The sequence below is a fragment of the Erythrolamprus reginae genome, chromosome 1 (genome assembly GCF_031021105.1).
Source record: "Erythrolamprus reginae isolate rEryReg1 chromosome 1, rEryReg1.hap1, whole genome shotgun sequence".
NCBI lineage: Eukaryota > Metazoa > Chordata > Lepidosauria > Squamata > Dipsadidae > Erythrolamprus > Erythrolamprus reginae.
This window is the reverse complement of record NC_091950.1, coordinates 8388206-8532384: the sequence shown is the minus strand read 5'-3', so window position 1 is coordinate 8532384 and position 144179 is coordinate 8388206. Positions and strand designations below refer to the sequence as shown.

The following is a 144179-nucleotide window of genomic DNA, read 5'->3' as shown; positions in this document are numbered from 1 at the left end:
TGAAGTCTTTTTCTGCCGTCAGTCTTCTATGTTGCTAAAACTGAATGTGGTACTCTAAGTATTTATTTATTTATTGGATATGTATGCCGCCCCTATGGTTTTGTTTGTTCTTTACACTCATATCAACCTTGTTACTAGCAATCAGTGTTCCCTCTAATTTTTTTTCGGGGTGAGCGGAAAAGTATAGTGTCTGAGTGGCAGTCCCTTTGGCACTGGGCTGCATATAAGTATAAATAAATAAACAAACAAATAAACAAACAAATAAACAAACAAAGTAAGTAAGTAAGTAAGTAAGTAAGTAAGTAAGTAAGTGTGGGCGTGCGCTATCACACATGAGCAAGTTCTTGCATCCATAATTCTATCCTTTCTATGTCTTCCTCCCTCTTTCCTCCCTCCCACTTTCCTTTCTATCTCTCCCTCCCTCTTTTCTTTCTATCTTTCCCTCCCTCTTTCCTTTCTATCTCTCCCTCCCTCTTTCCTCCCTCCCTCTTTCCTTTCTATCTCTCCCTCCCTCTTTCCTTTCTATCTCTCCCTCCCTCTTTCCTTTCTATCTTTCTTTCCCCCTTTCTCCAAGCCCTTCCTTTTCCCTCTCCCTAACTACCCCCTTCTCCCTCCTTTCTATCTCTCCTTCCCCCTTTCTCTCTCCCTTCCTTCATCTTTCATTCCCTCTCTCTCCATCCCTCTTCCTTTCTCTCTTCCTTCCTTCCTCTCTTTTTTGTTCTTTCTCTCTCCCTCCTTCCCTCCCTCTATGTCTTTCCCTCCCCCTCCTTCCCCCTCTCTTTCTCTCTCTCTTGCTTTCTTTCCGTCTTTCTCTCTTGCTTGCTTTCTCGCTTTCTTTCTCATTCTCTCTCCCCTCCTTTCTTTCTCTCTCTCTCTCTTTCTCTCTCATTCACCACGCCGGCAACAGAGAGAAAAAGAGAGAGAGAGTGGAGGGCGCCGTTGTCTTCGCCTCTGCCCGGCGGCTCAGCAGCGAAGAGGAAGCAGCCACGCACCTCCTCCCGGGAGCCCGTCCGACTTTTGGAGCCGTTTTGTTTTTGGCTGGGCGGAGGCGGTGCGCGGAGGCGAAGATACGGCGCCCAGCCAAGCTCTGCCTCCCGGGAGCCCGGCCGACTTTTGGAGCTGTTTTGTTTTCAGCTGGGCTCCCAGGAGGCGGAGCGTGGCCGGGCACCGTGTCTTTGCCTCCGCGTGCCGCCTCCGCCCGGATGAAAACAAAACGGCTCCAAAAGTCGGCCGGGCTCCTGGGAGGAAGAGTGTGGCCGGGCGCCGTGTCTTCACCTCCGTGCGGCTCTGCAGCGAAGAGGAAGTAGCCGCACACTGCCTCCCGGGAGCCCGGCCGACTTTTGGAGCTGTTTTGTTTTTGGCCGGGCGGAGGCGGCGCGCGGAGGCGAAGACACGGCGCCCGGCCAAGCTCCGCCTCCCGGTATCCCAGCCGACTTTTGGAGCCGTTTTGTTTTCAGCTGGGCTCCCGGGAGGTGGAGCATGGCCGGGCGCTGTGTTGCAGCGGAGGAGAAAGAGAGGCTGGGCGGGTGGGGGGCAGGGCCGAGAGGCCAGGAGCGCGAGGGGGCCGGAGGCACCATGGAGAGGCAGGTGTGGCCGTGGCTCCCTTCTACTGCCCGTGCCTCCCCGCCTCCCCCTCCCGCAGGCTGGCAGGGGGATGGGGAGTGCGTGGCCGAGGAAAAAGGTGCACGCGGGGATATTTTGGAGCGCGCGCGCACGTGCGCAGCTTACAGGGAGCGGTGATAGCAATTAGTACATTCCTGGTTGTAGTTCTTCCATTTCTCCTACAGAATTTAGCCAAATGACCAGGTTTATTACAAACATAACATTTCTTAATGGAGAAAGTTGTTTAGCTGCAATGTCCCTTCTTTCTTGTACTTTTGGCTTATCTCTCAAATTCCGACGATCTTCACGCCTCCTTGCTTCTTCCAATAAATAGCCAGTCACAGCAGTTACTGTAAGTTCATCTCTGGTTAGTACGCTTAAAGATGAAACATAATCATCATAGCTTTTGTCAAGTGAGGGGAGTATAATATATACAGTGCAACTCTGAAAAAATTAGCTCCTTTCTCATGTAGCTCAGATAATAGTTCCTTCATCTCAGTCAAATGAGTTAACATATCTCCATTCTTAGCCAAACAAGTATGAAAGATCTCTTTGTAAGATCGATGTGAGCACCAACACTTTCGCGTACATATAATTGAGGTAAAATGTCCCAATACCTTGCAGCTGAACTGACTCCATGAATGTGAACTGGCTGCTTATCTACCAGTATGAGACCAAGAATACTATAATTCAATTCAATTCAATTTATTAGATTTGTATGCCGCCCCTCTCCGAAGACTTGGGGCGGCTCACAACAGCAATAAATACAATATTATAATGGCACAAATCTAATATTAAAAATAACTAAAAACCCTATCATAATTAAAAACCAAGCTCTTTCATTGTCTCTTTTAAGCTCAAATAGTTTCTTGGCGTCTTCCTCGTCATCAGGGTTTAGCGCTGCTAAATAAGGAGGATCAATCACAATGTCCCAAAGTCCTTGACAACGCAACAATAGCGCACATTTTGTGGACCATGTATTATAATTTGCTCCTTTCAACTGCGGTATGGAAAAAGTTGTACTAGATGGTGACTGTGCCATTCTCATATACAATAAAACCGACTGGATAATAACACTGAACAAACTGTCCAAAAGCTAGAATCACACTCTGACATCACTGTCTGGGCCCATAACCACTGATAGATTGTTCAGGGAAAAATATATCCACAAAACAACATTAAGACAATGCAAGGTGTCAGTAGTGACAGTAATGGACTGTTCATATAAATAAACCAGTAAAATATAGATATATGGTATACAGATACAAAGTACAATAATCTCTTTACACTTCTAATCTCAAATACAATTTCAATATCAAATACAAACCAGTTAATATCCGCACATAGCTCTAGACATACAGTAACTATCAGAAAAATCCCCAAAACAGGAACTCTGTTGGCTCCCTCTTATGGCCAACAGGCACACTTATATCATATAAACATACATTCATAGTTTATATATATTCTGCCGCACGAATCCCAGTGACCGGTTAGGTCCCTCAGAGTTGGCCTTCTTTGGGTCCCGTTGACTAAACAATGTCGTCTAGCGGGACCCAGGGGAAGAGCCTTCTCTGTGGTGGCTCTGACCCTCTGGAACCAGCTCCCCCCTGAGATTAGGATTGCCCCCACCCTCCTTGCCTTTGGTAAACTCCTTAAAACCCACCTCTGCCGTCAGGCATGGGGGAACTGAAACATCTCCCCCTTGCCCATGCTGTTCTGGTGTTTGATTGATTGTGCGTGTTTTTTATATATATTGGGGTTGTTTTTATGAATTTTTTAGCCTAAAATTGTAATTGGATTGGTGGGTATTGGATCTGTCATTATGTACTGTTTTGCCATTGTTGTGAGCCACCCCGACTCTGCGGAAAGGGGCGGCATATAAATTCAACAAATCTAATCTAATCTAATCTAACCCAATATATTAGCACAAAAGGTATTGATACATTTCCTCCAAGTTTGTATTTTGTATCCTGATTCTTTTTGCCAATGTGTAAGACAGAGCATTTGTTGGTTGACATTGTGCCTACTGTCCCTCTCCTACTGTCTTATTGTCCTCTTTTATCGTTAATTCACTGACATTATGTTTATACAAACTACTACATGCCTGTATAGGTATGTGCATGTCTTGTCAATACTCTGCGAGGTGCATTGGCTTCCGATTAGTCTCTGAAAGCAATTTATAGTGCTTGTTGTTACCTATAAAGCCCTCCATGGTTTAGGACCAGATTACTTGATAATAATTAATCATAATTTAATAATAATAATTTATTAGATTTGTATGCCGCCAGAGATGAATGTGATTGAATGATTTTAATGACATGGGTTTTTAGGTTTGTTAAATTAGATTTTAGCATGTTTAATGGATTTGTTTGAAATGGGCTTATTTATAATCTTCGATTTCAACTATTTTATGTTATGTATTTATCTTTATGTTGAATGGGAAGGAACATGCTCAGCTTGAATCCTAGCAAAACAAAGCAGCTGAAAATGATTGGACCTCTCAGAAGTGGAATTTTTCATCTATGTTTCTGCATGACATTGAACTGTAATGCTTAGTAGTCTAATGCAATCTATCTGTAGAAAGTCAATATTCCCTCTAATTTTTTTCGGTGCGGGTGGAAAAGTATAGTGTCTGAGCGGCAGTCCCTTCAGGACTAAGTGGCATAGAAGTATGTATAAATAAATAAAGAAATGAATGAATGAATGAATGAATGAACGAACGAACGAACGAATGAATGAACAAATGAACAAATGAAAGAATGAATGAATGAATGAAAAAAGGAAAAAAAGAAAAAAGGGCTGGGTTTTTTTCTCTCTTATTATTTGGGTGCTTTTACCATATGTTTTAAATCAAGAGTCACTTCTCCCTCTGTTTCTCCCTCTTTCCTCTCATTCTCTGCCTCAATCATTTTCTCATTTCTCTTTCCCCCCTTTTTTCTATAATTTCTCTCTCTCTCTTCCTTCCTCTCTTCTCTCTCTCTCTTGTTTTCTCTCTCTCTCTTGCTTTCTCTCTCTCTCACTCTTTCTCTCTCTCTCTTGTTTTCTTTCTCTCTTGCTCTCTCTTTCTCTCTCTCTCTTTCTCTCCCTCTCTCTTTCTATCTCACTCTGTTGCTCTCTCTCTCTTTCTCTCTCAAAAGCACTCCCAGCAAAGGGGCTGCGATGGGGGGTGGCAGTGGCCCATCTGCGGCAGGCAGGGTTGGGGGTGGCTCCCTTTCCTGGCCTCTTGCCACTGCCCCCCCTGCCCCGCAATGTACCTCCAGGCCTCTCAGGCGCCTGGCCTCTCGCCACTGCGCCCCGCCCGCCTGATCCTCCCCTCCTTCCAGCTTTCTCCTCTGTGGCTGCAGAAGCAGTGGTGGCTTCTCCTCCTCCTTATCCAGCTGCTAGTGAAGGGGCTGCGAGAGGGGCAGGGCAGGTGCTCGGTGAAATCGGGGAGAGTTTTCTCCGAGCACTTCAAAAACCCTCCCTGCTTTCTCCGAGTGCCTGCCCTGCCCCTCTCGCAGCCCCTTTGCTAGCGGGCGGATAAGGAGGAGAAGCCACCACCACCCCTGCAGTCACAGAGGAGAAAGCCAGAAAGACCGGAGGATTGGGCAGGCAGGGGAGCAGTGGCGAGAGGCCAGGGGTATGAGGGGCCCAGAAGTGCCGAGGGGGGTGGCAGCGGCCAAAGACTAGGAGTGCGAGGGGGCTGGAAGCGCCTGGGGATGCAGGGGCAGCCACAGCTCCCTTTTCTTCTCCCACCACCTATGTCTACGGCGGTAGACATAGGCGGTGGGAGAAGGAAAGGGAGCCACCCCTGTCTGCTGTGGATGGGCCAGTGCTGAGCTCTCAGTTGTTGCCTCCCTGCCCCCTCCCAGCAGGCTGGCAGGGAAATGGGGAGACCACGCGCACATGTGCCCGACGTTCAAAATAAGAAAAAACCTTAGTCAGCCTCTGTACTTTCATCGCTCCCCGCCCCCAAATCCAACGTTGTGCAGACTTGGAAAAGGCTGCGTGGGGGTTAGTTTTTGGGCATGCAGCCACACGGCCACACGTCTTAGAGGGAACATTGCTCATGGTTTGTTGGAATTAGATAAAAATCAATATCAAGCCTGATCATAACTACTCATTAATTTTCAAACTTTAATTGCTAATTTATCAAGGCCAAAGATTTCCAATTCATCTTTAGCAAAATCAAACCCCCAACTCTTATTTATTTATTTATTTATTTATTTATTTGTCAACTTCTATGCTGCCCAATCACGAAGGACTCAGGGTGGCTTACAAAATAATATAATACAGATACAAAAAGATACAGAGCAATAAGAAGAAGTTGAATATAATATCTAAAACTAAAACTCCATAATAAAAACCCATTTGTTATAAAAAACAGTCATAATCGCATGCGTACACACCTTTCATAAAGTTTGGCCATGAAAGATGTACAATTCATAGCCCCCAGGCCTGCTGGCAAAGCCAGGTCTTCGTGGCCTTATGGAAGGCCAGTAAGGTGGGAGCAGTGTGGACAATGGGAGGTAGTTGGTTCCATAGAGCCCCGGTGGTCTCGCCCACTTGCATTGTTTAGTCGATGGGACCTGGAGGAGGATACATCTGTGTGCTCTTATTGGTCTCTGGGAGGTATGTGGCAAGAGGTGGTCCCAAAGATAGTCTGGCCCTGGGCCATATAGGGCTTTATAGGTAATAACCAACACCTTGAATTGTGCCTGGAGACTAATAGGAAGCCAATGCAGCTCATGGAGAATAGGTGTTATATGGGTATACTGAGGCATACCCATGACAGCTCTTGCGGCTGCATTCTGGACTATTTGTAGTCTCTGAACACTTTTCAAGGGTAGCCCCATGTAGAGCATGTTGCAATAATGGAGACAGGAGGTGATGAGGGCATGAGTGATTGTGCGTAGAGCCTCCTGGTCCAAATAGGGCAACAACTGGTGAACCAGGCGAAACTGGGCAAATATCCTCCTGGCCACAGCTGAAAGATGATGGTCAAAACTCAGCTGTGGGTCGAGGAGGATGCCCAAGTTGTGGACCCTATTGAGGGGGACAAAGTTTTTCACTCCAAAACAATGGACGAACAGATCTAGGAGTCCTTGAGAGGAAATGCCCACAGCCACTTGGTCTTGTCTGGGTTGAGCTTGAGCTTGTTAGCCCCGTTCCAGATCCTTAAAGCTTACAGGCACTGGCATACCACATTCACCACTTCACTGAATTGGCAATGGGTGGAGATTTATAACTCCGCCCCAAGTCTATGGAGAGGGGCGGCATACAAATCTAATAAATAATAATAATAATAATAACTGGATATCATCAGTGTACTGATGATACCACACCCCATGCTGTCAGATGATCTTGCCCAGCATTGATATTAAATATGCTAATGTTGATATTTTGATATTAAATATTAGGGGGAGAGGATAGATCCTTGCAGCACCCCACAAAAGAGAGGCCAAGAGGTGGACCTCTGCGCCCCGTAACACTGACTGCGAATGACTGGAGAGATAGGAGGAAAACCACTATAAAAGGTGCCTCCCACTCCCAATCCCCCCCAGTCATCGCAGAAAGATACCATGTTTGATGGTATCAAAGGCCTCTGAGAGGTCGAGGAGCACCAGGATAGAGGAATGTCCCCTATCCCGGGCCCACCAGAGATCATCCATTAGTGTGACCAAAGTGGTTTCCGTGCTATGACCAGTCCTGAAACCGGATTGAAATCTGATTTAAATCATTATTTCAGTTCTTGATATGTAAACCAATGCTAAACATAATTCATGTTCTTCCTTCAATTTTAATGTAGTTTCATCATGGTTGAAAGATAATATTTTATCATCCATCCAGCAGTCTTTTCCTTAAAAATCTTTTTTGGGAGACACCCAAGGAGGCAACGTCATGGAGAACCTTGCTTTATATTTATTCCAAACTCTCAGTATGGCATATCTAGCAAAGTGATTACTAAAATCAACATTAAGTTTAACTTTATCATACCATGATAAACTGTGGTATCTTAATTCGTGGCCCTGTAATTCAAGTAGCCTATTATTCCGGAGGGTCACCCACTCTTTTAACTATATCAGACAACATGCCTCAAAAGACAATTTCAGGTCTGGTAAACCCAACCCCCATTTTTCCTGAGTAATTTGTATCTAATTCTTGATTTTTTCTTTTGCTGTACAAATTTAGAAATATCTGAAATAATAAACACGTCTCTAATAACAGGTTTTCCTTCCATGGAGAGCATTCTGACCAGGGGTGGCTTCTAACTAACCTCACTGCCAGTTCACTCCCTTGCATGCTGTGTCATTTATTAGAAATCTTATCACATTCCAAAACATGCCACAAACACAAATATAAATAACACTACTCCGTGCATTAGTTAGTAATTTTTGTTTCTTATTATATTTTCTCTACAATTCAGATCGGGCCTCAACAGAATAATGTAGCATTTGGGGAAGAAGATACAAGCCAAGAGAGCAGCTCCAGAGGCCAAAATGGAGAAGATCTCCACAGCCACCATGGACTTCCCTTTGGTGCTCAGGTAGGTAGGAATGAAGGAGATCCAAACACTGCAAAAAACCAGCATGCTAAAAGTAATGAACTTGGCTTCATTAAAACTATCAGGCAATTTCCTAGCTAGAAATGCCACAGTGAAACTGACAAAGGCCAGAAGTCCTAGGTAGGAGAGGACACCATAAAACATTACAGCTGAGCCTTGCTTACATTCCAAGATAGTCTCCCCAAACAAGGAGTAGAAGTCCAAGTTAAGAAATGGGGGAGAGCTTCCCAGCCAGATAGCACAAAGGACTGCTTGGATCAGGGGACAGACCAAGACAATGGAGATGGTCAGTGGTTTTCCTAAGAGTTTTCTTGTCTTGTTTCCTGGCTTGGTGGCCATGAAGGCCAGAACCACCATTACAGTTTTTGCCAACACAGAGGAAACTGCAAGGGCAAAGAGAATGGCAAAGGTAGATTGTTGGAAGAGACAGGTGATCTTCCCTGGTTGACCGATGAAGAGGAAGGAACAAAGGAAGCAGAGCAAGAGGGAGATCAGGAGGATGTAAGTGAGATTTCGGTTGTTTGCCTTGACAATTGGTGTATCATGATGTTTATAGAAAATCACCAGGACTGCAGAAGTTATCCCAGAAAGGAAAAAAGCAAGAAAAACTAAAATATATCCCAAGGTGTCTTGATAGGCAAGGAAGTGGATCTTCTTGGCAATGCATTGGTCCTTTTCCTTATTGGGATATTGGTCTTCTGGACAGGGTTCACAGTGAACTGCATCTGAAATCAAGAGTCTTCGTCTAAGGATTTCTTAAGCAACTACCATGCACATTATCCCTGCCCCATAAAAGATACGAGTGTTGCCTTTCTACTGTTGATCTACCACCAAAGGAAGTAATGAAATAATCCCCTGTGCTTTTAATGAGGCATCAAAAAGAGCAAATCATTCTTCATTTATGATTACCCTGGGGATAGATTTGCCAGAGATGAAGGTCTATTCAGTTCCAGCTATCCATTCACTGTTCACTTCCATGACTAATGTGGCTTTCAATTTGAGATTGCTGATTGTTTTCTTCACATTTTATAATGGAAGCTGTTCTGCTTCGGAACTGAATGGATCAGAACAAAGAACCACCCATTGGCAAAAAGTTCAAACCAGAACAAAATTGTATTTTAGAAACAAAAGTTACAAAGCAGAGTCCTTATAATTTCTTCTGGCAACATCCCCAATCAAAAAGGTAACGGAGCTGACTGCGGCCTGTGAGCCCAGGATAATTAAAACATTTCACAGTGATTAGATGCATTTTCAAAGCATACCTTATTAATCTCCGGAGCTTCTCAAAGAGCTACATCTCTGTGGGATTATGTTAAAAGGGAAAGCAACAGTTTGCCAGCGAAGCATTTCTGGAAATCCAGATCTAGCAACGCCACCATTATGACTTGTTATTTTATACTGTCTGGGTGTGATCATTGTTCCCCAGAGCTATAACTGACTAGACTTCTTTCATAGACTCATTTTCTGAACTTTTCCCCTTAAAGCTGTTCCTGTCTGCTTCTAAACCTTCTGCCACAGGAATCTAATAGGGGCTCCTGATCATCAATGTCCTCAATGTCATCCTGATCCTCAATTACCATCATTGAGGTTTCTACAGTCTCTGGAGGTTCCTCCAGTTCCAGCTCTCCCTCACTCTCACTCTCTGATTCAGCTGGCAAGAACGCTGGCCTGGGGTACCAAGACGCACCTGGTTAACCCTCCTCAAAATCTGTCACTAACTGACCTGGTTGTGGATCACTCACAGCAGAAGACAGACAAATTTGTTATCCAGTAATTCTGTTCTTTTGTATGCATGTATATTATCCCTTAACCTGATAGCCTTAACCTCTCTGCTTTGTTCATCAAATCTGTTCATTCCTCCCTCCTGGTCTATCAAAGAGACATAAAGAGGTGGATCACCTCTTTCTCTGGCAAGTCTATTTCCTCAGTGTTTGATAGAGATGTCAGAAGAAGCACACTCAAATGATAAAAGGATGGATCACCTGCCCCATTCCCTCAGGAAAAGTTTGAAAATTGGTTTCCAAATTGGATGTGAAAGTAGAAGCAGAAATGGATGTTGGACACTCATAAATTGTGCCCTCAAACTATCACTGCTGAGGATTGAGAAAAGTGCCCTCTGTGGCAAGAGCCATTTAGATCAATAGAAAGGTTCTATTGAAAAGTATGAGTGCATATCAATCTTATAAAAAATGACACAATAACAAAAATATATTGATTTAATATATGTCTTCCATAATTCTGGAATATTTAAATTTGATGTCTGCTCTACCTGTCTGATTAGAAATGGTCCCTTTTTGACAAGTATCACAGTGGTAGCAGCAAACCTGCTTGCCCTCTGGAACTCTTCTCCTCTCTCCTGCATGGCATCTCTTCATGCTACACCTTGCAAATGGGATGGTCTAAAAGATAAGAATTTGAAATTACTTAAGGAATGAACCCTCTGCATTCATTATTTTCCTCATTCCTACTTCTATGTTCAGATTCTCCTGATAAATAGCTACCATCTATCAGAAATATGGAACAGCTCCTGAGGGATTGAGGCCACTGGCAATCCTGAGACATCAATAGACAGAGGAGATTGGAACTGGGTTTTCATCCTGCAGAGGAAGGCTTGTGACTGAACCATAGCATTTCCAAAAGAAAGAAGCATGAGGATGCAACTGAGCATCAATTGCATCCTGCATTTCAAGCAGAAGCCCTTCCCAAGCCTAATCCTTTGTGGAATGACATAAATCAGACCACGAATGTGTTACAGGAAAGGGAGGTTTTTCATAAAATGTCTGCCATGATTTCCAATTCAAATAATTATTTTTCAACTTAGGAAGATGTTCTGCATCTCAGGAAGAGAATGGTTTTTTTTTAAAGTGAACTTACAAAATTTCCTTGCAGCTCACCTTTTTGGCCCAGACGATTGTATCAGAGTTAATGGTGAAATCCTGGCCTGGGGGAGCCTCAGTATTTACTTGTCCAACTTTCATGGGGACAAAAGATTGATTGGGATAGAGAACCCAGTTGAGAACATCATATCGAGTAGATCCCAGTCCATCTTCTGAGAAGGAGACTTCATCTCCTGCACTGTTGTTGAACTTCACATTGCTCAAATAGGGAAGAATCTAAAAGAAAGAAGAGTTTAAGAAATTGGAAATTGGAGTTCCCTCGATTTTCGCGGAGGATGCATTCCGAGACCACCCACGAAAGTCGAATTTCCGCGAAGTAGAGATGCGGAAGTAAATACACCATTTTTGGCTACGGAGAGTATCACAAGCCATTCCTTAACACTTTAAACCCCTAAATTACTATTTCCCATTCCCTTAACAACCATTTACTCACCATTATTACTGGTACTCACCATTGAATAAAACACTTAGTGATCCTAATATTTATAAACATAATTATTTATTAACAATAATAATTATTTTTTTGTTATTTATTTGCAAAAATTATTAGTTTGGCGATGACGTATGACATCATCGGGCGGGAAAAACTGTGGTATGGAAAAAAAATTGCAAAGTATTTGTAATTAATATTTTTTGAAAAACCATGGTATAGGCTATTCACAAAGTTTGAACCTGCGAAAATCGAGGGAACACTGTATTAGATATAGAGCTACAAATGCGACATCATAGTTTCTGTTATCACATAAAGGGCATCTTGAGAAGATGAGTTTATATTTGAGAAGTTAGTTCCACCTCTCCATGGCGATCTGAGGAATCATGTGTAACATCAAATATTTAACTCTGAAACCAAATATTTCTCCTTTATCACCGGGTATGATTTCAAACTCCAACTTAAGCAAAACACAATAATTTTAGTTCCACAATTCTGGCTAAATGCACTTTCAAATAGTTACTTTGGCCCAAGGTCTTGTTAACTGATAAATGAATGTTTGAAATGAATAAATCATTTCTATCAAAACTGTTCTGGTCAAACTGAAACTGCTCCAAAAACTCTCTTTTCAAGGCTTGGATTTTCAAACTAATAAGTCTTTATTTGTCTTCCACACTTGAAAAATTGTCAAGGTTGCAATGCTGTATGCTAAAGCACATTCTGATCTCACAGGCTGAGTTTTCCAAAGATATAAATTCTCTCTAATGAGCAGATGAAAGGCTCCTGGCAGCTGCTTATGTCTGGGTCATGTTAATTCTACTTTCACACAGTTTACCATAAAATATCAAAAGCTTACTTCTGGGAAGTGAGGACAGATTTCAATATGCAGTTTGAACGAAAGCATCTTTTCCAGGCATTTCAGGATGTGACGTATTAATTGATCTACACATTCTAAAATAGCAGATTCAAAACTTTTTTCCCAATGTCTCCTCCTTTCTTTTTGTTAATCTCCTAAATCTGACATTCAACCAGGGACTGTTAGCTACCCCCCATTGTCTGAAGAAGAACTGCTTTCCATGCTAACCTCTAACTGATTTTCAGCTACACTCTCATCTCCAGTGCTCTCCTCCACTTCTCTTACATCAGGGTACATCTACAGCTACTGTCTCTTCGTCCCCTTCTGAATTTGACATTTCTGGAGGCTGACAGGGAACCTCACAACAAGAACCATGGAAAATTCCACTGATTTTTCTCCAGCTCATTGTGAAGGGCAGCAGAATGCAGGGACCAACCAAAAAATTAGAGGGAACATTGATTGAGAGGTACATTGGAGGTCTTCTAGTCCACCCCCTGCTTAAGCAACAGACCCTCTACAGTTTTAGACAAGTGGCTATCCTGTCTTTTCTTAAATGACTCCCACTGGGAACCCACGACGTCTAAAATAAAGTGACCAGATTGTAACTTTGGCAAAGCGGGTCACCATTGCGCGCGTGGGGGGTGGGCTCAGCTGCAGTCTTGAGCAGTGTTCCCTCTAATTTTTTTTCGGGGTGAGCGGAAAAGTATAGTGTCTGAGCGGCAGTCCCTTTGGCACTGGGCGGCATATAAGTATAAATAAATAAATAAATAAAGTAAGTAAGTAAGTAAGTAAGTAAGTAAGTAAGTAAGTAAGTAAGTGTGGGCGTGCGCTATCACACATGAGCAAGTTCTTGCATCCATAATTCTATCCTTTCTATGTCTTCCTCCCTCTTTCCTCCCTCCCACTTTCCTTTCTATCTCTCCCTCCCTCTTTTCTTTCTATCTTTCCCTCCCTCTTTCCTTTCTATCTCTCCCTCCCTCTTTCCTTTCTATCTCTCCCTCCCTCTTTCCTCCCTCCCTCTTTCCTTTCTATCTCTCCCTCCCTCTTTCCTTTCTATCTCTCCCTCCCTCTTTCCTTTCTATCTTTCTTTCCCCCTTTCTCCAAGCCCTTCCTTTTCCCTCTCCCTAACTACCCCCTTCTCCCTCCTTTCTATCTCTCCTTCCCCCTTTCTCTCTCCCCTCCTTCATCTTTCATTTGCTCTCTCTCCATCCCTCTTCCTTTCTCTCTTCCTTCCTTCCTCTCTTTTTTGTTTTTTCTCTCTCCCTCCTTCCCTCCCTCTATGTCTTTCCCTCCCCCTCCTTCCCCCTCTCTTTCTCTCTCTCTTGCTTTCTTTCCGTCTTTCTCTCTTGCTTGCTTTCTCGCTTTCTTTCTCATTCTCTCTCCCCTCCTTTCTTTCTCTCTCTCTCTCTTTCTCTCTCATTCACCATGCCGGCAACAGAGAGAAAAAGAGAGAGAGAGAGAGTGGAGGGCGCCGTTGTCTTTGCCTCTGCCCGGCGGCTCAGCAGCGAAGAGGAAGCAGCCGCGTACCGCCTCCCGGGAGCCCGGCCGACTTTTGGAGCCGTTTTGTTTTCGGCCGGGCGGAGGCGGCACGCGGAGGCGAAGACACGGCGCCCGGCCAAGCTCTGCCTCCCGGGAGCCCGGCCGACTTTTGGAGCTGTTTTGTTTTCAGCTGGGCTCCCAGGAGGCGGAGCGTGGCCGGGCACCGTGTCTTCGCCTCCGCGTGCCGCCTCCGCCCGGATGAAAACAAAATGGCTCCAAAAGTCGGCCGGGCTCCTGGGAGGCAGAGTGTGGCCTGTCGCCGTGTCTTCGCCTCCGTGCGGCTCTGCAGCGAAGAGGAAGTAGCCACGCACTGCCTCCCAGGAGCCCGGCTGACTTTTGGAGTCGTTTTGTTTTCGGCCGGGCGGAGGCGGCGCGCGGAGGCGAAGACACGGCACCCGGCCAAGCTCCGCCTCCCGGTATCCCAGCCGACTTTTGGAGCCGTTTTGTTTTCAGCTGGGCTCCCGGGAGGCGGAGCGTGGCCAGGCGCCGTGTTGCAGCGGAGCAGAAAGAGAGGCCGGGCGGGTGGGGGGCAGGGCTGAGAGGCCAGGAGCGCGAGGGGGCCGGAGGCACCATGGAGAGGCAGGTGTGGCCGCGTCTCCCTTCTACTGCCCGCGCCTCCCCGCCCCCGCGGGCTGGCAGGGGGATGGGGAGTGCGCGGCCTAGGAAAAAGGTGTGCGCGGGGGTATTTTGGAGCGCGCACGCGCGCACGTGCGCAGCTTACAGGGAGCGGTGGTCTTGAGAGAGCCAAAACTCGCAGCATTGATGGCAACAGGTTGGCAAGGCGGGTTTCTCTGCTGGCTCACCAGGAAGGAGAGACGGAGGAATAGCGCGAGAACCGGAAGGCCGCTTGGCGGGGGGAAGCACTGAGGGGCTCCTCCTTCTCGGAATGCAAACAAACTATGTCCGTTTTAAGACTCAGTCGAATGTGCCTTCCCCACCCCTGCACTTCTCTCCTGCCCCAGCTTTCTCTTTGCACCGCGGTTTCCCTGCAGTTCAAAAGGAGGCGTCGAGAAATGAAAGGTAAGAGACGGTCTGGATGAAACTGCGGGGAAACCATGGGGCGAAGCAAAAGCCAGGGTAGGAGAGAAGCGCAGGGGGTGGGGAAGGCACTATCGGCTGAGTCTTAAAAGGGGCATAGTTTGTTTGCATTCTGAGAAGGAGGAGCCCCTCAGCGCTTCCCCCGCCAAGCCACCTGCTGGTCCTCGTGCTTCATTGCCACAAGCCTAAAGAGGGAAGCGCAGATTTCAATTCTGCCTTGGTCCAGGGACCTTTGGAAGACATCCAGGGTGGGGGAGGGACTGGGGATCTTCAGCCCCCCTCTCTTACCTCCATCTTCTTCTTGTTTCTCTCCCTGGCCTCCTTTTCCTTCTCCAGACTCCCTGTCCTCTTAGTGGCCTCTCTGGGCTCCCTTCCTGCCTCCCACCTGCCACCCCAGCCCTTCCCCTGCCCTCCCTTGGGATCTGCCCTGGAGCCCCTCCAGGAAGCCTGGGTGGAGGGCAATGGGGGAGAGTTGGGGGCACCTGCAGGGGCTGTGGGCATTGAGGGCAGCGCTGGGCCTCTCCCTTCCTGGGCCACATTGGAGTTCCATCTGCAGATGCTGCGGGTGCCCAGGAGAACTGGGCGGGGAAGAGCAGCAGGCGGGTGGCCTGGAGAGGCTGGAGGGGGAGGGTTGCTCTGGGTGGGGAGGCACCTTTTCCCCTCCAAGGAAACAGGGACCCTCTGTGCCCCCTCACTTCTGCTCCTCTTTGGGTGGTTGAGGATAAGGTGATGAGATGTCCCATTTGTAAAAAAAATATCGGGACTTTTTAAAAATGCCACAGGACACAGGATAAATTTTTCAAAAGCGGGACTGTCCCACCAAAAGTGGGACATCTGGTCACCTTAGTCTAAAAGTAAACTGTTAATTAAGAAATTTCTTCTAAGTTCTAGGTTGCTTCTATCCTTGGTTAGTTTCGATCCATTATTAACCAGAACCTGTTTTCAGATAGCAAGCTGAGTAGCAAAAGAAATGGTAAGCTTAAAAAAAGAAAGACAAGGTCTCAGATGAATTGGTATGGGAGTATGCAGACATTTGGTAAATAACTGAATAAATTTATATGAAGAGTTTCTGATCTAAGCATCTGTGGACTGAGTCAAAAGCCCCAGAAATTACCTGCCAAGACTGGACATTTGAGATCCTCTTTCCAAGCCTCATCATGGTTGATCCAACTCTAGATCCAGACATTACATGTAAAGCGTGTGCCAGAGCATAAACAGCATTGTAGATATTGTAACTTTCTCCTGTCATTTTTTTTTCAATAGTGTAATTTGGTAGATTCTTCAGATTCTCCTTTCCTGTACATTGTTTTTCCCCCTTTGGGAGGATTTTTCCTGATTTAGGGATCCTGCAGTAAAACACAAATTTCCACCATGTAGGAAGAAATTCGTCTCCTTGAGGGTTCAAGGGGTCTAAAGACAGGAAGAAGTGGGTGAATTCAGAGACATCCCTGGAGTGGTCTCTAAAATGAAAGCCCCCATGCAAAATCTTTGTATATTGCAATGATTCATCAGATTCTTCCATGCCAAGTTTCCAATGGGAAGTAAAGATATAAACTTTTCTAATGAATACTATTTTTAATTTTTCAAAAATAATGTCCATCCCGATTACACTGTTAACAACAGTGTAGTCTGCAAACACAATAAATATTTCTGCTTCAGGCAAGGTAGGGAACTTCAGAATAAGCTTGTTCATAGTGATTTCAATATTAACTAATTCTAGCAGTAGAGTGAAGGCCAGGCAGATCTCCTTCTCCTGGAGCATCGGCGTCACAGTTGAGATGAAACGTTCTCCCCTGTCATCTTTAGGGGCCAAAAGCCCAACCCAGTTCCAATGGAAATACAGGAGAAGCTGGACTAAACCCACATACTGAGCAAATTCCTTGGGATAAATCCGGAAGAAGGAAGGATAGATTCTTCTCTCTCTCTGAGAGAACTCAAAGTCAACACCAAGCTGGAGAAAAAGAGATTCTTTTTTCAAAGACAAAGTAAATATTTTATGTTGACTTTAGGGGTCACCATTGTGAGGTTGATGGAACTCACAATCAGGCTGACTAAAATTTAATCTTCCCAACACTGGAAGTTGTTTTTTTTTAATATTTTTATTTATTTTATATGACTTACAAACATTTAGACATCAAACAATACAATATTAAACATTTACACTTGATATATTTACAAAATTTATTTTTTAACAATTCTATTTACTATACCTTTTTCTTAATTTCCACCCAGTTGTAAATTTTCCCCCACACTTTATAATAGTCCTTATTTTGTTGGTTTTGAATTTCGTATGTTAATTTGCTAAATTTGGCGCAGTCTAATATTTTCTTAATTACCGTTTCTTTGTTTGGAGTCTTATCTTGTTTCCAGACTTGTGCATATGCTAATCTTGCAGCAGTAAGTAAGTGATTTATTAAGTAGTAATTTTCTTTGCTATGTTTGCCTCTAATTATGCCTAATAAATACATTTCCGGTTTTATTTCAATTTTATAGCCCAATATTTCTTCCATCCATGCCCTAATTTGAATCCAAATTTTTTTTTGCTTCGTTACATTGCCACCATATGTGGTAGTATGTTCCCACTTCTTTTTTACACTTACAACATTTGTTACTAATGTTTACACTCATTTTGGCTAGGCGCGCTGGCACATAATGCCATTGGAAGAACATTTTATAAAGATTTTCTTTATATGGTGTTGACAAAGTCATCCTATAATTAACTGACCATAGTTTTTCCCAGTCTTCTAGCTGAATTGCATATCCAAAGTTAGTCATCCAAGATATCATATTAGGTTTAACAATTTCTTCAATGTTTTCATAGTTTAATAGATAAATATACATTTTGGTTATACATTTTTTGTCAGGTCCTGTCAATATTTTGTCTATTTCATTTTGTTTATTACATATTCCAAATTTTACCAAGTCCCTTTTATATCTACTTTGAATTTATTTATTTATTTATTTATTTATTTATTTATATATGGTATGCTTGTGTGTATGTATTTTAGTATATGGGGTTTTTAAAATTTTTCAATATTTTAATTAATTGGATTATGTATTGGATTGCTTTTCACTTGTTGTGAGCCGCCCCGAGTCTTCGGAGAGGGGCGGCATACAAATCCAAATAATAAATAAATAAATTTGATAATATGGAAGCCAATCTATTACTATGCCTTCCTCTTTAAGTCTTTCTCTAGTTTTAAGACTTCCTTTAGTATTTAATAGGACTTCGTAGGTTATTTTTTGTTCTTGGCTTATTATATTTGGATGAATTTGAGCTTCTAGAGTGGATAGCCATCTGGGTATTTCATTATAGTGTTTTTTCCTGACTTTCTGCCAGTGTTTCAATAGTACATTCCGAATTTGGTGTTGTTTAAACTGAGAATGTTTTGAATGTTCTTTTTCCCACAAATGTGCGTGCCATCCTTCATTTATATCGTGGCCTTCTATTGTTAGAATTCTAGGATTTTCAAGGTTGACCCATTCTTTAATCCCTAGTAATTTAGTGGCTTGGTGGTATATTTCTAAGTTGGGTAAACCGAATCCTCCTCTTGTTCTTAAATCTTGTAGGGCTTTCATGTTTATTCTTGGTTTTTTATTGCACCAGATAAATTTAGAAATTATTTTATTTATTTTAGCAAAGAACGATTTATTTAATTGTATTGGTGCTGTTTGGAAGAGATAGAGCCACCTTGGAAGTATATTAGACTTTATTGTATTGATCCTTCCCATTAAGGATAAATTTAACTTTGACCATTTTTCTAAATCTTCTTTTGTTTTTGTTAATAATTTCATATAATTTAGTTCTTTCAGTGAAGAATACCTTGTCGTAAACCAAATCCCTAGATATTTAATTTTTTTTTCTATTTGAAAACCTGTTTCTTTTATTAATAATTTGTTTAAATCTTGATTACAATTCTTGGTTAGTATTTTAGTTTTATTCCTATTTATTTTTAAGCCGGCCACTTTCCCATAGTTCTCTAATTCTTTTACTAAGTATATCATTGAGCTAATTGGGTTCTCTAAGAAGAAGACCAGATCATCAGCGAAGGCCTGTGTTTTATAAATTTGTTGTTTAATTTGGGTGCCTTGTATTGATGATTCCCCTCTAATTCGGTTTAATAGTATTTCTATAGACATTATATATATTAAGGGAGATAGTGGACAGCCTTGTCTCACTCCTTTTTTAATATCGAATGTATTGGTTAAATCTCCATTTATAATTATCCTTGCCTTTTGTTTGGAGTATATTTTATTTATTGTATTTTCAAAGTTCTCTCCTAAATCCATAGTATTTATTAATTTTTTAAAAAAGTTCCAATTGAGGTTATCGAAGGCTTTCTCAGCATCTAGAAATAGCATTGCAAACTCCTTATCATTATGGCTTTCATAATATTCTAGCATATTTAATGTAATTCTTATATTATTTCTAATTTGTCTGTTAGGTAGGAAACCATTCTGATCAGAGTGTATTATTTTGTTTAATATTTTTTTTAATCTGTCTGCTATAATTGACATATAAATTTTGTAGTCTACATTTAACAGAGATATTGGTCTATAATTCTTAATATACTTTGGATCTGTGTCTTCTTTATGTATCAGCGTTATGTTAGCTTCTTGCCATGATACCGGGCATTCTCCATTCGTTAACATTTTATTATAAATTTCTAATAATAATTCTCCCGTTACATGGAATGTTGCCTTATAGAATTCAATTGGGAAGCCATCTGGGCCTGGTGTTTTATTATTATTCTGTTTCATAATTGTTCTTTCCAATTGTTCTTTTGTTATTTCTTTGTTTAATATTTCTTTATCTTCTTTACTTATTAAATTGATTTTACATGTCTCTAAATATTTTAATATATCTTCTTCCTTAATATTTTCTTCACTGTACAATTCTTTATAGTATTCTAATGCAATTTCTTTCTTTCTTTTTAACTGGTAATGTGTTGTTTCTTTTTTATCTGTTAATTGTTGGATTAATTTCTTCTCTCTTTCTTTCCTCAATTTATACGATAGCCATCTGCCAGGTTTGTTTGCGTGCTCAAATTGATTTTGTTTTACTTCTCTTAGTTTCTTAGTTACTTCTTCTATCTCTATTAATTCTAGTTTGTGTTTTATCTATCTGAAGTAGTGCAGGGTTTCCTGCCTAAGCAGGGAGTTGGACTAGAAGACCTCCAAGGTCCCTTCCAACTCTGTTGCTGCTGCTGCTCCTGCTGTTGTTGTTGTTGTTGTTGTTATTATTATTATTATTATTCCCTTCTTAGCCATGTTTATTGGTTGTGGTATGTGAAAAGTCAAGAAAAGAAACCAAATATCTGATAAAGAGAACAAATGGCACTAAGTGATGGCTACCTTTAATTAATAATAATGTAAGATTTACAAACTCAATATATTACACACACACACACACACAAACACACACACAAATACTTGTAGTTTCATCTTTGGCTTTTGTGTCTTGATCTTTGTCAACTTCATACTATCTCCAAATGGAGCCCCTACCTGTGGGACTTTAAAAATGCTGAAGATGGAGGCCATCAGCCTTGAGGACTTGGCATTGAGGTCACCAATGATGGACAACAGAATGTCCTTCTGGTCACATTTGTATCCTGGAACCATTTGGTCTCGTGAGGAGAGCATGGAGAGGCTGTTCCAGGAAATTAATATCTCCTTCTCCCAATGGCTGTAGATGTTGAAGCCAAAGGTGATGTTGGGGAGCAGAAAACTATTCTTATTGACCTCAGAGACTGCAAACACCAATGCAAGGAACTGCTGGTAGTTACTAGTAATTAATCTGTAGTGAGAAAAACATTTGAGAACATTACAGGAAAGCTTGTGCATGGCTGTAGAAGTTGCTTCTCTATTTTGGGGGCAGAAACTCCCAAATCTCATTGGGTTTGGGTTTTTTTCAAAGAATCTCCATTGACTAATCTTGGATGAGTTTGTGAGAAAGGAGAGAAGCCTTTCCATAAATATAATGGACTATTTTATACCCTCTATCATCCCTGCAAGTGTGGGTTCCAGTTACCAGTTCCAGTCAATGAAAAAAAGGCTGCCTATAGGAGGTATAAAGAGTCTGGAAGTATAGCTGATATAGAGGTGTATAAAATGAGACAGAAGGAGGCAAAACAGATAATACATGCTGCTAAAGCCTCAAAAGAGGAAGAAATTGCCAAATCTGTAAAGAAGGGGGATAAAACCTTCTTCAGATATATTAATGATAGGAAGAAGAAAAACTGCAGCATCACGAAGCTTAGTACCGGGAATAATACATGCATTGATGGGAATAAGGAGATCGCTGACCATTTCAATAGCTCAGTTTTCTCAAAAGACACCTTACAAAATAATACTATAGAGGGATATAGCATTGCTTCCAGCTGTACGGATTCAGCTCCAGTGATCTTAGAAGGCGATGTCTTAGAAGAACTTGAACGATTAAAGATAAACAAGGGAATGGGTCCAGATGGCATCCACCCCAGAGTTCTTAAAGTACTCAAATCTGTCATTGCTACCCCCCTGACTGATTTGTTTAACCAATCCCTGTTAACAGGAGATGTTCCTGAGGATTGGAGAAGGGCCAGTGTTGTGCCTATCCACAAGAAGGGCAGTAGAGAAGAAGCTGGTAACTGCAGGCCAGTTAGCTTGACATCAGTTATAGGTAAAATGATGGAGACTCTACTCAAAAAGAGGATAAATCAGCACCTAAAAAACAATAACTTATTGGACCCAAATCAGCATGGCTTTACTGAAGGCAAATCATGTCAGACTAATCTCATTGATTTCTTTGACTATGTCACAAAGGTGTTGGATCAAGGTGGTGCCATGGATATTGCCTATCTGGACTTTAGCAAAGCCTTTGATACGGTTCCACATAAAGAGCTGATAGATAAATTAGTGAAGATTGGACTTAATCCCTGGATAGTTCAGTGGATTTCAAGCTGGCTGAAGCATAGACATCAGAGAGTTATTGTTAATGGCGAATATTCTGAGCAGAGACAGGTTACAAGCGGTGTGCCACAAGGGTCTGTTCTGGGTCCTATTCTTTTTAACATATTTGTGAGTGACAAAGGGGAAGGTTTGGTAGAGAAGGTTTGCCTATTTGCCGATGACTCTAAAGTGTGCAATAGGGTTGATATTCCTGGAGGGGTCTGTAATATGGTAAATGATTTAGCTTTACTAGATAAATGGTCAAAGCAATGGAAACTGCAGTTTAATGTTTCCAAATGTAAAATAATGCACTTGGGGAAAAGGAATCCTCAATCTGAGTATTGCATTGGCAGTTCTGTGTTAGCAAAAACGTCAGAAGAGAAGGATTTAGGGGTCGTGATTTCTGACAGTCTCAAAATGGGTGAGCAATGTGGTCGGGTAGTAGGAAAAGCAAGTAGGATGCTTGGCTGCATAGCTAGAGGTATAACAAGCAGGAAGAGGGAGATTGTGATCCCCTTATATAGAGTGCTGGTGAGACCACATTTGGAATACTGTGTTCAGTTCTGGAGACCTCACCTACAAAATGATATTGACAAAATTGAACGGGTCCAAAGACGGGCTACAAGAATGGTGGAAGGTCTTAAGCATAAAACGTATCAGGAAAGACTAAATGAACTCAATCTGTATAGTCTGGAGGACAGAAGGAAAAGGGGGGACATGATCGAAACATTTAAATATGTTAAAGGGTTAAATAAGGTTCAGGAGGGAAGTGTTTTTAATAGGAAAGTGAACACAAGAACAAGGGGACACATATTTCACTGAAAGAGTAGTAGATCCTTGGAACAAACTTCCAGCAGACGTGGTTGGTAAATCCACAGTAACTGAATTTAAACATGCCTGGGATAAACATATATCCATTGTAAGATAAAACACAGGGAATAGTATAAGGGCAGACTAGATGGACCATGAGGTCTTTTTCTGCCGTCAGTCTTCTATGTTTCTATGTTATGTTTCTACTTTTCCTACCAGTTCTAGTTGTGACGCCTGTGCACCCATAACATCTGAGTATTGCCTTGAAAATAATGATTTCCATAAGAATTTCCACCTGGAGAACTGGCTCTTACTTCAGTGAGTGGAGGTAAATCTCCACTAACAGTTCTATTGAACCAATCCAAACTGGCAGCAACCCACCTCTGCATTTCTGCCATATTCATTTCATTGCAGTGGCTGTAATCCCTAATTGCTCCCCTTTCACCTGAATTATTTAAGGTCTGCCTTGGAGCAGCTTCTTCAGATGTGGTAAACATTGCTGAGCACAGGACTACAGTGGGTGGGTCACCTCATAGATCTAGTTGAGGCCATTATTCATTAGCAATGATGATTTCAAAACTGAGATAAATGTTTGTAACATCTGGAAAAGTGTGAATTTTCTGCAAGTTACTGGTGAGATTAATATTATAATTTAACATCTTTGTTTGGCCACCACCGCTTCCCTCTTCATTTTTCTTGTTTACCATTTTCCTGATGAAGGGATTGAGAATTCCAGCCTATTTTAAGAGCTTGCTATTTTATTGAGAAAAGCATAAAATGGGCACTTCACCAGGACAGTTCAATACACTAGAAGTGTTTCTGAAAGAGGTCCCAAAATTTAAAGCAAAAGAGCAATGATCTGCCCCTTTCTCCTTCAGCTGAAACTTACATGGTCTGTGGGGAAAAATTCACTGCATGAAAGTCTAGGATGCGAGTGTCTACCATTCCCAAAGATAAAATTCCACCAATAATGAGATCACCAGGCCTATAGTAGCTGCCTTTTATGTTAATATAATTCCTGAACACACATGCAGTTTGCAGCGTCTTCTCTGTAGTTGGAGCCAAGAGCCAGAAGAACATCAGCAGAAGCATGACTCCTTCCTGGTTATCTGTACCACCTTCAGTCCTAGAACAGAAATCAAGGTTTATGCAGAAACTGATTTGAAGTTGCTCCTGAAATCTCACTGGAACTTTAGCAGTGAAGAAAAAAGCACCTGGGCCTCCTGGATGGCCCCAGGATGAATTCATATCAACCATGCTTCCTCTTACCTGTTTTGGGGCTGTGTCCATTGAGGAAACTGAGGCATGAAAGTCTCTTCAAACTCAGGAGTGAGCTCTTTGAAAGACAGTCTAAAGTGACATGAACTGCCCCCATTTGGAGAACTCAGAGATATTTTATAAAGCAAGTTTCATACTGTAAAATCTTTATGTCTAGAAATCCACAGGGGATACATGAAGAATGGCTGTTCTTCTGATAATTGCTAGGAACAATCATTGTCCTATCCCCTTATCAACATCTTCTCTTCATACAGCAAAATGAGGAAAAAAACATGTTTGTATCTCTTCTTGTAAGTTACAAAGCAGATGGAATCATGATAACAGTTGTGTATTTGACCTATGACCCCTGCACACTAGGTGGATTTTGGCTTATGCTCTCGTGTAGTCGGATGATATGTGTGCTGTTTGGGAATAGTGGCACAAGGCAGAAATGTAATTTGAGGAAGAATCTCAGGATATTAACTGCATTTTTTGGCAAGACTCTCAAGACTGTTGCTGTAGCCTAAGGGTAGCAATTGTCATCCAGGTGTCTCTTTTGGTCTTTTGGGGTGCTACTCCCCAAATTGCCAGATCTGAAATTCTTTTCTTGAAGATTCATTCACAGGACCAGTTGGGATTATTGCCCACTGCACAGCAAACTCCATGTCTGAGCCTCTGGAGGGCATTTCACAGTTGACTTTGGGGTTCCCCATGTATGTACCGGAAGGTCACTAGGGGCGGGAACTGCAGGAGTTGTGATTGGTTGAGAGGGTTGACTCGCATTTCTTTAAAGCGGGCTGTCAACAAGAGTTACCTCAGTTCTAGTTTATTTATTTGTTTGTGTGATTGATTGATTGATTTCTATGCCACCCTTCTTGAGGCGACTCACATTGCCATTAAAGTTGTCATCATGTTGTGACATTGAAGCCTTATACTTACCTTCTTCGGAGTCGCCTCAATTACAGTGCCCACCCAGATGAGCTATACAGAACCTCAGACTTATGGCCTTGAGAGATGTCCACTTGCTATCCCTTAGAGGCATTTCAACATGGCCACCATCATTTGTGTCTCAACTCAAAACAGACCACTTCTAACATGGTCTGAATAGGAGCTGTCTTTTCCCCCTTTGTCCTGTCCACATCATGGCCTGATGATTTTGAGATTCTTTTATGCTGCCCCTCTCTCCAGGGAGCCTGGATCAGTCCACTATTTGTGATGGATGGGGTTCCAAAGGGAACTGGGGATTATACCCCAAGCTCTGCTGTTTCGTTCTTCTGAGGCCTTGGCCACTACCTAGAGTAGGAAAGGCACTGATGCCTTGGATAGGAGCACTTGCATGCAACCTTTCTTGGTTCATCCTTCCCAAAATGCCCCATGATTCAATTGAAAGAGCTTAAAAGGGTCATGGAACATGAGAGATGAATCTGACTGAACATGAGCTAGAGCAGGGGTGTCAAACTCCATTTCATTGAGGGACATTTTACATTTGGAAACATTAAGCAATGGAAACTGCAGTTTAATGTTTCCAAATGTAAAATAATGCACTTGGGGAAAAGGAATCCTCAATCTGAGTATTGTATTGGCAGTTCTGTGTTAGCAAAAACTTCAGAAGAGAAGGATTTAGGGGTAGTGATTTCTGACAGTCTCAAAATGGGTGAGCAGTGTGGTCGGGCAGTAGGAAAAGCAAGTAGGATTTTTGGCTGTATAGCTAGAGGAATAACAAGCAGGAAGAGGGAGATTGTGATCCCGCTATATAGAGCGCTGGTGAGACCACATTTGGAATACTGTGTTCAGTTCTGGAGACCTCACGTACAAAAAGATATTGACAAAATTGAACGGGTCCAAAGACAGGCTACAAGAATGGTGGAAGGTCTTAAGCATAAAATGTATCATGAAAGACTTAATGAACTCAATCTGTATAGTCTGGAGGAGAGAAGGAAAAGGGGGGACATGATTGAAACATTTAAATATGTTAAAGGGTTAAATAAGGTTCAAGAGGGAAGTGTTTTTAATAGGAAAGTGAACACAAGAACAAGGGGACACAATCTGAAGTTAGTTGGGGGAAAGATCAAAAGCAACATGAGAAAATATTACTTTACTGAAAGAGTAGTAGATCCTTGGAACAAACTTCCAGCAAACGTGGTTGGTAAATGCACAGTAACTGAATTTAAATATGCCTGAGATAAACATATTTCCATCCTAAGATAAAATACAGAAAATAGTATAAGGGCAGACTAGATGGGTCATGAGGTCTTTTTCTGCCATCAGTCTTCTATATTTCTATGTTTCTACGACAGATCTGGATTTTTGCATCCCTTGGGGGGAGCCTGGGGAAAGGTGTGGCTGGGTTGTTGTGGCTATTTGAGTCGGTCTGGCCAAGGTGGGCATGTCCAGATTGATGACTCTCATGTCACGGGATGGGAACAGGGTGGACGATAGGCCCTGACCCATTGGTGAAGACTCACTAACCCTCTCATGTCTCTGCCCTGGGCAGCAGACACCTAACCCTTGAGTTTGAAGGTGGCCAGGAATCTGCAGCTGAGCCCATTTCCCTAAGGGGATGCCTTGGCCTGATTGTATCCTGCTCCAAGCTGCTGTTGCTGTGCTCACTCTCTTTGCCCAGGCCAGGGGGCTAAGGGACAGTGCGGTTCCTGCTGGAGGGGGGGGGGGTTGAAGGCAAAACAGGGTATAATGTGGAGTGACATGGTTGTGGGGGCCCAAGATATGTGGGTGCAGGGCATATTGGTCAGCTCTGGGGCTGGACTCAGGTGAGGCAGAGTGGAAAGGGGAGTCCCAGCTGCCTCTTGGGGTGGTGGATGGGAGGACTGACTCACATATTCAGCAGAGCTGGAGGAGGAAATTTGGATAGTGTGGACAGAGCCTCACGACACCAGCACCAGCAGCAGGTGGGATCAGATGCATGGAGGGAGGGATGAGATTTGGAATGCAAGGTGGCCACACAGCCACCTGCCATGTACTGCCGGAATGTTTGCAGGGAAACAAAAACAAATGGTGGGATTGAGTGGGCCAATGAGTTGGGGGCTGCCAGTGCGTTCGGCAGGCTGTGTTAGTACATGGTACTCACCTGCTTTGGGGTTGCCATATAGTAAGCTACCAATGTAAAGATGTAATATGTCTTTAAAGAACTTTGACTTGTTTGGCCATAAGAGGGCACCAGTACTTTTCCCTGTGGGGGAGTTTACTTTGAGATATCTTGTGATTCTGTATTATTCTAGCTGTGTGCGGTTTTTAATCTATTGCTCCTATATGTTGTATGTATATTAATATAATATTGTAAATACTATGTCTGTGTCTTTAATTGGCTAGATTACACCACTGCAATAACTCGCTCTGAGTCAGCGGAGAGGGGCAGCATACAAATCTAAATAATAATAATAATAATAATAATAATAACAACAACAACAACAACAACAACAACTCTGCTGAGCATATGTCTAAGGTTTCGCACAGGGCTGCACCGAGACATACTAACGGGCTGGATCACATGCTTCACCCTCATGCCTCGGCCTCAGCTTGCTTTCTGAGGCTTTCTATTTTCATAAACTGAATTAGCCTTATTTAATGGATAGCCTAGAGAAAAGGAGGCCAGAGCGGACATGATAGCAGTCCACAGGTATATGAGGGGTTGCCACAGAGAGGAGGGGATCACTTTATTCTCCAGGGCACCGGAGGGCCGGACGAGGAACAACAGCTGGAAGCTGACCAAGGAGATATTCAACCTGGAAATAAGGAAGAACTTCCTGATGGTCAGAACGATCAACCAGTGGAGCAACCTACCAGCAGACATTGTGAACTCCAATACTCTGGACATTTTAAAGAGGAAATTGGACTGCCATTTGGCTAGGATGCTATAGGGTTCCTGCTTAGGCAGGGGGTTGGACTTGATGACCCACATGGTCCCTTTCAACTCAATAAATAAATAGATAGATAGATAGATAGATAGATAGATAGATAGATAGATGAATGAATGAATGAATGAATAAATAAATAAATAAATGAATGAATAAATAAATAATGGATTATCATGAATAATGTATAAGCCATCATGCATCCTTGCAATAAAGATAGTAGAATGGGGCAAAAGTCACTTAACAAACATCTCACTTAACAGCATGAGCTCAATTATGGTTATAAGTCGAAGATTACCTGTATTTCTCTTTTTTTTTTCAATATTTTTATTAATTTTCTTTAAAATAACATACAGACTTACAAACATTTAACATACAATGTAGGGATGTATCATCCCTGCTCTTCTCAAAAGTATAAATGCAGATACAGAAAAAGGAATACACGATTGAATATCTAATTCAATGCTACTAATACAAAAAATATCTAATAGGAAAAAAAATTAATATCATATAAAAATTTCTAACTAGTTTCAAGTCAAAAAATCTTTAAAAAAAACAAATTTCTATTCTATCTATATAAACTAAATATAATATAAATTTCAATGAGAAAAAATTATCTAAAGTATCTATACTTATTATTACTCTTCTTTCTTTATTTTTTATTCTTATCTATCCATTCATAAACATTGTTCCATGTTTCATAAAATTTGGTTTCTTCCTGATCATTCAAGCGTCTTGTCATCATGTCCATTTCCGCGCAGTCTAATATTTTTGCAATAACTCCCTCTTCTTTGGGGATATCTTCCCCTTTCCAGTTTTGCGCGTAGATAATCCTTGCCGCTGTAAAAATATGTATAATCAAATACAAAATTTCTTTTTTGTAATTTTGGTTAGTAATTCCTAGCAAACAAAACTCCGGGGTGAAATCTATTTTCTGCTTTGTAATCTCTTTTGTCATTTTCTCAATCATTTTCCAATACATTTTAGCTTTACTACATGTCCACCATTGGTGGTAGTAGGATCCTATTTCTTTCTTACATTTCCAGCATAGGGGTGATGTCTTTGGGAACATTTTTGCTATTCTACTTGGTGGGAGATGCCATCTATAGAACATTTTAATTTGGTTCTCTTTCATAGAAACTGACTTTGTCATCCTCCAATTACACATCCAAACTTTTTCCCATGTATCTAAATCAATTTCTTTACCTATGTTTCTACACCAGTGTATCATACTATCTTTTAATGTTAACTCAATATTCTTATGAGTAATCAAATATTTATATATTTTTCCAATTACCCTATTTTGATTTTTAGTAATTAGCTCGCTTAACAAATTTTTACTTTTATTAAATATGTAAAGTATACTGTCTTTCTGATATCTGGATCTGATCTGTGCGTAGTGCCACCAATCAATTTGTATCCCTTCATCTTGTAATTTAATTCTAGATTTCAATTTCATTTGGTTATCTAACAAGTCTTTATATCTTATATTTCTTGTATCATTAATAGAGTTTGGGTGTATTATTGCATCCAAGGGGGTAACCCAATTCGGGATTGTTAAAAAGTGGTTTTTCTTTATGTCTTTCCAAACGTCAAATAAATATTTTCTCAACGTATGTCTTTTAAAATAAGAATGGTTTTTATCTTTATCATACCAAACAAATGCGTGCCAGCCAAGCATAAGATCATGTCCTTCTAATTTTGATGTTCTCGTGTCCTCTAAAGTTATCCAATTTTTAATCCATGTTAAAGCGGCTGCCTGATAGTATAATTTCCAGTTTGGGAGGGCGAAACCCCCCCTCTCTTTTGTATCTTCTAACATATTTATCTTAATTCTTGCTTTTTTCCCTTACCATAAAATTTTTTTAACCACATTTGTTAGATTTTTTTAAAAAATTGCCCCTGGATTAATTGGGATCACTTGAAATAAGAATAACACCTTAGGTAAGATATTCATCTTAATTGTGGCAATTCTTCCCAAAAATGATATTTTTAAATTATTCCATATTTCTAAATCCTTTTTGATTTCATTAATTAATTTTATGTAGTTATCATTTTTTAATGTTATTGTTTTAGCTGTTAGCCATATTCCCAAGTACTTTACTTTTTTAACTATTTGCATTCCAGTAATACATTCTAAATTACTTTCTTGTATTTTACTCATATTTTAGTTATAATTTTTGTTTTATTTTTATTTATTTTCAAACCTGCTACCTTACCATATTGTTCTATTGTTTGGATTAATCTTGGTGCTGTAACTAACGGATCTTCCATTATAAAAGTCAAATCATCTGCGAAAGCCTGGACTTTATATGTCTCTTTTCTAACTGTTAAGCCCTTTATCTTTGGGTCTGCTCTTATTTTTATTAAGAGTGTTTCTAAAGTCATAATAAAAAGGAGAGGTGAGATGGGACAACCTTGCCGCACTCCTTTATTTATTTTAAACGCTTCTAATTGCTCATTATTAAATATAATTTTTGTCGTTTGTTCTGAATAAATAGCATCTATTAAATTGACAAATTTGGGGCCGAATCTCATTTTATTTAATTGCATCTTTATAAATGTCCAATTCACGTTATCAAAAGCTTTTTGAGCATCTAGGAACATTAGAGATAATGTTTTATCTGAGTATTGCTCATAGTACTTTAATACATTAATGATTGTTCTAAGATTATTTTTGATTTGTCTACCTGGAAGGAAGCCATTTTGGTCTGGATGAATTTTGCTATTTATTACAGTTTTCAGCCTATCTGCATATATTGCTATAAAAATTTTATAATCTACATTCAATAAAGATATTGGTCTATAGTTTTTAATTTTTTCTTTTACTGTATCTGGTTTATGAATTAAAGTTATCAAAGATTCCGACCATGATTTAGGAATTTTACCATCTACTCTACATTCGTTAAAAATTTGCAACATATTATTTCTTAATACTTCATTTTCTATTTTATACCACTCTGCTGGAATAGCGTCCGGCCCCGTGGCTTTATTATTTTTCTGCTTTTTAATAACTGTGAGGAGTTCTTCCATTGTTATTGGACTCTCCACCTTTTCTTGTTGCTCTTCTGTTATTTGTGGTAGCTCTGCATTCTCTAAATATTTAAATACTACTTCTTCTTCAATATTGTCATCTTTGTACAATTCTTTAAAAAAATTCTGAACTATATTTGCTTTTTCCTCTGAGTCATGTTTTATTGTTCCATCCTTATCTTCTAACTGTCTAATTAATTTAGATTGTCTCTGTTTTCTCAATTTATATGCTAACCATCTGCCTGGTTTATTAGCATGCTCAAAATATTGTTGCTTAGCTCTTTTTATTTTTTCCAATATCTGGTTTTGTTCTTGTAGTCTAATTTTATGTTTAATTAAATTTATTTTTTCCCCAAGTCTTTATTTTTCACATTTTGTTGTGATAAAGACTCTAATTGTTTTAGTTCATTTATTAATTGTTCATATTTTCTTTTTCTTTCTTTATTATATTTTGCAGTATAGGATATTGTTAATCCTCTTATGTATGCTTTAGTCGCATCCCATAAGTTCTGTGGAGTGGTGTCTGTATTAGACTTCCGGTTTCGCTGAGGACCGCAGCGGAGTCTCTTGGCAGGGCTCTGCCTTGAGACCCCTTCAACCCTCCCAGAGGTCGCTCCAACGCGATCGGATCGAGTCCGGATGGCTCGATCCTAGAACAGGGGAAAGTTGTTAAAATAACATTGTATTCAGGCACGATTTAACAGCCGGAACTTACTCTTAACACTTTCACTCGTTTGGAATTTGGAACTGTAAAATTTCTGCAAACAAGGGGATCCAGAGGATTTTAAAAATGAGACACTAAAGGATTTATTATATACAAAATGATATTATTTGGTTGAAAATTTTTTCTTTTCCCTTTTTGAAGTAATTGGTTACGAAACATTGCAAAAATGAAGTCCGGGCTGGGATTTTTCTAGCGGAAGGACCAGGACTGCTCACTATCTATTTACATTTTTTGAATAAATATATATAAAGAAAAAACTCTTTTCCTATATTTGAGACTCTCAAAATTTGGACTATCTGATTGACATCATTTCGATTATTTCGTTGGAGTATTTCGTTTGGATTTCGTTTGGATTAATAGCGGTTTTGGATTAACAGCGGTTTAGTTGGATTTACAGCGGAGAGATTTTCCTGGGCTGTGAGAGACGGACCGACTTCATTTTAACTTTGTGAAATTAAACTGCATTTGTTTGGAAAAAGCTTCATAAATTTTTAAAAAGACTATATTTCTCTTCAAATTACGGAATACCCTTGCAGCTTTTATTAAGGTGTTTCTGACAACAAATTAGATCTTCAATCAAATCATCTTATTAGAACTGGAATATTAATAATTGTCTTTTCCTTTTTGCGTTTTCCCTCTGATAACTTTAACGTTTGAATTTCAACTTTACATTATATTATATTATAATTAATCTTGGTTTTGTTTATGCATTGCTAAATTTTTGGTCTGTGGTTTCCTGTTCCTCCTTAATTGAATAATAATTTTTAACTTTGAGTGCCCCCTTTCTTTATACTCTCTTTTTCTCTTTGTTTTCATTCACCTTCTCTTTCTGCTGACTTTCCTTTTTATTTCTTCTGCTGTGCTAAACCAACCTCTTTTTTTTCTTTTTTCCTCCTTTTCTTCTCTCTTCTTGATATAAATTTTGGCTTTAGAGTAATAAGAATTAATAAGTTGAGCATTAATTAGCTATATTTTATATTTTGAATTCTAATTGTATTTGAAATTGAGCCTTTTATTTGAATTAGAATCCTTATTGTTATTAACTTAGCACAACTGTTGCTGTGGGTTTGGAATTTATAGTATTTGTCTACATACTGCCAATATAAAATAACATTAAATTTAAATTTGAAAATGTCAAGTACTTCCACCCATACTAAAACAATCAAGAAGCAGACAACTGTTATTTCTTCTCCGCAAAGTTCACCTCATCCATCCCCCGCACAGCCGGTCTTATCAGCAACCATGTTTACCAAGGAAAAAGACAGAGATAAACAGCCTTCCCTGGCTTCAATCCAAGAGACATTAACTACATTAAATGACTTTATGTTACAATCCCAACGAGATGCAACTCAACAGAGAGACGAAATTAAAGCAGAGATGGCTGAAATGAAAGTGGATACAGGTGAGATGAAAGACCAGATGAAGGAGATCAAACAAGCTTTGCAAGATAATGAAGAACGAATGAAGGCAGTGGAAGAAAAGGCGGAAAAGGTGGAGAAAAGAATTGGTCATCTAGAGGACAAAGCTGCTTCACGTTACAGAGGGTATGATGAATCAATCACACATCTGGAAATGCAACGTGCGTCATATGGACTTCGATTTCAAAATGTAATAGAAGAAAAAGATGAAGATTTAAAGGCCATTATGGCTGACATTATTGGGAAAATCCTCCAGATGGACCCACTTGACATAAAAAAAGAAATTGATGAAGTCTTCAGAATCTCTAACAGCTACATACGCCGTTTTAATCTTCCACGAGAGATTCACATCAAATTCGTAAGAAAAAGCTTGAGAGATGACATATTGCATTGGTCAAGAGCTGGTCAATTACAACACCAAGGCAAAGAAATAAAAATATTAAAACAAATTCCGAGACGTGTCCGAGAGACCAGAAGAGACTATCATTTCTTGACCAAACTTTTGATTAAAGAAAATATAACTTTTCGCTGGCTTATTCCACAAGGACTATCATTGACATGGAAATCAACAAGATATAAGTTGGAGAATTTAGATCAAGCAAGAGACTTTTATGAAAATAGTGGAATAAGCAAAATGGAACAGTTAACAAAAGAACTGGAAGCATTGCAGGCTGAAGCCATGGGGGCATTCACCCAAGCGGAGGAGCAGGACCAAGGGGCCAGAAGAAAGCAACCTCAACGCGAAACCAAGAAATACAACAAATGACCACATTGAGAGATCTAAAAATCTTCTCAGTAAATGTCAATGGACTTAATGAACCAAAGAAAAGAAAACAAATGTTCTCCAAAATTAAGAACCAAAAAGCTCAAATTGTGATACTCCAAGAAGTACATATAAAAAAAGCAATCGGAATTTATTGTTAAATAATAAAATTGGAAATATGTATGCTGCATTAGCAGATCAAAGGAAAAGAGGAGTGGCAATGTATGTTGAGAGCTCTATAAATTCCAAACAATTATTTAGTGATAATGAAGGTAAAATTTTGATTGTCCAGGTTGATATCGAACCCAAACCTCTTGCTATTGTTTCTATATATGCCCCAAATGATGAGCAAACTACATTTTACGAAAAATTACATCAAAAAATTATAGAGTTAAATTTGGAAAATATGTTAATTATTGGAGATTTTAATGCTATAACAAATAGACAATTGGACCATTCGGGGGTGAAGAAAAGTTGTAAAAAGAAAAAAAAGAATTTATTGCCCTCCACTTTTCAAAAAATGAAAGCAGAATTGTTATTGAATGACATTTGGAGGGAAAGACATCCTCATAGAAGGCAATATACTTTTTACTCAAACCCCCACAAAATTTGGACTAGAATAGATATGGTGTGGGCTCCTAAAACAACAGCAGAATATATACAACAGGTAGAAATAGATGTTAACACTTGGGCGGACCACAATCCAGTTATAGTTTATATGAGAAATATTAAAAAGTATTATAATTGGCAAATGAATAGAAATATTTTGAAAGAGAAAGAATATAAAGAATGGATTGAAAAGGAATTAAAAATATTTTTTGAAATTAATAAAGATTACCTGTATTTCTCTATCCATGAGACAGACCTCACAGGGTGAGTTTTCCACCCTGAGAAAAACTACAGCTGATCCAAAATGAAATCATGTTTACAATCAAGTGTATTGCTCAATTCACCCATATTATACTTCTGTTGCATGAGCTATACCAGCTGCCAGGTTTCTTCCAGGTGCAGTTCAATGTGCTGCAGAGGTGGGTTCCTACTAGTGTGGAAATCCAGTAGTGGCCCAACGATTGCATAATTTGGGCAGCCAAAAATAAATGCATAATAAATCATATAGATGTTGAAACTGCATATCTATATGCATCTTTACAATATACGATTTATATGAAAAAAAAAGCCATTAGGTTTAAAAGATTTTATTGTTTAAAACTGGTTATTGGAAATTAAAGAAAAGTCTTTATGGTTTAAAGCGATCAGGTTATGAATATAATAAGTGTATTGTAAAAGAATTAGTTTCTATGGATTTTAAAGCTGGCATAGCTGATATTTGTTTATTTAGGAGAGAGAAAGTTGGTTTGATTTCTCTTTTTTAAAAAATATTTTTTATTGAGTTATTTACATTAAAAACAAAACCTAAAAATACATTGAAAACATGAAATGTAACATACATAATAAAGAAAAAAGAAAAAGAACACAGACAAACAAAACAAAACAAAAAATGTATCAATTAATTAATCATTTTGTACATGTCCATCAAACACATCTTATAGTGAATTAATTCAATGGCTAATACGAATGGTAATACAGTGGTACCTCAATATACGAACTTAATTGGTGACGGGAGGAGGTTCGTAAGGTGAAAAGTTCATAAGACGAAACATTGTTTCCCATAGGAATCAATGGAAAAGCAATTAATGTGTGCAAGCCCAAAACTCAGAAAGCCGGAAGTCGGCCGCCACCACCGAAGGCGGCTTGAGCCTCCCTTTGCCCCATGCTGCTTCGCCCTGCCTGTTGTCCTGGGAGAAGTGCTGGGGGGAGGGAGTCAGGAAGGTCCAAAAAAGTCACGAGTTAAAGTCCTCGGCACTACTCTGCAAGGGTTCCCCAACTCCCCCCTGATTAAGAAGGGAGCGGGTCACCCTAAACAGAGCGGCCGGGCGGGATTCCGCTGATGCAATCAAGGCGGCATGGTACGCGCATCTTGCCGCCTTGAGCGCCACTTTGTAAGTCTTAATAAAAGCTCTTACAAGTGTTCGATCAGATTCAGACCTACTCTTCCTCCATCGCTTCTCTAGACGTCTCTTCTGGCGTTTCAACTCCCGGAGCTCCTCGTTGAACCATGGAGCTCTACGGGGTCTAGCGCCACGGAGAGGTCGCAAAGGCGCAATACGGTCAAGGGCCTCTGCTGCAGCCTCGTTCCAGGCTTTCGCAAGAGACTCTGCCGAACTGTGGACAAGTGCCTCTGGTATAACCCCAAGCGCCGTCTGAAAGCCCTCTGGGTCCATCAGGCGTCTGGGGCGGAACATCTTAATTGGTTCCGCCTCCCTGTGGGGAAGGATTGGAGCCAGGAAGTCAAGCCGTAGTAGAAAATGGTCTGACCATGACAAAGGCACTGCTTCTAAGCCCCTTAGTCTCAGACCATTACTCAGTTGCTCGGAAAGGAATACCATGTCGGGTGCGTGCCCCCCCTCATGAGTCGGACCCCGTACTACTTGAGTCAGGTCCATGGCTGTCATGGTGGCCATGAACTCCTGTGCCAACCCAGAGGTTTCGCCGAGTGACGGCAGGTTGAAGTCCCCCAAGACAATAAGTCTGGGGAACTCCACCGCCAACCCGGCTACCTCCTCGAGTAGCACAGGCAGGGCTTTTGACACGCAGCTGGGAGGCAGGTACGTGAGAAATAAGCCCACCTGAACCCCTAGGTCCAACTTCATCAAGAGTGACTCGCAACCCGCAATTTCCGGAGCAATGAGTCCACGTAGGCAAAGGCTCTCCCTGGCTATAATAGCCACTCCTCCCCCCCTTCCCTGGGGTCGAGGTTGATGCCATATCTGAAACCCAGCTGGGCAAATTTCAGAGAGAGGAACACCTCCCTCTGGGCCCAGCCAGGTTTCAGTAATACATGCCAGGTCGGCCTCCTCATCCAGGATCAGATCCCGGATGAGGAGAGCTTTGTTTACCACCGACCTGGCATTAAGCAGCAGCAACCTGAGTCCAGGGCCAGAGTTACACTCATCACCAGTACCCAAGATTGGGCTCACGGAGCCAGAACAAGGGATCGTTATTAAGCAACGGTCCCTCGTTCCCCTGGAACGGCTAACTCCGCGGCCCCCGCCATATCTGCCTCTCCCCAGCAACACAGGAATATTCCGACCCTCTGCCACCCCAGAGATCGATGCCCCATCCCCTCCCGCCTCTTGAGCGTCAGGTGGGCCAAATCTACCATTCATACTCCCACCATTCATCTCATCCATACCGTGACCCCACCCACCCCAGTCATCCCAATCATACCGGCCATTCAGCCCATGCACACAAGTAATTCTGTCCCAGTCATCCATTTAAATTTTGAACCCCCAATACTAAAAATAGATTAAATTTATAACAGTTAAAACAGTAAAAACACTAATAAATATGTAAAAAATGCAATTTCCAGTTAATTAATTAATTAGTTAAATATTAAACAAATAAAAATATAAAAATAGCTAAGAATAAAATGTATTAAGATGTATTAAAAATATAGAAAAATATAGAAGAAAAAGGAGCCAGTCAGTAGTTCTTAAATAGTCAATAGCAAGGTGGTACCAAAGTCTAGGTAAATGGCTTAAGATTTTATATAATTGTCCACTTAGCAATTTTCCAGGTTTCTGGAAAATCACCAAAGTGCTGGCCCTGACCACTGACCAGCATCCCCAGTCCAAGTCCATATGGTTTAATTATTGTTTCCCCCAACTTCCTCAACCTTATGTTCTTCTTTTTTCTTGTCGTTTGTTTCAATTGCCTTCCACTGCTCGCTGTTCTTCCTGGGTGGCATCTCCCCTCGCAATAGTCTCTCTGGCTCCAGGCCTGCACCATGGCCCCCGTTTCAGTAGTCCCCCCGACGACGGGCGCCCCCACCATTTGGCACCACAGCGTCCCGGGACTAGATTTAACACTGAAGGGTCCAGCCTTGTTCAATCTTGGTGCTCAGTCTCGGTAGTATTTCCCAACAACAACCACCCGAAAGACACTCCAGAGCTGCAGGTATCAAGGTCTTATTGGGGGTGCTCTCTCTCCAGCCTCCAAATCTCCCCATCCTATCGAGCACGGCAACAGAGGAAGGCAACATGCAGTGGGGGGGGGGGGCGGCTGAGTTCTAATTAGCCGCCGCCATTCCCGCTTCCCAGCTGATCGGTCTGACAGTCTTTATAGCAAAGGAGACAGCGAAGAAGACAGAAGACACACAGAAGACACGCAGCAAATGTTCACCCTCCAAGCCACCGGGCTGCAAACGAGCTGTAAATGGGCTGTCCGGCGCCTCCGACTCCCTCCCGACAGCACAACACAGCTCAGCTGTAAACAGCAGCCGCCATTCCGCCGCGTCTCTGTCAATCCGGCTCCGGGCGTGTTCCAAAGTTTCTTTCAAAGTGGAACAAAAGGACCTCCTTCTAGCCTTGATTCAACTACATCAAATTCAGTCCAAACCTTATTGAGGCACTCTTGAACAAATTGGCCTTCCTGTTTGTTATTTGAAGACAAAGAAGAAATGGATCACAATCCTTAGTACATGAGGGATTGGCCCTCTCTTACCATTTTCATGCATCTTCTCCATGTCAACACTGAGCCCTTGTGCATATGCTTAGTCTGATGAAATGGGTCAGAATCTTTTGGAAAATATAGGAAAAACACCAATATTTCTCTTACCCTGTTATGCCACTTTAGCCATGACATATTTTCTTGGTTGATAATAAGACTCTGCTTTTCAACAGTCACCAGTTTGTCTGTCGTGTATTTGTCCCCGGGGAAAAACACCCAGGTAAAGATACTCACGTCAGCTGTTAAGTCTCCATTTTCGTCCAAGTACAGTTTGTATTCAGAAAGATTGCAAAATTCATTCTTCTCCAAAAAAGGATGGAACTAGAATGGGTACACCCAGGCATTTCAAAAGCAGTATACTTGGTAAATTAGCCTTTAGGTCTCATTTATCTTTCTTTTACAGAGGTCTAACTTGCAAATATCTTTAGTTAGTTGAACAGGTTTAACTACTATTTTCAAAAATGAAAAAGAAAGATTCAGAAAAATTTGTCAGTCATATCTTGGCAATATATGTTTTGAAAAAAATATGATTGACAAAATAAGTTATCTTCTAAAGTAGATCATAAATAAATGGTCAAATTGGCCAAATGTGATTGGACACATGAGGAATTCATCTTGGTGCACATGGTGTCAGTATGCATAAAAGAAAAGAAAAATTCATCAAGATATATTATAAATATATCTGGATTAACTAATTGTACTTTATGGCTACATTAAGAGGCTATTATCACTGTTTCTCTAGATCATCATCATAACAAACTTATATGCTGCTCAATTTGTGGTGCAAGGCCACCATGCATGTCTGGAGGCACAAATGTCCCACCTACTCTTTTTACAAGGTGAGAAGTTGGGGTGGATCCTATGAGTTGCTCTTTTTATGTAGTTGTGGGTTCTCCCTGCTTTTCTGATTACACATTTTAAACAGATTTTGGAACTGCTGATTATATATTTATTTATTTTATTTATTTTATTATTTGGATTTGTATGCCGCCCCTCTCCGAAGACTCGGGGCGGCTCACAACAAGTGAAAAAACAATCCAATACATAATCCAATTAATTAAAATATGAAAAGTTTTTTTTAAAAAAACCCTATACTAACATACACACACACAAGCATACCATGCATAAATTCAGCGGGCCCAGGGGGAGATGTTCAGTTTCCCCATGCCTGACGGCAAAGGTGGGTTTTGAGAAGTTTACGGAAGGCAGGAAGAGTAGGGGCAGTTCTGATCTCCGGGGGGAGTTGGTTCCAGAGAGTCGGTGCCGCCACAGAGAAGGCTCTCCCCCTGGGGCCCGCCAACCGACATTGTTTAGTTGACGGGACCCGGAGGAGGCCCACTCTGTGGGACCTAATCGGTCGCTGGGATTCATGCGGCAGAAGGCGGTCTCGGAGATATTCTGGTCCGATGCCATGAAGGGCTTTAAAGGTCATAACCAACACTTTGAATTGTGACCGGAAACTGATCGGCAGCCAATGCAGATTGCGGAGTGATGGTGAAACATGGGCATACCTGGGTAAGCCCATGACTGCTCTCGCAGCTGAATTCTGCATGATCTGAAGTTTCCGAACACTTTTCAAAGGTAGCCCCATGTAGAGAGCATTACAGTAGTCGAACCTCGAGGTGATGAGGGCATGAGTGACTGTGAGCAATGAGTCCCGGTCCAGATAGGGCCGCAACTGGTGCACCAGGCGAACCTGGGCAAACGCCCCCCTCGCCACAGCTGAGAGATGGTTTTCTAATGTGAGCTGTGGATCGAGGAGGACGCCCAAGTTGCGGACCCTCTCTGAGGGGGTCAATAATTCCCCCCCCAGGGTAATGGACGGACAGATGGAATTGTCCTTGGGAGGCAAAACCCACAGCCACTCCATCTTATCCGGGTTGAGCTTGAGTCTGTTGACACCCATCCAGGCCCCAACAGCCTCCAGGCACCGGCACATCACTTCCACCGCTTCGTTGACTGGGCATGGGGTGGAGATGTAAAGCTGGGTATCATCCGCATATTGATGATACCTCACCCCATGTCCTTGGATGATCTCGCCCAGCGGTTTCATGTAGATGTTGAATAGCAGGGGGGAGAGGACCGACCCCTGAGGCACCCCACAAGGGAGAAACCTAGGAGCCGACCTCTGACCCCCCACTAACACCGACTGCGACCGGCCAGAGAGGTAGGAGGAGAACCACTGGAGAACAGTGCCTCCCACCCCCAACCCCTCCAGCCGGTGCAGAAGGATACCATGGTCGATGGTATCGAAAGCCGCTGAGAGGTCAAGGAGCACCAGGACAGAGGATAAACCCCTGTCCCGGGCCCGCCAGAGATCATCCATCAACGCGACCAAAGCGGTTTCTGTGCTGTAACCGGGCCTGAAACCCGACTGCTGGGGACCTAGATAATCGGCTTCTTCCAAGGACCGCTGGAGCTGGAGTGCCACCACCTTCTCAACAACCTTCCCCATAAAGGGAAGGTTGGAGACTGGACGATAGTTATTAAATACGGCTGGGTCCAGGGAGGGCTTCTTGAGGAGGGGGCGCACGAGTGCTTCTTTATAAAGTGATGGAAAAACTCCCCTCCCCAAGGAAGCGTTGGTAATCTCCTGGGCCCAGCTCCGTGTCACCTCCCTGCTGGCTGAAACCAACCAGGAGGGACACGGATCCAGTAAACAGGTGGCGGAACTCACAGCTCCAATGGCCTTGTCCACTTCATCAGGTGTCACCAGATCAAACTCTTCCCAGACAGGTGGACAAGTACGTGCCCCAGTCACCTCGACTGACTCGTTGTCAGTCGACTCTGTCTTACAATAGGAGTCGAGATTGGACCGGATCTGAGCGACTTTATCAGCGAAAAACGTGTTAAAATCCTCGGCACTACTCTGCAAGGGCTCCCCAACTCCCCCCTGGTTAAGAAGGGAGCGGGTCACCCTAAACAGAGCGGCCGGGCGGGATTCCGCTGATGCAATCAAGGCGGCATGGTACGCGCATCTTGCCGCCTTGAGCGCCGCTTTGTAAGTCTTAATAAAAGCTCTTACAAGTGTTCGATCGGATTCAGACCTACTCTTCCTCCATCGCTTCTCTAGATGTCTCTTTTGGCGTTTCAACTCCCGGAGCTCCTCGTTGAACCATGGGGCTCTACGGGGTCTAGCGCCGCAAGGGCGCAATCCGGTCGAGAGCCTCTGCAGCAGCCGTATTCCAGGTCTCCGCAAGAGACTCCGCCGAACTGTGGACGAATGCCTCTGGAATAACCCCAAGTGCCGTCTGGAAGCCCTCTGGGTCCATCAGGCGTCTGGGGCGGAACATCTTAATTGGTTCCGCCTCCCTGCGGGGAAGGATTGGAGCCAGGAAGTCAAGCCGTAGTAGGAAATGGTCTGACCATGACAAAGGCAATGTTTCTAAGCCCCTTAGTCTCAGACCATTACTCAATTGCTCGGAAAGGAATACCATGTCAGGTGCGTGTCCTCCCTCGTGAGTCGGACCCTGTACTACTTGAGTCAGGTCCATGGCTGTCATGGTGGCCATGAACTCCTGTGCCAGCCCAGAGGTTTCGCCGAGTGATGGCAGGTTGAAGTCCCCCAGGACAATGAGTCCGGGGAACTCCACCGCCAACCCGGCTACCTCCTCGAGTAGCACAGGCAGGGCTTTTGACACGCAGCTGGGAGGCAGGTACGTGAGAAATAAGCCCACCTGAACCCCTAAGTCCAACTTCATCAAGAGAGACTCGCAACCCGCAATTTCCGGAGCAATGAGTCTACGTAGGCAAAGGCTCTCCCTGGCTATAATAGCCACTCCTCCCCCCCTTCCCTGGGGTCGAGGTTGATGCCATATCTGAAACCCAGCTGGGCAGATTTCAGAGAGAGGAACACCCCCCTCTGGGCCCAGCCAGGTTTCAGTAATACATGCCAGGTTGGCCTCCTCATCCAGGATCAAATCCCGGATGAGGAGAGCTTTATTTACCACCGACCTGGCATTGAGTAGCAGCAACCTGAGCCCAGGGCCAGAGTTACATTCATCACCAGTACCCAAGATTGGGCTCACAGAGCCAGAACAAGGGATCATTATTAAGCAACGATCCCCCGTTCCCCTGGAACGGCTAACTCTGTTATATAACTAAGTCTGGATGGTATGATAATAAGGTTGATAAAACTGACTTTAAAATTGTATTCTTTTAAAAAAGACAATGATTCTAGAAAAACCTCCAATAAAATTTATTTGTCTGTCTGTCTGTCTGTCTATCTATCTAATTAATTAATACTACTTCTATGCCACCCAATCCTGAAGCACTCAGGGCGGCTTACACCAATATAAAAATACAAATACACTGATACCACATCTTACGAACCCCTCATCATACGAACTTTTCGAGATACGAACCTAGGCATTAAGATTTCTTTGCCTCGTCTTAAAAACCCTTTCCGTCTTATGAACCTGAGCTCAGGTCTGTGGGCTCTTTTACTGCGCCTGTGCTCTCTGACTGCCAAGGGGATTCCCCTGCCTTTTGACTGTCACCACCAGGATTTCCCATTTGCTTGCATTGGAATTCCCCGCCGGAATTCCCCGCCCCCTTTTGCTTGCACCTGAGGCGGGGAACGCCGAAGCTGCCTCATTTCCCTGCCACTTTCCCTTCTAGCCCTCCGCTTCCTCTGCTCCCTGCAGCTGGCCCATTCTACTGCCAAAATCCCCCCTAGACTGCCACTTCCTTCGCCCCATTTCGCTGCTAAAATCACCCTTCCAAAAGCTTCCTATCTTGCCTCAGATTCCTCCAAAAATCGCCATTCTAAAAGCTTACTATCTTGCACTAAATTTTCCCAAAAATCTCCACTTGAAAAGCTTACTATCTTGCCCTGAATTCCCCCCAAAATTGCCACTTCAAAAGCTTCCTTTAGGGGGAATTTGTTGCAGGATAGGAAGCTTTTGAAATAGCAATTTTTGGGGAAATTTAGTGCAAGATATACAAATATTCCATAGTCAACCCATATTTAATAATCAATCATCCCTCCTCAAATTTCTACCACTGTTCTCATTTTTGGGTCTCTCTCCTGTCTCTCCCCCTTTTCTGTCTCATTTGTTTCTCAATTCTCCCTCTTCCTCCCTTGTGTGTATCTGTGTGAACTCTTGAACCATTTCCAAAAACAGGTGAAAGCTGGGTTTTTTTCTCTGTTATTATTTGGTGCTTTTTACCATATGCTTTAAATCAAGAGTAACTTCTCTCTCTGTTTCTCTCTCTTTCCTGTCATTCTCTGCCTCAATCATTTTTTCATTTCTCTTTTTTTCTCCACTTTTTTCTATCATTTCTCTCTCTTCCTTCCACTCTTCTCTCTCTCTCCTGCTTTCTATCTCTCTCTCTCTCTTGCTTTCTTCCTCTCACTCTCTCTCTTCCTTCATCTCTTCACTCTCTCTTTCTCTCTCTCTCTCTTGCTTTTCTCTCTCTCTTTCTCTCTCTCTCCCCCACTTGCTCTCTCTTTCTCACTTTCTCTCTCCCTCTCTGCTTTCTATCTTGCTCTGTCTGTTGCTCTCTCTCTTTCTCTCTTTCTCTCTCTCTTGTTCTCTCTTTCTCTCTCTTGTTTTCTTTTTCTCTCACTCTTTCTCTCTTGTTTTCTTTCTTTCTCTATCTCTTGTTTTCTCTCTCTCTCATGCTTTCTCTCTCTTGTTCTCTCTCTCTTGCTATCTCTCTTTCTCTCTCCCCCCTCTTTCTCTCTCTTTCTCACTTTCTCTCTATCTTGCTCTGTCTGTTGCTCTCTCTTTCTCTCTCTTGTTCTCTCTTTCTCTCTCCTCCTTTCTTCTCTGTGGAGGCCAACAAATGTTTTTCTTATTTTGAATGTTCCAGGTGGGCTGGCAGGGTGATGGGAAGCACATGCGAATGCGTGCCCGACATTCAAAATAACCTTTGCTGGCCTCTGCTGTGAGAATGCCTGCCCCACCTCTCCTGCAATCCCTTCGCTGACAGCCTGGGACGAAAGCGCTGTCAGTGAAGGGACTGCAAGAGGGTCAGGGTGGGTGTTCCGAAAGTACTTGGAGCGGCTATTGGCCAGATGAGGAGGACGAGAAGCCGCAGCCGCCACTGCCGCTGCAGCCACCACTGCAGGAGGAGCTGCGCCCCAAGGCGGGAAGCAGAGGAGGAGAAAACCGGAGAGAGGGGTGGATTGGGTGGGCGGGGCAGTGGTGAGATGCCAGGGGTGCGAGGGTGCCAGACGCGCTGTGGGGGAGTGGGGGTGGCTGTGGCCCCCTTTCCTTCTGCCTATGTCTACTGCCAGTGCCTCCCATCCCTCACTCCCCACCGCCCGCAGGCTGGCAGGGGGATGGGGAGCACATGCAGATACATGCCCAACATTTAAAATAATCTTTGGTGGCCTCTGCACTTTCGTCGCTCCCTGCCCCCAACTTCAATGCCCAGTTCCTTGCGCAGCTTTGGAAGAGGGTGAATGGAGAGTTATTTTTGGGCACGCGGCCACATGGCCGCACACCTTAGAGTGAACATTGAATAAGGGTGGGGACGTACATTGATTTTGCTGCCTCTAACACCATGAGGTAAGTCCTAATATAGAGATTGTAGCGGTAGCAGTGGGAGCAGGCAGCCCTTCAATGAATAAGGCTGTACAGTGATCCCCCGGTTATTGCGTCCCCGACCATTGCGAACAGGGTAATTTGCGATTTTTGAACCCGGAAGTCAAAACACCATCTGCGCATGTGTGCCCTTTTTTTCTATGGGCACGCATGCGTAGATGGCGCTGGGCAGATCAGCTGCTGGGCGGCTTCCCTGGGTCTTCCCCCTCTTGCTGGCGGGAGGGCGAGAAGCCCCCCCAGCACCCGCTCGCCCGCCGTTTGCCGCTCGCCCGCCCTTCGCCCGGCCACCCGCCGTTTGCTCGCTGCTCGCCCGGCCACCCGGGTTTGTTTGGCTTGAGGGCTCAGTTGGGAAGGCGCGCGGGTGTTTTAAAACGTCGCTGACGACATGGGGGGCTTGCTAGCACCCCCCCAAACCCGGGTTGAGGGTTCGGGGGGGTGCTAGCGAGCCCCCCATGTCGGCGGCGACGTTTTAAAACACCCGCGCGCCTTCCCAACTGAGCCCTCAAGCCAAGCGCAGAAGTTCGCCTTTGGCGCTTGGCTTGAGGTCTCAGTTGGGAAGGCGCGCGGGTGTTTTAAAACATCGCCGCCAACATGGGGGGCTCGCTAGCACCCCCCCAAACCCAGGTTGGGGGTTCGGGGGGTGCTAGCAAGCCCCCCATGTCGGCGGCGACGTTTTAAAACACCCGCGCCGCTTTCCAATGAGTCCCAAAGACAAACGCGGAAGTTTGACGTTTGTCTTCGGGACTCATTGGAAAGCGGCGCGGCTGTTTTAAAACATCGCCGCCGGCATGGGCGGCTTCCTAGCAGCCCCCCAAACCCGGGTTGGGGGTCCGGGGGGGTGCTGGCAAGCCGCCCATGCCGGTGGCGACATTTTAAAACAGGAACCCCAATCTTCGGCTCCTCGCTAGCGCTGCGGGAGTAAAAACACCATCTGCGCATGCGCAGATGGTGTTTTTACTTCCGCAGCGCTACTTCGCGAAAACCCGCTCATTGCGGGGGGTCCTGGAACGGAACCCTTGCAACGATCGTGGGATCACTGTATTACTATTACTATTAGCAGTAATGGGCAGCCAAATTTTTTACTGCCACACTGTAGGTGTGGCTTATTTTGGGCGTATGGCTTGTCGGCCATGTGACCAGGTGGGAGTGGCTTCAATGGTCATCATCGTTCAAATGAACTGTTAAGTCCTTGACTTACAACCTCACCAGTGTCACTCACTGGGATGACAATTTGCTTCGCGTTTCCCACCCTCAATTTTCTGGGTTGCCCCCCCGCCTCAGGCTGGGTAATGAGGCAAACAGGTGCCGATCAGCTGTTGAGAAAAGATGGGGGAGGAAAAGAACCTCCCGCAACTCCTGCCAGTGCTGGTCTCCCTGCTGCTTTCTGAGGAGGAGGAGGAGGAGGAGGACGGGAGGGGAGGATATAAAAATATCTTTAAGCCAAGGGAGAGTCGCACGGTTATTATTGGCGCACAATGCCTTTTCCTTTCAGTTGTGGGTGGAGTGAGGGCTTTGCAAGGGGAAAAAGAGGAGCGGTGACTGGTAATCCAAGAAGTGACTGCCACCGGTGAGCTGGAGCTGCGCACACAGCTTCATTTCCACCAGTGGAACTGCTTTCAACTCTGTCCTGTTTGCTGCCCACCAATGACTATAAGTCTTCTCATCATTCCCATCACCTATCTCCTCTCACTTATGACTATATGACTGTAACTTTTTGCTTGTATCCTTATGATTTATCTTTTAAAAAAATGATTTTTATTGATTATATACATTTAAAAAACACAAGACAAACAACATACATAGCAAGAAAGAGGGGGGAAAGGAGAAAGGAAAAACACACACAGAAAAACAACGAAAACAAAGCATTAAATGGACATTTCCATAATGTGAATTCTACATGGTACACATCATAAAAGTGAAAAAATATTCATTCATTCATTCATTCATTCATTCATTCATTCATTCAGATTTGATTTGATTTGATTTGATTTGATTTGAATTGATTTGTATGCCGCCCCTATTCGAGAACTATATGCTGCATATTCCTATGATTATAAGAGATTGTTTTTATGATACATGGGGTTGGTTTATAGTAACTTATCACTAAGTACACAATATACGTATGGATATATATATATAAATGTGGATTAAGATAGTTTACAATTATATCCTTATGATTTATATTAATATTGATTGTTTCCTGATTGCTGATTTGTACCCTATAACAATCATTAAGTGCTGTATTTCATGATTCTTGACACTTCAAGGATCTGTTCAGTTTTATTCCAGAATTGGGAATATGGTAAAAAGAACACAGTTGCAAAAAAAAAAAAAAACCAACCAAAAAGGGGAAGGTTGTTGAGAAGGTGGTGGCGCTCCAGCTCCAGCGGTCCTTGGAAGAAGCCGATTATCTAGGCCCTCAGCAGTCAGGATTCAGGCCTGGCTACAGCATGGAAACTGCTTTGGTCGCATTGATGGATGATCTCTGGCGGGCCTGGGACAGGGGTTTATCCTCTGTCCTGGTGTTTCTCAACCTCTCAGCTGCTTTTGATACCATTGACCATGGTATCCTTTTGCGCCGGCTGGAGGGGTTGGGAGTGGGAGGCACTGTTCTTCAGGGGTTCTCCTCCTACCTCTCCGGTCGGTCGCAGTCGGTGTTAGTGTGGGGTCAGAGATCAAACTCTAGGCTTCTCCCTTGTGGAGTGCCTCAGGGGTCGGTCCTCTCCCCCCTGCTATTTAATATCTACATGAAACCGCTGGGCGAGATCATCCAATGGCATGGGGATAGGTATCATCAGTATATAGATGATACCCAGTTGTACATCTCCACCCCATGTCCAGTCAACAAAGCAATGGAAGTGATGTGCCGGTGCCTGGAGGCTTTTGGGGTCTGGGTGGGTGTCAACAGTCTCAAGCTCAACCCTGATTAGACGGAGTGGCTGTGGGTTTTGCCTCCCAAGGACAATTCCATATGTCCGTCTATTACCCTGGGTGGGGAATCATTGACTGCACCTTGGGTCCACAACTTGGGTGTCCTCCTCGATCCACAGCTCATATTAGAGAAACATATTTCAGCTGTGTCGAGGGGGTTGTTTCCCCAGGTTTGCCTGGTGTATCAGTTGCGGCCCTATCTGGACCGGGCGTCACTGCTCACAGTCACTCATACCCTCATCATCTCGAGGCTCGACTACTGTAACACTTTCTACATGGGGCTACCTTTGAAAAGTGTTCCGAAATTTCAGATCGTGCAAAATGCAGCTGCGAGAGCAATCATATGCCCATGTCACACCAACACTCCAGAGTCTGCATTGGTCTCCGAGTCTACGGAGAGGGGCGGCATACAAATGTAATAAATAAATAAATAAATGAATGAATGAATGAATGAATGAATAAATAAATAAATAAATAAATAAATAAATAAATTGGTTGCTGATCAATTTCTGGTCACAATTCAAAGTGTTGGTTATGACCTATAAAGCCCTTCATGGCATCGGACCAGAATACCTCTGCCGTCAGGCATGGGGGAACTGAGATATTCCTTCCCTCTAGGCCTGGTATGCATGGTATGTTTGTGTGTATGTTTGGTTTTTAATAGGTTTTTTTAAAGTGGTTTTAAAGATTAGATTTGTTATATAAATAAATAAATAAATAAATAAATAAATAGATACATACATAGATAGATAGATAATTAATTAAATAAATAAGAAAGTAATAAGTAAGTAAGTAAGCAAGCAGGTAGGTAGGTAGACAGACAGACAGACAGACAGACAGACACAGACAAACCATTCTGGCTGAATAAGAGTTTAAACACTGTGAAAGAAAGAGAATGTTTTAATTTAAATCTGAGGCAGAGAACCAAAGAAATTCAATCTCCTCTTCCCTAATTGTCTTAAAGCAAAGACTGAGCAGCCATCCCTAAAAAAATAATAATAATGGATTCCTGCAGTGAAGACAGGTTGGATTGCATGGTCTAAGGCAGAGGTCCCCAACCTTTTTTGCACCAGGGACCGGCTTTAAGCTAGACCAGTTTTCCATGGCCCGGTGGGGGGGGGAGCTAGCTGTCAGCGGCGCCGTAAAAGGGGCGATCAAGAGAGGAATGGGTGAATGAATGGACGGAGGGTGGGAAGGAAGGAAGGAAAGAGGGAAGGGACAGGAACAGAAGAAGGGTGCAAAGGAAGCAAGGAAAGGTGTGAAAGGGGAGAGTAAGAGAGGAAGGAGTGAAAGAAGGGAATGAGGGAGGAAAGAAGGGAGGAAGGAAAAGGAAAGCAAGAAATGGAGGGAGGAAAGGAAGGAAGGAAAGAAAGAAAGAAGGGGGGAAGGGACAGGAACAGAGGAAGGAAGCAAGGAAACTTATGAAAGGGGAGAGTAAGGGAAGAAGATAGGAAGGAGAAAGAAAAGAAGAAATAGAGGAAGGGAAGGTAAAAGAGAGAAAGAAAAAGAGCAAGAAAGAAAGCAAGAAAGAGAAAGAAAGAAAGAAAGAAAGGCAACTTCAAAGAAAGGCTCACTGAGCATCTCTCACTCTCTCTCTCTTTCTATCCCTCTTTCTTTCTTTCTCTTCCTTTCTCTCTCTCCTCTTCCTTTATCTCCTCTCTCTCTCCCTCTCTCTTTCTCTCCCCCCTTTCCCTCTCTCTTTCTCTCTCTCCCTCTCTTGCTATCTCTCCCCCCTTTCCCTCTCTCTTTCTCTCTCTCCCTCTCTTGCTATCTCTCCCCCCTCTCCCTCTCTCTTTCTCCCTCTCCCTCTCTTTCTCTCTCTCTCCCCCTCTTTCTCTCTCTTCTTCTCACTTTCTCTCTCTTGTTTTCTTTCTGTCTCTTTTGCTTTCTCTCTCTCTCACTCTTTCTTGTTTTCTTTCTCACGCTCTTTCTCTTGTTCTCTCTCTTGCTATCTCTTTCTCCCCCCCTTTCTCTCACTCTCTCTTTCTCACTTTCTCTCTATCTTGCTGTCTGTTGCTCTCACTCACTCTCGTTCTCCGTTCTTCTCAGCGGTGACGCGCGCACGCCCTGCCCGCCTCACCTTTGCGAGAGCACTTTCGCCCCGGGCTCTCAGCAAGGGGGTTTGCAGGAGAGGTGGGGCCGGCGAAGGTGATATAGAATAAAAGATATGGTTAAAAGGCTGAGAAAAGCCTTTGCCGGCATTTCCTCTCGGCGTCAAGGAGGCGCAGCGGCGGGCGGAGAGAGGGAAGGGGGGGGCAGCGGCGTCGCTCCTGGCCTTGGCGGGCCGCCTGACCCTCCCCACCTCCTGCAAACGCGGCGGGCGGCGGGGGGAGAGCGAGGAGCCGGTTCCGGCGGGCGCGGGGCTTGGCTGGCTGGCGGGGGGGAGCGCCGCTGGTGGTGCGGAAAGGCCGAGGGGGCCCTGGCGCCGCGGACCGGCTGAAAACCCCCAACGGCCCGGTGCCGGTCCGCGGACCGGCGGTTGGGGACCTCTGGTCTAAGGGTATCTTTCAAATTTACCAAGGTAACATTCTGTGATATTTATCACAAACCCTTGACTAGAGGAATTTATTTAAAAATGCATGGTCTCTTGTTCTTGCTTAAGGTATTAGATTGACCAAGTTTATTGTAGTTCTGTTAACACAAGTAGTAAGATACGGTTCCCCTCCACCTCCCTTTTGTTTCTTCTCAACAGGAAGTAAGATTAATGGATCATTGTCGAGACCTCATACCTGCCAAGTCTTCAGCCTTGGAGCCCCCAAGCTCCCTTTGCCCTCCTTCCTTCTCCTCCTGGATATGGAGGAATATGCAGCATTCAAGGCATGGGCTAGAGTCTTAATGGTGCTGTAACAATGGTGGAAATTCACGGCCATTATCATGTTTTCTTTCCATTGGGTCTCCAGTGGTGATTTCTCAGTGCATCTTTTCCGACCTTTGACAGAAAAGACATGTTTTGAAAAAGAGCAGAAAAAGCACTGTTGTTCTTCCGTATAGAAACTGGGTATATAGGCATCCTTTATTGGCTCCTTTTTTCTCTCAAAAGCAACACTCCAGATACTATTCACATATTTGAGAGCTCTGTCATACCTCCATGGATATGTTGAAGTGAGTGTTGTGATCCAAACTTTCCTTTCAATGGGTCCTGGCAAATGTCTAAGTATAAAATGAAAAGGAAGAATTCTGTCCCAAGCAGCACCAAATTCTATGTAATGAATGTAGACATTGACTTGTCTCCACTTAGAGAGGGCATTGATGTGGGGTGCTGCAAGTTGAGTTGCTGAGAATTGTTGTGATATAACAACACAAATTCCATTTATGACAAGCAAAGGAGTAACAGTTCTCATGAAATTATCTCCATTTTCTGTGTCTGGAGCAAAAAGACCAACCAGGGTCCATCTGAAATGGAGGAGCACTTGTACAATTCCTGGGTAGAGGACCCCTTTTTTTGGGAAAAAACTATGATAAAAGGGCAATTGACTTTTATCATGCAGCAAATCTGAAAATAATTCAAAATTGATCTGAAAAAAAAAAGCAATGAAAAATACTGCATAATGTTTGGGGTCAGATCAATTCCAAAATATTAGCTTCAAAGAAATACTATTTCATGAACTTATTATAATAAATTATTGTTGAATACCCATTAGCTCTTAAGAAAATAAAGAATAAATATGCATAACATTAACAAGATTGTATATAACAATAATATAAAAGAAAACGAATTAAAAAGAATAAGAATAAATAAAATAAATAATATTTCTCTATCATCCCTACATCTCTGACCCACATATTTATATGACCACTGAAATATTCTGTTCAGATAAAGATCCATATTGAATGCATTTTTTAAAAAAATTGACCAACGAGGAAATATTTATTTTAAGTTTAAGTTTAAGTTTAATCAGATTTGTATGCCGCCCCTCTCCGCAGACTCGGGGCGGCTCACAGCAATAGCAATACAATGTAAGACAAATCCAATATTTAAATTAATTTAAAAAACACCACAAGTTAAAACCAATCATACACACTAGCGTACCATGCATAAATTTTATAAGCCTAGGGGGAAGGAACATGTCAATTCCCCCATGCCTGATGACAGAGGTGGGTTTTAAGGAGCTTATGAAAGGCTAGGAGGGTGGGGGCAACTCTGATATCTGGGGGGGAGTTGGTTCCAAAGGGTTGGGGCCACCACAGAGAAGGCTCTTCCCCTGGGTCCCGCCAAACGACATTGTTTAGTTGACGGGACCCGGAGAAGGCCAACTCTGTGGGACCTAACTGGTCGCTGGGATTGGTGCGGCAGAAGGCGGTCCCGGAGATATTCTGGTCCAGTGCCATGAAGGGCTTTATAGGTCATAACCAACACTTTGAATTGTGACCGGAAACTGATCGGCAACCAATGCAGACTGCGGAGTGTTGGTGTGACATGGGCAAATTTAGGAAAGCCTATGATAGCTCTCGCAGCTGCATTCTGCACGATCTGAAGTTTCCGAACACTTTTCAAAGGTAGCCCCATGTAGAGAGCATTACAGTAGTCGAGCCTCGAGGTGATGAGCTGTGGATCGAGGAGGATGCCCAAGTTGCGAACCCTCTCTGAGGGGGTTAGTGACTCCCCCCCAGGGTGATGGACGGACAGATTGAATTGTCCTTGGGAGGCAAAACCCACAGCCACTCCGTCTTATCCGGGTTGAGCTTGAGACTGTTGACACCCATCCAGACCCCAACAGCCTCCAGGCACCGGCACATCACTTCCACTGCTTCGCCGACTGGACAAGGGGTGGAGATGTAAAGCTGGATATCATCTGCATACTGATGATGCCTCACCCGTGCCCTTGGATGATCTCACCCAGAGGTTTCATGTAGATATTAAATAGTAGGGGGGAGAGGACCGACCCCTGAGGTACCCCACAAGGGAGTAACCTAGAGGTCGACCTCTGACCCCCCACTAACACCGACTGCGACCGACCAGAGGGGTAGGAAGAGAACCACTGAAGGACAGTGCCTCCCACTCCCAACTCCTCCAGCCGGTGCAGAAGGATACCATGGTCGATGGTATCGAAAGCCACTGAGAGGTCAAGAAGCACCAGGACAGAGGATAAACCCCTGTCCCGGGCCCGCCAGAGATCATCCATCAGCGCGACCATTTATTATAAGGTTCTAAATGATTTAAACTGTGGTCCAAGACATTAATCTCTTTTATAATTTATATTCAAATAATAAATGTGTTTCATCTATCTGTATGATAAAGTAGACCATAACTTACTATTAGATAAAGTAGAAACATATGGTATATACAGTAAGACCACCAGATGGATTCAATACTGGCTGACCAACCACACTCAACGTGTAGTGCTCAATGGAACTGCATCTACATGGAGGGGAGTATACAGTTGTGTACCCCAAGGCTCTGTTTTATGCCCAGTACTCTTCAACAGATGAGGAACTTATTAAATTTGCAGATGACACCAAACTGGCACCAACTCTCCAGAAGATAGGCTCAAGATACAGAAGGATCTTGACTGACTTGAACAAAGGGTGCTAGCTAACAAAATGAAACTCAATGGTGAAAAAACTAAGGTTAAACATTTAGAAACAAAACAAAATGCACAGGTACAGTATATGTGGTATCTTTCTCAACAGTAGTAACTGTGAGAGGGTTCTTGGAGTGCTAGTGGACAACCATTTAAATATGAGCCAGCAGTGTGCAGCTGCTGCCAAAAAAGCCAACACGATTCTAGGCTGTATTAACAGAGGGATAGAATCAAGATTATGTGAAGTGTTAATACCACTTTATCATGCCTTGCTAAGGCCACATTTGGAATACTGAAGGTCTTGGCATGTTTGGGTTTCTTCTCATGTAAGTTTCAGAATGACCTCATCGAAACGTCGCCAGGAATCTCTAGAACTTACATGGGAAGAAACCCAAATATGCCAAGACCTTCATACCTGTACTCATGAAAATCTATGAACACACACACACACATGTTACATGTTTTTGCTGAATTGGAAAATTAAGGGAGACTAGGATAGATCTATTTCGGTCTTATTCTGGCCTCATCAGCTAGCCATACCCTCACTGGGACTTGAACTTGCAACTTTGGCCTTATAAGGCAGAGAATTAACCTCTAGGCTACAGTATCTGATCCCTTCAGCTCTGTACCAGGTTTTTTTTTTTTTTTTTAAATCTCTTTATTGATTTTTCTTATGTCATTCCCATCACATATTATTTTGAATTACAGATTATACATATTCTCAGTTAACATTCTGACAGTAAGTTTTGACCGGTTTTCTTTCATTATATACATTGTATTTTATGTTTTTAAATTCTAAAATCTATTACGTTCATTAATTATACACGGTAACTGTAGGTCGTTTCAATTGTACTGTTGTTTCATATTATGTTGCTTTTATGTTCTCTTTTGAACCCATTCGTGCCATTTTTGCCATGTTCTTTTTGATTCTATTAATTTATTTCCCTTAATTGAGTTCGTGAATTCGTCCATCTCTACACATGCATATATCTTATCTATAATTAAATCTTCCGTTGGTATCTGATCACTTTTCCAGAGTTGTGCTATCGCTATTCTCGTGGCGGTGTTAATATGTGTTGTGAGGAGCATTGTTTGTTTTGAATAATGTTTTCTCCAAACTCCTAAAAGCATAGCTTCCGGTGTGAGTTCTATTTCCTCTTTCGTGATCTCTGTGAGCCAAGTATGAGTTATTGTCCAAATTTTTTGTATCATGGGGCAGGACCACCACATATGGAAAAACGTACCTCTTTCCTTTTTACACTTCCAACATGAGTCTGATAACGTTGGGTGGATCTTTGCTAATCTCGCCGGTGGGAGGTACCATCTGTAGAATAATTTGTAATAGTTTTCCTTATATGCTGCCGAAAGGGTTATTTTGGATATTGTGATCCATGTTCTTTCCCAGTCGGCAATATGGATGGCGTGTTGCAGATTTTTTTCCCACGCTATCATTGGTGTTTTGGTCGTATCTTTTATTCTTTCCTGTTCTAAAAGTATTTGGTATATTCTGCTTATTTGTTTGTTTTCATTTCCTATCAGAATCTTATCTAATGGGTTCATAGATTTTTGAATACCGGGTGTTTGATTGTCTTTTTTAAATCTGGATTCTATTTGGGCGTATGTCCACCAGTCCATTTTATGATTTAATCTTTCCAGTTCTTGTCTAGATTTGAGTTCCCCGTTTGGGTGTAATATGTCTCTGTACTGGATGGTTTTGGCTATGTCGATCAAATTTGGGTAGATGATGGCTTCCATAGTGGAAAGCCATCTTGGAATTTTGTCGTAGTGTTTATTTTTAATTTCGTACCAGGTTTTTAGTAGTGATTTACGGATCAAGTGCCTGTCAAATATAGTTTGTTTTTGCAATTTATCTTTCCATAAATGCGCATGCCAGCCTGTTTGTAAGTCATGACCTTCTAATACAAGTATTCTCTTATTTTTTAAGTTAATCCACTCTTTTATCCAAATTAGGCTTGCCGCTTTGTAGTATAATTTTAGATCCGGGAGCCCCAGGCCTCCTCTAATTCTATTATCTTGGAGATACACATATTTTATTCTTGGCCTTTTGTTTTGCCAGATGAATTTGGAGATGATTTTATTGATTTCTTTAAAAAAATTTGGTTCCAAGTTAATCGGAGCTGTCTGAAAAAGATATAAAAATTTGGGAAGAATATCCATTTTTATTACAGATATTCTGCCTAACATTGATATTTGTAGGTCTTTCCATTTCTCTAAATTTTTTTTGGTATCTTGCAATAATTTGTCATAATTGTCCTTTTTCAGTGTAATTGTTTTGTTTGTTAATATTAATCCTAAGTACTTCATTTTTTTTGTAGTTTGGAGTTTAGTAGTTTCTTCTAATTTCCTAATTTGTCGTATACTCATGTTTTTTGTCATTAACATTGTTTTCTGTTTATTTATTTTTAGACCTGCAAATTCCCCAAAAATTTCAATTTCTTTGATTAGCTCTGGGCCAGAGCTGGTTGGTTCTTCTAAAAAGAACACCATGTCGTCCGCATATGCCTGTAATTTGTATTCTTCTTTTTTAATTTTAATTCCTTGTATATTTTTATTATTTCTTATTTTATTTAGTAGTAGTTCCTGTGTCAGTATAAATAATAAGGGTGACATTGGGCAGCCTTGGCGGACTCCTTTTTCTATCAAAATTGGTTTTGTAGTGTCTCCATTTATTATTGCTCTGGCCTTTTGGGTGGTATATATATTTTTGATAATGTTTTCAAATCTGTTACCTAATTTTAATTCTCTAATTAACTCATTTAAGTATTGCCAATTAACATTATCAAATGCCTTCTGGGCATCCAGGAAGACAAGAGCTATTTGTTTTCCTGGATGGGCTTCACCATATTCTAAGACGTCTAAAACTGTCCTGGTGCAGTTGAAAATTTGTCTGGAGGGTAGAAAGCCATTTTGGTCTGTGTTGATGATTTTATTTAATATTTCTTTTATTCTGTCTGCTAAGATTACCATAAAGATCTTATAATCCGCGTTAAGCAGAGAAATTGGTCTGTAGTTTTTTATTTTCTGTTTGTCTAACCCCTCCTTTGGTATCATCGTTATGTATGATTCTCTCCAGGATTCTGGAATTTTTGCTTGTTCTAATATTTCATTGTATGTCTCCAGTAATATGGGTTCAAATAGATCTTTATTTCCTTTATAGAATTCCCCCGGGAGTCCATCCGGCCCTGGGGTTTTATTGTTTTTTTGTTTTTTTAATGCTAATTGGATTTCTTGTAGAGTAATTTTTTCATTTAAAATTTGTTTATCGAGTTCTTCAATTTGTATGGTATTATTTTCTTGTATGTATTTAGTAATTTTTACCATTTCAATTGGTTCTTCTTTATATAGGTTGTTGTAATAATCTTGTATTATTTCCTTTTTCTGTTGTTCCATGTGTTGTATTGTCCCGTCTTTATCCTCTAATTGATAAATTAATTTTTCGCTTCTCATTTTTTTGATTTTCTGTGCAAGCCATCTACCTGGTTTGTTAGCTGTTTCAAAGTATTTTTGTTTCGTTTGTTTTAAATTTCTAATAAATTCTTGCTGTTCTAATATATTTATTTTGGATTTAGCTTCCCTTAGTAATATTTGTGTCTGTTTGTTTGTTGGGTTTTGTTGAAGAGTTTTTTCCAGATTGGCTATTTTATTTACGTAGTGATTATATTCTGCCTTCTCTTCTTTTTGTTTTTTAGCTGTATATGATATAGTAACTCCCCTAGTATATGCTTTCAGTGTGTCCCATAGTATTTGAGTTGAGGTGGGTTGTTTCTTATTTTCCTCTAGAAATAATTTTATTTCTTTGTTTAGCATTTCTGTATATTTTTCATCTCGAAGTAGGTTTGTATTTAATGACCATCTTCTAAATTCTTTCTTTTCCCCCTGCCAAGTGATTGTTATTGGGTTATGGTCAGCCCACGTATTTGGTTCTATGTCAACAGATTTTATTTTTTTGTGCATATTCTTACTTAGCCATACCATATCTATCCTAGAGAAAGAGTTGTGTGGGGCAGAGTAGAATGTAAATTGTTTTTCATTTGGATGTATTAATCTCCACATATCTACCAGATCTAGTTCATCCGTCATTTTCTCAAATGTGGTTGGTAGTGTGGCTCTTTTTATTTTACTCTTGGTTTCTATTTTGTAGTCCAGTTTTTGGTTCACTATTCCGTTATAGTCTCCTATTATACATATATTTGTTTGGTTAAATTGTAATAATATTTCATGTATTTTTTTATAAAATTGTTTCAATTCATGATTTGGTGCATATATATTTACTAATAATATTTTCTCTCCTTTGATTTCTACTTCTACTATAATATATCTTCCTTTTGGGTCAGTTTTTATCTCTCTTGGGTTTAATTCTTTTTTCACATATGTGGCTACCCCTCTTTTCTTTTCTTTTTCATCTAGAGAAGTGTATAGCTCTCCCAATTTGGTGTATTCTAAATATTTTTTGTGTGCAAGTTTGATATGTACTTCTTGTAGACATATTATCTGTGCTTTCTGTTTCAGGAGTTTGGAGAAAACCTTTTTTCTTTTCTGATTATTGTTGAGACCATTTATGTTTATTGAAATTAGTTTAGTTCCCAGTGGCATTTAGCTTTGAATGGGTAGAAAGAGAATATATAAACAAGAATAAAAGAGTAAAAGAAAGAGGGCTTTTCCTTCTTGGTTGTTTTTAGTTCCTTTTGTTTGTTTGTTTCTATTTGTCTGCTGCTGCTGCTGCTGTTTGGGATCTGGTCTTAGCCCCTTCTTCCCTTTCTCTTTCTCCCCCCGTCTCCCCCGTCCTTCCACCTGTTTGTTTGTCAATTTCAATTTCTTCTTCTTTACTAGATTCTAATCTCTCCCCGCTCTCTAACTCTATCTCAGTGTTAACCAATTGTTCGTATATTTCTTGTGCTTTTTCAAGGGAGTCCACTTTAACTCTTCTGCCATCAATATTTATCATCATCCCTTCGGGATTAATCCATCTAAATGTAATTTCTTTTTTGTTTAGGACAGAGGCTAGTGTCTTATAATCTCTCCTTCTCTCTCTTACCTTTCTAGGGATTTGCTTTAATATATTTAATTCTTTACCCTTATATGTCATTTTCCTTCCTCTAGAAATTGCATATACCCTGTCTCTCATGATCCTTCTAGCAAATCTCAGGTGGATCTCCCTCGGGAGTCGGTTTCTACGGGCATAATTAGTGTTAATTCTGTAAATTTCATCCAGTTCACTTATTACCTCTTCCCGACTGGTTTGTAATATTCCTGAAATTATGGTTATCATAATCTCCCCTAAGTTTTCATTCTCTGTCTCTATCACATTTTGAAATCTTAAAAAATAAGAAGATCGTTCCAACTCCAGCTGAATCAGGGAGTTTTCGAGATCCTTATGGGATTCCTTAAGTTTTTGATCTACCTGTTCAATTTTTTTCTCACTCTGTTCTATTTTCTCTTCCACCTGTATAATTTTTTGTTCATTTTTCTGTGTTGCAAGTTGTGCTGTTTCCAGTCTGTTTTCTAACCTAAGGATATCAGTTTTTAACTCTAGGTGGTTATTGGTAATAAGTTCTTGTAGTTTCAGCATTGCTTCTTGCATAACTGTCAATGTTTTATTCATATTTTGCATTAGTGAGGAACTTTCTTTCTCTTTTTCTTTCTCTGGATTTAACATATCATCTATTTGTCTTTGTGATGCTGAAGAAGCTAAAGATAGTGTATTTGAAGGTGTGGCTGGGGTTGTTTTTTTACCACCTCTGGGCTGGTAATTGGCCATTTCTTTTATAATCTGGTTTTGCTTTTCTAAAATATTATATATTCTATTCCATATGACCATAGGAAATATTTATGCACTTTAAAAGTTCTATTATTTTTCTTAGAAATGTTAACGTTTTTTACAAGGCTACAAATTCTATAATAATTAATTACAATTTCTATAGCACTTAATGACTTAATAACTATTTTAGTATATTAAATATATCTAAATATCTAAATATAAGTATATCTGAGTATCAGTGTAGTTATAAACAATTAATCTATTAACAATTATGTAAATATATCTAAGAATCAAAAATAATAATAATAAACAATTAATATTTTTATAAAAATATTTTTTTAAAAAATAAAAATAATAATAAAAATATTTTTTTAAAAAAAAGTAACACTGTATCTATAAGGCTATGTCTAAATCTATACTTATGTATTATCTATGCTATTAATCTATTAATACAGACTTCTATTTTATAATTTGTCTAAACACTTAATATATATGTATTAATTTAAATAAAAAGAGAACTAATAGGTTGTAACATAGAATATAGAAAAAAGGGAAGAAAAAGGAAGGAAAGAAGGAAATTTTTAACTTTTTAAATTGTGAAAACACTTAGGCTATGTCTAAATCTATACTTATGTATTATCTATGCTATTAATCTATTAATACAGACTTCTATTTTATAATTTGTCTAAACACTTAATATATATGTATTAATTTAAATAAAAAGAGAACTAATAGGTTGTAACATAGAATATAGAAAAAAGGGAAGAAAAAGGAAGGAAAGAAGGAAATTTTTAACTTTTTAAATTGTGAAAACACTTTCTTTGCTGCTTAGCGTTTCCTACTCCCCTAATATGCAAGTTCCAAATCTTCTACTGCAACTTAATAGCCGGATATGATGTCAGTTCATTTACTGTTCTCTTCGCCTCTTGCAATTTGGCCGTTATTCTAAAGTCTTTTACTCCTGTCACAGTCTTTCTGCCGCCAGATAAGATCTTGTAAAGTCTCACTAGTTCAAGTAATCCAAAACCCGACAGCAGAGTCTCACCAAAACAAATCTTTCCTTTCTGTTTAGCTGTGTTCAGGGTCACTCTCTCTGTCAGATTTTTCTCCCTGTGCTGTTCCGGTTTCTCCGCTCACTTCTCCACTCACTTTTCTTATCGGCTGCTTGTCAAACCTCACCGTCGCTTCAGTTATAAATCACTGTCTCTCCCGTTGTATAATAATTATCCCGTTGTATAATAATTATCTGCTGCAGTTTAAATCTTCAAGGTTTTGATCACCACAACAAACAGAGAAATTTCCCACGTTGAACTCCGGCTCACCCAGGCAGTTTCCGGTTCGTAAATCCCAGCGAAAGTGAATGTCAATTAGATGTCTGCGTCAGTTTTGGTTTTTTTTAGGCAAAGATGAAAGAATCACAAAGTTGATATGCTTGGGAATATTCTCTTCCCCCTACAGAGATCTGATCTTCAGATATTTTAGTTCCAAATCTGGTCAGATATCAGGCATTTCCCTCCTCTCGCCTTCGCCGCTTTTACTAATTTAAGGTTTTTTTTTTTCTTTCTTCCGATCTCCGATTGGGGGTGGGTGTTTTTCAAAATAAAGGTAAGTCTAATTTTAATTGTGCCAGGCTTGTTCTTCTTAAAGTTAACAACAACAGTACAAATATAAGCTAAAGATTTGAAAATCTGTTTATCTCACTTGCTTCCCTCTGCGGTGGCTCATTGAGGCTTCAGGTCCGCCATACTGGTGACAGCTTGACAGACGCCTTTGATCTCCGATAGAGAGGGTGTCCTTCGCACCGATTGTAAAATGCCTTTACCAATCGATGCCTGGATGATCCCTCATTACCCACGTCGCCCTCCAAACGAACTGTGCCCCGAAAGGTCTCAGAAATCGAAGGAAATAGCAGTCATGGGGAGGAGAGCTCCTCCTCACAGCTGCTTCGCCCCTCCTTGCCAACCAGGAAGTTCTGTACCAGGTTTTTTATGTGTGTGTGTCGAATCACCCTGGTATACTAAAGGAACATCACAGCTCCTTTTTTGCCTCTCGGACCAATCCAGGGCCATTTCCAAGGCAGTTAATTTATATAACTGACTCTTTGACTCAGTGGTTCACGACAAACTTCTCCTAAAACTCAAATCCTACGGCATCTCAGGACTCCTCCACAACTGGATTACTGCATTCCTGTCAAACAGGCAACAAGTTGTCAAAATCGGAAGTGCCATTTCCACCCCAGTCCCTGGCAAAAGCGGCGTTCCCCAAGGCAGCGTACTAGGTCATACTCTTTTCATCCTATACATCAATGACCTCTGTGATAATATTGCAAGCAACTGTGTGCTTTTTGCCGACGATGTGAAACTTTTCAACACCACTGACAACACACTCACTCTCCAAAAACACCTTGACTTTGTTTCAGATTGGTCTAACACCTGGCAACTTCAAATATCAACCAACAAATGTTCTACCCTCCACATCGGCAAAAAGAATCCAAACCTCACACATGAACTGAATAAACAAATTCTCGCAACCAACCCACACTCAGTAAAAGACCTTGGAATACTAATATCAAACGACCTAAGTGCTAAAGCCCACTGCAACAATATCGCCAAAAAGGCTTCCAGAGTTGTTAACCTGATCCTACGTAGCTTCTGCTCTGGCAATCTCACAGTAATGACTAGAGCCTACAAAACCTATGCCAGACCCATTCTCGAATACAGTTCATCTGTCTGGAACCCACACCACATCTCAGACATCAACACTCTCGAAAACGTCCAAAGATATTTCACCAGAAGAGCCCTTCACTCCTCCACTCGAAACAGAATACCCTACGAAAATAGACTAACTATCCTGGGTCTAGAAAGCTTAGAACTACGGCGCCTAAAACACGATTTAAGTATTGCCCACAAGATCATATGCTGCAACATCCTTCCGGTCAGCGACTACTTTAGCTTCAACTGCAACAACACAAGAGCACTCAACAGATTCAAACTTAATATTAACCGCTCCAAACTTGACTGTAAAAAATATGATTTCTACAATCAAGTTGTCGAAGCGTGGAACTCATTACCGGACTCAATAGTGTCAACTCCCAAGCCCCAACATTTCTCCCTTAGACACTCCACAATTGATCTCTCCAGGTTCCTAAGAGGCCAGTAAGGGGCGTATATAAGTGCACTGATGTGCCTATCGTCCCCTGTCCAATTGTCTTCCCTTATCTTATATATCATACATATTCTCTCCTTATCTATCTATCTATCTATCTATCTATCTATCTATCTATCTATCTATCTATCTATCTCTATCTATCTATCTATCTATCTATCTATCTATCTATCTATCTATCTATATCTATATATATCTATATATATCTATATATATAGATATCATATATATTCTCTCCTTATCTCTTATATCAAATATATTCTCTCCCTCCAATATACTTCTCTTCTTTTTTACTTTCTATCTTTATATATATTACTTAATGTCTATTCTCTTCCATATGTATTGTATATTGGACAAAGAATAAATAATAAATAATAAATAAAATAAGTAATATATATGTTTTCATAGATTTTCATGGGTACAGATATGAAGGTCTTGGCATATTCAGGTTTCTTCAGAGATTCCTGCTGACATTTTGATGAGGTCATGCTGAAACTTTCATGGGAAGAAACCTGAATATGTCAAGACCATATATACTGTATATATACCTACCTACCTACCTACCTACCTACCTATCTATTAGGAATTATTAGTATGTATAAATGAGCCTGCCAGTAGAGGACAGCACCATTAAGGATTTTTTTTTTTTGGAATAATTCATTTGGGAGAAGCTTTATTGCTCTTCAAGCCATTTTTAATGAATTTCACTGTGAATGCTTTAGAGTAAAGCATTAGAGTAAAAAAAATTAACCTTCTGGATAATATGCTTGTAATTTTTTTAAAAAAACAAGTGGTTGATTAATGATAGTGATCCCTATGAATTCGTAAGACATATGTGTTTTGATCAGCTTCACGTAAAATAATATACTTGGATTATATTATTTTTGCTAAGGTTATATACAAAAAATTCTTTCCTGTCTCTGCTACACCTTCCTTTTGGACAGAAGACTCTTCAATGGAACATTGAGCTTCTTCTCACATTTCCAAATGTGCAGCAGAAGCATAATCAGTTATGATAATATCATGATAAGATATCACTGCTTCGATCCTTACCTCTTAATCACTGTGGATCCCAATCCCTAACTATGATACATATAATGGCCATGATGAAAAGCAGTTTGTCAGTTCCAAATGGATCTATCACATACTGACCCACCACTCATTCAGTTTATCTATAAGTAGACATACAAACCTGAGGGATTTTTTAGGTGTCTCCTAATGTTGACATCTGGAGGGAGATGTCATAAGTAGCTGAATCAATAAGAGCCAAAATGTGATCCTTCCTTCCACAGCCGTAGTTGGGAACATTGCCTTCTCCAGTAGAGAGCATGTCCATCAAGGCATCTGAAGTCAAAAGTGTGTTCACATAGTTGTAATGGATGTTGTAGCCAAGTGTGAAATTTTGCATAAGTCTGGAAGTCTTGTTGACCAATTGAATATTAAAAACGTAGCGTAGTAGTCTATACTTATCAAAAGGTGAACTAAGATAAAAAATGTTCATGTATCAATTACTACTTGAACAGGATAGAATAAAAGATATGGTTAAAAATTCTATGATAGCTTGGGAAAAAAACATACGACGAGAAATACACATAGCAGAATGGGAAAGAACCTGGAATTCAATATCGAAAATTACACTATCAGCAGCATACAAAGAAAACTATTACAAGCTTTTCTATAAATGGTACATCCCACCAGCAATGTTAGCGAAGATTTACCCAACATTACATGATACATGCTGGAAATGTAAAAAGGAAAAAGGCACCTTTTATTCACATGTGGTGGTCCTGCTTAAAAATACAAAAAACTTGGAAAACAATTCATAGATGGCTTATGGAAATGACCAAAGGAGAAATAGAATACTCCCCGGAAGGTATGTTTTTGGGAATTTGGAAGAGACACTACTCTAAACAAACACTTCTTCTAATAACACACATAAATACAGCAACTAGAATAGCGATAGCGCAAATGTGGAAAAATGAACAGACCCCAACAGAAAATCTAATAAGAGATAAAATATACATATGTGTAGAAATGGATGAAATCACAAATTCAATTAAAAAAAATAAAATTAATGAATCAAAACGTATATGGTATAAATGGCATGAATGGATTCAAAGGAAACTACAAAAATAATACAATACAAAGTAGCAGTACAAACCGTAAAAAATAACAGATACCTTGCAAATGTTGCATTTTCTTTTTTTTAGAAAATGTATTATATTAATGAAGTAAATAAATAAATATATACGATTAAATGTAAGATGTAAGAGAATTAAAGATAAACACAAAAGGTAATGAAGATGGATTAAGATCTGTAAAACCGACAAAACCATGTGATATATATTTATGAAAACAACTTTTTTAAAAAATGTTCATGTTATCATCAAATGAGGCAAATGATAGTTACCCATCAGCATTTCTTTTAATAGCATTAGCAATAGCATTTAGACTTATATGCCGCTCCATGGTGCTTTTACAGCCCTCTCTAAGCAGTTTACCAAATCAACCTGCAGGTGCACTAATTTAATTATTATTAATAATAATAATAATAATAATAATAATAATAATAATAATAATAATAATAAAAAATTAGATATATGTGCCGCCCATCTCCGAGGATTAGTTTAGTTTAGTTTAGTTTAGTTTAATTTATTTGACTTCTATGCTGCCAATCCCATAGGACTCAACAGGACAATAGGATCGCTTTATTTTTATTTTTTTATTCTTATTCTCATTTTTCTTTGACAAATTCCAATAAAGAAAAAATAAAATAAAATAAAAACTTGGTATTGAAGTATAACTAAGGATTAGACCAGAAAAGTTATGGAATCTGGATTTTTTTTTTGGAGGGTGCTTATTTTTTTGCCCCATCTTTGGATTCAATTTTTTTTTCTATGAAAGGAGATAAAACAGAGAAGCAATGGAAATCAAAACAGTTCAACAAATAAGATAGGTCCTACAATATAGGCATAAGTGAAATAAGAAGAAAAGAATTGAGAACTGCAAATGGAGGGAATGAAGCTCCATCACAGTGAATGACTTACATCTCAATCTGACAATGAGGAGCCGTGTTGAAAGACAACATTGTTGTATGTAATATTTTAGTTCCAGTGTTGATCATACTAATGATATAGTCTCCTGGACTGTAAAAGCTCCATGGTTTTTTTTCATCCTGGTTCTCAAAATTCACCAGACACTTCATTCCAATCTTCCCAGAGATTGGCTGTGATAGCAGCAGCAACAGAAGCACAAGCAGAAGATCCATAATTCATGTGTCAGAATCAACTCCCTTCCTGTTTCTAAGAAAGAACAGTGAGAGTGAATTGAACAGTTAGATGAATTGAAAGCACTTCTATAATGTGGAAATTCTAGTCACTTTCAGGATTCAGACAGAGATAAACCAAGCTTCCCCTGGAAAGGAGAGAAAGTACATTCAAGGACACCATCCATACCTGTACCAAAACCAGTGCTACGTTGTATGTGACTGAGGCATTTGTCCTTTTCTAATGCAAGATCACTTCCATGTTGTTCTGTTGTTTACTGCAAAGACAATCACTGGAGAATTAGCAGAAGAGGCTCCAGAGACTAGAACTTTGAAAATTATAGTGGGAACTAACATCTCCTCTGAGGACCCAAAATTTCTTCAGAACTCCATTGACTAAGGAGTTGTTGGAGAAGAGCATCTTTGAGTAAAACAGTAGATCCATCTTTGGGGATGGATCTACATTGTTGTGTAGTGGTTGTACACCTTTCCTGTCAGATCTTGTCCAGAGAGTTATGCTGGATGAAGATTGACTGACTGACTGACTGACTGATTGACTGATTGACTGATTGACTGATTGACTGATTGACTGACTGACTGACTGACTGACTGACTGACTGATTGACTGATTGACTGATTTATTTATTTATTTATTTATTTATTTATTTATTTATTTATTGTACTTATATGCCATCTCTCTCTGAGAACTCGAGGTGGCTCACAATATATAAAAGAACAATACAATATAATCCTAAATCCAATTAATATAAAACCCACTAATCTAATCTAAAATCCCCATTATTAAAAATCAACCCTACCCACTCAACAACATGCATATCATTCATCGGCCAGGGGCTAAAATCTTATGCCCCCAAACTCTGTGACATAGATGAGTCTTTAGACTGTTAGGTAAGAAGAGGAGGGTGGGGGCAATATGAATCTCTGAGGGGAGGTGATTCCTGAGGGCCGGGTCCCCCACAAAGAAGGCTCTTCCCCTAGGTCCTGCCAAATAATATTGTCTATTTGACAGGACCTGGAAAAGGCCGACTCTGTGGGACCTAACCAGTTGCTGGGATTCATGCAGCATAAAACGGTCCCACAAGTAATCTGGTCTGATGTCTTGTAGGGCTTTAAAGGTCATAACATAACTTTGTATTGTGTCTGGAAACCAATTGGCAGCCAATGCAGTCCACAGAATGTTGGAGAAACATGGGCATACCGAGGAGCTCCGGAAGTTGAAACGCCAGAAGAGATGTCTAGAGAAGCGATGGAGGAAGAGTAAGTCCGAATCTGATCGAACACTTGTAAGAGCTCATATTAAGACTTACAAAGTGGCGCTCAAGGCGGAAAGATGCGCGTATCATGTTGCCTTGATTGCATCAGCGGAATCCCGCTCTGTTTAGGGTGACCCGCTCTTAATCAGGGGGGAGTTGGGGAGCCCTTACAGAGTATTGCCAAGGATTTTAACACGTTTTTTGCTGATAAAATTGCTCGGATCCGGGCAGACCTTGACTCCAATTGGATAACAGAGTTGACTGACAATGAGTCAGTCGAGGAGACTGGGGCTCGTACTTGTCCATCTGTCTGGGAAGAGTTTGATCTGGTGACACCTAATGAAGTGGACAAGGCCATTGGAGCTATGAGTTCTGCCACCTGTTTATTGGATCCGTGTCTCTCCTGGCTTTTTTCGGCCAGCAGGGAGGTGACATGGATCTGGGTCCAGATTGTCAACGCTTCTTTGGGGAGGGGGTCCTTTCTGGATCCCTACAAGGAGGCACTTGTGCGCCACCTCCTCAAAAAGCCTTCCCTGCACCCAGCCATTCTTAACAACTATCGGCTAGTCTCCAACCTTCCCTTTATAGGGAAGGTTGTTGAGAAGGTGGTGGCGCTCCAGCTCCAGCAGTCCCTGGAAGAAGCCGATTATCTTAGGCCCTCAGCAGTCAGGATTCAGGCCCAGCTACAGCACGGTAACTGCTTTGGTCGCATTGATGGATGATCTCTGGTGGGCCCGGGACAGGGGTTTATCCTCTGTTCTGGTGCTTCTTGACCTCTCAGCAGCTTTCGATACCATTGGCCATGGTATCCTTTTGCGCCAACTGGAGGTTTTGGGAGTGGGAGGCACCGTTTTATGGTGGTTGTCCTCCTACCTCTGTTGGGGTCTGGATGGGTGACTAAATCTCAACCCTGATAAGATGGAGTGGCTGTGGGTTTTGCCTCCTAGGGACAATTCCATCTGTCCATCCATCACCCGGGGGGGGGGGGGGGAGGAATCATTGAGGCTCTCAGAGAGGGTGTGCAACTTGGGCGTACTCCTCGATCCACAGCTCACATTAGAGAAACAACTTTCAGCTGTGGCAAGGGGGGCTTTTGCCCAGGTTCGCCTGGTGCACCAGTTGCGGCCCTATTTGGACCGGTAGTCACTGCACACAGTCACTCATGCCCTCATCTGCTCCTCTTTGGGTGGTTGAGGATAAGGTGATGAGATGTACCATTTGTAAAAAAAATCGGTACTTTTTTAAAACGCCACAGGATACAGGATAAATTGTTCAAAAGCGGGACTGTCCCGCCAAAAGCGGGACATCTGTTCACCTTAGTCTAAAAGTAAACTGTTAATTAAGAAATTTCTTCTAAGTTCTAGGTTGCATCTCTCCTTGGTTAGTTTCCATCCATTATTAATCAGAACCTGTTTTCATACAGCAAGTTGAGTAGCACAAGAAATGGTAAGCGTAAAGAAAGAAAGGCAGGGTCTCAGATGAATTGGTATGGGAGTATGCAGATATTTGGTAAATAACTGAATAAATTCATATGAGGAGCTTCTGATCTAAGCACCTGTGGACTGAGTCAAAAGTCCCAGAAATTACCTGCCATGACTGGACATTTGAGATCTTCTTTCCAAGCCTCATCATGGTTGATCCAACTCTAGATCCAGACATTGCATGTAAAGCTTGTGCCAGAGCATAAACAACATTGTAGATATTGTAACTTTTTCCAGTCATTTTTTTTCAATAGTGTAATTTGGTAGATTCTTCAGATTCTCCTTTCCTGTACATTGTTTTCCCCCTTTGGAAGAATTTTTCCTGATTTAGGGATTCTGCAGTAAAACACAAATTTCCACCATGTAGGGAGAAATTTGTCTCCTTGAGGGTTCAAGCGGTCTAAAGACAGGAGGAAGAAGTGAGTGAATTCAGAGACATCCCTGGAGTGGTCTCTAAAATGAAAGCCCCCATGCAAAATCTTTGTATATTGCAATGATTCCTCAGATTCTTCCATGCCAAGTTTCCAATGGGAAGTAAAGATATAAACTTTTCTAATGAATACTAAATAACTAAAGGTAAAAGGAAGAAGAAACCGCTATGGTTTAGCAATGATGTAAGAGTCAATGAAAAAAAGGCTGCCTATAGGAGGTATAAAGAGTCTGGAAGTATAGCTGATAGGGAGGTGTATAAAATGAGACAGAAGGAGGTGAAACAGATAATATATGCTGCTAAAGCCTCAAAAGGGGAAGAAATTGCCAAATCTGTAAAGAAGGGGGATAAAACCTTCTTCAGATATATTAGTGCTAAGAAGAAGAAAAACTGCGGCATCACGAAGCTTAGTACCGGGAATAATACATGCATTAATGGAATAAGGAGATTGCTGACCGTTTCAATAGCTACTTCTGTTCAGTTTTCTCAAAAGACACCTTACAAAATAATACTATAGGTGGATATAGCATTGCTTCCAGCTGTACGGATTCAGCTCCAGTGATCTTAGAAGCTGATGTCTTAGAAGAACTTGAACGATTAAAGATAAATAAGGCAATGGGTCCAGATGGCATCCACCCCAGAGTTCTTAAAGAACTCAGATCTGTCATTACTACCCCCCTGACTGATTTGTTTAACCAATCCTTGTTAACAGGAGAAGTTCCTGAGGACTGGAGAATGGCCAGTGTTGTGCCTATCCAAAAGAAGGGCAGTAGAGAAGAAGCTGGTAACTACAGGCCAGTTAGCTTGACATCAGTTGTAGTTAAAGTGATGGAGACTCTACTCAAAAAGAGGATAAATCAGCACCTAAAAAACAATAACTTATTGGACCCAAATCAGCATGACTTTACTGAAGGCAAATCATGTCAGAGTAATCTCATTGATTTCTCTAACTATGTCAAAAAGGTGTTCGATGAAGGTGGATATTGCCTACCCGGACTTCAGCAAAGCCTTTGATACGGTTCCATATAAAGAGCTGATAGATAAATTATTGAAGATTGGACTGAATCCCTGGATAGTTCAATGGATTTGCAGCTGGCTGAAGCGTAGAGTTATTGTTAATGGCGAGTATTCTGAGCAGAGTCAGGTTACAAGCGGTGTGCCACAAGGGTCTGTTTTGGGTCCTATTCTTTTTAATATGTTTGTGAGTGACATAGGGGAAGGTTTGGTAGGGAAGGTTTGCCTATTTGCCGATGACTCTAAAGCAGCGTTTCCCAACCTGTGTGCCGCAGCACACTAGTGTGCCACGAGACACGGTCAGGTGTGCCGCGAAGCTCCTAGGGAAGCTCCAGCTGGGCGAGGCGCTGCCGGTGCCTCCGACCTGGAGCTCCCACTCGCAGCTGTCCCCTGGCTCCTGCCCGATGGGGCCCAGCGCATTTTTTTAACCCAGCCCAGGAGCCAATCGCCTACCTTTTGCAAAAGCCTACCTTTGGCGATTGGCTCCTGGGCAGGGTTCAAAAACTGAAAGACGCAGCTAAGTGCACCATGGCTAAGTGCGCGTGGGGGGAATTTCCCCCGCGGCGGCCGCAGCGGCACCAGGAGTAGCCGCCTCACAGCTGACCACCTTGCCCCTGCTACCGCCGGCAACCTTCCCTCCCTCTGGGCCCCAAAGCTCACACCCTGCCGCCGCCAGGGAAGCTGCAGCCGGGTGGAGCGCACCGTATAAAACATGAAGAAAAGGTCCCACGGAAAGGAGGGGTGGGGGGTGCCGCCTCACAGCTGACCTTTTCTTCTTGTTTTACAGTGCGCTCCGCCCGGCTGGAGCTTCCCTGGTGGCGGCAGGGTGTGAGAAAACGGCTCCGGCAGCAGGTAAAAGTCGGTCTGGCTACTGGGAGGCAGAGCGTGGCCGTGCGCCGCCTGGGAGGGAGAGGGGGTTGATGGCTGCTGCCTCTTAGCTGCAGAGCCGGGCGGAGGTGAAGACAACGGCGCTCTCCGTCTCGAGCTCTCTTTTTCTCTCTGTTGCCGGCAAGTCATCTCCCACCTCGAAGGGGGAGGCGGCTGCAGTCCCACGATGCCCTCCCACAGGAGCAACAATAAATACCAGGGTGGGCTATGTTTCAAGCCCCCCTTTCACCCCTTGTCAGCTCCTCTGCAATTCTGCACCTTCTTGGCTGAATCCCCAGCAGTTGCTCCGATGGTTTTAAACATTGAGTCCGTGCTTAGGGCTGGTTGGTTCCCCTCTGAAGAAGCACCAGTTAGGTTGCAGATCTTCCTGCTGCGTTTCGTTCTTGGAGAGCCGCTGGAATGAAGTTGTGATGTGTTTCAACTGCGTGGTGAAAGAAAGAGAGAGAGAGAAAAAGGAGGGGAGAGAGAATGAGAGAAAGAAAGCAAGAGAAAAAGAGAGGGAAAGAAAGCAAGAGAGAGAGAAAGAGGGGGGAAGGAGGGAGAGAGAGGGAAAGACATAGAGGGAGGGAAGGAGGGAGAGAGAAAGAGAGCAAAAAAGAGAGGAAGAAAGAAAGAGGGATGGAGAGAAAGAAGGGAAGGAAGGAAGAGAGAGAAAGAGGGAGGGAGAAATAGAGCGAAATGGAGGAATAGATTTTTTTTTGTCCAAACTTTTATTTAGCCACCCTCCCCCCCCCTCCCGTTCAGTGTTCCCCAGGATTTTGAAAATATTAATAATGTGCCACGGCTCAAAAAAGGTTGGGAAACACTGCTCTAAAGTGTGCAATAGGGTTGATATTCCTGGAGGCGTCTGTAATATGGTAAATGATTTAGCTTTACTAGATAAATGGTCAAAGCAATGGAAACTGCAGTTTAATGTTTCCAAATGTAAAATAATGCACTTGGGGAAAAGGAATCCTCAATGTAAGTATTGTATTGGCAGTTCTATGTTAGCAAAAACTTCAGAAGAGAAGGATTTAAGGGTTGTGATTTCTGACAGTCTCAAAATGGGTGAGCAGTGTGGTCGGGCAGTAGGGAAAGCAAGTAGGATGTTTGGCTGCATACCTAGAGGTATAACAAGCAGGAAGAGGGAGATTGTGATCCTGCTATATAGAGCGCTGGTGAAACCACATTTGGAATACTGTGTTCAGTTCTGGAGACCTCACCTACAAAAAGATATTGACAAAATTGAATGGGTCCAAAGACGGGCTACAAGAATGGTGGAAGGTCTTAAGCATAAAACGTATCAGGAAAGACTTCATGAACTCAATCTGTATCTATTTTTTCATTTTTTTTATTAATTTATTTGTTTTATTTATTTATTCATTTGTCCAATACACAGATACATAGGAAGAAAAATAGACATGTGATAATATAAAACAGGGTGAAAGTGAACTTAGAGGAGAGGATATATTAAAGGAAGAGAATATATAAGATAGGTGAAAGAAAGGAGAGACAATTGGACAGGGGACGAAAGGCACACCAGTGCACTTATGTACGCCCCTTACTGGCCTCTTAGAAATTTGGAGAGGTCAATCGTGGAGAGTCTAAGGGAGAAGTGTTGGGGGTAGGGGGTTGACACAATTGAGTCCGGTAATGAGCTCCAAGCTTTGATAACTCGATTGTTGAAATCACATTTTTTACAGTCAAGTTTGGCGCGGTTCGTATTAAGTTTGAATCTGTTGCGTGCTCTGCTGTTATTGCGGTTGAAGCTGAAGTAGTCATTGACTGGTAGGTATAGTCTGGAGGACAGAAGGAAAAGGGGGGACATGATCAAAACATTTAAATATGTTAAAGGGTTAAATAAGGTTCAAGAGGGAAGTGTTTTTAATAGGAAAGTGAACCCAAGAACAAGGGGATACAATCTGAAGTTAGTTGGGGAAAAGATCAAAAGTAACATAAGAAAATATTATTTTACTGAAAGAGTAGTAGATCCTTGGAACAAACTTTTATTTATTTATTTATTTATCTATCTATCTATCTATCTATCTATCTATCTATCTATCTATCTATCTATCTATTTATTTATTTATTTATATGCCGCTCCTCTCCGTAGACTTCCAGCAGACGTGGTTGGTAAATCTACAGTAACTGAATTTAAACATGCCTGGCATAAACATATATCCATCCTAAGATAAAATACAGAAAATAGTATAAGGGCAGACTAGATGGATCATGAGGTTTTTTTCTGCCATCAGTCTTCTATGTTTCTATGTTTCTATGACAGATCTGGATTTTTGAATCCCTTTGCAGTTCCTGCTGGAGAGGGGGGCGGTTGAAGGCAAAACAGGGGACAATGTGGAGTGACATGGCTGTGGGGGCCCAAGATATGTGGGTGCAGGGCATATTGGTCAGCTCTGGGGCTGGACTCAGGTGAGTCAGAGTGGAAAGGGGACTCCCAGCTGCCTCTTAGGGTGGTGGATGGGAGGACTGACCCACCTATTCAGCAGAGCTGGAGGAGGAAATTTGGATAGTGTGGACAGAGCCTCACGACACCAGCACCAGCAGCAGGTGGAATCAAATGCATGGAGGGAGGGATGAGATTTGGTATGCAAGGTGGCCACACAGCCACCTGCCATGTACTGCCGGAATGTCTGCAGGGAAACCAAAACAAATGGTGGGATTGAGTGGGCCAATGAGTGAGTGGACAGTGCGTTCAGCAGGCTGTGTTAGTACATGGTACTCACCTACTTTGGGGTTGCCATATAGTAAGCTACCAATGTAAAGATGTAATGTGTCTTTAAGAACTTTGACCTGTTTGGCCATAAGGGAGCACCAGTACCTTTCCCTGTGGGGGGAGTTTACTTTGAGATATCTTGTGAGTCTGTATTAGTCTAGCTGTGTGCGGTTTGTAATCTATGTATGTTAATATAATATTGTAAATAGTAAGTCTGTGTCTTTAACTGGCTAGCCCACATATCTACACCACTGCAATAACTTGCCCTGAGTCAGCAGAGAGAGGAAGCATACAAATCTAACAAATAACGATAGCGATAGCGATAGCGATAGCGATAACGATAACAATAATAATAACAATAACAACAACAACAACAACTCTGCTGAGCATATGTCTAAGGTTTTGCACAGGGCTGCACCGAGACATACTAACAGGCTGGATCACATGCTTCCCCCTCATGCCTCGGGCTCAGCTTGCTTTGTGAGGCTTTCTATTTTCATAAACTGAATTAGCCTTATTTAATGGATTATCATGGATAATGTATAAGCCATCATGCATCCTTGCAATAAAGATGGTAGAATGGGGCAAAAGTCACTTAACAAACATCTCACTTAACAACATGAGCTCAATTATGGTTATAAGTCGAAGATTACCTGTATTTCTCTATCCTTGAGACAGACCTCACAGGGTGAGTTTTCCACCCTGAAAAACATCAGGAGAAAAAATACAGCTGATCCAAAATGAAATAATGTTTACAATCAAGTGTATTGCTAAATTCACCCATATTATACTTCTGTTGCATGAGCTATAACAGCTGCCAGGTTTCTTCCAGGTGCAGTTCAATGTGCTGCAGAGGTGGGTTCCTACTGGTGTGGAAATCCAGTAGTGGCCCAATTTGGGCAGCCAAAAATAAATTCATAATAAATCATATAGATGTTGAAACTGCATATCTATATGCATCTTTACAATATACCATTTATATGAAAAAAAAGCCATTAGGTTTAAAAGATTTTATTGTTTAAAACTGGTTATTGGAAATTAAAGAAAAGTCTTTATGGTTTAAAGCGATCAGATTATGAATATAATAAGTGTATTGTAAAAGAATTAGTTTCTATGGATTTTAAGGCTGGCATAGCTGATATTTGTTTATTTAGGAGAGAGAAAGTTGGTTTGATTTCTCTTTTTAAAAAAGTATTTTTTATTGAGTTATTTACATTAAAAACAAAACATAAAAATACATTGAAAACATGAAATGTAACATACATAATAAAGAAAAAAGAAAAAGAACACAGACAAACAAAACAAAACAAAAAATATATCTATTAATCATTTTGTACATGTCCATCAAACACATCTTATAGTGAATTAATTCAACTGCTAATATGAATGGTAATATAAGAAAATTGGTTTCTAAACATACTGATTTGTGATATTTGAATGTTAGATATTGTGTTCAAAATAAAATGGTTACTTTAGAATACTGCATGACTGAACAGAACATTGCAGACCATTTCAGAAAAAGCACAAGGTACAATTAAACACAAAGACTGTTATGAAAACTATGGTTTGAAGATGCGCATACCATGCCACCTTGATTGCATCAGCGGAATCCCGCCCGGCCGCTCTGTTTAGGGTGACCCACTCCCTTCTTAATCAGGGGGAAGTTGGGGAGCCCTTGCAGAGCAGTGCCGTGGATTTTAACACGTTTTTCGCTGATAAAATCGCTCGGATTCGGGCCGATCTCGACTCCAATTGGGAAACAGAATCGACTGACAATGAGTCAGTCGAGGTGACTGGGGCACGTACTTGTCCACCTGTCTGGGAAGAGTTTGATCTGATGACACCTGATGAAGTGGACAAGGCCATTGGAGCTGTGAGTTCCGCCACCGGTTTACTGGATCCGTGTGCCTCCTGGTTGGTCTCGGCCAGCAGGGAGGTGACACGGAGCTGGGTCCAGGGGATTACCAATGCTTCCTTGGGGAGGGGAGTTTTTCCAACTCTCTATGCAGAAGCACTCGTGCGCCCCCTCCTCAAGAAGCCCTCCCTGGATCCAGCCGTACTTAATAACTATTGCCCAGGCTCCAACCTTCCCTTTATGGGGAAGGATGTTGAGAAGGTGGTGGCGCTCCAACTCCAATGGTCCTTGGAAGAAGCCGATTATCTACGTCCCCAGCAGTCGGGTTTCAGATCCGGTTACAGCACGGAAACTGCTTTGGTCGCATTGATGGATGATCTCTGGCAGGCCCGGGACAGGGCTTTATCCTCTGTCCTGGTGCTCCTTGACCTCTCAGCGGCTTTCGATACCATCGACCATGGTATCCTTCTGCACCGGCTGGAGGGGCTGGGAATGGGGGGCATTGTTCTTCAGTGGTTCTCCTCCTACCTCTCTGTACGGTCACAGTCGGTGTTAGTGGGGGGTCAGAGGTCGACTCCGAGGTCTCTCCTTTGTGGGGTGCCTCAGGGGTCGGTCCTCTCCCCCCTGCTATTTAATATCTACATGAAACAGCTGGGCGAGATCATCCGAGGGCATGGGGTGAGGTATCATCAGTACGCTGATGATACCCAGCTTTACATCTCCACCCCATGTCCAGTCAACGAAGCAGCGGAAGTGATGTGCCGGTGTCTGGAGGCTGTTGGTGCATGGATGGGTGTCAACAGACTCAAACTCAACCCGGATAAGACAGAGTGGCTGTGGGTTCTGCCTCCCAAGGACAATTCCATCTGTCCATCCATTACCCTGGGGGGGAATTATTGACCCCCTCGGAGAGGGTCCGCAACTTGCGCATCCTCCTCGATCCACAGCTCACATTAGAGAACCATCTTTCAGCTGTGGCGAGGGGGGCATTTGCCCAGGTCTGCCTGGTGCACCAGTTGCGGCCCTATCTGGACCGGGGCTCATTGCTCACAGTCACTCATGCCCTCATCACCTTGAGGTTCGACTACTGTAACGCTCTCTACATGGGGCTACCTTTGAAAAGTGTTTGGAAACTTCAGATCGTGCAGAATGCAGCTGTGAGAGCAGTCATGGGCTTACCTAGGTATGCCCATGTTTCGCCATCACTCCGCAGTCTGCATTGGTTGCCGATCAGTTTCCAGTCACAATTCAAAGTGTTGGTTATGACCTTTAAAGCCCTTCATGGCATTGGACCAGAATATCTCCGAGACCGGCTCCTGCCGCACGAATCCCAGCGACCGATTAGGTCCCACAGAGTGGGCCTTCTCCGGGTCCCGTCAACTAAACAATGTCGTTTGGCGGGCCCCAGGGGAAGAGCCTTCTCTGTGGCGGCCCCGACTCTCTGGAACCAACTCCCCCCGGAGATTAGAACTGCCCCTATCCTCCCTGCCTTCCGTAAAGTTCTTAAAACCCACCTTTGCCTTCAGGCATGGGGAACTGAAACATCTCCCACGGGCATGTACAATTTATGTATGGTATGTTTGTGTGTGTGCTTGTTAGTATATTGGGGTTCTTTTAAACTTTTTCTTTTTAAATATTTAAATTATTTGGATTTGTTACGATTTGTGTATGCCTTGTTGTGAGCCGCCTCAAGTTCGCGGAGAGGAGCGGCATACAAATCTAAATAATAAATAAATAAATGTAAGATATTATATATTGACCTACCCAAAGGGAGAATGTTAGGAATATGTCCATAACTGTTAGGTTGGCAATATATTGGCTGCAGGTGTTACAGACTGCCACAAGAGGGAGCTCAGGTTCATAGCTTATGAGTCACCCACTCAGTTTCTCTTTGTCTAAGCTACTCACTATTGATGGCTACTCAATGTTAGGTTTGCTCTTCAATTCTCTGCATCCTCTATATTGTAGTTATATATTATAGCTAAAATGTGTTTAGGTTTGATATCTTTCTTTGATGATTATGACAAAGACAACTGGTAAGAAAGACTATGTATTTGGTAATATTTGGATTGTTATTCTGATTTATTATGTAACAACAACAACAACAACAACAACAGAGTTGGAAGGGACCTTGGAGGTCATCTAGTCCAACCTCTGCTTAGGCAGGAAACACTACACTACTTCTGACAGATGGTTATCCATCTGTGTATGACTTTATATTGTTTAACTGAAGATGTTGTTTCTCAAAGTAAACTTTAATTCCAGTTAGTATATTTGTGTGTGGCTGACTAATCACAGCTAATCTCAATATACACATTTCTGTGGGTGCATAAATTTGGTAAGCAAGGATTACTCTGTTCATACATTAAAAGTGGCAATCTTGCAATTTGATGGACAAGAATAGAGGACATTATTGTCCGATTGTGGTTTAATTTTTCCATTGGCCCACACAGATATGGAGAACATCATGCAACATATTCATGGGTTGGACTCTTGAAAATATTCGAGTCAATATTTTTCTGTTTCAAATTTCTACATTTTTTCTGGTCATAATCTGCTTTTTTGTATTTAAGTCTGGCCTCAGAATGATAATATAGCACTTGGGGATAAAGATGCAGCCCAGGAGACCGGCACTGGAGGCCAAGATGGAGAAGACCTGAACAGCCACCATGTATTTTCCTTTGGTGCTCAAATAGGTGGGCACAAAGGAGATCCAAACACTGCAGAAGACCAGCATACTGAAGGTAATCAGTTTGGCTTCATTGAAAGCCTCTGGCAGATTCTTGGCTAGGAAAGCCATTGTGAAGCAGATGGCAGCCAGAAATCCCAGATAGCTGAGGGTGATGTAGAACATGACAACAGATCCTTCATTGCATTGCAGGATGATAACTCCAGGCTGGGAGTGGAAGTCAAAGTCAGGGAATGGGGGAGAAACTCCCAGCCAGATGGAACTGATGGCAATTTGGACCACAGAACAAGAAAGGATGATGGAGTTGGCCAAGCTCTTCCCCAACCACCTCTTCACCTGGCTGCCTGGTTTTGTAGCAAGGAAAGAGAACACCACTGTGACTGTTTTGGCCAAAAGAGAAGAGATGGTAACTGAAAAGGTGTTACTGAAAACCAATTGTCGGAGAAGGCAAGTGGCTTTCCTTGGTTGACCAATGAAGAGAAAAGGAGACAAGAAGCAAAGTAGGAGGGAGATCAGGAGGATGTAAGAGAGGTCTCGGTTGTTGGCTTTGACAATAGGAGTTTCTCGGTAATGAATGAATGTAATTAAGACAAGGACTACAGTTAGGAAGAAAAGTAAGGCAAAAGAAACAAGGATGCTGCCCAGATGTTCTTCAAAAGACAGGAAGGTTATAACTTTGATAATACATTGAACTCGTTCCACATTTGGATATTGATCATCTGGACACTTGGTGCATTTTTCTGTATCTGAGAAAATCAAAAATCAACATTTCCTTAACGTTCTATCATTTACATTTCAAGCAACATCTTTTTGGGATAACAGATGATACCAGAAGCATTTTGCAAAATTTATTTCTTAATATCTGCTCAAAAGGAAGGTAGGAAAAATATCATTTTCTAAACCGTACAAAGCTAACATTTTTGAAACTGGGGGGGAATCCTAGGACCAAAAGGATGTTCTGTGTATCCTGTAGAATTTTCATGGTAATCCAGTTTGTTAGAGGTAAATAATGAATCAGTTTATCTTAAAGGCAACTTCTTTTATTTATTTATTTATTTATATTTATTTATTTATGTATTTATTGCATTTGTATGCCGCCCCTCTCCGCAGACTCAGGGCGGCTAACTCTTCCAGATGGATTCAGAGAATGCCTATCATTTGGAATTTAGTTGGATGAAAGAGAAAGTTAGGATCTTGCAAATAGTCTGGAATGACTACTTGCACCAATGGTAATATCGATGTGATGAGGTACAGCAATAACTGTCTATTTCACCTCATTGTGGACTATGATACCTTCCAGTGATCCACAAGTGGAAGCTGATGTAAAGTGTATTGCAATAATGCTTTATAGGAAATGGATCTGAGACAATTCTCTAACTCTGATAGCCAGGGTGACGCAGCAAGTAGAGTGCTATACTGCAGGCCACTGAAGCTGATTGTAGATCTGAAGGTCAGCGGTTCAAATCTCATTACCGGCTGAAGGTTGACTCAACCTTCCATCCTTCCGAGGTGGGTAAAATGAGGACCCAGATTGTCGGGGCAATATGCTGGCTCTGTTAAAAAATGCTATTGCTAATATGTTGTTAGCTGCCCTGAGTGTAAGGAGAAGGGTGCAATAAAAATTGAATAAATAAATAAATAAATAAATAAATAAATAAATAATTAAAAACTTTCAAAGAACTCAGATGTTCCTAGGTTTTTTACTTATGTTGTATTTATACCACTCAGAGTCCGTTTGGAATAAGCGGCATATAAATGAAATAAATAAATGAGATAGATACATAGATAGATAGATAGATAGATAGATAGATAGATAGATAGATAGATAGATAGATAGATAGATAGACAGACAGACAGACAGACAGACAGACAGACAGACAGACAGGTAAATTAATAATTGTGGAAGGAAACATGCAAACTAAAACTATACATATACATACACATACACATAGACATACACATATGTCAATATATATCAATATATCGATATATCTATATCCATTCTTTACATTCTTTACATTCTACATTGTCTTATATGGTAATACATTTCAACTTTTACCTTATACGGTCCTACAATGAAATATCACTCAGGAGTACAATTCTTAACAGCAAAACCTGTCCAATATGCCATATTCCCCAATCCCTATCAAGATCATTACAATTTTTCATTTTGATGAGAAATCATGCAGTTTTAAAATAAACAAAAAAATTATTGAGATTCATTCTATCCTTTAACTTTTATGAAAATTGCCTTGGATGATTCCACTTCCTGAAAGCCTTCCCTTTTCTTTGGTGTCACCCACCTTCATGTATGGAGATGGTCCCCTCCGGACAAGGAACACAGTCGTAGCAGCAAAATGGCTCTCCTTCTCGCTTCTGTTTGAAAAATCCAGGATGACATTTTTCCACACATTTGGACTGAGGCAGAGACTAAGCAGAAAAATAAGGGATTCCAAAGAATATATGTAAGCACTCACCATCCTGACATCCTGATGTACTCTTGAAATAAAAGTGACCGTTCAGTTTCTAGAACTATAATGAGATGAGGTAAAGTCATGTGAACATGTCCCTCAGAAAGTGTTAAGTCAGGAATCTTTTTGCTGCAGAATGTATGAGCGATGTATGAATCCTCAGAGAGGTGCTGCATATAAATCTAATTACCATATTTTTCAGAGTATAAGACGCACCGGTTTATAAGACGCAACTAGATTTTAGAGAAGGAAAACAAGGAAAAAAGCATTCTGAACCAAATCGTGTAGTATTATATGGTTTAATAAAATTCCAGTGTAGCAGAATACTTTTTAAAACCATGTACACTTTTTAAAACCATGTATACTTTTTAAAACCATGTACACCTTTTACAAACTTCAAACTTGACACTTCAAGACTTGTGGACTTCCTCTACCAGTCATGCTAGCTCAGAAATGGGAGTTGAAGTTCACAAACCTTAAACTTGCCAGGTTTGAAGACCCTTGCACTCCCAACCTCTAACTCGAGGGTCTTCCAACTTGCAGTTTTAAGACTTGTGGACTTCAACTCCCAGAATTCCTCCATCAGTCATGCCAGACTCAGCTCTCCTCCTGGTTCTCCCCCCCCCATACTCACCCACCCCATGGTTCAAATTCACCCCCCCCTTCTGTTCTAGCTGGACTTAGAGCTGGCATCGGTCTGCAACTGCATGACAGCTCCAGGCTCTGAAGACACAGCAGCCACAAGTTGGACGCCAAGCCCAGCTGAGGAAAATCTGATGAAGGCTACGCACCTGGGATTGGTTGGAGTGTGAATTCAGCTGGGGGTGGCTAGCTTTCCACCAGGTTCTTTTCTTTTAATAGAGAGAGAGAGAGAAAAGGGGGCGGGCGAATAACCAGCTTCTCTAGAGAAACAAATGTGTATCTCCCATCCATTGCTTTACAATTGATGGGAGATACACATTTCTTTCTCTAGAGAAGCTGGTTATTTGCCCAACACCTCTGGCCCAGCAGGCTTCAAGCAGGTGGTGGGTGGGAGGGGGAGGCGGGGAAGGCTCTGGATTGAGCCTCTGAGTGCTCCCCGCCCCTCCCGGCCATCGCCTGCTTGAAGCTGCCCTCTTGCTCAGTGGGAGGCGAAGCACTGGTGGGGGGGTATCAGGCTCCATCAAATGGCCGATGGCCGAGAGCCAGCCATGGCCCACTTAATGGAGCCTGACACCTCCCCCCCAGCACTTCAGGATCCCGGCTGGCAGCTTAAAGCGGGCAATGGCTGGGAAGGGGGGAGGGGAAGGGAGCTCTCGGAGGCTGAAGCCAGAGCCATCCTCGCCTCCCCCTCCCGCCCACCGCCCACTTGAAGCCTCCTGGGCCAGAGGTATTGGTGCTGGTGTTGGGATTGGGGTTCGGCGAACCTACTCAAACTCTGACATCAAGTTCGTCCGAACCTGCCGAACGCAAACTTCAACGGGTTCGCCCAACACTATCCTTTAACTCTAACATCAATCTGTCCATCTCTGCGCATTTTAAAATTTCTTCTTCCATGAGAGCATTTTTATTTTTCCATTTCTGGGCATATCCTATCCTTGCCAAAGGTAAAATATGTAACATTAAATATACTTTATTTTTCTTGTGTTTGTCGATGGTTATTCCCAACAAAAATAATTTGGGTTTCAGATTGAGTTTCATCTCTAAGATCTCTTCCAGCTGCACTCTAATTTTCTGTGTGGGAACATCTTAGGCCCAGCCAAATATCCAAGACAATTTCCCTATAATTAGATTTATTTTTATTTATTTATTCTAAGAGTTGGAAGGGACCCCCCACTCAAGCAGGAGTCCCTACTCCATTTTAAATAAATGTCTGTCCAATCTCCTCTTGAAAATCTCAAGTGTTGGCGCTCTCATAATCACTGCAGGCAAGCTGTTCCACTGGTTGATTGCTCTTATTGTTAGGAAATTTCTCCTTCTTTCCAGGTTGAATCTTCCATTTTTCCTTATCCATCCATTTTTCCTTAACTGGTCTAGTGGTGCTTTGCTCAGTTCCTGCAACCGTTTTTCATATATTATAATATCCAGTCCTCTAATCATCCTGGCTGCTTTCTTCTGCACTTTCTCTAGAATTTCAAAGTTTTTTTGTAGTGTGGTGACCAAAACTGGATGCAGTGTGATCTAACTAACGCTTTATAGAGGGGTATCAGTACCTCCTCTACACATACTTGAATATATAACAGGTAAATACTCAAGTACATATGGTATCTTGTACACATTCTGACAGACAGACAGACGGAAAGATAGAATAAATCCTAGTTCCAAAGTTTCTTTCAAAGTGGAACAAAAGGACCTCCTTCTAGCCTTGATTCAACTTCATCAAATTCAATCCAAACCTTATTGAGCCACTCTTGAACAAATTTGCCTTCTTATTTGCTATTTGAAGACAAAGAAGAAATGGATCACAATCCTTAGTACTTGAGGGATTGGCCCTCTCTTACCATTTTCATGCAGCTTCCCATCTCCACACTGAGCCCTGGTGCATATGCTTAGTCTTATGAAATGGGTCAGAATCGTTAGGAAAATATAGGAAAAACACCAATATTTCTCTTACCCTGTTATTAAACTTTAGCCATGACATACTTTCTTGGTTGATACTAAGATTCTGCTTTTCAACAGTCAGCAGTTTGTTTGTCGTGTATTTGTCCCCGGGGAAAAACACCCAGGTAGAGATACTCAGGTCAGCTGTTAAGTCTCCATTTTCGTCCAAGTACAGTTTATATTCAGAAAAATTGCAAAATTCATTCTTCTCCAAAAAAGGATGGAACTAGAATGGGTACATCCAGGCATTTCAAAAGCAGTACACTTGGTAAATTAGCCTTTAGGTCTCATTTATCTTTCTTTTACAGAGGTCTAACTTGGAAATATTCTTAGTTAGTAGAACAGGTTTAACTACTATTTTCAAAAATGAAAAAGAAAGATTCAGAAAAATTTGTCAGTCATATTTTGGCAATATATGTTTTGAAAAACAATATGATTGACAAAATAAGTTATCTTCTCAAGTAGATCATAAATAAACGGTAAAAAAAGGAGAATATTCATAAATTCCTTGACAAGCACAGGTACTTATCATAAAACATGGATTAGAATAGAATAGAATAGAATAGAATAGAATGTATTTATTGGCCAAATGTGATTGGACACATGAGGAATTCATCTTGGTGCACATGATGTCAGTATGCATAAAAGAAAAGAAAAATTCATCAAGATATATTATAAATATATCTGGATTAACTAATTGTACTTTATGGCTACATTAAGAGGATGTTCCACCTACTGTTTTTACAAGGTGAGAAGTTGGGGTGGATCCTATGAGTTGCTCTCTTTATGTAGTTGTGGGTTCTCCCTGCTTTTCTGATTACACATTTTTAACAGATTTTGGAACTACTGATTATATAACTAAGTCTGGATGGTATGATAATAAGGTTGATAAAACTGACTTTAAAATTGTATTCTTTTTTAAAAAGACAATGATTCTAGAAAAACATCCGATAAAATGTATTTGTCTGTCTGTCTATCTATCTAATTAATTAATACGACTTCTATGCCACCCATTCCTGAAGCACTCAGGGTGGCTTACAACAATATAAAAATACAAATACAGTGATACCTCATCTTACGAACCCCTCGTCATACGAACTTTTCGAGATACGAACACAGGCATTAAGATTTCTTTGCCTTGTCTTAAAAACCCTTTCCGTCTTATGAACCTGAGCTCAGGTCTGTGGGCTCTCTTACTGCGCCTGTGCTCTCTGATTGCCGAGGGGATTCCCCAGCCTTGTGACTGTCACCACCGGGATTTCCCATTTGCTTGCATGGGAATTCCCCGCCGGAATTCCCCGCCCCCTTTTGCTTGCACCAGAGGCGGGGAAAGCCGAAGCTGCCTCATTTCCCTGCCACTTTCCCTTCTAGCCCTCCGCTTCCTCTGCTCCCTGCAGCTGCCCCATTCTGCTGCCAAAATCCCCCCTAGACTGCCGCTTCCTTCGCCCATTTCTCTGCTAAAATCACCCTACCAAAAGCTTCCTATCTTGCCTCAGATTCCTCCAAAAATCGCCATTCTAAAAGCTTCCTATCTTGTACTAAATTCTCCCAAAAATCTCCACTTCAAAAGCTTCCTATCTTGCACTAATTTCCCCCCAAAATCGCCATTTCAAATCCAAACTTTAAGGCTTAAAGAAAAAGTAGCAGGCGGACAAAGTGAAGGCTAACGGAGTGGAGACAGACAGCGAGGACAAGCGAGGAATGGAGGTCCTAACCAAGGCTATCACTGCTCCAAACTTCCCCAAAAATCGCCATTCCAAAAGCTTCCTATCTTGCTCTGAATTCCCCCCAAAATTGCCACTTCAAAAGCTTCCTTTAGGGGGAATTTGTTGCAGGATAGGAAGCTTTTGAAGTAGCAATTTTTGGGGGAATTTAGTGCAAGATATACCAATATTCCATAGTCAATCCATATTTAATAATCAATCATCGCTCCTCAAATTTCTACCACTGTTCTCATTTTTGGGTCTCTCTCCTGTCTCTCCCCCTTTTTTGTCTCATTTGTTTCTCATTTCTCTCTCTTCCTCCCTTGTGTGTATCTGTGTGAACTCTTGAACCATTTCCAAAAACAGGTGCGGGCTGGGGTTTATTTCTCTGTTATTATTTGGTGCTTTTACCATATGCTTTAAATCAAGAGTAACTTCTCTCTCTGTTTCTCTCTCTTTCCTGTCATTCTCTGCCTCAATCATTTTCTCATTTCTCTTTTTTCTCCACTTTTTTCTATCATTTCTCTCTCTTCCTTCCACTCTTCTCTCTCTCTCCTGCTTTCTATCTCTCTCTCTCTTGCTTTCTTCCTCTCTCTCTCTCTCTTCCTTCATCTCTTCTCTCTCTCACAGTCACTCATATCCTCATCACCTCGAGGCTCGACTACTGTAACACTCTCTACATGGGGCTACCTTTGAAAAGTGTTTGGAAACTTCAGATCATGCAAAATGCAGCTGCGAGAGCAATCATGGGCTTCCCCAGGTATGCCCATGTCACACCAACACTCCACAGTCTGCATTGGTCTCCGTGTCTACGGAGAGGGGCAGCATACAAATGTAATGAATGAATGAATGAATGAATGAATGAATGAATGAATGAATAAATAAATAAATAAATAAATAAATTGGTTGCTGATCAATTTCTGGTCACAATTCAAAGTGTTGGTTATGACCTATAAAGCCCTTTATGGCATCGGACCAGAATACCTCTGCTGTCAGGTATGGGGGAACTGAGATATTCCTTCCCTCTAGGCCTGCACAATTTATGCATGGTATGTTTGTGTGCATGTTCGGTTTTTAATAAGGGTTTTTTAGTGGTTTTAAATATTAGATTTGTTACATGCTGTTTTTATTATTGTTGTAAGCTGCCCCGAGTCTAAGATAGATAGATAGATAGATAGATAGATAGATAGATAGATAGATAGATAGATAGATAGATAGATAGATAGATAGACAGACAGACAGACAGACAGACAGACAGACAGACAAACCATTCTGGCTGAATAAGAGTTTAAACACTGTGAAAGAAAGATAATGTTTTAATTTAATTCTGAGGCAGAGAACCAAAGAAATTCAGTCTCCTCTTCTCTAATTGTCTTAAAGACTGAGCAGCCATCCCTAAAAAAAAATTAAATTGGATTCCTGCAGTGAAGACAGGTCGGATTGCATGGTCTAAGGGTATCTTTCAAATTTACCAAGGTAACATTCTGTGATATTTATCACAAACCCTTGCCTAAAGGAATTTATTTAAAAATGCATGGTCTCTTGTTCTTGCTTAAGGGATTAGATTGACCAAGCTTATTGTAGTTCTGTTAACACAAGTAGTAAGATACGGTTCCCCTCCACCTCCCTTTTGTTTCTTCTCAACAGGAAGTAAGATTAATGGATCAACTACTGTAACGCTCTCTACATGGGGCTACCTTTGAAAAGTGTTCAGAAACTTCAGATCATGCAGAATACAGCTGCGAGAGCAATCATGGGCTTCCCTAAATAAGTCCATGTTACACCAAAACTCTGCAGACTGCATTAGTTGCTGATCAATTTCCAGTCACAATTCAAAGTGTTGGTTATGACCTATAAAGCCCTTCATGGCATTGGACCAGAATATCTCCAGGATCACCTTCTGCCGCACGAATCCCATTGACCAGTTAGGTCCCACAGAGTGGGGCTTCTCCGAGTCCCGTCAACTAAACAATGTCATTTGGCGGGACCCAGGGGAAGAGCCTTGTCTGTGGCAGCCCCAGCCCTCTGGAACCAGCTCCCCCCAGAAATCAGAATTGCGCCCACCCTCCTTGCCTTTTGTAAGCTCCTTAAAACCCACCTCTGCCATCAGGCATGGGGGAACTGAGATATTCCTTCCTGCTAGGCCTATATAATTTATGCATGGTATGTTTGTGTGTAGGATTGGTTTTTAATAAGGTTTTTTTTAGTGGTTTTAAATATTAGATTTGTTACATGCTGTTTTTATTATTGTTATTAGCCGCCCCGAGTCTACGGAGAGGGGCAGCATACAAATCTAATAAATAAATAAACAAATGAATGAATGAATGAATGAATGAATGAATAAATAAATAAATAAATAAATAAATAAAATAAAAAACCCATTCTGGCTGAATAAGAGTTAAACACTGTGAAAGAAAACGAATGTTTTAATTCTGAGGCAGAGAACCAAAGAAATTCAGTCTCCTCTTCCCTAATTGTCTTAAAGCAAAGACTGAGCAGCCATCCCTAAAAAAAAAAACATTAAATGGGATTCCTGCAGTGAAGACAGGTTGAACTGCATGGTCTAAGGCAGTGTTTCCCAACCTTGGCAACTTGAAGTTATTTGGACTTCAACTCCCAGAATTCTGGGAGTTGAAGTCCAAATATCTTCAAGTTGCCAAGGTTGGGAAACACTGGTCAAAGGGTATGTTTCAAGGTAACATTCTGTGATATTTATCACAAACCCTTGCCTAAAGGAATTTATTTAAAAATGCCTGGTCTCTTGTTCTTGCTTTGACCAAGCTTATTGGAGTTCTGTTAACACAAGTAGTAAGATACGGTTCCCCTCCACCTCCCTTTTGTTTCTTCTCAACAGGAAGTAAGATTAATGGATCATTGTCGAGACCTCATACCTGCCACATCTGCAGCCTTGGAGTCCCCAAGCTCCCTTTGCTCTCCTTCCTTCTCCTCTTGGATATGGAGGAATATGCAGCATTCAAGGCCTGGGCTAGAGTGTTAATGGTGCTGTAAGGATGGTGGAAATTCGCGGCCAATATCATGTTTTCTTTCCATTGTGTCTCCATTGGTGATTTCTCAGTGCATCTTTTCCGACCTTTGACAGAAAAGACATGCTTTGAAAAAGAGCAGAAAAATAATTGTTGTTCTTCCGTATAGAAACGGTCTATATAGGCATCCTTTATTGGCTCCTTTTTTCTCTCAAAATCAACACTCCAGATACTATTCACATATTTGAGAGCTCTGCCATACCTCCATGGAAATGTTGAAGTGAGTGTTGTGATCCAAACTTTCTTTTCAATGTGTCCTGGCAAATTTCTAAGTATAAAATGAAAAGGAAGAATTCTGTCCCAAGCAGCACCAAATTCTATGTAATGAATGTAGACATTGACTTGTCTCCACTTAGAGAGGGCATTGATGTGGGGTGCTGCAAGTTGAGTTGCTGAGAATTGTTGTGATATAACAACACAAATTCCATTTATGACAAGCAAGGGAGTAACAGTTCTCATGAAATTATCTCCATTTTCTGTGTCTGGAGCAAAAAGACCAACCAGGGTCCATCTGAAATGGAGGAGCACTTGAACAATTCCTGGGTAGAGGACCCCTTTTTTTGGGAAAAAACTATGATAAAAGGGCAATTGACTTTTATCATGCAGCAAATCTGAAAATGGTTCAAAAGCGATCTGAAAAAAACAATGAAGAATACTGCATAATGTTTGGGGTCAGATCAATTCCAAAATATTAGCTTTAAAGAAATACAATTTCATGAACTTATTAGAATAAATTGTTGATTACCCATTAGCTCTTAAGAAAATAAAGAATAAATATGCATAACATTAACAAGATATAGAAGGATCTTGAATGACTTGAACAATGGGTGTTACCTAACAAAATGAAACTCAATGGTGAAAAAAGTAAGGTTCTACATTTAGGCAAGAAAAACAAAATGCACAGGTACAGTATATGTGGTATCTTTCTCAACAGTAGTAACTGTGAGTGGGATCTTGGAGTCCTAGTGGATAACCATTTAAATATGAGCCAGCAGTGTGCAGCAGCTGCCAAAAAAAACCCAACACGATTCTAGGCTGTATTAACAGAGGGATAGAATCAAGATTATGTGAAGTGTTAATACCACTTTATCATGCCTTGCTAAGGCCACATTTGGAATACTGAAGGTCTTGGCATGTTTGGGTTTCTTCTCATGTAAGTTTCAGAATGACCTCATCGAAACGTCGCCAGGAATCTCTAGAACTTACATGGGAAGAAACCCAAATATGCCAAGACCTTCATACCTGTACTCATGAAAATCTATGAAAACACACACACACACACACACACACACACACACACACACATACATATATGTTACATGTTTTTGCTGAATTGGAAAATTAAGGGAGACTAGGATAGATCTATTTCGGCCTTATTCTGGCCTCATCAGCTAGCCATACCCTTGCTGGGACTTGAACTTGCAACCTTGGCCTTATAAGGCAGAGAATTAACCTCTAGGCTACAGTATCTGATCCCTTCAGCTCTGTACCAGGGAAGGGTTACATGGTTTTTTTGTGTGTGTGACGAATCACCCTGGTATATTAAAGGAACATCACAGCTCCTCTTTTGCCTTTTGGCCCAACCCAGGGCCGTTTCCAAGGCAGTTAATTTATATATATGTTTTCATAGATTTTCATGGGTACAGGTATGAAGGTCTTGGCATATTTGGGTTTCTTCAGAGATTCCTGCCGATGTCATTCTATAACTTTCATGTGAAGAAACATAAATATGCCAAGACCATATATACTGTATACCTACCTACCTACCTACCTACCTATATATCTATCTATCTATCTATCTATCTTTTAGGAATTATTAATATGTATAAATGAGCCTGCCAATAGAGGACAGCACCATTAAGGATTTTTTTTTTTGAATAATTCATTTGGGAGAAGCTTTATTGCTCTTCAAGCCATTTTTAATGAATTTCACTGTGAATGCTTTAGAGTAAAGCTTTAGAGTAAAAAAATATTAACCTTCTGGATAATATGCTTGTAATTTTTTTAAGAAAACAAGTGGTTGATTAATGATAGTGATCCCTATGAATTTGTAAGACATATTTGTTTTGATCAGCTTCAGGTAAAATAATACACTTGGATTATATTATTTTTGCTAAGATTATGTACAAAAAGTTCTTTCCTGTCTCTGCTACACCTTCCTTTTGGACAGAAGACTCTTCAATGGAAAATTGAGCTTCTCCTCACATTTCCAAATGTGCAGCAGAAGCATAATCAGTTATGATAATGTCATGAGAAGATATCAGTGTTTCGATCCTTACGTCTTAATCACTGTGGATCCCAATCCCTAACTATGATACATATAATGGCCATGATGAAAAGCAGTTCGTCAGTTACCAATGGACTTATCAAATATTGTCCCACCACTCATTCATTTATCTATAAGTAGACATACAAACCTGAGGGACTTTGTAAGTGTCTCCTAATGTTGACATCTGGAGGGAGATGTCATAAGTAGCTGAATCAATAAGAGCCAAAATGTGGTCCTTCCTTCCACAGCCGTAGTTGGGAACATTGCCTTCTCCAGTAGAGAGTGTATCCATCAAGGCATCTGAAGTCAAAAGTATGTTCACATAGTTGTCATGGATGTTGTAGCCAAGTGTGACATTGTGCATAAGCCTGGAAGTCTTGTTAACCAATTGAATATTAAAAACGTAGCGCAGTAGTCTATACTTATCAAAAGGTGAACTAAGATAAAAAATGTTCATGTTATCATAATCATCATCAAGACCAAAAATAAAATATTTTTTAATTGCTCTTTGTCTCCACAAGCCTTCTGAGTCTAACCCTGCTGTTCTGTTTAAAAAAAGTTAAATATCTTCTGTTCCCGGGTCACCCTGACCCGGACCGAAAACTCTTCATTTGCAGTGCTTATGTTTGGTCAATTTGAATACTTTTTTCACTTGGAAAGTAGTCTGAACATTTCTGCACACAATGATATGAAAATTGAACTGAAGAAATTAATCCTTATTGGTTTATTTTGCACATAAATATGCCTCCCCCCCGTTTTTGTGAATTTTTTTTAGGTTTATTGATAATTATGCCTGCAAAATGCATTCTATTTTACTAAAGTTGGTGTGGGATTGGTAGCTTGAACATTTCTGAACATAATGATATGAAAATTGAACTGGAAAAATTGATGCATATTGGTTTATTTTGTTGATGAAATGCACGCCCCCCATTTTTTTTAAATAGTCTTCACTTTATGGATAGTTTTGCTAGCAAAATACATTCTATTTTACTAAAGTTGGTGTGGGATTGGTAGCTTGAACATTTCTGAACATAATGATATGAAAATTGAACTGGAAAAATTGATACATATTTGTTTATTTTGCACATAAATGTATGCCTCCCCCCGTGTTCAATTATTTCAATTTATATAAAAATTATGCTGTTAATTTCAAACTTACATACTTTTTTTTAGTAAAATGGATTTGTTTCATAAAATTAGTTCTCTGGCTACAATGTGGTTGATTTTCAAAAGGATATTCCAAATATTTCTAGCCAAATATGTATAAAAAGTGACAATAATGGCACACAGCAAGGCCGAGGGGTGGGGTGGCCCTTTTGTGGCAAAAATAAACCAATAAGAACCATTTTTTCCAGTTCATTTATATTTTTCTTATATTCAGAAATGTTCAATTTAGTATATCAAACCTTTTGGGGGGAAATTCCTTAGGGATTTGTAGCCTTAAAAAATAGAAATTGACACGAAATTCAAAAAGGATGGGGGGAGGGGCTTTTTGATCAAAATAAAAATATAAGTCTCAATTTTTCTAGATCAATTTTCATATCATTATGTTCATAAATGTTCAAACTAGTTTTCCAGTTGAAAAAGTTTTCAAAAAGATCAAATTCAAGTTCCTAAAAAAATTATTTTTTGTCCGGTCATATACCAACAGAAACAGACTTGAAGTTATGATTTTTTTTTGCCCAGAAAACAATTAGCCACCACCACAAAAATATTTTTTGATGATCAGCATTGTTAAATTGAGTAAATGAATGCCTAAGATTTTAAAGAATATTTCGGATTTGGAGCATAAAAAAATAAAAAGTGAAAATGGTTGCAAGCAGCTGAGGGGGGGAGGCCTTATTTCTGATATTAAAAAACCAATAAGAATCATTTTTTTCAGTTCCTTTATATTTTTCTTATATTCAGAAATGTTCAAGCTACCAATCCCACACCAACTTTAGTAAAATAGAATGCATTTTGCAAGCAAAACTATCCATAAATTGAAAAAAATTTCACAAAAATGGGGGGGGCGTGCATTATATCCGCAAAATAAACCAATAAGATTTACTTTGTTCATTTCAATTTTCATATCATTGTGTGCAGAAATGTTCAGACTACTTTCCAAGTGAAAAAAGCTTTCAAAAAGACCAAACATAAGCACTGCAAATGAAGAGTTTTCGGTCTGGGTCAGGGTGACCCGGGAACAGAAGATTTGTAACTTTTTTTGCCGAGCAAAAACTAAGCCCCCCACCCCCCAAAAAAAATTCTCATAGAGAGAACCCCTGAAATGATGAGCAGTCATGAAATTTCAAGTTTCAGATATGCAGGGAAAATTTTTTACAGGGACTCAAACTTGGCTTCGGGTCACATACGACCCGAACAGAACAGCAGGGTAAGCCAATGCCAATCCAAAACCAGAGGCAAATGATACTTTATTTCTTAATTTATTTATTTATTGGATTTGTATGCCGCCCCTCTCCGCAGACTCGGGGCGGCTAACAACAGTAATAAAACAGCATATAATAATAATCCAATACTAAAAACAGTTAAAAACCCATTAATATAAAAAACAAACATACATACAGATATACCATGCATAAAATTGTAAAGGTCTAGGGGAAAGAGTATCTCAATTCCCCCATGCCTGGCAGCAGAGGTGGGTTTTAAGCAGCTTACGAAAGGCAAGGTGGGGGCAATTCTAATCTCTGGGGGGAGTTGGTTCCAGAGGGCTGGGGCTGCCACAGATAAGGCTCTTCCCCTGGGTCCCACCAAGCGACATTGTTTGGTTTACGGGACCCGGAGAAGACCCACTCTGTGGGACCTAACTGGTCGCTGGGATTCATGCAGCAGAAGGCGGTCCCTGAGATAATCTGGTCCGGTGCCATGAAGGGCTTTATAGGTCATAACCAACACTTTGAATTGTGACCGGAAACTGATAGGCAACCAATACAGACTGCGGAGTGTTGGTGTGACATGGGCATATTTTGGAAAGCCCATGATTGCTCTCGCAGCTGCAGTCTGCACGATCTGAAGTTTCCGAACACTTTTCAAAGGTAGCCCCATGTAGAGAGCATTACAGTAGTTGAGCCTCGAGGTGATGAGGGCATGAGTGACTGTGAGCAGTGACTCCCGGTCCAAATAGGGCCGCACCTGGTGCACCTGGTGAACCTGGGCAAATGCCCCCCTCGCCACAGCTGAAAGATGTTTCTCTAATGAGAGCTGTGGATCGAGGAGGATGCGCAAGCTGCGGACCCTCTCTGATGGGGTCAATGATTCTCCCCCCAGGGTAATGGACGGACAGTTGGGATTGTCCTTGGGAGGCAAGACCCCCAGCCACTCCATCTTGCATGGGTTGAGTTTGAGTTTGTTGACACCCATTCAGGGCCCAACAGCCTCCAGGCACCGGCACATCACTTCCACTGCTTCATTGACTGGACATTGGGTGGAGATGTATAACTGGGTATCATCGGCATATTGATGACACCTCACCCCATAAGCATTTCTTTAAATAGTATTAGCAATAGCAATAGCATTTAGACTTATATGCCGCTTCATGGTGCTTTTACAGCCCTCTCTAAGCAGTTTACCAAATCAACCTCTTGCCCCCAACAATCTGGGTCCTCATTTTACCCATCTCAGAAGGATGAAAGGCTGAGTCAACCTTGAGCCTGAACTATAGCTAGCAGTTATCTGAAGTAGCCTGCGGTGCTGCAATCTAACCACTGTGCCACCCCGGTGAGTGTTGGAGAGAAGAGATTGTGATAGCTTTCCACTAAAGTTAAATATCATTTTTTTCTTTCTATAAGGATTAGGCATTGAATATGAATGAGTGGTTGTAAAAATATGGACATGAACTAGGCAGAGGCATGTACAATCTGTTCAATAACTACTTGCAACCAAATATTTCTAAACTTGACTGTAAAAATATGATTTCTGTAATAGAGTTGTCAAAGTCTAGAATGCTCTACCTGATTCAATTGTTTCAGCTACAATTTTTCACAGTTTCAATCACAAATTGATTTCTGTGTATCTCATATCATACATCATCATGGATCGCATAGGAGGCATGCAGGTTAATTTAATTTAATTTAATTTAATTTAATTTAATTTAATTTAGTTTAGTTTAGTTTAGTTCAGTTCAGTTCAGTTCAGTTCAGTTCAGTTCAATTCAATTCAATTCAATTCAATTCAATTCAATTTAATTTAATTTAATTTAATTTAATTTTTTAATTCACCTCTAGGCTGTCAATCCCATAGGACTCAATAGGGCAATAGGATCACTGTATTTTTAATCTTTTAGTCTTATTCTCATTTTTGTTTGACAAATTCCAATAAATAAAAAATAAAATAAAATAAAAAGTTGGAATTGAAGTATAACTAAGCATTAGACCAGAAAAGTTATGGAATCTGGATTTTTTTTTTGGAGGGTGCTTATTTTTTTGCCCCATCTTTGGATTCAATTTTTTTTTCCATGAAAGGAGATAAAACAGAGAAGCAATGGAAATCAAAACAGTTCAACAAATAAGATAGGTCCCACAATATAGGCATAAGTGAAATAAGAAGAAAAGAATTGAGAACTGCAAATGGAGGGAATGAAGCTCCATCACAGTGAATGACTTACATCTCAATCTGACAATGAGGAGCTGTGTTGAAAGACAACATTGTTGTATATAATATTTTAGTTCCAGTGTTGATCATACTAATGATATGGTCTCCTGGACTGTAAAAGCTCCATGGTTTTTTTACATCCTGGTTCTCAAAATTCACCAGACACTTCATTCCAAGCTTCCCAGAGATTGGCTGTGACAGCAGCAGCAACAGAAGCACAAGCAGAAGATCCATAATTCATGTGTTAGAATCAACTCCCTTCCTGTTTCTAAGAAAGAACAGTGAGAGTGAATTGAACAGTTAGATGAATTGAAAGCACTTTTATAATGTGGAAATTCTAGTCACTTTCAGGATTCAGACAAAGATAAACCAAGGTTCCCCTGGAAAGGAGAGAAAGTACATGCAAGGACACCATCCATACCTGTATCAAAAAAAGTGCTACATTGTATGTGACTGAGGCATTTGTCCTTTTCTAATGCAAGATCACTTCCATGTTGTTCTGTTGTTTACCGCAAAGACAATCAATGGAGAATTAGCAGAAGAGGCTCCAGAGACTAGAACTTTGAAAATTATAGTGGGAACTAACATCTCCTCTGAGGACCCTAAATTTCTTCAGAACTCCATTCACTAAGGAATAGTTGGAGAAGAGCATCTTTGAGAAAAACAGTAGATCCATCTTTGGGGATGGATCTACATTGTTGTGTAGTGGTTGTACACCTTTCCTGTCAGGTCTTGTCCAGAGAGTTATGCTGGATGAAGATTGATTGACTGACTGACTGACTGACTGACTGACTTATTTATTTGTTTGTTTGTTTGTTTGTTTGTTTATTTATTTATTTATTTATTATTGGACTTATATGCCATCCCTCTCTGAGAACTCGAGGTGGCTCACAATATATAAAAGAACAATGCAATATAATCCTAAATCCAATTAATATAAAACCCACTAATCTAATCTAAAATCCCCATTATTAAAAATCAACCCTACCCACTCAACAAAATGCATATCATTCATCGGCCAGGGGCTAAAATCTAATGCCCCCAAGCTCAGTGGCATAGATGAGTCTTTAGACTGTTAGGTAAGAAGAGGAGGGTGGGGGCAATATGAATCTCTGAGGGGAGGTGATTCCCGAGGGCCGGGTCCCCCACAAAGAAGGCTCTTCCCCTAGGTCCTGCCAAATAATATCGCCTATTTGACAGGACCTGGAAAAGGCCGACTCTCTGGGACCTAACCAGTTGCTGGGATTCATGCAGCATAAAACGGTCCCACAAGTAATCTGGTCTGATGTCTTGTAGGGCTTTAAAGGTCATAACATAACTTTGTATTGTGTCTGGAAACCAATTGGCAGCCAATGCAGTCCACAGAATGTTGGAGAAACATGGGCATACCGAGGAGCTCCGGGAGTTGAAACGCCAGAAGAGATGTCTAGAGAAGCGATGGAGGAAGAGTAAGTCCGAATCTGATCGAACACTTGTAAGAGCTCATATTAAGACTTACAAAGTGGCGCTCAAGGCGGAAAGATGCGCGTATCATGCTGCCTTGATTGCATCAGCGGAATCCTGCTCTGTTTAGGGTGACCCGCTCTTAATCAGGGGGGAGTTGGGGAGCCCTTACAGAGTATTGCCAAGGATTTTAACACGTTTTTCGCTGATAAAATTGCTCGGATCCTGTTGTGGTTCCGTCTGAGGCCCCTCAGGGAACGGCTGATCTTCTGTCGGTTTCCAGCTCAGAGGGAGAGGCTGAGGAACAGGAGGTGCAGACAGACGAGGAGGAGGAATCCCAGGCTGAAGAAGAGGGAGGACAGCCAGAGTCCCACCAGGGGGGGCTCTCCCCAGCAAGCAGCCTGGATTCCTTAGAGGAAAATGCAGAAGCCATAATTGATCTGCGACAAAGAAGAGCTACTCAGAGAAGAAATCAATTGGCTAAGTACTTTCAGCATTAAAGAGGCAACAGCTGGGTTTGGGTGTGGTGCTCTTGGGAAAGGCTAAAAGGCAGACCCACCCTTCCTGGCTTGTGGAGTTTTATCTTTGAGAGTCTTGGGACCTGGCTGTGAACTTTGGCGTCTTGGAATCCTGGTTTGTGCCTTTGACTATTGAAACCTTGGGGGGGGGGTGCCAGCAAGAAGCTTGCTGTATTGTCTGGACATCAGGACTCTGCTGTAACGTATTATAGCCTGTCTGTTGGGAAGAACAGGTTTTCCCCTGTGTTTATTTTTTCCAGCTATAAAATACTTTTGGCTTTTACCAGAGTGTCTGGCTGTTTTTTCCAGTTGGTGTGGAGGTCTGGGGGAACCCAGACAGAACAGATCCGGGCAGAACTTGACTCCAATTGGATAACAGAGTTGACTGACAATGAGTCAGTCGAGGCGACTGGGGCTCGTACTTGTCCATCTGTCTGGGAAGAGTTTGATCTGGTGACACCTAATGAAGTGGACAAGGCCATTGGAGCTGTGAGTTTTGCCACCTGTTTATTGGATCCGTGTCTCTCCTGGCTGTTTTCGGACAGCAGGGAGGTGACACGGAGCTGGGTCCAGGACACTTTCGATACCATTGACCATGGTATCCTTTTGCGCCAACTGGAGGGTTTGGGAGTGGGAGGCACCGTTTTATGGTGGTTGTCCTCCTACCTCTGTTGGGGTCTGGATGGGTGTCAACAGACTCAAACTCAACCCTGATAAGATGGAGTGGCTGTGGGTTTTGCCTCCTAGGGACAATTCCATCTGTCCATCCATTACCCGGGGGGGGGGGGAGGAGGAGGAATCATTGACGCTCTCAGAGAGGGTGTGCAACTTGGGCGTACTCCTCGATCCACAGCTAACATTAGAGAAACATCTTTCAGCTGTGGCAAGGGGGGCTTTTGCCCAGGTTCGCCTGGTGCACCAGTTGCGGCCCTATTTGGACCGGTAGTCACTGCACACAGTCACTCATGCCCTCATCTGCTCCTCTTTGGGTGGTTGAGGATAAGGTGATGAGACGTACCATTTGTAAAAAAATTCGGGACTTTTTAAAAACGCCACAGGATACAGGAAAAATTGTTCAAAAGCGGGACATCTGTTCACCTTAGTCTAAAAGTAAACTGTTAATTAAAAAAATTATTCTAAGTTCTAGGTTGCATCTCTCCTTGGTTAGTTTCCATCCACTATTAATCAGGACCTGTTTTCACATAACAAGCTGAATAGCTTAACAAATGGTAAGCTTAAAAAAAGAAAGGCAGGGTCTCAGATGAATTGGTATGGGAGTATGCAGACATTTGGTAAATGACTGAATAAATTTATATGAAGAGTTTCTGATCTAAGCATCTGTGGACTGAGTCAAAAGCCCCAGAAATTACCTGCCATGACTGGACATTTGAGATCCTCTTTCCAAGCCTCATCATGGTTGATCCAACTCTAGATCCAGACATTGCATGTAAAGCGTGTGCCAGAGCATAAACAACATTGTAGATATTGTAAATTTCTCCTGTCATTTTTTTTTTCAATAGTGTAATCTGGTAGATTCTTCAGATTCTCCTTTCCTGTACATTGTTTTTCCCCCTTTGGAAGGATCTTTCCTGATTTAGGGATCCTGCAGTAAAAGACAAATTCCCACTATGTAGGGAGAAATTCATCTCCTTGAGGGTTCAAGGGATCTAAAGACAGGAAGAAGTGGGTCAATTCAGAGACATCCCTGGAGTGGTCTCTAAAATGAAAGCCCCCATGCAAAATCTTTGTATATTGCAATGATTCCTCAGATTCTTCCATGCCAAGTTTCCAATGGGAAGTAAAGATATAAACTTTTCTAATGAATACTATTTTTAATTTTTTCAAAAATAATGTCCATCCTGATTACACTGTTAACAACTGTTAACAGTCTGCATACACAATAAATATTTCTGCTTTAGGCAAGGTAGGGAACTTCAGAATAAGCTTGTTCATAGTGATTTCAATATTAACTAATTCTAGCATTAGAGTAAGGCCAGGCAGATCTCCTTCTCCTGGAGCTTCGGCGTCACAGTTGAGATGAAACGTTCTCCCCTGTCATCTTTAGGGGCCAAAAGCCCAACCCAGTTCCAATGGAAATACAGGAGAAGCTGCACTAAACCCACATACTGAGCAAATTCCTTGGGATAAATCTGGAAGAAGGAAGGATAGATTCTTCTCTCTCTCTGAGAGAACTGAAAGTCAACACCAAGCTGGAGAAAAAGAGATTGGATAAACATCTGTCTGAAGTAGTGCAGGGTTTTCTGCCTAAGCAGGGAGTTGGACTAGAAGACCTCCAAGGTCCCTTCCAACTCTGTTGCTGCTGCTGCTGTTGTTGTTGTTGTTGTTGTTGTTATTATTATTCCCTTCTTAGCCATGTTTATTGGTTGTGGTATGTGAAAAGTCAAGAAAAGAAACCAAATATCTGATAAAGAGAACAAATGGCACTAAGTGATGGCTACCTTTAATTAATAATAATGTAAGATTTACAAACTCAATATATTACACACACACACAAATACTTGTAGTTTCATCTTTGGCTTTTGTGTCTTGATCTTTGTCAACTTCATACTATCTCCAAATGGAGCCCCTACCTGTGGGACTTTAAAAATGCTAAAGATGGAGGCCATCATCCTTGAGGACTTGGCATTGAGGTCACCAATGATGGACAACAGAATGTCCTTCTGGTCACATTTGTATCCTGGAACCATTTGGTCTTGTGAGGAGAGCATGGAGATGCTGTTCCGGGAACTTAATATCTCCTTCTCCCAATGGCTGTAGATGTTGAAGCCAAGGGTGATGTTGGGGAGCAGAAAAATATTCTTATTGACTTCAGAGACTGCAAACACCAATGCAAGGAACTGCTGATAGTTACTAGTAGTTAATCTGTAGTGAGAAAAACATTGGAGAACATTACAGGAAAGCTTGTGCATGGCTGTAGAATTTGCTTCACTATTTTGGGGGCAGAAACTCACAAATCTCATTGGGTTTGGGTTTTTTTCCAAAGAATCTCCATTGACTAAACTTGGATGAGTTTGTGAGAAAGGAGAGAAGCCTTTCCATAAATATAATGGACTATTTTATACCCTCTATCATCCCTGCAAGAGTGGGTTCCAGTTACCTTTCCTACCAGTTCTAGTTGTGACGCCTGTGCACCCATAACATCTGAGTATTGCCTTGAAAATAATGATTTCCAAAAGAATTTCCATCAGAAGAACCAATTTCCTCCTGGGGAACTGGCTCTTACTTCAGCGAGTGGAGGTAAATCTCCACTAACAGTTCTATTGAACCAATCAAAACTGGCAGCAACCCACCTCTGCATTTCTGCCATATTCATTTCATTGCAGTGGCTGTAATCCCTAATTGCTCCCCTTTCACCTGAATTATTTAAGGTCTGCCTTGGAGCAGCTTCTTCAGGTGCAGTAAACATTGCTGAGCACAGGACTACAATGGGTGGGTCACCTCATAGATCTAGTTGAGGCCATTATTCATTAGCAATGATGATTTCAAAACTGAGAGAAATGTTTGTAACATCTGGAAAAGTGTGAATTTTCTACAAGTTACTGGTGAGATTAATATTAGAATTTGACTTCTTTGTTTGGCCACCACAGCTTCCCTATTGATTTTTCTTGTTTACCATTTTCTCGATGAAGGGATTGAGAATTCCAGCCTATTTTAAGAGCTTGCTATTTTATTGAGAAAAGCATAAAATGGGCACTTCACCAGGACAGTTCAATACACTAGAAGTGTTTCTGAAAGGGGTCCCCAAATTTAAAGCAAAGAGAGCAATGATCTGCCCCTTTCTCCTTCAGCTGAAACTTACATGGTCTGTGGGAAAAAATTCACTGCATGAAAGTCTAGGATGCGAGTGTCTACCATTCCCAAAGATAAAATCCCACCAATAATGAGATCACCAGGCCTATAGTAGCTGCCTTTTATATAAATATAATTCTTGAACACACATGCAGTTTGCAGCGTCTTCTCTGTAGTTGGAGCCAAGAGCCAGAAGAACATCAGCAGAAGCATGACTCCTTCCTGGTTATCTGTACCACCTTCAGTCCTAGAACAGAAATCAAGGTTTATGCAGAAACTGATTTGAAGTTGCTCCTGAAATCTCACTGGAACTTTAGCAGTGAAGAAAAAGCACCTGTGCCACCTGGATGGCCCCAGGATGAATTCATATCAACCATGCTTCCTCTTACCTGTTTTGGGGCTGTGTCCATTGAGGAAACTGACGAATGAAAGTCTCTTCAAACTCAGGAGTGAGCTCTTTGAAAGACAGGCTAAAGTGACATGAACTGCCCCCATTTGGAGAACTCAGAGATATTTTATAAAGCAAGTTTCATACTGTAAAATCTTTATGTCTAGAAATCCACAGGGGATACATGAAGAATGGCTGTTCTTCTGATAATTGCTAGGAACAATCATTGTCCTATCCTCTTATCAACATCTTCTCTTCATACAGCAAAATGAGGAAAAAAACATGTTTGTATCTCTTCTTGTAATTTACAAAGCAGATGGAATCATGATAAAAGTTGTGTATTTGACCTATGACCCCTGCACACAAGGTGGATTTTGGCTTATGCTCTCGTTTAGTCGGATGATATGTGTGCTGTTTGGGAATACAGTGATCCCCCGATCATTGCGAGGGTTCCGTTCCAGGACCCCCCGCAACGAGCGGGTTTTCGCGAAGTAGCGCTGCGGAAGTAAAAACACCATCTGCGCATGCGCAGATGGTGTTTTTACTTCCGCAGCGCTAGCGAGGAGCCGAAGATTGGGGGCGGCGCGGCTGTTTTAAAACATCGCCACCGGCATGGGGGGCTTGCCAGCACCCCCCGGACCCCCAACCCGGGTTTGGGGGGCTGCTAGGAAGCCCCCCATGCCGGCGGCGATGTTTTAAAACAGCCGCGCGGCTTCCCAACTGAGTCCCGAAGACAAACGTCAAAGGCGAACTTCCGCGTTTGTCTTCGGGACTCATTGGGAAGCCGTGCGGCTGTTTTAAAACGTTGCCGCCGGCATGGGGGGCTTCCTAGCAGCCCCCCAAACCCGGGTTGGGGTCCGGGGGGTGCTGGCAAGCCCCCCATGCAGGCGGCGAAGTTTTAAAACAGCCGCGCCGCCCCCAATCTTCGGCTCCTCGCTAGCGGGCAGGCAGGCGGTGGACAAGCCGCTCGCTGGCGCCTCTCGCTCGCGCTTCCCAGCTGAGTCCTGAAGCGAATTCGCTTCAGGACTCAGCTGGAAAGCGGCAAGAATGAACGGCGTGGGCGGGTGATGCGCGAGCGGGTGGCAGACAAGCCGTTCGCTCGCGCTCGCTCTCGCCGCTTTCCAGCTGAGTCCTGAAGCGAATTCGCTTCAGGACTCAGCTGGGAAGCGGCGAGAATGAACGGCGTGGGCGGGCGAAGGGCGGGCGGCAGCGAGGAGTTTGCGTGGGCGGTGGGGAAACTCCTTGCTGATCCCCTCCGCTCGCCCTCCCGCCAGCAAGAGGGGGAAGACCCAGGGAAGCCGCCCAGCAGCTGATCTGCCCGGCGCCATCTACGCATGCGTGCCCATAGAAAAAGGGCACGCATGCGCAGATGGTGTTTTGACTTCCGGGTTGAAAAATCGCAAATTAGCCTGTTCGCAATGGTCGGGGACGCAATAACCGGGGGGATCACTGTAGTGGCACAAGGCAGAAATGTAATTTGAGGAAGAATCTCAGGATATTAACTGCATTTTTTGGCAAGACTCTCAAGACTGTTGCTGTAGCCTAAGGGTAGCAATTGTCATCCAGGTGTCTCTTTTGGTCTTTTGGGGTGCTACTCCCCAAATTGCCAGATCTGAAATTCTTTTCTTGAAGATTCATTCACAGGACTAGTTGGGATTATTGCCCACTGCACAGCAAACTCCATGTCTGAGCCTCTGGAGGGCATTTCACAGTTGACTTTGGGGTTCCCCATGTATGTACCGGAAGGTCACTAGGGGCGGGAACTGCAGGAGTTGTGATTGGTTGAGAGGGTTGACTCGCATTTATTTAAAGCGGGCTGTCAACAAGAGTTACCTCAGTTCTAGTTTATTTGTTTGTTTGTGTGATTGATTGATTGATTGATTGATTGATTGATTGATTGATTTCTATGCCACCCTTCTTGAGGCGACTCACATTGCCATTAAAGTTGTCATCATGTTGTGACATTGAAGCCTTATACTTACCTTCTTCGGAGTCGCCTCAATTACAGTGCCCACCCAGATGAGCTATACAGAACCTCAGACTTATGGCCTTGAGAGATGTCCACTTGCTATCCCTTAGAGGCATTTCAACATGACCACCATCATTTGTGTCTCAACTCAAAACAGACCACTTCTAACATGGTCTGAATAGGACCTGTCTTTTCCCCCTTTGTCCTGTCCACATCATGGCCTGATGATTTTGAGATTCTTTTATGCTGCCCCTCTCTCCAGGGAGCCTGGATCAGTCCACTATTTGTGATGGATGGGGTTCCAAAGGGAACTGGGGATTATACCCCAAGCTCTGCTGTTTCGTTCTTCTGAGGCCTTGGCCACTACCTAGAGTAGGAAAGGCACTGATGCCTTGGATAGGAGCACTTGCATGCAACCTTTCTTGGTTCATCCTTCCCAAAATGCCCCATGATTCAATTGAAAGAGCTTAAAATGGTCATGGAACATGAGAGATGAATCTGACTGAACATGAGCTAGAGCAGGGGTGTCAAACTCCATTTCATTGAGGGACATTTTACATTTGGAAACATTAAGCAATGGAAACTGCAGTTTAATGTTTCCAAATGTAAAATAATGCACTTGGGGAAAAGGTATCCTCAATCTGAGTATTGTATTGGCAGTTCTGTGTTAGCAAAAACTTCAGAAGAGAAGGATTTAGGGGTAGTGATTTCTGACAGTCTCAAAATGGGTGAGCAGTGTGGTCGGGCAGTAGGAAAAGCAAGTAGGATTTTTGGCTGTATAGCTAGAGGTATAACAAGCAGGAAGAGGGAGATTGTGATCCCGCTATATAGAGCGCTGGTGAGACCACATTTGGAATACTCTGTTCAGTTCTGGAGACCTCACCTACAAAAAGATATTGACAAAATTGAACGGGTCCAAAGACATGCTACAAGAATGGTGGAAGGTCTTAAGCATAAAATGTATCAGGAAAGACTTAATGAACTCAATCTGTATAGTCTGGAGGAGAGAAGGAAAAGGGGGGACATGATCGAAACATTTAAATATGTTAAAGCGTTAAATAAGGTTCAAGAGGGAAGTGTTTTTAATAGGAAAGTGAACACAAGAACAAGGGGACACAATCTGAAGTTAGTTGGGGGAAAGATCAAAAGCAACATGAGAATATGTTACTTTACTGAAAGAGTAGTAGATCCTTGGAACAAACTTCCAGCAAACGTGGTTGGTAAATGCACACTAATTGAATTTAAATATGCCTGAGATAAACATATTTCCATCCTAAGATAAAATACAGAAAATAGTATAAGGGCAGACTAGATGGGTCATGAGGTCTTTTTCTGCCATCAGTCTTCTATATTTCTATGTTTCTATGACAGATCTGGATTTTTGCATCCCTTGGGGGGAGCCTGGGGAAAGGTGTGGCTGGGTTGTTGTGGCTATTTGAGTCGGTCTGGCCAAGGTGGGCATGTCCAGATTGATGACTCTCATGTCACAGGATGGGAACAGGGTGGACGATAGGTCCTGACCCATTGGTGAAGACTCAATAACCCTCTCATGTCTCTGCCCTGGGCAGCAGACACCGAACTCTTGAGTTTGAAGATGGCCAGGAATCTGCAGCCGAGCCCATTTCCCTAAGGGGATGCCTTGGCCTGATTGCATCCTGCTCCAAGCTCCTGCTCACTCTCTTTGCCCAGGCCAGGGGGCTAAGGGACAGTGCGGTTCATGCTGGAGGGGGGGGGGGGTTGAAGGCAAAACAGGGTATAATGTGGAGTGACATGGTTGTGGGGCCCCAAGATATGTGGGTGCAGGGCATATTGGTCAGCTCTGGGACTGGACTCAGGTGAGGCAGAGTGGAAAGGGGAGTCCCAGCTGCCTCTTGGGGTGGTGGATGGGAGGACTGACTCACATATTCAGCAGAGCTGGAGGAGGAAATTTGGATAGTGTGGACAGAGCCTCACGACAACAGCACCAGCAGCAGGTGGAATCAGATGCATGGAGGGAGGTATGAGATTTGGAATGCAAGGTGGCCACACAGCCACCTGCCATGTACTGCCGGAATGTTTGCAGGGAAACAAAAACAAATGGTGGGATTGAGTGGGCCAATGAGTTGGGGGCTGCCAGTGCGTTCGGCAGGCTGTGTTAGTACATGGTACTCACCTGCTTTGGGGTTGCCATATAGTAAGCTACCAATGTAAAGATGTAATATGTCTTTAAAGAACTTTGACTTGTTTGGCCATAAGAGGGCACCAGTACTTTTCCCTGTGGGGGAGTTTACTTTGAGATATCTTGTGATTCTGTATTATTCTAGCTGTGTGCGGTTTTTAATCTATTGCTCCTATATGTTGTATGTATATTAATATAATATTGTAAATACTAAGTCTGTGTCTTTAATTGGCTAGATTACACCACTGCAATAACTCGCTCTGATTCAGCGGAGAGGGGCAGCATACAAATCTAAATAATAATAATAATAATAATAATAATAATAATAACAACAACAACAACAACAACAACAACAACAACAACAACAACAACAACTCTGCTGAGAATATGTCTAAGGTTTTGCACAGGGCTGCACCGAGACATACTAACGGGCTGGATCACATGCTTCACCCTCATGCCTCGGCCTCAGCTTGCTTTGTGAGGCTTTCCATTTTCATAAACTGAATTAGCCTTATTTAATGGATAGCCTAGAGAAAAGGAGGGCCAGAGCGGACATGATAGCAGTCTAAAGGTATACGAGGGGTTGCCACAGAGAGGAGGTGATCACTTTATTCCCCAGGGCACCAGAGGGCCGGACGAGGAACAACGGCTGGAAGCTGACCAAGGAGATATTCAACCTGGAAATAAGGAAGAACTTCCTGATGGTCAGAACGATCAACCAGTGGAGCAACCTACCAGCAGACGTTGTGAACTCCAATACTCTGGACATTTTAAAGAGGAAATTGGACTGCCATTTGGCTAGGATGCTATAGGTTTCCTGCTTAGGCAGGGGGTTGGACTTGATGACCCACATGGTCCCTTTCAACTCTATAAATAAATAAATAAATAAATAAATAAATAAATAAATAAATAGATAGATAGATAGATAGATAGATAGATAGATAAATGAGTAAATGAATGATTGAATGAATGAATGAATGAATGAATGAATGAATGAATAAATAAATAATGGGTTATCATGAATAATGTATAAGCCATTATGCATCCTTGCAATAAAGATAGTAGAATGGGGCAAAAGTCACTTAACAAACATCTCACTTAACAGCATGAGCTCAATTATGGTTATAAGTTGAAGATTACCTGTATTTCTCTATCCATGAGACAGACCTCACAGGGTGAGTTTTCCACCTTGAGAAACATCAGGAGAAAAACTACAGCTGATCCAAAATGAAATAATGTTTACAATCAAGTGTATTGCTCAATTCACCCATATTATACTTCTGTTGCATGAGCTATACCAGCTGCCAGGTTTCTTCCAGGTGCAGTTCAATGTGCTGCAGAGGTGGGTTCCTACTAGTGTGGAAATCCAGTAGTGGCCCAACGATTGCATAATTTGGGCAGCCAAAAATAAATGCATAAAAAATCATATAGATGTTGAAACTGCATATCTATATGCATCTTTACAATATACGATTTATATGGGGGGGAAAAGCCATTAGGTTTAAAAGATTTTATTGTTTAAAACTGGTTATTGGAAATTAAAGAAAAGTCTTTATGGTTTAAAGCGATCAGGTTATGAATATATTAAGTGATTTGTTTTTACATGTTGTGAGCCGCCCCGAGTCTTCGGAGAGGGGCGGCATACAAATCTAAGTAATAAATAAATAAATAAATAAATTGTAAAAGAATTAGTTTCTATGGATTTTAAAGCTGGCATAGCTGATATTTGTTTATTTAGGAGAGAGAAAGTTGGTTTGATTTCTTTTTTTAAAAAAAATATTTTTATTGAGTTATTTACATTAAAAACAAAACATAAAAAAACATTGAAAACATGAAATGTAACATACATAATAAAGAAAAAAGAAAAAGAACACAGACAAACAAAACAAAACAAAAAATGTATCAATTAATTAATCATTTTGTACATGTCCATCAAACACATCTTATAGTGAATTAATTCAACGGCTAATACGAATGGTAATATAAGAAAATTGGTTTCGGTTATTCACTTAATTTACAATTTTGTTATACTTTCAACCGCTTACAATCAATTATAGGTATAGTAATACATACAGTTTATCCATTATGGAAGCAGAATTGTCAACTTTTATCATTAATGTGTACAGAAGTGGTGTATTGTTAAAGGATATAGGAATTATTGCACACAAGCCATTTACTGTGTATGAAGACAATAAATTTGCAATTAGTATGGCTAACAGTTTAGCTGTTAAAACTGTTCTGGTTTCTGGTAGAATTTTAGCTATTACAAATAACTTTTACTAAATGCAGTATTTCATAAACAAAGAAAGTCCATCTTCATTATCTTCCTTCCGTATTCAAAATACAGTTCATACTAGCACATTTCTTGTTCTCCCGTTATCTCTCCTAATTACATTCCTCTTGCATACCTCCCAGCCTCCTCCATGCACCAAGATTTATGTCCTCACAGCATGATTCAAAACCAGCAGAAATGACTAGAAAATAACACAGAATGAGTTTGCCTGCTTGGAAGCCGAACGGGAACACCTTCCATTTTTGTTCTACAACACTGAAACTCCACCCTTCTTCCCCACTGACCCCCTGACGTACCAAATACATCACTCCAGTATTTAACCCATTCCTCCCCTTAATATCTTCTTCCAAACACTTGTTCCTTATGTTTTTGGACCCTTCTGAATTTAGGATCGACCCAGTGAACATCTGATTCTTCCTCGCTAGATTCTGGACTCATAGCAACATCCTGTGGTTGGCATCCCACCTGTTCTACTACCTGTAACTCCGGGCCCACCACGAATTCATAAACACTATCTGTATCAGAGTCCTCAAGTTCTTCATCATCCTCCAACTGACCAGGAGTATGTACAACAAAAACAAAATCTAAACATACTGATTTGTGATATTTGAATGTTAGATATTGTGTTCAAAATAAAATGGTTACTTTAGAATACTGCATGACTGAACAGAACATTGCAGACCATTTCACTAAAGCACAAGGTACAATTAAACACAAAGACTGTTATGAAAACTATGGTTTGAAGATGTAAGGTATTATATATTGACCTACCCAAAGGGAGAATGTTAGGAATATGTCCATAACTGTTAGGTTGGCAATATATTGGCTGCAGGTGTTACAGGCTGCCACAAGAGGGAGCTCAGGTTCATAGCTTATGAGTCACCCACTCAGTTTCTCTTTGTCTAAGCTACTCACTATTGATGGCTACTCACTGTTAGGTTTGCTCTTCAATTCTCTGCATCCTCTATATTGTAGTGATATATTATAGCTAAAATGTGTTTAGGCTTGATATCTTTCTTTGATGATTATGACAATGACAACTGGTAAGAAAGACTATGTACTTGGTAATATTTACATTGTTATTCTGATTTATTATGTAACAACAACAACAACAGAGTTGGAAGGGACCTTGGAGGTCTTCTAGTCCAACCTCTGCTTAGGCAGGAAACACTACACTACTTCTGACAGATGGTTATCCATCTGTGTATGACTTTATATTGTTTAACTGAAGATGTTGTTTCTCAAAGTAAACTTTAATTCAAGTTAGTATATTTGTGTGTGGCTGACTAATCACAGCTAATCTCAATATACACATTTCTGTGTGTGCATAAATTTGGTAATCAAGGATTATTCTGTTCATACATTAAAAGTGGCAATCTTGCAATTTGATGGACAAGAATAGAGGACATTATTGTCCGATTGTGCTTTAATTTTTCAAAGCAAAATCATTGGCCCACACAGATATGGAGAACATCATGCAACATATTCAAGGGTTGGACTCTTGAAAATATTCGAGTCAATATTTTTCTGTTTCAAATTTCTACATTTTTTCTGGTCATAATCTGCTTTTTTGTATTTAAGTCTGGCCTCAGAATGATAATATAGCACTTGGGGATAAAGATGCAGCCCAGGAGACCAGCACTGGAGGCCAAGATGGAGAAGACCTGAACAGCCACCATGTATTTTCCTTTGGTGCTCAAATAGGTGGGCACAAAGGAGATCCAAACACTGCAGAAGACCAGCATACTGAAGGTAATCAGTTTGGCTTCATTGAAAGCCTCTGGCAGATTCTTGGCTAGGAAAGCCATTGTGAAGCAGATGGCAGCCAGAAAGCCCAGATAGCTGAGGGCGATGTAGAACATGACAACAGATCCTTCATTGCATTGCAGGATGATAACTCCAGGCTGGGAGTGGAAGTCAAAGTCAGGGAATGGGAGAGAAACTCCCAGCCAGATGGAACTGATGGCAATTTGGACCTGAGAGCAAGAAAGGATGATGGAGTTGGCCAAGCTCTTCCCCAACCACCTCTTCACCTGGTTGCCTGGTTTTGTAGCAAGGAAAGAGAACACCACTGTGACTGTTTTGGCCAAAAGAGAAGAAATGGTAACTGAAAAGGTGTTACTGAAAACCAATTGTCGGAGAAGGCAGGTGGCTTTCCTTGGTTGACCGATGAAGAGAAAAGGAGACAAGAAGCAAAGTAGGAGGGAGATCAGGAGGATGTAAGAGAGGTCTCGGTTGTTGGCTTTGACAATAGGAGTTTCTCGGTAATGAATGAATGTAATTAACACAAGGACTACAGTTAGGAAGAAAAGTAAGGCAAAACAAACAAGGATGCTGCCCAGATGTTCTTCAAAAGACAGGAAGGTTATAATTTTGATGATACATTGAACTCGTTCCACATTTGGATATTGATCATCTGGACACTCGGTGCATTTTTCTGTATCTGAGAAAATAAAAAATCAACATTTCCTTAACGTTCTGTTATTTACATTTCAAGCAACATCTTTTTGGAATAAGAGATGATACCAGAAGCATTTTGCAAAATTTATTTCTTAATATCTGCTCAAAAGGAAGGTAGGAAAAATATCATTTTCTAAACCGTACAAAGCTGACATTTTTGAAATTGGGGGGAATCCTAGGACCAAAAGGATGTTCTGTGTATCCTGTAGAATTTTCATGGTAATCCAGTTTGTTAGAGGTAAATAATGAATCAGTTTATCTTAAAGGCAACTTCTTTTATTTTTATTTATTTATTTGTTTGTTTGTTTGTTTGTTTGTTTGTTTGTTTATTTATTTACTTACTTACTTACTTACTTACTTACTTACTTACTTACTTATTTATTTATTTATTGGATTTGTATGCCGCCCCTCTCCGGAGACTCGGGGCGGCTAACACTTCCAGATGGATTCAGAGAATGCCTATCATCTGGAATTTAGTTGGATGAAAGAGAAAGATAGGATCTTGCAAATAGTCTGGAATGACTACTTGCACCAATGGTAATATCGATGTGATGAGGTGCACCCATAACTGTCTATTTCACCTCATTGTGGACTATGATACCTTCCAGTGATCCACAAGTGGAAGCTGATGTAAAGTGTATTGCAATAATGCTTTATAGGAAATGGATCTGAGACAATTCTCTAACTCTGAGAGCCAGGGTGACGCAGCAGGTAGAGTGCTATACTGCAGGCCACTGAAGCTGATTGTAGATCTGAAGGTCAGCGGTTCAAATCTCATTACCGGCTGAAGGTTGACTCAACCTTCCATCCTTCCGAGGTGGGTAAAATGAGGACCCAGATTGTGGGGGCAATATGCTAGCTCTGTTAAAAAATGCTATTGCTAATATGTTGTTAGCTGCCCTGAGTGTAAGGAGAAGGGTGCCATAAAAATTGAATAAATAAATAAATAAATAAATAAATAAAAAACTTTCAAAGAACTCAGATGTTCCTAGGTTTTTTACTTGTGTTGTATTTATACCGCTCAGAGTCCGTTTGGAATAAGCGGCATATAAATGAAATAAATAAATAAATGAGATAAATAGATAGATAGATAGATAGATAGATAGATAGATAGATAGACAGACAGACAGACAGACAGACAGACAGACAGACAGACAAATAAATAATTGTGAAAGGAAACATGCAAACTAAAAAGCACTGTTTTCACTGGCAGTAGCAAATGTCTGGACATATACATATGCATATGCATATGCGTATGCGTATACGTATACGTATGCGTATGCGTATGCGTATACATATACATATACATATACATATACATATACATATACATATACATATACATACACATACACATACACATACACATCAATATATCGAAATATCTATATCCATTATTTACATTCTTTACATTCTACATTGCCTTATATGGTAATATATGGTAATACATTTCAACTTTTACCTTATACGGTCCTACAATGAAATATCACTCAGGAGTACAATTCCTAACAGCAAAACCTGTCCAATATGCCATATTCCCCAATCCCTATCAAGATCATTACTATTTTTCATTTTGATGAGAAATCATGCAGTTTGAAAATAAACAAAAAAATTGTTGAGATTCATTCTATCCTTTAACTTTTATGAAAATTGCCTTGGATGAATCCACTTCCTGAAAGCCTTCCCTTTTCTTTGGTGTCACCCACCTTCATGTATGGAGATGGTCCCCTCCGGACAAGGAACACAGTCGTAGCAGCAAAATGGCTCTCCTTCTCGCTTCTGTTTGAAAAATCTAGGATGACAGTTTTCCACACATTTGGACTGAGGCAGAGTCTAAGCAGAAAAATAAGGGATTCCAAAGAATATATGTAAGCACTAACCATCCTGACATCCTGATGTACTCTTGAAATAAAAGTGACCGTTCAGTTTCTAGAACTATAATGAGATGAGGTAAAGTCATGTGAACATGTCCCTCAGAAAGTGTTAAGTCAGGAATCTTTTTGCTGCAGAATGTATGAGCGATGTATGAATCCTCAGAGAGGTGCTGCATACAAATCTAATTACCATATTTTTTGGTGTATAAGACGCACCGGTTTATAAGACGCAACTAGATTTTAGAGAAGGAAAACAAGGAAAAAAGCATTCTGAACCACATCGTGTAGTATTATATGGTTTAATAAAATTCCAGTGTAGCAGAATACTTTTTAAAACCATGTATACTTTTTAAAACCATGTACACCTTTTGCAAACTTCAAACTTGACACTTCAAGACTTGTGGACTTCAATTCCAAGAATTCCTCTACCAGTCATGCTAGCTCAGAAATGGGAGTTGAAGTCCATTGCACTCCCAACCTCTAACTTGAGGGTCTTCCAACTTGCAGTTTTAAGACTTGTGGACTTGCATGACAGCTCCAGGCTCTGAAGACATAGCAGCCACAAGTTGGATGCCAAGCCCAGCTGAGAAAAATCTGATGAAGGCTACGCACCTGGGATTGGCTGGAGTGTGAGTTCGGCTGGGGTGGCTAGCTTTCCACCAGGTTCTTTTCTTTTAAAGAGAGAGAGAGAGAAAAGGGGGCGGTCGAATAACTAGCTTCTCTAGAGAAAGAAATGTGTATCTCCCATCAATTGCAGTGCAATTCTGTCTTTCTTTCTGTCTTTACATTACAATTGATGGGAGATACACATTTCTTTCTTTAGAGAAGCTGGTTATTCACCCAACACTTCTGGCCCAGCAGGCTTCAAGTGGGTGGTGGGTGGGAGGGGGAGACGGGGAAGGCTCTGGATTGAGCCTCTCAGTGCTCCCCACCCCTCCTGGCCATCGCCCGCTTGAAGCTGCCCTCTTGTCCACCTGGAGCCGAAGCACTGGTGTGGAGGTGTCAGGCTCCATCAAATGGGGGATGGCCGGGAGCCAGCCATGGCCCACTTAATGGAGCCTGACACCTCCCCCTAGCACTTCAGGATCCCGGCTGGCAGATTAAAGCAGGCGATGGCTGGGAGGGGGGGAGGGGAGCACTCGGAGGCTCAAGCCAGAGCCATCCCTGCCTCCCCCTCCAGCCCACCGCCCGCTTGAATCCTTCTGGGCCAGAGGTATTGGTGTTGGTGTTGGGATTGGGGTTCGGCGAACCTACTCATACTCCGACATCAAGTTCATCCGAACCTGCCGAACGCAAACTTCAACGGGTTCGCCCAACACTATCCTTTAACTCTAACATCAATCTGTCCATCTCTGCACATTTTAAAATTTCTTCTTCCCTGGGAGCATCTTTATTTTTCCATTTCTGGGCTTATGCTATCCTTGCCACAGGTAAAATATGTAACATTAAATATACTTTATTTTTCTTGTATTTGTCAATGGTTATTCCCAACAAAAATAATTTGGGTTTCAGATTGAGTTTCATTTCTAAGATCTCTTCCAGCTGCTGTCTAATTTTCTATGTGTGGGAACTTCTTAGGCCCAGCCAAATATCCAAGACAATTTCCCTATAATTAGATTTATTATTATTTATTCTAAGAGATGGAAGGGACTTCCCACTCAAGCAGGAGTCCCTACTCCATTTTAGATAAATGTCTGTCCAATCTCCACTTGAAAATCTCAAGTGTTGGTGCTCTCACAATCTCTGCAGGCAACTGTTCCACTGGTTGATTGCTCTTATTGTTAGGAAATTTCTCCTTCTTTCCAGGTTGAATCTTCCATTTTTCCTTATCCATCCATTTTTCCTTAACTGGTCTACTGGTGCTTTGGAAAGCAGCCTGACCCTCTCCTCTCTGTGGCAGTCCCTCAAATATTGGAAGACTGCTATCATGTCACCCCTGGTCCTTCTCTTTGCCAGACTGGACATGCTCAGTTCCTGCAACTATTTTTCATATATTATAATCTCCAGTCCTCTAATCATCCTGGCTGCTTTCTTATGCACTTTCTCTAGAATTTCAAAGTTTTTTTGTAGTGTGGTGACCAAAACTGGATGCAGTGTGATCTAACTAAGGCTTTATAGACTGTTATCAGTACCTCCTCTACACAAGGTTATATACTTGAGTATATAACAGGTATATACTTGAGTATATATGGTATCTTGTACACATTCTGACAGACAGACAGAAAGATAGAATAAATCCTAGTTCCAAAGGTTCTTTCAAAGTGGAACAAAAGGACCTCCTTCTAGCCTTGATTCAACTTCATCAAATTCAGTCCAAACCTTATTGAGGCACTCTTGAATAAATTTGCCTTCTTATTTGCTATTTGAAGACAAAGAAGAAATGGATCACAATCCTTAGTACTTGAGGGATTGGCCTCTCTTACCATTTTCATGCAGCTTCCCATCTCAACACTGAGCCCTGGTGCATATGCTTAGTCTGATGAAATGGGTCAGAATCTTTTGGAAAATATAGGAAAAACACCAATATTTCTCTTACCCTGTTATGCCACTTTAGCCATGACATATTATCTTGGTTGATAATAAGACTCTGCTTTTCAACAGTCACCAGTTTGTTTGTCACATATTTGTGCCTGGGGAAAAACACCCAGGTAAAGATACTCAGGTCAGCCGTTAAGTCTCCATTTTGGTCCAAGTACAGTTTGTATTCAGAAAGATTGCAAAATTCATTCTTCTCCAAAAAAGGATGGAACTAGAATGGTTACACCCAGGCATTTCAAAAGTAGTACACTTGGTAAATTAGCCTTTAGGTCTGATTTATCTTTCTTTTACAGAGGTCTAACTTGCAAATATCCTTAGTTAGTAGAGCAGGTTTAACTACTGTTTTCAAAAATGAAAAAAAAAGATTCAGAAAAATATGTCAGGCATATCTTGGCAATATATGTCTGGAAAAAAAATATGAATGACAAAATAAGTAATCTCCTAAAGTAGATCATAAATAAATGGTAAAAAAAGGAGAATATTCATAAATTCCTTGACAAGCACAGGTACTTGTCATAAAACATGGATTATATGTCAGTCGCAGTCGGTATTAGTGGGGGGGGGGTTAGAGGTCGACCTCTAGGTTGCTCCCTTGTGGGGTGCCTCAGGGGTCGGTCCTCTCCCCCCTGCTATTTAATATCTACATGAAACCGCTGGGTGAGATCATCCAAGGGCATGGGGTGAGGTATCATCAATATGCAGATGATACCCAGCTTTACATCTTCACCCCATGTCCAGTCAGCGAAGCAGTGGAAGTGATGTGCCAGTGAGGCTGTTGGGGTTAGGGTGTGGGTGTGTGGCTGTGGGTTTTGCCTCCCAAGGACAATTCCATCTGTCCGTCCATTACCCTGGGGGGGAATCACTAACCCCCTCAGAGAGGGTACGCCACTTGGGCGTCCTCCTCAATCCACAGCTCACATTAGAGAAACATCTTTCAGCTGTGGCGAGGGGGGCGTTTGCCCAGGTTCGCCTGGTGCACCAGTTGCGGCCCTATTTGGACCGGGAGTCACTGCTCACAGTCACTCATGCCCTCATCACCTCGAGGCTCGACTACTGTAATGCTCTCTACATGGGGCTACCTTTGAAAAGTGTTCGGAAACTTCAGATCGTGCAGAATGCAGCTGCGAGAGCTATCATGGGCGCTCCTAAATACGCCCATGTCACACCAACACTCTGCAGTCTGCATTGGTTGCCGATCAGTTTCCGGTCACAATTCAAAGTGTTGGTTATGACCTATAAAGCCCTTCATGGCACCGGACCAGGATATCTCCGGGACCGCCTTCTGCTGCATGAATCCCAGCGACCAGTCAGGTCCCACAGAGTTGGCCTTCTCCAGGTCCCGTCAACTAAACAATGTCGTTTGGCGGGACCCAGGAGAAGACCCTTCTCTGTGGCGACCCCGACCCTTTGGAACCAACTCCCCCCGGATATCAGAGTTTCCCCCACCCTCCTAGCCTTTCATAAGCTCCTTAAAACCCACCTCTGTCATCAGGCATGGGGGAATTGATACTTTTCCCTCCTCCTAGGCTTATAAAATTTGTGCATGGTATGCTATTATGTATGATTTGTTTTTAAATTGGGGTTTTAAATAAACTTTAACTTAAATATTAGATTTGTTTATATTGTACTATTACTGCTGTGAGCCTCCCCGAGTCTGCGGAGAGGGGCGGCATACAAATCTGATTAATAAATAAAATAAATAAATAAATAATAGAATAGAATAGAATAGAATAGAATGCATTTTTGTCTAAATGTGATTGGACACATGAGGATTTCATCTTGGTGCACATGCTGTCAGTATGCATAAAAGAAAAGAAAAATTCATCAGGATATATTGTACATATATCTGGATTAACTAATTGTACTTTATGGCTACATTAAGAGGATATTATCACTGTTTGTCTAGATCATCATCACCACAAATTTATATGCTGCTCAATTTGTGATGCAAGGCCACCATGCATGTCTGGAGGTACAAATGTCCCACCTACTCTTTTTACAAGGTGAGAAGTTGGGGTGGATCCTATGAGTTGCTAACTTTATGTTGTTATGGGTTCCCCCTGCTTTTCTGATTACACATTTTTAACAGATTTTGGAACTGCTGATTATATAACTAAGTCTAGATGGTATGATAATAAGGTTGATAAAACTTAAAAAAAAGACAATGATTCTAGAAAAACATCCCATAAAATGTATGTGCCAGCCTGTCTGCCTGTCTGTCTGTCTATCTAATTAATTAATACGACTTCTATTCCACCCTATCCTGAAGCACTCAGGATGGCTTACAACAATATAAAAATACAAGTACAGTGATACCTTGTCTTACGAAACCCTCGTCATATGAACTTTTCAAGATACAAACCCGGGGCTTCAGATTTCTTTGCCTCGTCTTAAAAACTCTTTCCGTCTTACGAACCTGAGCTCGGGTCTGTGGGCTCTCTTACTGCACCTGTGCTCTCTGACTGCTGAGGGGATTCCCCTGCCTTGTGTCTGTCACCACCGGGATTTCCCATTTGCTTGCATGGGAATTCCCCCCAGGAATTCCCCGCCCCCTTTTGCTTTCACCTGAGGTGGGGAACGCTGAAGCTGCCCCATTTCCCTGCCACTTTCCCTTCTAGCCCTCCGCTTCCTCTGCTCCCTGCAGCCGCCCCATCCTGCTGCCAAAATCCACCCTAGACTGCCGCTTCTTTCACCCCATCTCTCTGCTAAAATCCCCCCTCCAAATGCTTCCTATCTTGCCTCAGAGTCCCCCAAAAGTTGCCATTCTAAAAGCTTCCTATCTTGCACTAAATTCTCCCAAGAATCTCCACTTCAAAAGCTTCCTATCTGGCACTAATTTCCCCAAAAAATTGCCACATCAAAAGCTTCCTATTTTGCACTAATTTTCCCCAAAAATCACCATTTTAACTCCAAACTTTAAGGCTTGAAGAAAAAGCGGCAGGCGGACAAAGTGAAGGCTAATGGATTGGAGACAGACAGCAAGGAGAAGCGAGGAATGGAGGTCCTAATGAAAGCTAACGCCACCCCAAATTTCCCTAAAAATCGCCATTCCAAAAGCTTCCTATCTTGCCCTAAATTCCCCCCAAAATCGCCACTTCAAAAGCTTCCTACCTTGCACTAAATTCCCCCCAAAATCACCACATCATAAGCTTCCTATATTGCACCAATTTCCCCCCAAAATCGCCATTTAAAAAGCTTCCACTAGGGGGAATTTAGTGCAATATAGGAAGCTTTTGGAAGCTCCAGTGGTCCTTGGAAGAAGCCAATTATCTAGGCCCTCAGCAGTCAGGATTCAGGCCCGGCTACAGCATGGAAACTGCTTGGGCGCTTAGATGGATGATCTCTGGCAGGCCCGGGACAGGGGTTTATCCTCTGTCCTGGTGCTTCTTGACCTCTCAGCGGCTTTCGATACCATCGACCATGGTATCCTTCTGCGCCGTCTGGAGGGGTTGGGAGTGGGAGGCACTGTCCTTCAGTGGTTCTCCTCCTACCTCTTCGGTCAGTCACAGTGGGTGTTAGTGGGGTGTCAGAGGTCGACCTCTAGGCTTCTCTCTTGTGGAGTGTCTCAGAGTTTGGTCCTCTCCCCCCTGCTATTTAATATCTACATGAAACTTCTGGGCGAGATCATCCAAGGGCATGGGGTAAGGTATCATCAGTATGCGGATGATACCCAGTTTATTTATTTATTTATTTATTTACTTACTTACTTACTTACTTACTTACTTACTTACTTACTTACTTATTTATTTATTTATTTATTTATTTATTTATTTATTTATAGAGTTGAAAGGGACCGTTAGGTCATCGAGTCCAACCCCCTGCCTGAGCATGTTGTACATCTCCACCCCGTATCCAGTCAATGAAGCAGTGGAACTGATGTGCCAGTGCCTGGAGGCTGTTGGGATCTGGATGGGTGTCAACAGACTCAAACTCAACCCTGATAAGATGGAGTGGCTGTGGTTTTGCCTCCCAGGGACAATTCCATCTGCCCATCCATCACCTTGGGGGGGGGGATCATTGACCCCCTCAGAGAGGGTCCACAACTTGGGCGTCCTCCTCAATCCACAGTTCACATTAGAGAAACATTTTTCAGCTTTGTGAGGGGGGCGTTTGCCCAGGTTCACCTGGTGCACCATTTGTGTCCCTATCTGGACTGGGAGTCACTGCTCACAGTCACTCATGCCCTCATCACCTCGAGGCTCAACTACTGTAACGCTCTCTACATGGGGCTACCTTTGAAAAGTGTTCAGAAACTTCAGATCATGCAGAATACAGCTGCGAGAGCAATCATGGGCTTCCCTAAATAAGTCCATGTTACACCAAAACTCTGCAGACTGCATTAGTTGCTGATCAATTTCCAGTCACAATTCAAAGTGTTGGTTATGACCTATAAAGCCCTTCATGGCATTGGACCAGAATATCTCCAGGATCACCTTCTGCCGCACGAATCCCATTGACCAGTTAGGTCCCACAGAGTGGGGCTTCTCCGAGTCCCGTCAACTAAACAATGTCATTTGGCGGGACCCAGGGGAAGAGCCTTGTCTGTGGCAGCCCCAGCCCTCTGGAACCAGCTCCCCCCAGAAATCAGAATTGCGCCCACCCTCCTTGCCTTTTGTAAGCTCCTTAAAACCCACCTCTGCCATGAGGCATGGGGGAACTGAGATATTCCTTCCTGCTAGGCCTATATAATTTATGCATGGTATGTTTGTGTGTAGGATTGGTTTTTAATAAGGTTTTTTTTAGTGGTTTTAAATATTAGATTTGTTACATGCTGTTTTTATTATTGTTATTAGCCGCCCCGAGTCTACGGAGAGGGGCAGCATACAAATCTAATAAATAAATGAATGAATGAATGAATGAATGAATGAATGAATAAATAAATAAATAAATAAATAAAATAAAAAACCCATTCTGGCTGAATAAGAGTTAAACACTGTGAAAGAAAACGAATGTTTTAATTCTGAGGCAGAGAACCAAAGAAATTCAGTCTCCTCTTCCCTAATTGTCTTAAAGCAAAGACTGAGCAGCCATCCCTAAAAAAAAAAACATTAAATGGGATTCCTGCAGTGAAGACAGGTTGAACTGCATGGTCTAAGGCAGTGTTTCCCAACCTTGGCAACTTGAAGTTATTTGGACTTCAACTCCCAGAATTCTGGGAGTTGAAGTCCAAATATCTTCAAGTTGCCAAGGTTGGGAAACACTGGTCAAAGGGTATGTTTCAAGGTAACATTCTGTGATATTTATCACAAACCCTTGCCTAAAGGAATTTATTTAAAAATGCCTGGTCTCTTATTGGAGTTCTGTTAACACAAGTAGTAAGATACGGTTCCCCTCCACCTCCCTTTTGTTTCTTCTCAACAGGAAGTAAGATTAATGGATCATTGTCGAGACCTCATACCTGCCACATCTGCAGCCTTGGAGTCCCCAAGCTCCCTTTGCTCTCCTTCCTTCTCCTCTTGGATATGGAGGAATATGCAGCATTCAAGGCCTGGGCTAGAGTGTTAATGGTGCTGTAAGGATGGTGGAAATTCGCGGCCAATATCATGTTTTCTTTCCATTGTGTCTCCATTGGTGATTTCTCAGTGCATCTTTTCCGACCTTTGACAGAAAAGACATGCTTTGAAAAAGAGCAGAAAAATAATTGTTGTTCTTCCGTATAGAAACGGTCTATATAGGCATCCTTTATTGGCTCCTTTTTTCTCTCAAAATCAACACTCCAGATACTATTCACATATTTGAGAGCTCTGCCATACCTCCTTGGAAATGTTGAAGTGAGTGTTGTGATCCAAACTTTCTTTTCAATGTGTCCTGGCAAATTTCTAAGTATAAAATGAAAAGGAAGAATTCTGTCCCAAGCAGCACCAAATTCTATGTAATGAATGTAGACATTGACTTGTCTCCACTTAGAGAGGGCATTGATGTGGGGTGCTGCAAGTTGAGTTCCTGAGAATTGTTGTGATATAACAACACAAATTCCATTTATGACAAGCAAAGGAGTAACAGTTCTCATGAAATTATCTCCATTTTCTGTGTCTGGAACAAAAAGACCAACCAGGGTCCATCTGAAATGGAGGAGCACTTGAACAATTCCTGGGTAGAGGACCCCTTTTTTGGGGGAAAAACTATGATAAAAGGGCAATTGACTTTTATCATGCAGCAAATCTGAAAATAATTCAAAATTGATCTGAAAAAAAACCAATGAAGAATACTGCATAATGTTTGGGGTCAGATCAATTCCAAAATATTAGCTTTAAAGAAATACAATTTCATGAACTTGTTAGAATAAATTATTGTTGATTACCCATTAGCTCTTAAGAAAATAAAGAATAAATATGCATAACATTAACAAGATTGTATATAACTATAATATAAAAGAAAATGAATTAAAAAGAATAAGAATAAATAAAATAAATCATATTTCTCTATCATCCCTACATCTCTGACCCATATATTTATATGACCACTGAAATATTCTGTTCAGATCCATATTGAATGCATTTTTTTAAAAAAATTGACCAACGAGGAAATATTTATTTTATTATAAGGTTCTAAATGATGTAAAATGTGGTCCACGACATTAATCTCTTTTATAATTTATTTTCAAATAATAAATGTGTTTCATCTATCTATATTATAAAGTAGACCATAACCTACTATTAGATAAAGTAGAAACATATGGTATAGACAGTAAGGCCAGCAGTTGGATTCAATACTGGCTGACCAACCACACTCAATGTGTTGTGCTCAATGGAACTGCATCTACATGGAGGAAAGTATACAGTTGTGTACCCCAAGGCTCTTTTTTATGCCCAGTACTCTTCAACAGATGAGGAACTTATTAAATTTGCAGATGACACCAAACTGGCACCAACTCTTCAGAAGATAGGCTCAAGATACAGAAGGATCTTGACTGACTTGAACAAAGGGTGCTAGCTAACAAAATGAAACTCAATGGTGAAAAAACTAAGGTTCTACATTTAGGCAAGAAAAACAAAATGCACAGGTACAGTATATGTGGTATTTTTCTCAACAGTAGTAACTGTGAGAGGGTTCTTGGAGTCCTAGTGGACAACCATTTAAATATGAGCCAGCAGTTTGCAGTAGCTGCCAAAAAAGCCAACACAATTCTAGGCTGTATTAACAGAGGGGGAATCAAGATTATGTGAAGTGTTAGTACCACTTTATCATGCCTTGCTAAGGCCACATTTGGAATACTGAAGGTCTTGACATGTTTGGGTTTCTTCTCATGTAAGTTTCAGAATGACCTCATTGAAACGTCGCCAGGAATCTCTAGAACTTACATGGGAAGAAACCCAAATATGCCAAGACCTTCATACCTGTACTCATGAAAATCTATGAACACACACACACAAACACATGTTACATGTTTTTGCTGAATTGGAAAATTAAGGGAGACTAGGATAGATCTATTTCGGCCTTATTCTGGCCTCATCAGCTAGCCATACCCTCACTGGGACTTGAACTTGCAACTTTGGCCTTATAAGGCAGAGAATTAACCTCTAGGCTACAGTATCCCTTCAGCTCTGTACCAGGTTTTGTGTGTGTGTGTGTGTCGAATCACTCTGGTATACTAAAGGAACATCACAGCTCCTTTTTTGCCTCTCGTACCAACCCAGGGCCATTTCCAAGGCAGTTAATTTATATAACTGACTCTCTGACTCAGTGGTTCACGACAAACTTCTCCTAAAACTCAAATCCTACGGCATCTCAGGACTCCTCCACAACTGGATTACTGCATTCCTGTCAAACAGGCAACAAGTTGTCAAAATCGGAAGTGCCATTTCCACCCCAGTCCCTGTCAAAAGTGGCGTTCCCCAAGGCAGCGTACTAGGTCCTACTCTTTTCATCCTATACATCAATGACCTCTGTGATAATATTGCAAGCAACTGTGTGCTTTTTGCAGACGATGTGAAACTTTTCAACACCACTGACAACACACTCACTCTCCAAAAACACCTTGACTTTGTTTCAGATTGGTCTAACACCTGGCAACTTCAAATATCAACCAACAAATGCTCTACCCTCCACATCGGAAAAAGAATCCAAACCTCACACATGAACTGAATAAACAAATTCTTGCAACCAACCCACACTAAGTAAAAGACCTTGGAATACTAATATCAAACGACCTAAGTGCTATAGCCCACTGCAACAATATTGCCAAAAAGGCTTCCAGAGTTGTTAACCTGATCCTACGTAGCTTCTGCTCTGGCAACCTCACACTACTGACTAGAGCCTACAAAACCTATGCAAGACCCATTCTCGAATACAGCTCATCTGTCTGGAACCCACACCACATCTCAGACATCAACACTCTCGGAAACGTCCAAAGATATTTCACCAGAAGAGCCCTTCACTCCTCCACTCGAAACAGAATACCCTATGAAAATAGACTAACTATCCTATCTATCTATCTATCTATCTATCTATCTATCTATCTATCTATCTATCTATCTATCTATCTATCTATCTGTCTCTGTCTCTGTCTCTGTCTCTGTCTCTGTCTCTGTCTCTGTCTCTGTCTCTGTCTCTGTCTCTGTCTCTGTCTCTGTCTCTGTCTCTGTCTCTGTCTCTATCTCTATCTCTATCTCTATCTCTATCTCTCTATCTCTATCTATCTATCTATCTATCTATCTATCTATCTATCTATCTATCTATCTATCTATCTATATATATATATCATATATATTCTCTCCTTATCTCTTATATCATATATATTCTCTCCCTCCAATATACTTCTCTTCTTATTTACTTATTTACTTTCTATCTTTATATATATTACTTAATGTCTATTCTCTTCCATATGTATTGTATATTGGACAAAGAATAAATAATAAATAATAAATAAAATAAGTAATATATACGTTTTCATAGATTTTCATGGGTACAGATATGAAGGTCTTGGCATATTCAGGTTTCTTCAGAGATTCCTGCTGACATTTTGATGAGGTCATGCTGAAACTTTCATGGGAAGAAACCAGAATATGCCAAGACCATATACACTGTATATATACCTACATACCTACCTACCTATCTATCTATTAGGAATTATTAGCATGTATAAATGAGCCTGCCAGTAGAGAACAGCACCATTAAGGATTTTTTTTTGGAATAATTCATTTGGGAGAAGCTTTATTGCTCTTCAAGCCATTTTTAATGAATTTCACTGTGAATGCTTTAGAGTAAAGCATTAGAGTAAAAAAAATTAACCTTCTGGATAATATGCTTGTAATTTTTTTTAAAAAAACAAGTGGTTGATTAATGTTAGTGATCCCTATGAATTCGTAAGATATATGTGTTTTGATCAGCTTCAGGTAAAATAATACACTTGGATTATATTATTTTTGCTAAGATTATATACAAAAAATTCTTTCCTGTCTCTGCTACACCTTCCTTTTGGACAGAAGACTCTTCAATGGAACATTGAGCTTCTTCTCACATTTCCAAATGTGCAGCAGAAGCATAATCAGTTATGATAATATCATGAGAAGATATCACTGCTTCGATCCTTACCTCTTAATCACTGTGGATCCCAATCCCTAACTATGATACATATAATGGCCATGATGAAAAGCAGTTTGTCAGTTCCAAATGGATCTATCACATACTGACCCACCACTCATTCATTTTATCTATAAGTAGACATACAAACCTGAGGGATTTTGTAGGTGTCTCTTAATGTTGACATCTGGAGGGAGATGTCATAAGTAGCTGAATCAATAAGAACCAAAATGTGGTCCTTCCTTCCACAGCCGTAGTTGGGAACATTGCCTTCTCCAGTAGAGAGCATGTCCATCAAGGCATCTGAAGTCAAAAGTGTGTTCACATAGTTGTCATGGATGTTGTAGCCAAGTATGAAATTTTGCATAAGTCTGGAAGTCTTGTTGACCAATTGAATATTAAAAACGTAGCGTAGTAGTCTATACTTATCAAAAGGTGAACTAAGATAAAAAATGTTCATGTATCAGTTACTACTTGAACAGGATAGAATAAAAGATATGGTTAAAAATTCTATGATAGCTTCGGAAAAAAACATACGACGAGAAATACACATAGCAGAATGGGAAAGAACCTGGAATTCAATATCGAAAATTACACTATCAGCAGCATACAAAGAAAACTATTACAAGCTTTTCTATAAATGGTACATCCCACCAGCAAGGTTAGCGAAGATTTACCCAACATTACATGATACATGCTGTAAATGTACAAAGGAAAAAGGCACCTTTTTTCACATGTGGTGGTCCTGCTTAAAAATACAAAAAACTTGGAAAACAATTCATAGATGGCTTATGGAAATGACCAAAGAAGAAATAGAATACTCCCCGGAAGGTATGTTTTTAGGAATTTGGAAGAGACACTACTCTAAACAAACACTTCTTCTAATAAAACAGATAAATACAGCAACTAGAATAGTGATAGCGTAAACGTGGAAAAATGAACAGACCCCAACAGAAAATCTAATAAGAGATAAAATATACACATGTGTAGAAATGGATGAAATCACAAATTCAATTAAGAAAAATAAAATTAATGAATCAAAACGTATATGGTATAAATGGCATGAATGGATTCAAAGGAAACTACAAAAATAATACAATACAAAGTAGCAGTACAAACCGTAAAAAATAACAGATACCTTGCAAATGTTGCATTTTCTTTTTTTTAGAAAATGTATTATATTAATGAAGTAAATAAATAAATGTATACGATTAAATGTAAGATGTAAGAGAATTAAAGATAAACACAAAAGGTAATGAAGATGGATTAAGATCTGTAAAACCGACCAAACCATGAGTTATATATTTATGAAAACAATAAAGAAAACTTTTTAAAAAAATGTTCATGTTATCATCAAATGAGGCAAATGATAGTTACCCATCAGCATTTCTTTTAATAGCATTAGCAATAGCATTTAGACTTATATTCCGCTCCATGGTGCTTTTACAGCCCTCTCTAAGCAGTTTACCAAATCAACCTGCAGGTGCACTAATTTAAATAATAATAATAATAATAATAATAATAATAATAATAATAATAATAATAATAATAATAATAAAAAATAGATTTATGTGCCGCCCCTCTCTGAGGATTAGTTTAGTTTAGTTTATTTGACTTCTATGCTGCCAATCCCATAGGACTCAATAGGACAATAGGATCGCTGTATTTTTATTCTTTTATTCTTCTCATTTTTCTTTGACAAATTCCAATAAAGAAAAAATAAAATAAAATAAAAAGTTGGTATTGAAGTATAACTAAGGAATAGACCAGAAAAGTTATGGAATCTGGATTTTTTTTTGGAGGGTGCTTATTTTTTTGCCCCATCTTTGGATTCAATTTTTTTTTCTATGAAAGGAGATAAAACAGAGAAGCAATGGAAATCAAAACAGTTGAACAAATAAGATAGGTCCTACAATATAGGCATAAGTGAAATAAGAAGAAAAGAATTGAGAACTGCAAATGGAGGGAATGAAGCTCCATCACAGTGAATGACTTACATCTCAATCTGACAATGAGGAGCCGTGTTGAAAGACAACATTGTTGTATGTAATATTTTAGTTCCAGTGTTGATCATACTAATGATATAGTCTCCTGGACTGTAAAAGCTCCATGGTTTTTTTTCATCCTGGTTCTCAAAATTCACCAGGCACTTCCTTCCAAGCTTCCCAGAGATTGGCTGTGATAGCAGCAGCAACAGAAGCACAAGCAGAAGATCCATAATTCATGTGTCAGAATCAACTCCCTGTTTCTAAGAAAGAACAGGGAGAGTGAATTGAACAGTTAGATGAATTGAAAGCACTTTTATAATGTGGAAATTCTAGTCACTTTCAGGATTCAGACAGAGATAAACCAAGCTTCCCCTGGGAAGGAGAGAAAGTACATTCAAGGACACCATCCATACATGTAGCAAAACCAGTGCTACATTGTATGTGACTGAGGCATTTGTCCTTTTCTAATGCAAGATCACTTCCATGTTGTTCTGTTGTTTACCGCAAAGACAATCACTGGAGAATTAGCAGAAGAGGCTCCAGAGACTAGAACTTTGAAAATTATAGTGGGAACTAACATCTCCTCTGAGGACCCTAAATTTCTTCAGAACTCCATTCACTAAGGAGTTGTTGGAGAAGAGCATCTTTGAGAGAAACAGTAGATCCATCTTTGGGGATGGATCTACATTGTTGTGTAGTGGTTGTACACCTTTCCTGTCAGGTCTTGTCCAGAGAGTTATGCTGGATGAAGATTGATTGACTGATTGACTGATTGACTGATTGACTGATTGATTGACTGATTGACTGATTGACTGATTGACTGATTGACTGATTGACTGATTGACTGATTGACTGATTGACTGATTGACTGATTGACTGATTGACTGATTGACTGATTGACTGATTGACTGATTGACTGATTGACTGATTGACTGATTGACTGAATGACTGATTGACTGATTGACTGATTGACTGATTGACTGATTGACTGATTGACTGATTGACTGATTGACTGATTTATTTATTTATTTATTCATTCATTCATTCATTCATTTATTTATTTATTTATTTATAATTATTGGACTTATATGCCATCCCTCTCTGAGAACTCGAGGTGGCTCACAATATATAAAAGAACAATGCAATATAATCCTAAATCCAATTAATATAAAACCCACTAATCTAATCTAAAATCCCCATTATTAAAAATCAACCCTACCCACTCAATATTGTCTATTTGACAGGACCTGGAAAAGGCTGACTCTGTGGGACCTAACCAGTTGCTGGGATTCATGCAGCATAAAACGGTCCCACAAGTAATCTGGTCTGATGTCTTGTAGGGCTTTAAAGGTCATAACATAACTTTGAATTGTGTCTGGAAACCAATTGGCAGCCAATGCAGTCCACAGAATGTTGGAGAAACATGGGCATACCGAGGAGCTCTGGGAGTTGAAACGCCAGAAGAGATGTCTAGAGAAGCGATGGAGGAAGAGTAAGTCCGAATCTGATCGAACACTTGTAAGAGCTCATATTATGACTTACAAAGTGGCTCTCAAGGCGAAAAGATGCGTGTATCATGCTGCCTTGATTGCATCAGCGGAATCCCACTCTGTTTAGGGTTACCTGCTCTTAATCAGGGGGGAGTTGGGGAGCCCTTACAGAGTATTGCCAAGGATTTTAACACGTTTTTTGCTGATAAAATTGCTCGGATCCGGGCAGACCTTGACTCCAATTGGATAACAGAGTTGACTGACAATGAGTCACTTGTGCGCCACCTCCTCAAAAAGCCTTCCCTGCACCCAGCCATTCTTAACAACTATCAGCTAGTCTCCAACCTTCCCTTTATGGGGAAGGTTGTTGAGAAGGTGGTGGCGCTCCAGCTACAGCACTCCCTGGAAGAAGCCGATTATCTTAGGCCCTCAGCAGTCAGGAATAAGGCCCAGCTACAGCACGGTAACTGCTTTGGTCGCATTGATGGATGATCTCTGGTGGGCCTGGGACAGGGGTTTATCCTCTGTTCTGGTGCTTCTTGACCTCTCAGCAGCTTTCGATACCATTGACCATGGTATCCTTTTGCGCCAACTGGAGGGTTTGGGAGTGGGAGGCACCATTTTATGGTGGTTGTCCTCCTACCTCTGTTGGGGTCTGGATGGGTGTCAACAGACTAAATCTCAACCCTGATAAGATGGAGTGGCTGTGGGTTTTGCCTCCTAGGGACAATTCCATCTGTCCATCCATCACCGGGGGGGGGGGAGAGGAATCATTGAGGCTCTCAGAGAGGGTGTGCAACTTGGGCGTATTCCTCGATCCACAGCTCACATTAGAGAAACAACTTGCAGCTGTGGTAAGGGGGGCTTTTGCCCAGGTTCGCCTGGTGCACCATTTGCGGCCCTATTTGGACCGGTAGTCACTGCACACAGTCACTCATGCCCTCATCTGCTCCTCTTTGGGTGGTTGAGGATAAGGTGATGAGATGTACCATTTGTAAAAATAATCGGGACTTTTTAAAAACGCCACAGTATACAGGATAAATTGTTCAAAAGCGGGACATCTGTTCACCTTAGTCTAAAAGTAAACTGTTAATTAAGAAATTTCTTCTAAGTTCTAGGTTGCATCTCTCCTTGGTTAGTTTCCATCCATTATTAATCAGAACCTGTTTTCATACAGCAAGCTGAGTAGCACAAGAAATGGTAAGCGTAAAGAAAGAAAGGCAGGGTCTCAGATGAATTGGTATGGGAGTATGCAGATATTTGGTAAATAACTGAATAAATTCATATGAGGAGCTTCTGATCTAAGCACCTGTGGACTGAGTCAAAAGTCCCAGAAATTACCTGCCATGACTGGACATTTGAGATCTTCTTTCCAAGCCTCATCATGGTTGATCCAACTCTAGATCCAGACATTGCATGTAAAGCTTGTGCCAGAGCATAAACAACATTGTAGATATTGTAACTTTCTCCTGTCATTTTTTTTCAATAGTGTAATTTGGTAGATTCTTCAGATTCTCCTTTCCTGTACATTGTTTTCCCCCTTTGGAAGGATTTTTCCTGATTTAGGGATCCTGCAGTACAACACAAATTTCCACCATGTAGGGAGAAATTTGTCTCCTTGAGGGTTCAAGCGGTCTAAAGACAGGAAGAAGTGGGTGAATTCAGAGACATCCCTGGAGTGGTCTCTAAAATGAAAGCCCCCATGCAAAATCTTTGTATATTGCAATGATTCCTCAGATTCTTCCATGCCAAGTTTCCAATGGGAAGTAAAGATATAAACTTTTCTAATGAATACTAAATAAAGGTAAAAGGAAGAAGAAACCACTATGGTTTAGCAATGATGTAAGAGTCAATGAAAAAAAGGCTGCCTATAGGAGGTATAAAGAGTCTGGAAGTATAGCTGATAGGGAGGTGTATAAAATGAGACAGAAGGAGGTGAAACAGATAATATATGCTGCTAAAGCCTCAAAAGAGAAAGGAATTGCCAAATCTGTAAAGAAGGGGGATAAAACCTTCTTCAGATATATTAGTGATAAGAAGAAGAAAAACTGCGGCATCACGAAGCTTAGTACCGGGAATAATACATGCATTAATGGGAATAAGGAGATCGCTGGCCATTTCAATAGCTACTTCTGTTCAGTTTTCTCAAAAGACACCTTACAAAATAATACTATAGGTGGATATAGCATTGCTTCCAGCTGTATGGATTCAGCTCCAGTGATCTTAGAAGCTGATGTCTTAGAAGAACTTGAACGATTAAAGATAAATAAGGCAATGGGTCCAGATGGCATCCACCCCAGAGTTCTTAAAGAACTCAGATCTGTCATTACTACCCCCCTGACTGATTTGTTTAACCAATCCTTGTTAACAGGAGAAGTTCCTGAGGACTGGAGAATGGCCAGTGTTGTGCCTATCCACAAGAAGGGCAGTAGAAAAGAAGCTGGTAGCTACAGGCCAGTTAGCTTGACATCAGTTGTAGTTAAAATGATGGAGACTCTACTCAAAAAGAGGATAAATCAGCACCTAAAAAACAATAACTTATTGGACCCAAATCAGCATGGCTTTACTGAAGGCAAATCATGTCAGACTAATCTCATTGATTTCTCTGACTATGTCACAAAGGTGTTGGATGAAGGTGAATATTGCCTACCTGGACTTCAACAAAGCCTTTGATACGGTTCCACATAGAGCTGATAGATAAATTAGTGAAGATTGGACTTAATCCCTGGATAGTTCAATGGTTTTGCAGCTGGCTGAAGCGTAGAGTTATTGTTAATGGCGAGTATTCTGAGCAGAGTCAGGTTACAAGCGGTGTGCCACAACGGTCTGTTCTGGGTCCTATTCTTTTTAATATGTTTGTGAGTGACATAGTGGAAGGTTTGGTAGGGAAGGTTTGACTCTGAAGTGTGCAATAGGGTTGATATTCCTGGAGGCGTCTGTAATATGGTAAATGATTTAGCTTTACTAGATAAATGGTCAAAGCAATGGAAACTGCAGTTTAATGTTTCCAAATGTAAAATAATGCACTTGGGGAAAAGGAATCCTCTTTCTAAGTATTGTATTGGCAGTTCTATGTTAGCAAAAACTTCAGAAGAGAAGGATTTAGGGGTAGTGATTTCTGACAGTCTCAAAATGGGTGAGCAGTGTGGTCGGGCAGTAGGGAAAGCAAGTAGGATGTTTGGCTGCATAGCTAGAGGTATAACAAGCAGGAAGAGGGAGATTGTGATCCCGCTATATAGAGCGCTGGTGAAACCACATTTGGAATACTGTGTTCAGTTCTGGAGACCTCACCTACAAAAAGATATTGACAAAATTGAACGGGTCCAAAGACGGGCTACAAGAATGGTGGAAGGTCTTAAGCATAAAACGTATCAGGAAAGACTTCATGAAGTCAATCTGTATTTATTTATTTATTTATTTTATTCATTTTTTCATTTTATTTATTTATTCATTTGTCCAATACACAGATACATATGAAGAAAAATAGACATGTGATAATATAAAACAGGGTGAAAGTGAACTTAGAGGAGAGGATATATTAAAGGAAGAGAATATATAAGATAGGTGAAAGAAAGGAGAGACAATTGGACAGGGGACGAAAGGTACACCAGTGCACTTATGTACGCCCCTTACTGGCCTCTTAGAAATTTGGAGAGCTCAATCGTGGAGAGTCTAAGGGAGAAGTGTTGGGGGTAGGGGGTTGACACAATTGAGTCTGGTAATGAGTTCCAAGCTTTGATAACTCGATTGTTGAAATCACATTTTTTACAGTCAAGTTTGGCGCGGTTCGTATTTAGTTTGAATCTGTTGCGTGCTCTGGTGTTATTGCGGTTGAAGCTGAAGTAGTCATTGACTGGTAGGTATAGTGTGGAGGACAGAAGGAAAAGGGGGGACATGATCAAAACATTTAAATATGTGAAAGGGTTAAATAAGGTTCAAGAGGGAAGTGTTTTTAATAGGAAAGTGAACCCAAGAACAAGGGGATACAATCTGAAGTTAGTTGGGGGAAAGATCAAAAGTAACATAAGAAACTATTATTTTACTGAAAGAGTAGTAGATCCTTGGAACAAAGTTTTATCTATCTATCTATCTATCTATCTATCTATCTATCTATCTATTTATTTATTTGCATCCATTTGCAGTTCCTTCTGGAGACGGGGGGGTTTGAAGGCAAAACAGGGGACAATGTGGAGTGAAATGGCTGTGGGCCCCCAAGATATGTGGGTGCAGGGCATATTGGTCAGCTCTGGCGCTGGACTCAGGTGAGGCAGAGTGGAAAGGGGACTCCCAGCTGCCTCTTTGGGTGGTGGATGGGAGGACTGACCCACCTATTCAGCAGAGCTGGAGGAGGACATTTGGATAGTGTGGACAGAGCCTCACGACACCAGCACCAGCAGCAGGTGGAATCAAATGCATGGAGGGAGGGATGAGATTTGGTATGCAAGGTGGCCACACAGCCACCTGCCATGTACTGCCGGAATGTCTGCAGGGAAACCAAAACAAATGGTGGGATTGAGTGGGCCAATGAGTGGGTGGACAGTGCGTTCGGCAGGCTGTGTTAGTACATGGTACTCACCTACTTTGGGGTTGCCATATAGTAAGCTACCAATGTAAAGATGTAATGTGTCTTTAAGAACTTTGACTTGTTTGGCCATAAGGGAGCACCAGTACCTATCCCTGTGGGGGGAGTTTACTTTGAGATATCTCGTGAGTCTGTATTAGTCTAGCTGTGTGCTGTTTGTAATCTATGTATGTTAATATAATATTGTAAATAGTAAGTCTGTGTCTTTAACTGGCTAGCCCACATATCTACACCACTGCAATAACTCGCCCTGAGTCAGCAGAGAGAGGCAGCATACAAATCTAATAAATAACGATAACGATAACGTTAACAATAACAATAACGTTAATGTTAACGATAATGATAACGATAACGATAACGATAACGATAACGATAACGATAACGATAACAATAACAATAACAATAACAATAACAATAACAATAACAATAACAATAACAATAACAATAACAATAACAATAACAATAACAATAACAACAACAACTCTGCTGAGCATATGTCTAAGGTTTTGCACAGGGCTGCACCGAGACATACTAACAGGCTGGATCACATGCTTCCCCCTCATGCCTCGGGCTCAGCTTGCTTTGTGAGGCTTTCTATTTTCATAAACTGAATTAGCCTTATTTAATGGATTATCATGGATAATGTATAAGCCATCATGCATCCTTGCCATAAAGATAGTAGAATGGGGCAAAAGTCACTTAACAAACATCTCACCTAACAACATGAGCTCAATTATGGTTATAAGTCGAAGATTACCTGTATTTCTCTATCCTTGAGACAGACCTCACAGGGTGAGTTTTCCACCCTGAAAAACATCAGGAGAAAAAATACAGCTGATCCAAAATGAAATAATGTTTACAATCAAGAGTATTGCTAAATTCACCCATATTATACTTCTGTTGCATGAGCTATAACAGCTGCCAGGTTTCTTCCAGGTGCAGTTCAATGTGCTGCAGAGGTGGGTTCCTAGTGGTGTGGAAATCCAGTAGTGGCCCAATTTGGGCAGCCAAAAATAAATGCATAATAAATCATATAGATCTTGAAACTGCATATCTATATGCATCTTTACAATATACCATTTATATGAAAAAAAAGCCATTAGGTTTAAAAGATTTTATTGTTTAAAACTGGTTATTGGAAATTAAAGAAAAGTCTTTATGGTTTAAAGTGATCAGGTTATGAATATAATAAGTGTATTGTAAAAGAATTAGTTTCTATGGATTTTATTATTTGTTTATTTAGGATAGAGAAAGTTGGTTTGATTTCTCCTTTTAAAAAAATATTTTTATTGAGTTATTTACATTAAAAACAAAACATAAAAATACATTGAAAACATGAAATGTAACATACATAATAAAGAAAAAGAAAAAGAACACAGACAAACAAAACAATACAAAAATATATCAATTAATTAATCATTTTGTACATGTCCATCAAACACATCTTATAGTGAATTAATTCAACTGCTAATATGAATGGTAATATAAGAAAATTGGTTTCGGTTATTCACTTAATTTACAATTTTGTTATACTTTCTTTTTTTTTCTTTTTTTAAAAACTTTTTAAAAAAATTTATTACAAATATATACACAAATACAAATACAAATTACAAATATATACATTACAAATATATGTTTTATATTAATACAAGACTAAATCAACGCGTAACAAATAAACCAACAAACAAACATGAAAAACAAACAAACAAACAAAAAGAAAATATTCTTTAAAAAAATCTAATTGCTTATTTAAGTACATTAATAACAATAACTATTCACTTAGCATATTTTATAATATTTGTACTTGTATTCCCTTCAGGAGGTAAGTTTTGAATGATTTTTGATTTTAAATTATTTTCTGGTAAAGTATGTTGTGTCCTCAGTGTATACCATTTTCTCTTGTAGGTTGTCACTGTTCTTTAAATCATTTAATTCTTTCTTATCCGCCTTCTTTTATTCATATTTAATTTCTTTAATATCATACAGATCTTTCTTTATAAAAAGGTTTTTTGTATATATGTCTTTTGTATTTTTTTCCTATGTAATAAAAAGGATATAAAGTATTGTTAATTTGATTTTTTCTTTTGAATTTTATTTATTTTCTTAAACCAGTTATAAAGATGTATCCAGGTTTTATCGTGTTCGGAATCCTCTTTGTTTTTTAATTTAATTGTTAATGCGTCAAATTCAGCACAGTCTAATATTTTTTTAATTATCAAATCGTCTTCAGGTGGTTCGGGTTGCTTCCAATTTTGAGCTACCGTTATTCTAATTGCTGTCAATATATGAATTAATAAGTAATGTTTGTTTTTTTCAATTGTTTGATCTATAATTCCCAGGAGAAAGGCTTCAGGTTTTTTATTTATCTTCATTTGTAAAATCTCTTCTATCCAATTCTGCATTTTATTCCAGAATTTTTTCATTTTTGAGCAGGTCCACCAAATGTGGTAGTAGGTCCCCATTTTTTTACACCTCCAACATTTTGGGTTTGTTCCTTTATACATTTTGGCTAATGTTGCCGGTGGAAGGTGCCATCTATAATACATTTTGTATATGTTTTCCTTATAAGCTGTAGATTTTGTTAATTTATAGTTTTTAGTCCAAATTGATTCCCACTTATCTAAATTTATGCTATAACCAAAATTTTTGCCCCAACTATGTATACTATTTTTAACGATGTGTTCCTCCATTTTGTAGTGTAGCATATATCTATATATTTTGGAAATCATTTTCTTTTCTTGGCCTAAAATTATCTTATCTAATTCTATCTCTTTTATTTGTATTTCCTTCCTTTTCCCTTCTTGATATTTTGATTTGATTACGTTATACGCCCACCAATCGATTTTGATTCCAATTTCTTCTAATTGTTCCCTAGTTTTTAATTCCCCATTTTTTTCTAATGTTTGATAATAATTTAACATTTTGTTTAGTTCTCTTGAGTTTGGGTATACCGTCGCCTCTAAGCTCGAGTACCATTTGGGAATTTGGTGGTAGTACATTTTTTTGATTTTTTTCCAAGTTGTGTATAACGAGTTTCTTATTATATGTTGTTTGAAATAACTATGTGTTTGTTCTTTATTTTCCCACAGGATAGCATGCCACCCTGTTCTCATATTGTGTCCTTCCAGTATTAATAGTCTTTTATTTTCCAATTTAAACCAATCTTTCAACCAATCCATAATTGCTGCATTATAATATAATTCGAAATCTGGTAGTGCAAATCCTCCTTGTTTGATATTATCTTGTAGATATTGTATTCTAATTCTAGGTTTTTTTCCGGCCCAGACGAATTTTGTAATCATTCTATTTAATTATTGAAAAAAGTCTTTTCTTAATATAATTGGAATCATCCTAAATAGATATAGAATCTTGGGTAAGATGGACATTTTTATTGTTGAGATTCTACCTATGAGCGAGATAGGCAATTTGTTCCATTTTTCTAATTTCCTTTTTATTTCTTTTATTAGAACCGTATAATTATCTTCCTTTATTGTGATTGCTTTTGCTGTTAATTTTATTCCCAAATACTTAACTGTTTTTACTATTTGTAGGCCTAATCTGTCTTCTAATATTTTTTTCTCTGTATTTGTTAAATTTTTTGTCAGTATTTTGGTTTTTTGTTTATTAATTTTTAGTCCTGCTACTTTTCCGAATTCAGTGATCTCCTTTAATAAAACTTCCCCTGATTCAATTGGATCTTCTATATTGAATACTAGATCATCGGCAAATGCCTGAATTTTGTATTCTTGTCCTTTCAAATTTAATCCTTTAACATTTTTATTTAATCTTATCTGATTTAATAAAATTTCTATGGCCAAAATAAATATTAATGGGGAAAGGGGGCATCCTTGCCGTACTCCCTTTTCTATTTTTATATTTTGCGTTAATTGGTCATTTATTATAACTTTTGCCGATTGTGCAGAGTATATCGTCTTGATTGCTTTTATAAATTTTTCTTTAAATTTCATTTTGGTCAGTTGTTTAATAAAGAAGTTCCAATTCAAATTATCGAATGCTTTTTCCGCATCTAAAAATATTAATGCCAAATTCTTTCCTGGGTTTGCCTCATAGTATTCTAAAATATTTATAATGTTTCTCAAATTATTTTTATTATTTTGACTTAATGAACTCAATCTGTATAGTCTGGAGGACAGAAGGAAAAGGGGGGACATGATCGAAACATTTAAATATATTAAAGGGTTAAATAAGGTCCAGGAGGGAAGTGTTTTTAATAGGAAAGTGAACACAAGAACAAGGGGACACAATCTGAAGTTAGTTGGGGGAAAGACCAAAAGCAACATGAGAAAATATTATTTTACTGAAAGAGTAGTAGATCCTTGGAACAAACTTCCAGCAGACGTGGTAGATAAATCCACAGTAACTGAATTTAAACATGCCTGGGATAAACATATATCCATCCTAAGCTAAAATACAGAAAATAGTATAAGGGCAGACTAGATGGACCATGAGGTCTTTTTCTGCCGTCAGACTTCTATGTTTCTATGTTTCTATGTTTCTATGTTTATATTTCTGTATGATTTCGTTAATTATCCCTTTAAACCTTTCTGCTAATATTGTTGTGAAAATTTTGTAATCTGAGTTTAGTAATGCAATTGGTCTGTATTGTTTTATTAAATATCTTTGTTCCAAATCTTTTGGTATTAGTGTTATTAACCCTTCCTTCCAGGATTCAGGCATTGCTCCTTTATCTAACACCTCATTCAGCATCTGTAGTAATAATTTTTTAACTGGTTCATATATTTCTTTGTAATATTCGGCTGGTATTCCATCTACTCCTGGGGTTTTGTTATTGTTTTGTTTTTTAATTGCTAGCTCTAATTCTGTCATAGTTATGGTTTTATCCATTCTATCTATGTTAGGCTCTGATATTTGGGGTAGTTCGATCTCGTTCAAATATTGATCTATTTCTTCCTCTTTTATATCATCTTTCCTATATAGCTGTTGAAAATAGTTTTGTATTATCTTTTTTTTCCTTCTATGTCAATTTGTTTTTTTCCCTTTTCATCTTCCAGTTGTTGGATATATTTCTTCTCTTTCTGTTTTTTAATTTTATAGGCAAGCCACCTTCCCAGTTTGTTTGCATGTTCGAAGTAGTTTTGTTTTACACTTTTGATTTTTTGGGCTATTTCTTCCTGTGCTATCAAGTTTATCTTGTGTTTAATTACATCTCTTTTTTCTTTTAGTTCGGTTTTTTTTGGATCTTTTATCCATTCGGCTTCTATTTGTTCTAATTCTTTTTGATTTTCTCTCATCTCCCTATTTTTATCCTTATTTTTTTTACTAGTGTATGCAATGGTTATCCCCCTTATATATGCTTTGGTTGTGTCCCATATATTTTGTATGGTTGTGTCTTCATTCCAATTTTTTTCTAGAAAGATATCTAATTCTTTTTTTGAAAATTCTTTGTATTTGTTTTCTTGTATAATTTTTGTATTCATTGTCCATCTATTTTTTTTGGTTTGGTTTCCTCTAATTATAATACTTACTGGGTTGTGGTCTGCCCAAAAGTTGGGTTCTATTTCTGCTGATATTATCTCTTGTTGTAATTCTATATTTGTCCATATCATGTCCAATCTAGACCATGAGTCGTGTGGGTGTGAATAATAAGTATACTTACATTCATCCCTGTGTCTTTCCCTCCATGTATCCTTTAATTTAAATTCCTCTATAATATCTTTGAGTTTTTCTGGTATTGTTTTTTTCTTTTTACTCTTTTCTTTACCTTTATAGTCTTTGTTGTAATCTATTATTATATTAAAGTCCCCAATCACACAAATGTTTCCTTTTTCAATTTTTATTATTTTTTGGTACAACTTTTTGTAAAAAAAATTTTGGTCTTTATTGGGAGCATAAATCACAATTAAATTTGTTTTTTTTAAAATTAATTTCGATTTCTATTATAAGTATTCTACCCTTTTCATCTCTGTCAATTACTTTTGGATTTAACCAGCTTTTAATATATAGTGCAATCCCTCTTTTTTTTTCATTTGCAAGTGATGTGAATAGTTTCCCCAGTTTCGGGTATTCCAATACTTTCTTATCCTTTTTCTTTACATGGACTTCCTGAAGGCATATTACATCTAAATTTTGTTTTATTAGTTTTGTAAATGTTTGTCCTCTTTTTTGAGGAGAGTTCATTCCATTTATATTCACCGAAAATAATTTAATTTCTTTATTCATTCTTCGTCAACTATCTTGCCCTTTTGCTGCTTCTAAGCTCTCTGTAGTTTTCTGTTTTCTCCCCTTTCCCCTTGCTTATCTTGTCTGTTCTCTCTTCCTCTATCTCTCCCTCCTCTTGGCTTGTTGTCTCCAGTTCCGTGCTACTTTCCCCTTCTTTCTTCAGATGTTCTCGAATAAATTTGTCTGCTTGTTCTAGTGTTTCTATATTTATTTTCTTCCCCTTCCACGTTACCATTACCCCCTCTGGCACTAACCATCTAAATTGTATCTCGTTTTTTATTAATTTGTTTGTAAAGTAATGGTAATCCCTCCTTCGTTCCCTAATTCTTTTGGGTATTTGTTTCAATACGATGATGTCTTTTCCTTTATACGATAAGACCCCTCTGGTATTCCTATATATCTCATCTCTCAGGGTTTTTTTGGTGAATCTAAGGTGGATCTCTCTGGGGAGTTGATGGCGACGTGCGTAATTAGTTTGCACTCGATATACCTCGTCTACGTGGTTAATTAGTTCGTTTTTGTTTATTTTTAACTCTTCAGCGAAGAGTTCAACTACGGTCGCAAACAAGTTCTCCCCTTTTTCTTCTGGTATATTTTGTAGCCTAAGATAAAATGAGGCCTTTTCAAATTCTAATTGAGCAATGGCCCCTTCTAAATCTTTATTTACCCTCCTGAGGTCTTCTTCGTTCTTAGTTAATCTTAACTTATTCGCTTCGGTTGTCTCTTCCACTTGCTGTATTTTAATTTCCCGTTGGTCTACTGCTTCTTTAACACTTTCTATTATATTATTAAATTTGGCAAAATTTTCATTTACTTCCTCAAATTTTTTTTGTGTCTCCTGATGGTTTTTAATTATAGTTTCTTGGGTTTGGTTAGAGGACTCCTGTTGTTTTATCATAAATTCTTGAATTTTGTCTAGGGAATTTTGTAAACTTTGGAGCGAGGGTGTCTGATCTTTAATCTCTCCTGTAACAATATCGGAAGTCGATGAGGATTTCTGCACAGCTGGTGATAGTAAGGTTAAATTACCCCTTCTCAACGACTTAGTTAATGTTTGTTGAGTTGCCATTTGTGATAAGTTTTAGCTTTCTAATGCTTAATTCAATATCTAATCAATCTATTCAATATCTAATCAATCAATCAAATTACTCTTTAAGAGTTAGTTCAATATGTAACAGTCGATCTAATCAATTTATACAACTTATTTTTCAAAAGAGAAAAGAGGTAAGGTTAATGCTTTCAATTATTATCGGTGTTTCAATACTTAAACTATATTTAATCTATCTTAGCTTATCCTTTTCTAATTTATAATTGATATTCTAACTTATTTAATCCTTAATATCTAATATCTTAATATCTAATACTTAATGCTGTAACATTTAATACTTAATACTTAATCAATACTTAATACTTAATACTTAATCAATATTCAATATACAATACACAATATATAGTATACAATTAATTAGTTAATGGTTAGGAAATCAATAGTTATATAGTTGAATAATAGTTAAGTCAATTCTTGTAGGTATTCTAGATAAACAATTTCTAAGAGTAGAGTAGAGGTAGAGTAGAGGTAGAGTAGAGGTAGAGATTTAAATAATAATGATAATGATATATTATAACTTTAGCAAATTCTTACATCCATTAATCACTTAATTAATTCGTTAGTTGATTGCATTTAATTACAGTTTACATTTAATTACAGTTGATCAGAGATATTATTAGTTAATAACAGCAATTACTTTGATTTCATCTAATTGTTTTCCAGTCCAGTGTCTGTCTTTTGTTTCCTTTAATTCCTTTAATCTTATATATTAACCAATAGATGTTCCTTGATTCTAATATTTATTTTAGTCCAGATTTAGTCCAGATTGTTCCAAAAATGAGTAGATCTAGTTTCCTATGTTTCCTTTCCTATGGGAAGGTCTGCTATAGTGATATTGAAAACCAGTCCAGTCAAGTTGATATCTGTTAAGTCAGGTTCTTGTCTCTTTAAAATTATGCCTTCTGTGTTTTATGGGATTTTAAGTCCTTAAAAGGTCCAAAGGCAAACGCAAACCAGATAAATCAAATAGATCAAAAGAACCGGCTAAGCAAAATGGAGGGGTGTAGATCTCCAGGACGTTATCTTGCTGTTTCTGCTTTCTACTTTCGTAGCTCTATGTTTTCGGAAGTGGGGGAGGTTTAATCACGTTGGTGTGACGTCCATAGTGAAAGTCAGAGGTTTTGCTACTACTATTCCATCTGGTATTCCAAGTATTCGTAAAAATTTAGGCTTCAAACTTTAAGATCGTATCACCCAATTATATTCGTCTCCACTCCGTTCCGTCTCCGTCCCTCCGACCCAGCTCTCCTGTCACACACCCGAATCTCCTGTCACCGCACACTGTCTCTTGCTTCTCCTGTCGCTCAACCCTTTTAATCGCCGCTTGTTTCGACTTTGAGCTCTTCTATCCTTTTACCGTCTTTCCCACGATTGTTTAATTACACCAGAAGTTTCCAAATTAAGATTGTTATTTTAGGGTAATTGCTGAGGCTCACCGATCTCTTCTCACTTCCTCCTCGATGTTTACGGGGCGGCCATGTCTTAGGGCCAGCAAATGCTGGCTTCTTTTTTGCCCGGTCCTGGCGGTTTTAAAAAGCTTGTGCCAGTGTGAGCTAGCGACTCTCACATCGGGCACAGCATAACCACCTCTTACAACACCCTCCCCTCCAAGTTGGGTATCTGATTTTATATTTAAAGGCAATAAAAGTTGTGCTGGGAGAGCAGCGGTTAACTCACCAGCTCTGCATCGACCAAGCCCCGCCCTCAAAATTTTGTTATACTTTCAACCGCTTACAATCAATTATAGGTATAGTAATACATACAGTTTATCCATTATGGAAGCAGAATTCTCAACTTTTATCATTAATGTGTACAGAAGTGGTGTATTGTTAAAGGATATAGGAATTATTGCACACAAGCCATTTACTGTGTATGAAGACAATAAACTTGCAATTAGTATGGTTAACTGTTCTGGTTTCTGGTAGAATTTTAGCTATTACAAATAACTTTTACTAAATGCAGTATTTCATAAACAAAGAAAGTCCATCTTTATTATCTTCCTTCCGTATTCAAAATACAGTTCATACTAACACATTTCTTGTTCTCCCGTTATCTCTCCTAATTACATTCCTCTTGCATACCTCCCAGCCTCCTCCATTCACCAAGATTTATGTACTCACAGCATGATTCAAAACCAGCAGAAATGACTAGAAAATAACACAGAATGAGTTTGCTTGCTTGGAAGCCGAACGGGAACACCTTCCATTTTTGTTCTACAACATTGAAACTTCACCCTTTTTCCCCACTGCCCCATGACGTACCAAATACATCACTCCAGTATTTAACCCATTCCTCCCCTTAATATCTTCTTCCAAACACTTGTTTCTTATGTTTTTGGACCTTTCTGAATTTAGGATCAACCCAGCGAACATCTGATTCTTCCTTGCTAGATTCTGGACTCATAGCAACATCCTGTGGCTGGCCTCCCACCTGTTCTACTACCTGTAACTCCGGGCCCACCACGAATTCATAAACACTATCTGTATCAGAGTCCTCAAGTTCTTCATCATCCTCCAACTGACCAGGAGTATGTACAACAAAAACAAAATCTAAACATACTGATTTGTGATATTTGAATGTTAGATATTGTGTTCAAAATAAAATGGTTACTTTAGAATACTGCATGACTGAACAGAACATTGCAGACCATTTCACAAAAAGCACAAGGTACAATTAAACCCAAAGACTGTTATGAAAACTATGGTTTGAAGATGCGCGTACCATGCCGCCTTGATTGCATCAGCGGAATCCTGCCCGGCCGCTCTGTTTAGGGTGACCCGCTCCCTTCTTAATCAGGGGGAAGTTGGGGAGCCCTTGCAGAGCAGTGCCGAGGATTTTAATACGTTTTTTGCTGATAAAATCGCTCGGATCCGGGCCGATCTCGACTCCAATTGGGAAACAGAATCGACTGACAACGAGTCAGTCAAGGTGACTGGGGCACGTACTTGTCCACCTGTCTGGGAAGAGTTTGATCTGGTGACACCTGATGAAGTGGACAAGGCCATTGGAGCTGTGAGTTCCGCCACCTGTTTACTGGATCCGTGTCCCTCCTGGTTGGTCTCGGCCAGCAGGGAGGTGACACGGAGCTGGGTCCAGGAGATTACCAATGCTTCCTTGGGGAGGGGAGTTTTTCCAACTCTCTATAAAGAAGCACTCGTGCGCCCCCTCCTCAAGAAGCCCTCCCTGGACCCAGCCGTACTTAATAACTATCGCCCAGTCTCCAACCTTCCCTTTATGGGGAAGGTTGTTGAGAAGGTGGTGGCGCTCAAACTCCAACGGTCCTTGGAAGAAGCCGATTATCCAGGTCCCCAGCAGTCGGGTTTCAGATCCGGTTACAGCACGGAAACTGCTTTGGTCGCGTTGATGGATGATCTCTGGCAGGCCCGGGACAGGGGTTTATCCTCTGTCCTGGTGCTCCTTGACCTCTCAGCTGCTTTCGATACCATCGACCATGGTATCCTTCTGCACCGGCTGGAGGGGCTGTGGGTGGGAGGCACTGTTCTTCAGTGGTTCTCCTCCTACCTCTCTGGCTGGTCGCAGTCGGTGTTAGTGGGGGGTCAGAGGTCGACTCCGAGGTCTCTCCCTTGTGGGGTGCCTCAGGGGTCGGTCCTCTCCCCCCTGCTATTTAATATCTACATGAAACCGCTGGGCGAGATCATCCGAGGGCATGGGGTGAGGTATCATCAGTACGCTGATGATACCCAGCTTTACATCTCCACCCCATGTCCAGTCAATGAAGCAGCGGAAGTGATGTGCCGGTGTCTGGAGGCTGTTGGGGCCTGGATGGGTGTCAACAGACTCAAACTCAACCCGGATAAGACGGAGTGGCTGTGGGTTCTGCCTCCCAAGGACAATTCAATCTGTCCGTCCATTACCCTGGGGGGAGAATTATTGACCCCCTCGGAGAGGGTCCACAACTTGGGCATCCTCCTCGATCTACAGCTCACTTTAGAGAACCATCTTTCAGCTGTGGCGAGGGGGGCGTTTGCCCAGGTCCGCCTGGTGCACCAGTTGCGGCCCTATCTGGACCGGGACTCATTGCTCACAGTCACTCATGCCCTCATCACCTCGAGGTTCGACTAGTGTAACGCTCTCTACATGGGGCTACCTTTGAAAAGTGTTCGGAAATTTCAGATCGTGCAGAATGCAGCTGTGACAGCAGTCATGGGCTTACCTAGGTATTCCCATGTTTCGCCATCACTCCGCAGTCTGCATTGGTTGCCGATCAATTTCCGGTCACAATTCAAAGTGTTGGTTATGACCTTTAAAGCCCTTCATGGCATTGGACCAGAATATCTCCGAGACTGCCTCCTGCCGCGCGAATCCCACCGACCGATTAGGTCCCACAGAGTGGGCCTTCTCCGGGTCCCGTCAACTAAACAATGTCGGTTGGCGGGCCCCAGGGGAAGAGCCTTCTCTGTGGCGGCCCCGACTCTCTGGAACCAACTCCCCCCGGAGATTAGAACTGCCCCTATACTCCCTGCCTTCCGTAAAGTTCTTAAAACCCACCTTTGCCGTCTGGCATGGGGGAACTGAAACATCTCCCCCGGGCATGTACAATTTATGTATGGTATGTTTGTGTGTGTGCTTCTTAGTATATTGGGGTTCTTTTAAACTTTTTCTTTTTAAATATTTAAATTATTTGGATTTGTTATGATTTGTGTATGCCTTGTTATGAGCCGCCCCGAGTTCGCGGAGAGGGGCGGCATACAAATCTAAATAATAAATAAATAAATAAATAAATAAATAAATAAATAAATAAATAAATAAATAAATAAATAAATAAATAAATGTAAGATATTATATATTGACCTATCCAAAGGGAGAATGTTAGGAATATGTCCATAACTGTTAGGTTGGCAATATATTGGCTGCAGGTGTTACACACTGCCATAAGAGGGAGCTCAGGTTCATAGCTTATGACTCACCCACTCAGTTTCTCTTTGTCAAAGCTACTCACTATTGATGGCTACTCACTGTTAGGTTTGCTCTTCAATTCTCTGCATCCTCTGTATTGTTGTTATATATTATAGCTAAAATGTGTTTAGGCTTGATATCTTTCTTTGATGATTATGACAAAGACAAATGGTAAGAAAGACTATGTACTTGGTAATATTTGGGTTGTTATTCTGATTTATTATGTAACAACAACAACAACAGAGTTGGAAGGGACCTTGGAGGTCTTCTAGTCCAACCTCTGCTTAGGCAGGAAACCCTACACTACTTCTGACAGATGGTTATCAATCTGTGTATGACTTTATATTGTTTAACTGAAGATGTTGTTTCTCAAAGTAAACTTTAATTTAAGTTAGTATATTTGTGTGTGGCTGACTAATCACAG

At 40.8% G+C, this 144179-nt stretch overlaps 3 protein-coding genes across 3 annotated transcripts; all 3 read right to left on the bottom strand.

Annotated features, from left to right (window-relative positions):
• Window positions 1-7966: 7966 nt before the first annotated feature.
• LOC139157409 (vomeronasal type-2 receptor 26-like) lies at window positions 7967-23953 on the bottom strand. Its single transcript, XM_070734180.1, has 7 exons — window positions 23916-23953; window positions 23536-23772; window positions 20412-20703; window positions 16021-16857; window positions 11041-11259; window positions 10416-10545; window positions 7967-8871 (listed from the first exon to the last, which is right to left on the bottom strand). The coding sequence occupies exons 1-7, from the start codon at window positions 23951-23953 to the stop codon at window positions 7967-7969; spliced, it is 2658 nt and encodes an 885-aa protein (XP_070590281.1).
• Window positions 23954-77674: 53721 nt separating this feature from the next.
• Window positions 77675-102387, bottom strand: LOC139157345 (vomeronasal type-2 receptor 26-like). The gene is made up of 9 exons (XM_070734056.1): window positions 102263-102387; window positions 100278-100514; window positions 99049-99340; window positions 94510-94688; window positions 90055-90343; window positions 87485-88270; window positions 82904-83116; window positions 80143-80269; window positions 77675-78585 (listed from the first exon to the last, which is right to left on the bottom strand). The coding sequence occupies exons 1-9, from the start codon at window positions 102385-102387 to the stop codon at window positions 77675-77677; spliced, it is 3159 nt and encodes a 1052-aa protein (XP_070590157.1).
• A 6220-nt stretch (window positions 102388-108607) lies between these two features.
• Window positions 108608-138799, bottom strand: LOC139157271 (vomeronasal type-2 receptor 26-like). Its single transcript, XM_070733930.1, has 7 exons — window positions 138221-138799; window positions 125467-125645; window positions 123621-123909; window positions 119346-120131; window positions 113946-114158; window positions 111242-111368; window positions 108608-109518 (listed from the first exon to the last, which is right to left on the bottom strand). The coding sequence occupies exons 1-7, from the start codon at window positions 138797-138799 to the stop codon at window positions 108608-108610; spliced, it is 3084 nt and encodes a 1027-aa protein (XP_070590031.1).
• Between the last annotated feature and the right edge of the window lie 5380 nt (window positions 138800-144179).

Coding starts and splice junctions, on each gene's coding strand:
- LOC139157409 (XM_070734180.1), bottom strand. CDS start 23,953: ATGCCTCAGTTTCCTCAATGGACACAGCCCCAAAACAG. Junction 20,704..23,535: donor AATTTTTCCCCACAGACCAT/GTAAGTTTCAGC, acceptor TTCTCACTACAG/ATTAATTACTAGTAACTACC. Junction 8,872..10,415: donor GACCATTTCTAATCAGACAG/GTAGAGCAGACA, acceptor TCTTGATTTCAG/ATGCAGTTCACTGTGAACCC.
- LOC139157345 (XM_070734056.1), bottom strand. CDS start 102,387: ATGGGGAACCCCAAAGTCAACTGTGAAATGCCCTCCAGAGGCTCAGAC. Junction 100,515..102,262: donor AGAAAAGAATTTCAGATCTG/GCAATTTGGGGA, acceptor TTTCTGTTCTAG/GACTGAAGGTGGTACAGATA. Junction 88,271..90,054: donor ACACTTACAAAGTCCCTCAG/GTTTGTATGTCT, acceptor TGTTTTTTTCAG/ATCGCTTTTGAACCATTTTC.
- LOC139157271 (XM_070733930.1), bottom strand. CDS start 138,799: ATGGCAACTCAACAAACATTAACTAAGTCGTTGAGAAGGGGTAATTTA. Junction 123,910..125,466: donor CCTCATTGTCAGATTGAGAT/GTAAGTCATTCA, acceptor TTTTTATCTTAG/TTCACCTTTTGATAAGTATA. Junction 120,132..123,620: donor ACACCTACAAAATCCCTCAG/GTTTGTATGTCT, acceptor GTTTTTTTTCAG/ATCAATTTTGAATTATTTTC.